Source organism: Cornus florida, unplaced genomic scaffold, assembly GCF_030987335.1.
Source record: "Cornus florida cultivar Cherokee Brave unplaced genomic scaffold, ASM3098733v1 CherokeeBrave_3.0.0_Hap2_Chr10, whole genome shotgun sequence".
NCBI lineage: Eukaryota > Viridiplantae > Streptophyta > Magnoliopsida > Cornales > Cornaceae > Cornus > Cornus florida.
In genome coordinates, this window is record NW_026775580.1 from 75,665,800 (window position 1) to 75,782,400 (window position 116,601).

At 34.4% G+C, this 116,601-nt stretch overlaps 6 protein-coding genes and 1 pseudogene across 9 annotated transcripts; 3 read left to right on the forward strand and 4 right to left on the reverse strand.

Annotated features, from left to right (window-relative positions):
* The first annotated feature begins 10,448 nt into the window (after nucleotides 1-10,448).
* LOC132279142 (uncharacterized) lies at nucleotides 10,449-52,894 on the forward strand (annotated as a pseudogene).
* A 2,861-nt stretch (nucleotides 52,895-55,755) lies between these two features.
* LOC132277884 (GDSL esterase/lipase EXL3-like) lies at nucleotides 55,756-72,468 on the forward strand. Its single transcript, XM_059779727.1, is given in 10 exon segments — nucleotides 55,756-56,041; nucleotides 57,827-57,957; nucleotides 58,087-58,265; nucleotides 58,267-58,520; nucleotides 58,667-58,837; nucleotides 69,999-70,265; nucleotides 71,151-71,281; nucleotides 71,387-71,620; nucleotides 71,729-71,984; nucleotides 72,131-72,468. Coding segments are annotated over 10 exon segments (2,100 nt in total). The 3' UTR covers nucleotides 72,322-72,468.
* Nucleotides 72,469-72,526: 58 nt separating this feature from the next.
* On the reverse strand, nucleotides 72,527-76,748 carry LOC132278836 (uncharacterized). Of its 2 annotated transcripts, none has more exons than XM_059780733.1 (3): nucleotides 76,472-76,748; nucleotides 73,930-74,388; nucleotides 72,527-73,372 (listed from the first exon to the last, which is right to left on the reverse strand). In XM_059780733.1, exons 1-3 carry the CDS (start codon nucleotides 76,580-76,582, stop codon nucleotides 72,674-72,676), a joined length of 1,269 nt encoding a protein of 422 aa, XP_059636716.1. In that variant the 5' UTR covers nucleotides 76,583-76,748; the 3' UTR covers nucleotides 72,527-72,673. The 2 variants fall into 2 exon arrangements, with proteins under 2 accessions (XP_059636716.1, XP_059636717.1); XM_059780734.1 differs by having other exon boundaries at nucleotides 73,930-74,444; nucleotides 76,472-76,584.
* A 3,024-nt stretch (nucleotides 76,749-79,772) lies between these two features.
* LOC132275876 (SKP1-like protein 1B) lies at nucleotides 79,773-83,643 on the forward strand. The gene is made up of 2 exons (XM_059777046.1): nucleotides 79,773-80,199; nucleotides 83,289-83,643. The coding sequence occupies exons 1-2, from the start codon at nucleotides 79,897-79,899 to the stop codon at nucleotides 83,460-83,462; spliced, it is 477 nt and encodes a 158-aa protein (XP_059633029.1). The 5' UTR covers nucleotides 79,773-79,896; the 3' UTR covers nucleotides 83,463-83,643.
* A 1,079-nt stretch (nucleotides 83,644-84,722) lies between these two features.
* On the reverse strand, nucleotides 84,723-89,383 carry LOC132275875 (CO(2)-response secreted protease-like). Its single transcript, XM_059777045.1, has 9 exons — nucleotides 88,882-89,383; nucleotides 88,267-88,526; nucleotides 87,865-87,976; nucleotides 86,913-87,429; nucleotides 86,565-86,665; nucleotides 86,220-86,462; nucleotides 86,016-86,130; nucleotides 85,640-85,850; nucleotides 84,723-85,542 (listed from the first exon to the last, which is right to left on the reverse strand). Exons 1-9 carry the CDS (start codon nucleotides 89,040-89,042, stop codon nucleotides 84,983-84,985), a joined length of 2,280 nt encoding a protein of 759 aa, XP_059633028.1. The 5' UTR covers nucleotides 89,043-89,383; the 3' UTR covers nucleotides 84,723-84,982.
* A 4,135-nt stretch (nucleotides 89,384-93,518) lies between these two features.
* LOC132278580 (uncharacterized) lies at nucleotides 93,519-96,083 on the reverse strand. 3 transcript variants are annotated; one of them, XM_059780401.1, is made up of 2 exons: nucleotides 95,716-96,083; nucleotides 93,519-94,192 (listed from the first exon to the last, which is right to left on the reverse strand). In XM_059780401.1, exon 2 carries the CDS (start codon nucleotides 94,179-94,181, stop codon nucleotides 93,786-93,788), a length of 396 nt encoding a protein of 131 aa, XP_059636384.1. In that variant the 5' UTR covers nucleotides 94,182-94,192; nucleotides 95,716-96,083; the 3' UTR covers nucleotides 93,519-93,785. The 3 variants fall into 3 exon arrangements, with proteins under 3 accessions (XP_059636384.1, XP_059636385.1, XP_059636386.1); XM_059780402.1 differs by lacking the exon at nucleotides 95,716-96,083 and adding an exon at nucleotides 95,398-95,702; XM_059780403.1 differs by lacking the exon at nucleotides 95,716-96,083 and adding an exon at nucleotides 94,735-95,376.
* Nucleotides 96,084-100,395: 4,312 nt separating this feature from the next.
* Nucleotides 100,396-102,883, reverse strand: LOC132279079 (bZIP transcription factor 27-like). The gene is made up of 3 exons (XM_059781011.1): nucleotides 101,973-102,883; nucleotides 101,633-101,727; nucleotides 100,396-100,898 (listed from the first exon to the last, which is right to left on the reverse strand). The coding sequence occupies exons 1-3, from the start codon at nucleotides 102,616-102,618 to the stop codon at nucleotides 100,827-100,829; spliced, it is 813 nt and encodes a 270-aa protein (XP_059636994.1). The 5' UTR covers nucleotides 102,619-102,883; the 3' UTR covers nucleotides 100,396-100,826.
* Nucleotides 102,884-116,601: the final 13,718 nt, after the last annotated feature.

Here is a 116,601-nt window from a genome sequence, read left to right on the forward strand (position 1 = left end):
AGTTTTGCTATTCTTGGCCAATGTCTACTTCACGGGAAGGTATTGAGTACACCTAACACACATATACTAGGCTTATTCGAGTCGCATGTGCATAACATGCGCTTGCACATGCACAACATTTATGACTCGAATGAACTGATGCACCGAATGCACCCAATATCTATTCTCACTTCACTGACTACTCAATAACTCTTGTGGGCCCTACCAATTATGTTGGGCTCACAAAGGTAATACATGAACATACAAGTTCTGTATTTTATTTATTTATTTATTGATTTTAGTGGGTTTATATTGGATTCATCTTTCTTGCTCCCTTTCATTGTTCTTGAAAGAATCAGAAATGGACTTTGTAAAAATATGTTCAGTTTGTTGAGGAGCGTTACAAAATACAAATTAATGAAAGCAGACCGTGACATTACTATTTTACCGAGGACGGACCCAAACCCAAAATGTACCAACTTTTCAATTTCAATTTTTTTTTTTTTTTTTTGGTGGTAAAATTAAGAATTTTAATTAAAACAAGCAATGGTGTATTTACTTACATGACCTTCCGTAGCTCTCCCACTCCCAGTGACTTCTTACTCCTTTCTTTACTGGTACGTTGAGAAATTCCTTCACAGGTTTAGGCATTTCATACAAAATCCGAAGATACCACAATCAAGAAAGTCGTAAGATAGACTCTTGGAGGAGTGGTGCAACGATTCGGTCCAAGCCGACCAATAACTTACCAAGAACAGTGAATTCTACTAACAAATATGTGATTCCTGGGCTCGGCCCAAATGGGTCTGAGCACAAGCCAGGGCAGCACTATCAAAAGATAAGCCAGCCCAATTCATGCTGCACAAAGCCCCATTCACAAGAAAGGAGAGTGACTGGGCCAATGAAGGTTTTAATGATCCATTGACTTACACCTCTTTAAGTTTTGTCAAATACCACTCAAATATCTTTTGAAATTAACTATCATTCAAATCCCAATTTTCTTTTCCATTACTTTTTCCATTAGAAAGGTGCAAAACGACAATTTTATCTCTATTTTTTATAATCTATTTTAATCCAAAATATCAAAATCCCCAAATAACCAAATTGCGCTTATTTATTACTCTGTCACCCCAAAAATTCTTCATCTCACTATTTTCTCCAAAAATATACTATAGTTTTTGGTGTAGATGATGAGAAATATATATATATATATATATAGAATAAGTTTAAAAAATAATTATAAATTTGGTTTTAGAAAATAATTATAAATTTATACTTACAATTTGGTTGGTGTAAATAATGAGAAATATATATATATATATATATATATAAAGAATAATTTTAAATTTATATAATGTTAAATTTATATAATGATTGTCAAACGGTATTCAAGTATGACAATCATTTTTTTAAGTCTACATATAGTTAGAAGGATAATAATTTCATTTTACATGATTATTTTTAAAAAATAATTCAATTTAATATTTGATCAAACTTAGGGAGACTGTCAGTGAATCTTCATTTAATCCATCAACCTCTCAATCCAAACAACAAATTGAAACCAATTGGTGTCACCAACAAGAAAAGTTGGCGGAAGCAGTCATGCCCTTGACTCGTACCTTTCTCAATTGTCATGATTTAATCTGATTTGTGGATGCATGTTATCACCTCATGTCTAATCGTTTTTCTTATATATATATACAATGAATTGCCGTTAAAGCTGTTCCACATATTAACTGTTACTAGTGTAATCTGATGGGTATAGACACACAACGGGGACCAATATCCTTCCAAATTACATCTATAAATTGTTGCTTTTTATGGTCATAGAAGGTGCACCAAACATGATAGGCTTTATTCCACCACATGGATATAGTATATGGTCTTCACACATTTTGGTCAATTTCTCCACCATTTCTTCTCTACTTGTATAATCAATTAAGTTTTTTTTTTTTTTTTTTTTTTTTTTTTTTTTTTTCTTCAAAACAAAGTTTGATTCCATATGTGTTTTTTTTGGACCGCTGTATCATGTCACGTGACTTAATATATATATATATTTATTTTATCATATTATTACATGTTCATATTTAATAAGTTGATGATACAACATTACTAATAAAACTTGAACGATAAAGTTTTTCTCTCTTTGTAGTAGTATTGCACAAGTGACATATTATAATGATCCATGGTGATCGCACGTGTGCATAGTCAGTGTAATTTACCTTAAAATTTTAGTATAACCTATAATTTACTCTAAAAATTAATTTAATGTAGGTGACAGTGAAATTTACACTTGTCATGTGTGCATAGTGATAACCTGTCATGTGTGCATAGTGATAACCTATAATTTACTCTAAAAATTAATTTAATGTAGGTGACAGTGAAATTAATTTTTAGAGTAAATTTCACTGTCGCCTACATTAAATTAATTTTTAGAGTAAATTATAGGTTATCACTATGCACACATGACAGGTTATCACTATGCACACATGACAAGTGTAAATTTCACTGTCACCTACATTAAATTAATTTTTAGAGTAAATTATAGGTTATACTAAAATTTTAAGGTAAATTACACTGACTTAGCCTTCATCTTGTTTGTCAAATTACACTAACTTCCATTGTCGGACTTATTTGGTTTGTAAACTATGCACACATGACAAGTGTAAATTTCACTGTCACCTACATTAAATTAATTTTTAGAGTAAATTATAGGTTATACTAAAATTTTAAGGTAAATTACACTGACTTAGCCTTCATCTTGTTTGTCAAATTACACTAACTTCCATTGTCTGACTTATTTGGTTTGTAAATACGTTTTTGTCCTTATATATATATATATATATATATATATTATTGTCGTAAGCATGTCTTTCAAGAGTAGAATTAGAATTTAAAAATTACAAAATTATTTGCATTAACATTTTTTCTGGTTGACATGTCTTTCAAGAGTAGAATTAGAATTTAAAAATTACAAAATTGTTGGCATTAACATTTTTTTTGGTTGACCTTAAACAAATGAGAGGTATGTGTTATTTATATACAAATCTTATAAATCTCAAGGGGGATAAGTTTACTTTGACAAAAATTTTTTTTCAAGACAAGAAATGTTAGAAATTAGATTAGTTAATGCATAAAGTCGAAACCTGACATTTCAAAATTTATGGGAGATACTAACCCATTAGGTTATCGGGACATAGACTCGTCATGTTTTTCTTCATATTATCATTATCTTTTCTTTCATAAATAATAAATATATATTACTTTCCGAAAACAAAAAAAGTAATAAATATATATCTTTATTTAACTAAAAAAAAATAGCACTCTTTTATTGGTTGGTGGTGAAGATATTCATATATTTAGAAAATTTATTGAGTACATTAAAGATAAGATGATCATAGCTACGCAAAGTAGGCGACTGAAATATATATATATATATACACACACACACATATTAACATTAAGATAAGATGATCACGATATATATATATATATATATACACACACACATATTAACTTTAAGATAAGATGATCACGATTTCTTCCGTACTTGTATAATCAATGAAGTTTGTTCTCATATTAACATTTTGATTCCATATGTTTTGTTTTTTTTGGACCGCTAGCCATGTACAATCTTCTGGCTAGGGTCTGTGCAAGTGAGCCAAACTTGTGTACTTCTCTGGCATGACTGCTTTGGACCATATCCACGTGAACAAAGAGACTCTGTAGCAGCTTTAATATATGTATATATATTTTGTCATTGACTAAGTATATCCTATCACATAAATAAAAATATATATTTTTAATACATTGTATCACTACGTGTCCATTACTAATACAACCTGAGCAATAAAATTTTTCTCCTATTGCATGAGTGATATATTATAATGATCCACGATGATCACGCGTGTGCATAGTCACATGTGACAAGTGTGAATTTTACTATCACCTATATTAAATTAATTTTTAATTTTTTTAGAGTAAATTATAGTATATACTAAAATTTTTTGGTAAATTACAATGACCTAGTCTCCCTCTTGTTTGGCAAATTATACTGACTTCTCTTCAGGATGCACTTTATAAAAATGTGATATTGTGACCCGAATTTGGTGACCGGGGCACATAGCATTTGGAGTGTTACATAAGAGAGACTTTTATATTCGTATAGAAATAGAGTGAGGGGCTAAAAACTTATAATTTCTGATTTTACTCATACTAAAAACTTTTGCCAGATTCTAACGATGGACGTAAGCTGTTGCTGACTCATATGTCTATGACCAAGCATAACTTATCTTCGATTAACATGAATCGTCTACCCAACTACATTAAACTAAGGATGTAGTACGACCCATTTCCCTTAGCATGGCCTATCAAACCCCTAAACATATGATCATTAAGCATAATTGCATGATAAACCTACCCTATAATCACATAAAATAGAAAGGTTGAGATCAATTATAAATTATTCTTTCTAAGACAAGGTAAGATATCAAATATAATTAAATTTAAACATTGAATCTCAAAATCAAGGTACAACTATTTTTTTGCCCTTAAATATGTAATCATCATACAATAAATAATCCCAATAAAATAAATAACTGAATCATTGGAGTTAAGATTAAGGTTATATTATTCCCTTAGAAAGAGTTTAGCCGCTCATGGAGAAGGAAGAAGACTTTATGGATGTGGAAACCTCCATCTTCATATTCTCTTGCTTAATCTTGTCTTTGAAAACTCCTCTCTAACTCTGAAGAAAGTCTTTAAACAATACTATCAATGCCCTTCTTCTCTAACTCTGAACAAAACCCTATTTTTATAGCCCTTAAAATCACTCCAAAATATAATAGGAAATAGGAAATCTGTCAAACTCGGACTCTAAAATTCGTGTTCGAATTTACTTTCAACCACAAGAAATTTGAGCCATTTTGACACTCACAGAAGGAGATAAAGTCGGAATACCAAAACAGGCCCAGTTTCCAAATCAAGAAAGAATTTCCTAGTTGGAGAATGATTCTTCCTTTTGTTTTTGTTTCCATTCTCAGGAGGAGATAAAGTCGGAATACCAAAACAGGCAGTTTCCAAATCAAGAAAGAATTTCCTAGTTGAAGAATAATTCTTCCTTTTATTCTTTTTTCCATTCTCATCAGCACTTCTTTTGGTTCTTTTCCAAGTTTAATTGAACCTGGATCTTCATTATGGCTTAGCCTAATTAATGTGATCTTCCCCTAATCACTTGGATACTATCTTTAAAGCACAAAATTCATGATTTTAATTGAATATATAATTAAGAACTTGAAAATAAGAAAAACACTAAAACAATATAAAATCACAAATAAAATTATTATAAAGAGAATAAAATATGTAAGTTAAGAGGTCAAATGCATATCATTTTAGCGCTTATCACCGAACCAAGTATAAATTTTTATATTCTTTATATGACGTGTACATTTCCGTTTATTGAGTTCTTTGCGTTTGTTATAACAAAAAATAACACAAAAAAGATTGTGATATTCTTCCCATGATGGAATATACCTACGAGGGGAATTTTTTTAAGCACATCTATGACTGGTTTAATTGTTCAAATAACTCAAATCAGATGGATATAATATATAGTCTTCACACATTTTGGTCAATTTCTCCACGATTTCTTCTGTACTTGCAAAATCAATGAAGTGTGTTCTCATTTTAACATTTTGATTCCATATGTTTTTTACTTGTACAATCTTCTGGCTAGGGTCTGTGCAAGTGAGCCTAACTTGTGTACTTCTCTGCCAGCGCCACTGCCAGGACTGTTTTGGACCATATCCATGTGAGCAAAGATACAGGTTTAATATTTTGTTTTTTTCGCGCTATCAGTCAATTGTAGTAAATTATTATTATGTTTTTTTTTTTTTTTTTTAGCATTTATTTTATTTCATTTTATTTTATTTTGTAATAAATCACATCACTAAATGTTCATATCTAATAAATTAATAATATCACGTCATTAATACAATCAAAGTAATAGAGTTTTTCTCTCTTTGTAGAAATATTGCGCAAGTAATATATTATAATGATCCACAATGATCACACATGACAAGTGTGAATTTCACTGTCACCTTTATTAAATTAATTTTTAGAGTAACTTATAACTTATACTAAAATTTTAAGATAAATTACACTGACCTTACTTCTTTATTGTTTGTCAAATTACATCGACTTCCCTTGTCGGAATTATTTGGTTTGTAAATACGTTTTTGTCCTTATATATATTATATATATTTTATTGTCGTAAACATATCTAATTAGAAATGAATAATGCTTGCTTCAGGCTGCATAAGTAGAATGTTCTTCTGATGCTGATTTGGACTAATAAAAATATAACATGTGTCTAAAACTGTTTTGATCTTTTTGCGGATCATCTAAAAGGAAATTTTTTTTTTTTTTTCGTGCGGTTGAGATTTTCTATTACAAACATTTCATATTGGAATCCGTTAAAGAAGAAACTAAACAATTAGCCCAAATATGGTAAATTAACCACAATTGTAAGACTCCAATTATTAATGGAGTTTAAAAACATCAATTTGATTCATATTGTAACAAGTGGAGATAAATCTTAAAAATGTTGGATGCTGTTAGAGTTACGCGTATTTATTAATTGGTCAGCCTCTTGAGTCATTCTAGAGATAGGGTTGCAACAGGTGGTGATAAATTTTGGATACCGATAGAGTTATGCATATTTATTAATTGATCAGCCTCTTATCATTGTGGAGATGGGGTTGCAACAAAGATGGTAGGCAACGGATGTGGCGACTTGAATCACATCTCTAAAAATTAGATGCGGTTTGAATCACATCTCTAAAAATTAGATGTGAAATATTAGGGTTTGGGAATGAAGGAGGTGGCAAGCAATGGAGGTTGGTTGACGGAGGAGATGATTAATATTAGGGTTTTAGAATTGGAGAGACGGTGGACATCAAGGGGGATTTGGTGGGAAGAGAGAATGAATCGTGAGTTAAAGAGAGGGAGAGCCCGCTATTAAGTCTCACACATGCGTGAGAGAAAATTCTCTTCCTTTTTGAATGACCCGTGAAAAGATCCGAATGACTTTGTTTTACTTTTTAAATTTTTTTTTTTACACATGTTATGTTATTATTAGTTCATATTAACATCAGAAGGAGAACTCTGCTTATGAAGCCTAAGGCAAGCTTTACTTATTAAAAATTACAAAATTGTTGGCAGTAACATTTTTTTTGGTTGACTTTTAACAAATAGAAGCTATGTATTATTTATATACAAATCTCAAGGGAATGAGTTTAATTTGACAAAAAAAAAAACATTCATGTAACTGATGTGTAGGCTCATCATAATTTTCTTTATATTATCTTTATCTTTTCTTATCATGATGTGTAGTTTTCCCTTATCTTTTCTTTCATAAATAATAAATATATAGTTTTATTTAACTAAAAAAAACAGCACTCTTTTATTGGTTGGTTGTAAAGATATTAATATAGTTTGAAAAATTATTGAGTCCATTAAGATAAGATGATCATAGCTAGCTACGCAAAGTAGGTGACTGAAATATATATATAAAATATATATATTTTGGTTGACAATTGTGGCACCACTAGCTACATTTGGGACAAATGGAGAAAAAGACTAGTTATATGAGGGGGATCTCATGTCTCTTGTCTGGCTTCCTTTGGTTAACATAATTGGTTGGGGATCTGGAACCGTCCTTTCCCATTAATATGGTAGATAGATTTGCGTGTCTTCTTCTCATCATCGAAGGAATGCTTCTTTGTGCTTCCTCCTTTATTTATTTATTTATTTATTTATTTATTTTTTTCTTTTTTCTTTTTTCTTTTTAGGGAGTATTTAATTATTCCCATAGTATCAAAATGACGTGGCATGCCTTTGGACTAGTACGTATTTTGAGAGTTTTTAATTCAAATATAATATAAAATAATTCTTTTATATTCTTTTCGTTGAAAATATAGTGTCGCTTACGAGGAATTGTATCAATTTAATTTGTGAGAGTCACGATTCCTCCAAAAATGACACTTTTTATGGAACATGAAATATTAGGCTTTCATTTGTTGGATGTAAAATATTTTTCAAAAAAATTTTATTTTATTTTATGATATTTGATTGTTGTAAAATATTTAAGAAGAAAAAAATTTATTAAAACTTAATAAAAATAATTTATTCATTAATTTTTGACAAATTATTTTATACGAACTCGATCTCAATCCTAACTTAAACCTTTGCCAAATACTGATAAAAATGTTTTACGTTGAAACAATTAGAGACAAAATAAGTTATCTTGTAGACGAGTTTACATGCAATCATGCAAATGACTTATTTATTTATTAAGTAGTATTTGTTAAAAAAACAAAAAAAAAATTCGGCAAATAAAAAAGATTCACTAAATGAAACTAGAAACAAAAGCATGTGTTCTTCTTGATGACAATTGAATTGAAAAATCAACAGTACGTGGTCCAAGGAATATAGTTTTAATTCACTTCCATTATGTCCTTTATAATCATGCAAATTACTTATTTATTCATTAAGTATTTGTTGAAAAAACAAACGAAAATTTCGGCAAATAAAAAAGATTCAATAAATGAAACTAGGAGCAAGAGCATAATTAATAAGTCTGTTCAAATTTAATCCTATAAAAAATTGGTCCTAGTGTCTTTGAAAACATCAAGTTGAAGGTTCGAATTCTCTTAGTTGCAAACAATTTTATGAACGGATGCTAGTATCTACTATAAAAAAAAAAAAAAAAAAAAAAGGAGTGTCCAAATTTGGTATCCAAAGCATTTTAAATTCTTAGCATGCGATTATATATTATAATTAATAGAGTTGAGAATTAAACTGAGACTCAATATATAAATATGTGGGGTGTGGGCTCTGTTTGTTTACCGAACAAATAGAATTTCTGAATTAACACGTACACCACTTGACCTGCAATATTTGAGTTTAATTGGATCTCAAACGAACTGTTTCAGATAACTTTGTATTAATGAACTCCAGTGAATTAATTGACGTGGTTGACGCAGGAATAGGTAGTCCACCAACCTGCCCTGCTAATCAACACTTTTTAAACCAACTCAACAACTTTAGTATAAACTATATATATATATATATACATGTATATATATATATATCCAACATTCATAAAAGAGTAACAAGTTAATTTTGTAAAAATATTACTATATGTATGATATGTACGTGGAGATATATGTGTGTGTTTGTGCGTTTATTTGTATGATTGAAATGAATTTGGCAAGATTTGAATTGAAAACACAGGGTACCATGTTAGGTTATTGTACAAATTGGGAAGGTCAGCTTTGGGGCTTCACAAGTGATGGTCACGGTTTGGCCTTTTATTTAAAAATATATATATATAGGTTATAGGACCTCTCTAAAACTAGCTTGACCCTAAATATAGTAGGTGAACTGTGAGATAGGGAATTACATATATATAGTATATTATGGAGTTAAGGGCAGCGGAAGCCATGTGGACTTTTATAAAAAGGATGGAAAAGAAAGCAGAGGAAGCCATGCAATTTGAGTGAACTTGGAAAACTTTATTCACTCACTCAAACAATTCTCAAATAATTTTTAAACATATCAATTATATATTTGTTAAGAAGAAAACAGAAAATTACATGGAATTTTAAAAATTTATCCATTAAACAAAAGCATATAATGAATAAATAATAAACATCATAAAAAAATAAGATAAAACAACAACTAAACAAATAATGAAAATAGTGTAAATAAAAACATGCGCAAACATGTTGTCTTAAAGTCTTTGTAATCTCCCTACGTGCAGATACTGATGAATTACAGGACTCTAAAATATAACCCCAAACTCTCAGCCAAATGTTTCCCATGAGAACGTTCATGGAAAGACTTTGAATTAAGTCTTCATCCTGTTGCCCACAAAACACACACACACATATATATGAAAGCAGTGGAAGAACAAAAGAGAGAAAAATAAATTCAAGATAATAGCAAAACAAAAAGAAAAATGATTTTTAAGCCAACTAGTTAAAGTGATTTGCATATAAAAATATTAACAAAGTGCGACTCATACTTTCTTATATTTGATAAAGATGATCAAATAACTCACTTTAACACTTAAATAAAGCTCTTACATGGGCACATCCCAAGGGATTGTAACAGCCAAATTAAGTAAGTTGAATAAATCACATAAATAGTAAAATTAAATTGTATAAATTGGCCAACATAAACAACTCCAATATATAAATCAAAGTAAAAGGCCATTAAAATAAAATTAAATTGGTCCAATAGAAACTTATATATGCAATAAAGAAAGTCTAAAAACTTCTCAATTTAAACCTCCAACAATATTAATGACCAACCTACCTGCAATGTTCAATCAATAGCTACACTACACCCTCCAATCCAATGTCCATCTCATGTTAGTCTAATAATATTAAAAGATCACTATATATATATATAGAAGTGCCTATAGAAAACCATACCCTATACACTTTCAAATCATAAAACTTTTTATATCCTCTGTAACACTTCCACTTAATCGATCTCAACACTAGTAGTGCATGTACGTGTTTATGAAAATGCTGACTCTCTTAATGAAATTGTCTTCTCATTCTTCATCGGCCTCTTGTTCAACTACTACTATTTTGTTCCAACTTCTGTTTGCTTTTCTTCTTTTGTGCACTGGCGACGCTGTCGTAAAGTTGCCGGAAAATTTAACTATTCCGGCGGTGATAGCGTTCGGAGATTCAATCGTGGACCAAGGGAACAACAACAATATCCAGACGGTAGTTAAGGCCAATTTCCCTCCATATGGGAAGGACTTTGAGGGTGGAATACCAACAGGAAGGTTTTGCAATGGTAAAACCCCTGCAGATTTGATAGGTAGCAACCAAACTCTCTCTCTCTCTCTCTCTCTCTCAATATATATATATATATATATATATATATATGGGATTATTACTAATACATGGACTTACGAATTCCATGTTTAACAATTGATGGAGTCAGAAGTTTCGAAAAAATAAAGGTACTACTCTTATGTATATTGGTACTATTTTTTATGCACGTAGATATTATATTTTGTGTAGATTAATGTTTACGTTCACAAAAAGTATACGATCTGCACATAAAATGGTATCTGCATACATAAGAGTGGTACCTATATGCACAAAAATAGTATTTATATGCAAAAATGTGTTACAATAAAAATGATAAGAGTAGTTTAGATAAATTAACGGTGTTCTTTCATATCCATGTTAACATTACGGTCAACTTCATTTTTTTAAAACACGATAAGACTTTGATTCCGTGTTTCGAGATGCATTTGTAATTATATATATATATATATATATATATATATATATATATATATATTGTTTTCATTGATTTCTTTTTCCACAAATGGAAGCAACTATACTTGATATTTTAGACTAAGCTTGCAACAACATGATTATAAGATTATTTAGGATTAAAAAATGTCATTGCTTATAGACTTTATCTTCATTTACGGAGATTGTTAAACACATAGACGAAATACAAATTTAATTTTATTACTTTCAAATCAAATTTTCACGGTGATCTAACAGATAAAGGGTTTTTTTGGGACTAACAGTAAACTCCAACTTTTTAATTTGATTCTCACAGGGCACAAAAATACTTGTGATTGTACATCAAAAATTTACAAATCATTCTTGAAGGGGAAGTTACTTCCACCCTTTACAAATTAAATTTTGAAGAAAATAAACGAGTTGCAGAGAAAATATTTCACACGATCAAACAAAAAATTCTAGACGGATGAAGTTTTAAAATCAATTAACGTGACAATAACACTACTGAGACTGAAAACTAGAATCCTTTGAACTAAAAATTATATAGCACCGCTTTATTGAAGATCATTTTTATTTCACAAAGTAAATTCTCTTGCCTACTCATGTCTTAAAGTGCAGTGTACTATCGAAAGTCTCCACGGAGCAAATGGTCCAATTTTATTTTAGCTTCTCATTCCATAAGTGAATTCATCATCATTCTTGTTTTAAACTCAAATAATCAGTGGGCTCCATCAAGCGTCATTTATTAGGTCAGGTGATCCTTTTACTTTCATTTTTCAATCTTAAATTTAGCTAATTTCTATGAGATATATTCTTATTTTTCAGCTGAAGAATTAGGAATCCGCAGCATTTTACCGGCATATCTGGACCCGAATCTGAAGACTGAAGCTCTCGCCACCGGTGTAAGCTTCGCCTCAGGAGGCTCAGGATACGATCCTCAAACACCTAAGTTACTGGTAGGAACATTTTTTCAATAAATACCATAGGTACAACCTACAACATCTTTAATTTTTTAGTAAATTTTATTTTCCACTGATTTTATTTTTATTTTTTTTATAAATTTATCAGTCAGTTATATCATTATCGGATCAACTGAACATGTTCAAAGAATACATAGGGAAGCTAAAAGTTTCAGTTGGAGAAGAAAAAAGCAACTACATTATAGCCAACAGCATACATGTAGTAGTAGGGGGTAGTGATGACATTGCCAATACCTATTTCACCATTGGTATCAGGAAATTCAACTACAATGTTGATTCTTACACTGATCTTATGGTCACCCAAGCTTCCAAATTCATAAAGGTACCTTTTTTTTATATTGTTTATAATTGGGGTATGTTTGGCAACTATTTCTCTGTGATTTTTTTGCTTTTGTCGGTGTATTGTAGCGAAACAAAATTACAAAGCGTGTTTGGTAAAATTTGTTGCGATTTGAATAGTACCGAATCACATTTGAAAATAATGCCAAAACCGGAAGCAAAAAAATTGATGCTTCCGCGCAGTAACAAAAGAAAACTCTAAAATGTCATTTTTGACTAGCCATTTAATTTTTCAAACTTCCAACACTTTTTTACCATATATGTTTTCATATTTTTGTTTTCAATAATCTTGCCACAAATATTCATTACCAAGCAAGCTTACAAATAGTATTGAACACATTTCAAAACAAAAATATTACTTCTATTTTGGATAAAAACAACTGTACGTGGTTGCAAATGCGCCCTTAGCCATTTGGCATGACTATTTTTTAGTCATGACATGTACAATCATTAGTAATAGAGAGTGTTACAATAGGGTATTAAATTCGAGATAGATCTAAGTTTTGATATTAAATTGGTTTTTGAAGGAAATATATCAACTAGGTGCACGAAGGATGGCGGTTTTCGGTGCTCCGCCAGTGGGATGTTTGCCGGCACAGAGAACTCTAGCAGGGGGACTATTTAGAATGTGCAAGGAGGAGTATAACCAAGCTGCCCAGTTGTTCAACACCAAGCTGTCCGGTGCGCTTGGTTCGCTCCAGAGTAGCCTAGCTCAATCCAGGGTGGTCTATATTGATATCTACAACCCTATGCTTGATATCATCCAAAACCCTCATAACTATGGTAGATCACCTACTCTACTCAAATTCTATTTTTTCTATTCATTTATTTGGTTTGCATATGAAATCCTCAATCATCAATGTGAATTTATGTCAATAACTATTAACAAATTGTCACAATATGACGTTCTAAAACCCTTTCTCGTTTTAGTTCTTAAAATAATATTTAATTCTCACCAGTTTTAAAAAATAAAGAAGACTAGTCTAGACAGTGACACACCCAGAATTTTTATTTGAGAGGGCACCGTTGAAGAATAAATAAAATTGAAGACAAATATTTTTAAAATAAAATAATAAATATAAGAATTTTAAAAAGTTAGTGGGGGTAAAAATGTGAAATGGAGTACTTTAAAAAATTGAGTGTGGTATTTTTGAAATTTTATTTGAAACTACAAATAATAATGTAAATTGTAAAATATTGAGTGGGGGCATTTTTGAAATTTTAATTAAGATATAGGTGATAATGTAAATTGGGAAAAATTAACTTGGGGCATTTTTGAAATTATAGCTGAAACTATAGATAATAATGTAAATTGGGAAAAATCAAGTGGGGCATTTTTAAAATTTTAATTAAAACTATAGGTAATAATGTAAATTAGAAAAAATCCGCCTCCTCTGGGCTGAATTGGGTTTGTGCCTGAGTCCAAAACACGAGGCTCCCACCATTATGGAGTTTGAAGATGATTAGATGTATGCAGCTTTACTCCCTATGTAGAGAGGTTGTTTTCATGATTCGAACTCCATAATGACTTTAATCGTTGTATGCAGAAAAGGCTGTTTCTGCTAATCAAACCTGTCACCTTCGAGATTTAATTTGTTAGATTATTATATTGAATACCTAATGATGCAGAGTGACACTAATGTTTTATGTACATATGGCTGATATAAATTATAATTTCAGGGTTTGATGTTGTGGAGAAAGGTTGCTGTGGTACGGGGAATGTAGAAGTTGCAATTTTATGTAACAAATTGAGCAACACATGTACAAATGACTCTGTTTATCTATTTTGGGATAGTTACCATCCCACTGAGAAAGGTTACAGAGTCCTCGTCCATGAGATGCTCCAGAAGTACATCAACAGCCTCCTGTGAACTTGGTTCACCTCTACCATTTCTCTATCTCATCCAATCTCTTCAACACCATCGAACGGACCACGGTGGTCCTTTTACTTTATCAGATTTACAAAATGTAACCATTTATCACGTGTTATTGTTAACCATTTTTCATAATACAAGATTTAAGCTTCATATTGTTGGGAGACTAAACCAAATTTAATACATCTTGAAATTATTATATGATCTGGAATTACATGATTCAGGTCAATTATAACTTGACATATGAGCAAAATTTTGAAAAAAGGCTACACGTTTATTTGCATGTCAAATTGTAATTGAACAAAAGTTTTAAAAATTTGACAATTTTTTAGGCCATAATTAAAAAAGTGACAATATTAAAAAAGAATAGGTGTATAAAGCCATTTAATACAATGTAATTACAAATACGATAACTTATACAAAATCGTACAAATACTAATACAATAAGAACAAAATTACCCATACTTTTTAGAAAATTACCTATTTCTCTCTCTCTAACACACTCTCCGGAGACCCACCTAGTGATATTCCGACGAAACGCCATTTTTTCCTGCGATCCAACTAGTGATATTCTGGCAAAACGTCATTTTTTCAGAGAACCATCGGGGACTAATATTCTTCGGCAAGATCATGATTGGCACTATTGCCTTCACCTTTAGCTTAACAAAAACCTAACCAATAACCAATATTTAAAGGTGAAACCATAACCCAGCTTCAAGACCTATATATAATTGTTATTCAATGTTTTTCCCGAAAGGGTATTTCACCCATTTGTATTCTGATCTTCTAAACGATGCAAAAATTTCAACTTTTCGAATCAATAAAATTGTGGATTTGATTAATCAATGATTGAATAAAAAAAAAAAAAAAAAGATATAGTTAAGTTACCTTTTCAAAAAAAAAAAAAATACCCCAATGTGTTCAAATTTGATTGATAAATAAGTTGTCCAATAAAATAAAACGTATCTTAAAAATATTAAATATATGTTTTATATATATAATTTTTTAAAATTACATATATAATCGGAGTAAGGTCGAGGTAGGTTTATTACTAAATCCATTTTCGCCCCCAAACTCTTTGCGAAATTTTTATTTTATTTTGTCATATTTGTCCCAAATCTATTTGGAGACTACCAAATCCGTCCATTAGGAGTGGGATGGGTGAAAACCCACCAGGTAGGGAAATTTTACCATCTTAGGTCTATTACTTCAATCAAAAGTTCTTACCAGCTTTGGTTTTTTTTTTTTTTGGGTCGTTTTGAGCGAAAGAGAGAACCAACCCAACACTGAAATGGATATGATATGGATCCTATTGTATATCCAATTAGAACATGTGGCCCAAGTAGTTGGATGATATGATAGGATCCAATTTCACTAACCATATCTGATTTGATTTGTGCATGTATGTGCTTATCACCTCATGAGTCATGTCTAATCATTTTTTCTTAAAAATATAACGAACTGCCGTTAAAGCTGTTCAAGATATTAATTAGTATAATATGATGGGCATAGGAGTCGATATTTTTCCAAATTAGATCTATAATTATTGTTGGACCCGAATTCTCTTGAGTAAATTAGTAAGATCTATTTCGTTCAATTTGAATCAACAATCTAGATTTAAGGTATACGCATCATTTTCATTCTGCAAAAACAACATTAGTTATTAATTGATCGTAAAGATATTCATATATATAGATTTTGAAAAATTATTGTGTGCATTAAGATCTGAAGATCATAGTTGCGCAAATAAGGTGACATAAATATTATATATATATATATAGACACACACTCATACACACGAATGAAATGAATTTTGGGTCACAACCGTTTCCCCATGGTTGAAATTTGGCAATACTAGGTTTGGGAGAAATGGAGAAAAAGGCTAGTTTTAAAATTGATGTTTATCGATTGGTTGGTTGATCTGATGATGTTTGGCTTCCTTAATTGGTTGGGAGCTGGAACTATCCTTTTCCGATGTGGCTTTACAGTCACTTGTCCTATTAGTTTAGAAATCAGTATTCATTTGTGATTGATCTAGGAATCAGTTATCATTTGTAACTTGTCTAGGTGTAGAAACGTACCACCACATAACTTCTTTTACTTTTTAGTAAGTCCCGTGGTTTATTGGCTTTACCTATCCCCTGGGCTTTATAGTCGATTGTCCTATTATTCTAAGAATCAGTTCTCATTTGTGATTTGTTTATAAATCAGTTCTCATTTGTGACTTGTCTAGGTGTAGAAACCTACCACCACATAACTTCTTTTACTTTTTATCCTACTGGCAAGTCATGTGCTTTATTGGCCACGTGTTTGTTTACCTATCCTTTTGGCTTTATTTTATTTTATTTTATTTTATTTTATCAATCCTAAAATTTTTGTTCCAATTACAAACTTCACATAAATATAATAACACCACCAATACAACAAATCTGATTATTTACTCTATTTTTTTTTCCTAAATGTGAAATTTTTTATATTTATTTAAAGTGAGAAATATTATATAAAAAAATGAATAAATATAAAAAAATTTACATTCAAGAAAAAAAAAAAAAAAAACAGAGTAAATAATCAGATTTGTTGTATTGGTGGTGTTATTATATTTATGTAAAGTTTGTAATTGGAACAAAAATTTTAGGATTGATAAAAATTGAAGTGTAAATTTAAATTTTACAGATTTTATTTAACAGTAAAATATGACTCAAAAATCAAACAATACAATACAACCCATCAGGTGAGTAGAAAAAAAAAAAAAAAAAAAAAAAAAAAAAAAAAAAGACACAATTAAGCCAAGATGATAGGCAAACAAACACGCGGCCAATAAATTACGTGAAAGTAAAAGAATTTATGTGGTGGTAGGTTTCTACACCTAGATAAGTTACAAATGATAACTGATTTCTAGACAAATCACAAGAACTGATTCCTAAACTAATAGGACAAGTGACTGTAAAGCCACAGTTGCCCAAGGCGACTATGGTTAGCAAAGCCCTTCCCGTTAATATGTCTTCTCATCATGGAGGAATACTTAAATGGACTGACTTTTTTTTTTCTTCACTGTTCCTTCCTCTTACTTTTTTAATTTTTATTTTTAAATAATAATAATAATTAGTTACAAGGCAGAAAACCTCCCCACAAAAATAAATAATAATGATATTTTTATCCTTTATACAAAATGTAGGTTACTTAAAAATAATAGGTGAAATAAGAGAATTATATATAAAAAATGATATTCAAACTTACTAATTGGACTTATTTATCAAAATAATAGAATTAAGGCCATTAATGACCTGAATTCTACTTTAAGCCAACAATGACCTTGATTGTTTGGCAAATATACATGCGGCATATTTTGGATTTAAGAATAGCGTGAAACCACGTGAACTTGTAGAAAGAAAAAAAAAAAAAAATGTCATAGCAAGCCATGCATTTTGAATGAACTTATAAGGGTTTACTGAGTCAAATAAATTTAAATCACTATCATCCTATCAATTATATTAATGTGCGGACCTACCCGCATTTTTCAATGTCCATTTTCACGTTTCTAGCTAATAATATTAAAGATCACCACTATGCAAGTGTTTATAGAAAACCATAGACACGAGACACACAAAGTTTGAACAGTGGTTTAGTGGATAAAGAGTCTCTTGAGATGAACTATAAATTCTAAATTTTTTTATTTGATTCTCGTAGGATACAAAAATACACGTGCTTAAATGATATATGTGATTTAGAAGTAATTGTCGTACCAAGTTTACAAACCATTCTTGAACGGGAAGTTGTTTTCCACCCTTTACAAATTACATTTTGAAGAAAATAAACGATTTGTTAAGAAAATATTTTAAATGATCAAACAGAAAATTCAAGATGGATGAAATTTTAGAATCGATTAACATGACAATAACACTATTCAGACGAAAACTAGAATACTTTGAACTAAAAATTTTATAGCACTACTTTATTGAAGATCATTTTTATTTCACAAAGTAAATTCTCCGCTCCATGGAGCCAATGGTCCAATTTTAATTTTCAGCTGAAGAATTAGGAATTCGCAGCATTTTACCAGCATATTTGGACCCGAATCTGAAGACTGAAGCTCTAGCCACCGGTGTAAGCTTCGCTTCAGGAGGCTCAGGATACGATCCTCAAACACCTAAGTTAGTGGTACGAACATTTTTTCAATAAATATTATAGGTACAATGTACATCTTTTTTAGTAAATTTTATTTTTCACTAATTTTATTTTTATTTTTTATAAATTAATCAGGCAGTTATATCGTTATCGGATCAACTGAACATGTTCTAAGAATACGTAGGGAAGCTAAAAGTAGCAGTTGGAGAAGAAAAAAGCAACTACGTTATTGCCACAACAGCATACATGTAGTAGTAGCGGGTAGTGATGACATTGCCAATACCTATTTCACCATTGGTATCAGGAAATTCCACTACAATGTTGATTCTTACAATAATCTTATGCTCACCCAAGCTTCCAATTTCATAAAGGTACCTTTTTTAATACTGTTTGACAACCGTTCCTCTTTCGTGTTTTTTTTCTTTTGTCAATGCATTGTAGCAAAATAAAAGCACAAAATGTGTTTGATAACGTTTGTTGCGATTTGAATAGTACCAAAATACTGTTGAAAAAAATGCCAAAATTGGAAGCAAAAAATTGATACTTCCGCACTGTAGCAAAAGGAAACTCTAAAATGTCATTTTTTACTAGCCATTTAATTTTTCAAACTTGCAACATTTTTTTACCAAACATGTTTTCATGTTTTTGTTTCCAAAAACCTTGCAACAAATATTCGTTACCAAACAAGTTTACAAATAATATTGAACACACTTCAAAACAAAAACATTACTATCAAAACAATTGTGCTTACCAAACGCGCCCTTAGCCATTCGGCATGACTAATTTTTTTAGTACAAACATTAGTAAATAGAGAGTGTTACAATAGGGTATTAAATTCGAGATAGATCTAACTTTTGATATTAAATTGGTTTTTGAAGGAAATATATCAACTAGGTGCACGAAGGATGGCGGTTTTCGGGCTCCGCCGGTGGGATGTTTGCCGGCATAGAGAACACTGGCAGGGAGACTACTTAGAATGTGCAAGGAGGAGTATAACCAAGTTGCCCGATTGTTCAACACCAAGCTGTCTGGTGGGCTTGGTTCGCTCCAGAGCAGCATAGCTCAATCCAGGGTGGTCTATATTGATATCTACAACCTTCTGCATGATATCATCCAAAACCCTCATAACTATAGTAGATCACCTACTCTACTAAAATTTTTCTATTTCCTATTTCTTTCTATGGTTTGCATATCAAACCCTTAATCATCAATGTGAATTTATATCAATAACTATTAACAAATTTTCGCAATATAACATTCTAAAACCCCCTCTCATTTTAGTTCTTAGAATAATATTCAGTTCTTACCAGTTTTAAAAAATAAAGAAGATTAGTCCAGACACAGGAATTTTTTAAGGGGAGGGGGGCGTCATTGAAGAATAAATAAAATTGAAAAAAAATATTTTTTTAAAAAAATATTAAATATAAGAATTTTAAAAAGTTAGCGGGGGGCAAAATGTGAAATGGAGTATTTTAAAAAATTGAGTGGGGGCATTTTTAAAATTTTATTTAAAACTACAGGTAATAATGTAAATTGTAAAAAATTGAGTGGGGGCATTTTTGAAATTTTAGTAGGTAATAATGTAAATTGGGAAAAATTAAGTTGGGGCATTTTTGAAATTTTAGTTGAAATTATAGGTAATAATGTAAATTGCGAAAAATCAAGTGGGGCATTTTTAAAATTTTAATTAAAACTATAGGTGGTAATGTAAATTAGAAAAAATCCGCCCTCACTGGGCTGAATTGGATCCGTGCCTGAGTCCAAAACACGAGGCTCCTGCCATTATGGAGTTTAAAGAGGATCAGATGTATGCAGCTTTACTCCCTATGTGGAGAGGTTGTTTTTTTGATTCCAACTCCTTAACGGCTTTAATCGTTGCATGCGGAAAAGACTGTTTCTGCTAATCAAACCCGTCACCTTCAAGATTTAATTTGTTAGATTATTATATTGAATACTATGGAGGGAAAAAATCCCCCTTCCAGTAAGAATCGTCCATGTCATCACACTACAAATTTATTCCAGTTACCACAAGGGCCCAATCGGTGCTAAGCCTAGATTGGATCAGCCCAGTCCAGAGTAAGCCCAGATAAGGCCTTGGCTCCCGCATGGATCACAGACCCAGGCCACCCGGCCCAACTTCTAAGCCCAGACGTCGACAGCCCGTAATACCAAGGGTGAACTCCAAGCCCATTAGCTGAATCGTCTTGGTCAGCCCACATTCAGCCCAATATTAGTTAAGGGAAGTCCAGTCCTACTAGGCCAAGGAATCACAAGAAAGAGCAAGTTTTGTATAAGGAAAACTCTACATGGAAAGAATTGCAAAAAGGAAAGGATTATAATTGTAAAGAAAATCATATATGGAATGAATTGGAGGACAAGCCAAGCGAATCCTACCAAAATTCCACCACTGTATTTCTTATAAATAGAGGCTTAGACCTCCAATAAAATCATTGAGCATTATATACTTATTCTGAGTTTTATTATTGCTTGTTCTGAGTGAGTTGTATATTTCTATTTATTTATCTCAATAGAGAGAAATTTTGCACCTACACTTTGGCGCCGTCTGTGGGAACCGTACAGAAAGATACTCCTACTTTTTGTTTTAAACTATTTTTGTTTCCACGATCTGGAATGTCGAACGGAGAATCAACGGCGGCAGATCAACAGATAGAGTTAATGCAAAAGATGCGAGAAGAGTTCTTGCACCAATTCGAAGCGCTTTGTTAGGCGAATGAAGCCAGCGTAGCCCAGATTGCACTGCTTCAACAGCAAAACGACACCCTTCAAACGACTATGGCTCAGTTAACACCTCAGCCACCACCAGTTGACAGGGCTACGCCTCCTCCCAACCAAAATGAGCCTTAGGTCAATGGGGCGCCTAATAAAGTTCGGCCACCACCAGTTGACGGGGCTGCGCCTCCTCCCAATCAAAACAAGCCCCAGGTCAATGGGGTTCGGCTTAGTGAAGTTCGGCCTGCCGAAGTTCAGCAAAACCAGAGGGCCAGATCCAAGGCGGTAACTTTGGACAATCTTCCTCGTCGCACGTAGGATGAACTGGTCGAATCCAGTCGTAAACTCACGGTATGGTCTAATGGTGTTCCAGATTGTGCAGGAGTAAAGGAGGCCATTGACGAGAAGAGACTCTTGAGAGTTCAAACGCCTGTAGAGATGGCCAGAGAACATAAGAACTCTCTCGTGAAGACTCCATTCACTGACGATGTGTACCTTGTTGACAGACCTAAGAAATTCACTATGCCTTCCTTTACCCAGTTTGATGGTACGGGAGATCCTTCTTGGCACTTAGATTACTACGCGCAAAAGATGGCTTTGGATGATCACAATGACCCATGGATGTGCAAAGTTTTCCCTACCAGTCTAACGGGGGTTACACTGGAATGGTTCAGGAATAGGCCACACAAGTCTATTCCAGACTATGAAACTCTATGCACAATGTTCCTGGCGTAGTATTGCGGTAATAAGAAGCAAAAGAAGAGTATTGCTAGCCTTTTCACTGTAAGGAAAAAAAAAGGGCGAAACATTACAAGACTTTTTGTCTAGATTTAATATGGAGGCTTCGAAAATAGCAGATTGTCATCCTGCAACTGCAATAAAAACATTCAAACTTGCAATGATTCAGGGAACCAAGTTCCATACTTTCTTAGTTAAGTACTCCTCTCCGGATATGCAGACTCTCAATGCTAGGGCACTGATCTACATCTGGCTTGAGGAGAATGTGGCCCACCGAGCTCAACATGCCACCTTCGTCATGGGGGAGAACAAGCCTCAGGAAAGGGTTTCAAATTTAAAAAGTCGAAGAAACCAGCACGTATCGGCACCAGCCATTTAAATACCCGAAAAAAAGGTAAAGGACAGAGGAAAGGTTCACGCCTCTTTGCACAACCTTGGCTCGCTTATCCCAAGAGAATAAAATGAAGTTTGCAGCCCTTCAACCAATAAAGCAACCATTAGAACAGAGAGACAAGACCAAGCATTGTGCTTACCATAGAGATTATGGGCATACGACTAATGATTGTAGATCCTTTAGACGACAAGTGGAAAACATGATACTGAGAGGTGAATTGGTAGACTACCTTACAACAAAGGAGTACGTGAAGCCTCGGGAGGTCAACCCTCGAAAAGTCAAAAGTAATCAAGTGAAGGTCATCCATGCAATACATGGAAGATTGGAGGACGATCAGGAGTCAGAGGAGGTTTATAGATCCCGATTGAGAACAGCTCATAAGCTGAGGAGGTTATCCTCGATAAACGCTATTGCTTCTGGAAGCATCAACATTGGGTTCAGCGATGGAGATCTATCTAGAGTTCAACTCCCCTACGAGGATCCGTTGGTCATCAGTCTCTTGGTAGTGAATTGCATGACTAAGAGGGTTTTGATAGACCCAGGGAGCAGTGCCAACATCATCACAAAGGCGGTCTTTGAGCAGCTAGAAATCTCGTCATCATCAATTCGGCTTACCTCCAGTCCATTGATGGGGTTCGATGGTACAAAGGTGGATCCACTTGGGGTGATTGACTTATCCGTAACCGCGGCAAAGAGGACACTGAAGGAAAACTTTGTCTTAACAGAGATCTACCCTTTCTATAATCTTATCATGGGAAGAGGTTGGATCCACTGAATGAACGGGGTTCCGTCTACCCTTCACCAGGTGATGCGATGCTTGTCTCCGGACTGGAAAGTGGTTACAGACCTCAGGGGAGATCAAGTAGCTGCCAAAAAGTGCTACATGTTAACACAGAATGAGGCAAAGAAGGTAGCGAAACAGTCCCAACCGATCACACCTCCGGGAAGCAAATCTAAATAGCAATTATAGATTCCTCTGCCCAGGTTTCTGAGAGCAGAGGATGAGGCCGAAGCAGAAAAGCCTACCGAGGAGTCTCTGGAAGTTGTCGAGGTAATCCTCGGCGATCCTTAGAAAATCACCTACATGGGTTCTTCCCCCACAGCCGAAGAAAAAGAAGCATTAATTAATGTCATTCGACGAAACGCAGATGCATTTGCTTGAGAACATTTAGACATGGTGGGGATCAATCCATCAGTCTCATGCCATAGCCTGAAGGTGGATCCGGCATACAATCCAACCAGCATACAAACCAGTCAAGCAGAAGCACAGAAGGTTCGTTCCAAAGCGCAACCAAATTATAGCTGAAGAGGTAAGCAAGTTACTTCAAGCAGGCTTCATCCGAGAGGTGTACTACCCACAATGGCTCTCCAACGTGGTGGTAGTTCAGAAGAAGAATGGCAAATGGAGGGTTTGCATAGATTTTACCAATCTCAACAAAGTCTGCCCTAAAGACAGCTTCCTATTACCCAAGATTGATCAGATAGTTGATGCCACTACCGGTTTTGAAAGGCTCATGTTTCTTGATGCGTACTCCGGCTACAACCAAATTCCTATGAATCCGGAAGATGAAGAGAAGACTACTTTCATAACAGAGAAGGGCACCTATTGTTACAGAGTTAGGCCCTTCGGGCTCAAGAATACCGGAGCAACCTACCAGCGCCTTGTTAACAAGATCTTTAATGAGATGTTGGGAAAGACGGTCGAGGCTTATATCGACGATATAGTGGTTAAAAGTGTGAAGAAGGAAGAACATCTTAGACACCTCGAAGAGGTCTTTGACACTGTAAGAAAATATGGCATGAAGCTAAATCCTTCGAAGTGTTCCTTCGCAGTTTCTTCAGGACAGTTCCTCGGCCGTATTGTGCAAAAGAAGAATTGAGGTAAGTCCGGCTCAGGCTCAAGCCCTTATACAAAATCAAGAACCAAAGACCCGCAGGGAAGTACAAGTTTTGACCAACCGAATCACAGCTCTCAGTCGATTTATCTCTTGATTGTCTGATAAGTGCAAACCATTCTTTGATGCAATAAGGTCCAAAAACAAAGACATATGGGGACTCAACAGCAAGCTGCTCTCAATCAACTGAAATGCTACATGGCGAAACCCCCAATTCTGTCAACTCTGAAGCCTGGTGAGACTCTCATCATGTACTTAGCCATCTCCAGCATAGCCACAAGTGCAGTATTGATCAGAAAAGAAGGTAAAAGTCAGTATCCAATCTTTTACACCAGCAAGACAATGACATATACAGAAATGCGGTACAGTAAAACCGAGAAGATTATACTAGCATTGGTATATGCAAAGAGAAAACTTCGACACTACTTTGAGTCATACAGCATCAAAGTTCTTACCAACTACCCCATGCGAGTCATTATTTCAAAACCGGATTTATCCGGAAGAATAACTAAATTGGCAATCGAGCTTAGTTCCTTTGACATATCCTACGAACTGAAGGTGTCGCACAAAGGGCAAGCACTAGCTGATTTCCTCTTGGAGTATGAAGATAAGCCCGAGGAGCCAGGTCCTTCCGAACCACAATGGGAGCTTCAGGTGGATGGTTCCTCAAGCTTGACTAGTGCTGGGACAGGAGTCGTTATAACAACTCCCGAAGGCACCAAGCTGCAGCAATCAATCCGGCTGGCTTTTCCTGCCACTAACAATGAGGCGGAATATGAGGCCCTGCTCATAGGAGTCCAATTAGCAAACCAGCTTCAGGTAAGGTGTCTAAAAGTTTTTAGTGATTCTCAACTTATTGTGAATCAGGTAACAGGCCAGTACCAGCCCAAGGAAGATAGAATGAAAGCCTACAGAGAAACTATGGAGAGTGCCTCATGAGGGTTCTCCCAGATCGAATTCCATCAGATACCTTGCGAAGAGAATTCTGAAGCAGATCAGTTGGCTGCAGCAGCATCTTCTTCGGATGAAGATCTGGTTCGGATCATACCAATTGACATCCTGGACGAACCGAGTATAAGCCTTCGACAGGAGATAATGGTAATCCCAGATGTCCCACGCGAACCATACTGGATGGATCCATTAGAAGCTTACCTTAAGAAGGGGACTCTCCCGAACTAGAAGGCCGAGGCGTGGAAACTCAGGCTCACCGCAGCCAAATATGCTATCATCAATAACCAATTATACCGAAAGTCATTCTCAGGTCCTTACCTGAAATGTTTAAGCCCCACTGAGGCTCTCACAATTCTGAAACAGATTCATGACGGGGATTGTGGCAATCACTCCGGAGGTAGATCTTTGGCACATAAAGTTCTGACTCAAGGTTATTTCTGGCATTACTTGGCTCAGAATGCTGAAGAGTATGCCAGAAGATGTGATAAGTGCCAGTAACATGGTCCAATGAAGCATCAACCCGCCGAAGATTTGCACGCGATGGCTAGTCCATGGCCATTCGTTTAGTGAGGGATCAATATGGTCGGTCATTTGCCCAAAACGGTAGAGAAAAAGGAATACGTGTTGCTAGCCACCGATTACTTCACTAAATGGGTAGAAGTCGAAGCCTACTCAAGCGTAACCCATGAACAAATGAAGAGTTTCCTCTAGAATAATATAATTTGCTGATTTGGGGTGCCAAATGTTATCATGATAGACAATGGCCCAAATTTAGATAACTGAAGCACAAGGAAATTCTTTGTCGAGCATGGGATTAGGCAAAAATTGGCTGTAGTTAGCCATCCTTAGGGGAATGGATAGGCAGAAATAACTAATCGAACCATCTTCAGCTGCTTGAAGAAAAAGTTAGAGAAGCTCAAATCCAAATGGTACGAGAATCTACCTCAGGTACTTTGGGCGTATCGAACCACTCCCCACAGGCCAACGGGAGAAAGTCCTTTTGTCATGGCCTATGGGTCGGAGGCTGTCATACCCACAGAATCAATAGTTCCGACTCTTCAGACCCACTTGGTACTCGAAGGTAACAATGATCAGCAGCTCAAACACAGCCTAATCTCTTGGAAGAAAAGAGGAATGCCGCGACAATTAGGCTCGCTTCGTACCAGAAACAGTTGCGTAACAGTTACAACAAGCGCGTTAAGTTCAGACGTTTTGTGGAAGGAGATTGGGTGCTGAAACAGGAAACGGCCCATGTAAAAAAGTTGCAACCCAACTGGATCGGACCTTACACAGTCACTGAAGTGGTGGGGAAAGGAGCTTACCGATTGGCAGAAGCTGATGGGCGTCCAATTACACGTCCATGGAATGCAATACACTTGAAAAGGTACTATCATTAGATGATATAGTTTGTTTACTTTCTATTCACAAAACGTGTACCATAATAAAAGTTTCTTGAGTTATGCACATCTATGCACTCCTTTGGTAGAGTGGGGTCTTACTTTTTTTGTCGTAATAGGGGGCAATACATAAACAACAAAAGCATGTACCATACACCCTACTGTACCCTACTGTTGATATTACAACAAAAGAAGGATATCAACACAACACAAACAAAAACACAAAACAAACAAAATGAATAATTTTGATTTTTTACTGGTACTTACAAGTCTCTTTTTTATACAAAGCACAAAAGTACAAGTATGTACCCAAAAGTACAAGTATGTACCCCATTATTGATATTACAAGTTTTTTTTAAAATGAACATTTAAACTCTATCTAAATCATGAGCCCAAAGGTGCTTTACAGTTTTTTTTCATTTTTTGGACATGAACCACAAGTAGGTGTAGCTCAGAGCACTTATCTACTATGGTCCTACGTTGGGAAAAAATCATTTCTATACTACCTTTATATAAGGAAATATTAAAGTATTTGGGTGCATTGCAAAGAGGTCCCGTTGGTAACAGTAACGGCCCAGCCCAAGTTGTGCTCAAAGCCCTAGTACCAACGGGCATTCTTTGCAATAATTTTTGTTCTTTCTAAACAAACCAGTTTTGTGGCTCATATATCCTTTGTCCCACATCGAATAGGAATATAAAAGGTATATAGTAAATATAGAGTTGGTAAGTTGCGTTTGATTGCCACGAAGAGAGTCCCTGTGAAGGAAAGTCTTCCAAAACAAGTATATGGGAGACTTCTTAGTCACAGTTACTCTATTTCTTGGCCTCATATCATTTTTGAATCTTCGGCTAGCCTGGCATACTTGATGTTTTTCCCAGGTCCGGCTCACAGCCGAGGACATTTCGCTTCGGACCCCAAGAGTCCAGCTCAGAAAAGTTCCTCTCTGGCTCACAACCGCAGACACCTCGCTTCGGACCCTAAGAGTCCAGCTCAGAAAAGTTCTTCTCCAGCTCACAGCCAAGGACATTTCGCTTCGGACCCCAAGAGTTCAGCTCAGAAAAGTTCCTCTCAGGCTCACAGCCGAGGACGCCTCACTTCGGACCCCAAGAGTCTAGCTTAGAAAAGTTCATCTCCGGCTCACAACCGAGGACACTTCGCTTCGAACCCCAAAAGTCCAGCTTAGAAAAGTTCCTCTCCAGCTCACAGCCGAGGACACTTCGCTTGGGACCCCCAAGAGTCCAGCTCAGAAAAGTTCCTCTCTGGTTCACAGCCGAGGACACTTTACTTCGGACCCCAAGAGTCCAGCTCAGAAAAGTTCCTCTCTGGCTCACAGCCAAGGACACTTCGCTTTGGACCCTAAAAGTCCAGCTCAGCACAATTCTTTCCTGGCTCGTAGCTGAGGAACATAACTCCTCGGACCCCAAATGTCTGACACAATATAATTATTATCAAGATAGTTGCTAAGGAACACACTCGGACCTCGGGTCTCCGATGTAGTACAGCTCCTCCCGAGCTCATGACCGAGGAGCTTAATGCTTCGGACATTGAGAATCCAGCACAATACAATTATTTTCAGGCTCCTGGCCAACTAGTATATCACCTCGGACGATTCAAGTTCAAGGTTGAGCCAAAAAGTGCCACTTCAAACGATTTAAGTCCGAAGCTGCGCCAGCAAGGTATAAGACCAAGCGGGGCAAAAGTTCTTGGTGGCGACACACCCACAAATCCTTACTTAATTGGCTAATGATGCATAACCCGTGGAAAATTTCATCCCACATCGAAATAATACAAGAAAAACAAGTATTGATATATCTATTCTTTACAAATTAGTGGCAAGAAGGGTAATAAACCTTCCTCCCTGAGGCGAGGAGCATATTATTACAATATAATTGTATAAAAACCAGAGGCATCCATAAACATGAAGAAGACTTCAGAATAAATGTAGTCATTGCATTGCAAGAATTATGGTTTCTACATTTGTTCTTTCAAAACAAGGAAAAGAAAAAAAAGAAAAAGAGGCAATTACACAACTCTACTTCTTTTTTGGATCAAAAGGAGTAGAGTCAAAGGCATCCACCACATTTGGACTGGTGGGAAGAGGAGTCGGCAGGTCAGAAGATGGAGGAGCTGGCAAGCTTGAAGCTGGAAGAACCTCTGGATAAGCTTTCACCATTTCGGCAAAGAGCACCTCAGCTTCCTTGGCCTTGGGATCCTTAGCATAAGGAAATGACACCTCCATGTTAGCATCGAAGGCTTTTGGGTCCTTCGATTTATCACCAGAGCCCTGGCTGAAACCGAACCTGAAGGCTTTTGCACTAGATAAGCGCACGATGACGGAGTAGCATCCTTGCATTTGCCTCACAGCAGTAATGCAGGTACCAATGACATCGTTCAAGCGCTGGACTTCAGCCTCCAGAGCCTTCACCTTCGCCTCAGAAGCTGTCAGGCAGTTCTTATAAACATCCCTCGCATCAAAAGCAATCTTCGCACTCATAGCCCAGTATGAAGACTTCTTCTCAGCATTGCCTAAATCCCTTTCCAATTTCTTAATGGAAAGGGACTGAGCTTCAGCAGTGGCACATAGTGCCATAGTCTCGTACAGACTCTGCATGGTCAACAATAACAACGTCAGTAGATTTATGGCGGAAAGAAATCTGAAGAATTGAACAAGTAGATGAAAAGGAATAAACCTTCACAGCATCAACTGGGGCAGATGGTAGCAGCTGGTCTAACCCCAAATTCCCAATGATCTCCTCATCCTTGGGAAGCCACATCCCTCGAGCAACTGCCAAGGCAGTAGAGGGATCAGAAACTATGGAATCCCCGAAATGAAGAACTGACTTGTCAGCCCTTGAGAAGACAGGTCTCCAACGTTTTCCAGACTCAGCCTAAACGTAAGCCCGGACTTCCTCCTCCGGGTCAGTCTCTCCAGTTTTCTTCCCCTTACTTTTGGGGATGATCTTGCTCTTGCTGCTAGAGGGAGGATTAGATCTATTCTTTTTGAGAGGGGGTTCATCTACCTCCTGCTCGTACTCGGTTGATCTAATGACCAACAAAGGTTGCTCCTCAGCAGCTTTCTTCTTCAGAACCTCAGCTCTCAGCTTTTCCTCCTCGGTCAAAAGGAAGCTGTCAAAAGAGGGAAGTGCCAAGTCCATGAGATCTGCAGCTGAAGCACTAGCATCAATTTCCTGAAGGTTGGATGAAATGAGTAGCTCCTCGACCAAAGGGGGCTCGCTCCAAACTTGTGCTTCGAGAAAGGCAAGCCTTTTCTTAGCTACGGAGGAAGGAAAGGTTGCTGAAAGAAGACCAAGAAATTCATAAGTATGACGAAATAATAAAATTTAACATGGGAAACAACCAGAGAATTTGTCATGAAATGAAGGAAGGTACTTTATACCTAACTTCCTGAATTTGCGAGGAATGGGAAGGGAATTTAATTCATCCACAAACCAGTTTCCCTTCACAATTATCATCCACAATTATCATCCTCTCCTTCCATTTCTTCTCGGAGGAAGGGAGGTCTGTGCATATCCTCTGCTGAAGAGGAGAAGTGAGATAAAAATGGCCAAGCTCAGTCCCGTGCCTGGCAATGGTGTAGGTAGTGAGTAGATCAGTAAGAGTCAAGTCAAGACTTTCCAGCCTTCGGCGAACTAGAAGAGCCAAAACCACTCGAAGAAAATTAGGGTTCACTTGAAGGGGTGCAATGTAATACCCCTAATTTTCAAAAGGATAGTCTCGGTATTTTGTTTAATTGTTTTCTTTTCATTAATTGTTTTATTTAATGTTTAAATTGGTTTAAGTGTAATTAGTTGAATTAATTGATTAAATTATTTTGTTTTCTTTTACTAAATTGGTTTAAATTAGGATTGTGAATTATTTTGTTTTCTTTTATTAAATTGTTTTATGATGTTTTATTTGACTTAATTGATAATTGGGTTTATTTAATTAAATTGGTTTAAATTCGGATTGTGTTTTCTGTATATTCACGTTAGCTGACATAGGTTATAACTTAGGTTATTCTTGGGCCGACTAAGTGTTGCATTAGGGCTCAAATTATACAAGGATTAGGGTTGGACTACTATGCCTATATATATGACCTTATGTGGGTTTAGAGTTGGAGGAAAAATACATAGAACTCTATTCCCGTATACAGTGATACAGAGAGTTGTGAGAGCAGAGAAACAGAGAGGGAACTTGAGTATTATACAGAGAGGTTCAAGGAAGGTTGGACGGGGTGTTTTCTGGGTTGAACCAAGAGCGTCGGAGGAGTAGGACGGTAGTCGACGACGTTGACGGACAATTTAGAGACGGAGGTTTAGAGTTTCAAAGTCTGAAACTCAAGGCAAGTCTCTGTTCCACTGTATTCCTTTAATCTGTGTTCTGTGCATGTTTAGGAAGACTCCAGGGGTTAAAATAAGTTTTAAATACATCTTGTATGCATGTTAATCAGTGTTTAAAATTATTGAATTAATCTGTTTTGCAGTTGTTTAAAATTTTAGTTTTGAATCCTACTACCGTTGTTTAAAAAAAACTGATGTTTAATTAAATTCAAGTTTTGATTGTGTACCATTGTCTTGTGATTAATTTGGAACTGGGATGGAACTTAAAACATGTAATAAAAGTTACCACAGAGGACTGGTACTCACAGGAATCGGAGAAGACGAAGTTTAAACGGACAGAAGGCTGCTAAGGGAGGAAGAAGAGGCTTCCAAAACCCTTAGAGCCGGCTCCCAAAGAGGAGGATCCGGCTCTTGGTGCACTAGAGCAGGCTCTAGTAAGGCTAGAGCCGGCTCTAGATGGGAAGAGCAGGCTCTACTTTTTTCTAGAGCCTGCTCCCTCTTTGATTGCCTAGAATGTTGATTTTAAGGTCCGTTTGGGCTGAAAATTGGTTTTCTAAAATCATTTAAAAGCTACTGGAGAGTGTAAATCATTGCCAAAGACTTATAAAAATGTTGGGAAGCATGGTTACAAGTAGGTATTGAGGATGGAATTAACTTTAGTTTAAACAGAAAACCGTAGGAGGGTGATTGAAGAATTAATTTTCTTTTGTCTATTATTTTTGAAATTTTGATTTCTCTGTATAATCTTAAACTGCTAGTTATATTTTTATTATGGTTTAAGCATATGGTAGTATAATTAGATGTAGATATGGATGGAATTAACTGATGATTTAAACTGGATATAAATTGCACCAGTTATGGCACTGTTTGGAGAAATAAATGGCATGCTTTTGTTTTGTCATTTAACGGACTGGAATTAGGATTTTTATTTACTACTGTTTTAGTTATGTTTAGACAGTTTTATAAGCATAGTAAAATTCTTGGAATTATCTATGTTTGGGTTGGAAGTAATTGATATAACAGTTCAGTTAATTTTATCAATTAGTGAATTTGATGCATGCTATAAATGCTATGTTTTATAAATAACAAATTTAATGGTTGGAATATAATTTCTAGGCCTGGACTGAATGCCTAAGTTTTCTAATTATGGATTAATTTGGTTTGTGCATAATTTGGGAGTTAGGTTGATGACTATCTAGTACTGTTTTATCAACTCTGTTAATTGGAGGATGGTATGTACCGGTATGGGACGGTGACGTATTAGGTATGGACTAATTCCAACATTAAGTCCTACCTAATTTGGATCAAGGTATGGATTAATCATATAGGTTAAGTCCATCACCTACTTGTGTCATATCAATTGAGAATTGAATGACCTACTATGGTATCAGGATGGATTTGTTATACATATATCAGACCACTACACAGATGGATGGTATACTGTATTAGGGGGAGTTCGGACTTTATATATATATTATATGGTGTCGTGGTATGAGCTTGAGTCTCATGACCATGGTTAGGGCGCGTATATCGCCTAGGATGGTTAACTGGACATAGGTGTTGTTCCCTGATAGGTCTAGGTACTCATGCCCACCTTAGGGTGCATATTTGCATGTTGCCTTCTATTCAGGCTGAGACAAACCTACTGGATTAGCGAGCGTCCTATAGTGTGTACTATATACTTATATGGACTACTCTAGTTATTGTTGAGTCTTCCTAGGATGTATCTGCGTATCGGATTACTGTTTGGATTGTAGTAGATCAGGACTTGCATGTGGGCCTGACCCACTTCTTTATTTTTCAGGTGTTCTTCAGTTCCAGGGTTAGAGCTTGGACGTGCAGAGCAGATACAGCTATTCATTCCTCCGATTATGTAGGAATCTTCTCTATGTTAGCTTTGGATTTTATTTTTATTATTTTAGTATCTTTTGGAGAATTTTAAAAAGGGGTCCAATGGATGGATTTCCGAGTTGTAAACTTATGGAGTTTTGGATCTTTGGATTTCAATATTTATATCTTAAGGATTTTCAGCTAGCACTCTTCCAGCTTATTATTTTTATTTCTTATTTTATCTTGTATTCTGTGTTCGGTTACATATTAATTGTTTGATATCCTTCGGGTTTGGGCTTGGGCCTGATCAACCCGCGTCTCGGTTCCGAGGGGTATCATAATTGGTATCAAAGCACTCCAGGTTCAAGTGTCTTTAGGATTCTATCGTATAAGACTTCTGCGTAGCGTTCTCTATTGTTTAGAGCTTAAGTTTAGGATTCATTGTATTCTTTACGGTTCGGTTTAATCGTGCTGATGTCTGTCTTTCTGTGTTGACAGAATGGCTAATGCAAGAACCAGACGGAACAATCGGCAACGAAGGGAAGCGGCCCATAGGTAGCGTCAGGAGGATGAATGTCAGTTTTATGAGGAGCAGTAGGAAGTTTAGCAAACTGGGGATCAGGGAAGAGATCCAGAGATTCCTCCACACCTCAATGACCTTGTTGCTTGGGCTATAGAGGCTGGGGTAACAGCTGTACTCCGAAACCAACCACAGGTTCAGCGGGCACCTGTACCAGCACCAGTGGTTCAGACGGATTCTTGGGGAAAGGCTAGGAGCTCTTTCACAAAGGGGAGTCCACCTGTGTTCTCAGGCTCAACTGATGCGAGAGCAGCTCACCAGTGAAAACGGGACATTGAGCGTCATCTTCGTTTGGTTCAGTGCACGGAGGTTCAGAAGCAGATGCTTGCTACTTTCAAGCTAGTTGGGGATGCACTACAGTGGTGGGAGTCAGTTACCACCTCAGAGGAGAGGATGACATTGTCTTATGATGAGTTCAGTGCTCGTTTTGAAGAGAAATATTTTCCCTATGCAGTCAGGGCACCTATGAAGACCGAGTTTCTAAATCTGCAGCAGGGAAACATGACAGTGGTGGAGTATGAGCAGCAGTTCAGACACTTGTCTCTCTTTGCACTGGAGGAGGTGGATACAGAGGAGAAGAAGCATAACAGTTTCATCAAGGGACTGATGTGGTCTATCAAGAGAGCTATTACAGGTAGTCCAGCCTATACTACCTATGCTCAGGTGGTAGACGCCGCTCTACAACAGTATCAGTTGACTATGGATATCAGACAGGCTCATGGTGAGAAGCGAGGTGATAAAGACTCTACTAATCAGTCAGCTGAAAAGGGGAATGGCAATGGTCACCGGCAGAATGACAAAGGCAAGTTCCAGGGACAACAGCCTTGGAAGAAGCACAAGGGTGGTTCAGATGCTCATCGGAATGGGGCACCTATTCAGAGGCAACAGAATGAGGGACTACAGGCAGGACAGGGTCAGCCACAGGCTAACCGACAGAGGAGACCATTTGGTACTTTCCAGGGTAGTTGTTACACTTATGGAGAGTATGGTCATACCACCAGGCAGTGTCCTAAAGCAGGACAGGGACAGGGACAGTATGTACAGCAGGGACAGAGGGCGCCAGTGCCTCTACCAGCTCCACAGGTTCCACGGATTCAGGGACAGACACATCTGGCTTTACCGGCACCGCCGCAGACTCAGGGACAGGCACCACAGCAGTTGCACTATGGTAGGGTGTATAACCCCATGCCACAGGATGTTCAGGCACCTTAGACTATTGAGGGTAAGTTTCTTATTCATGGTTTGCATGGATGTGTTTTATTTGATACGGGTGCTACACACTCATTTGTAGTTAGGACTTTTGTTGCTTTATCTGGGATGAGGACGAGAGTATGCACTAGACCACAGGGTATTTCTACACCATTGGGTGATACAGCTATTATACATAAGAGTGATAGGTCTGTGACACTAGATATTGGCAGACTTAGATTTCTAGCCAATCTATTGGTCCTGGACATACACACTTATGATGTGATACTTGGGATGGATTGGTTGTCTCACTACCATGCCCAAGTTGATTGTTTTGATAGATCTATATTTTTACCATACCTGGTCAGGATATGTATGTAGTAGCTATGCCACGTTCTAAAGGGGGCGGTAGCACCTATTTGTTCCATGTGGAAGAGGAAAATGAGAAGGGGATTACTGTGCCATTGGATAACATACCGATTGTACAGGATTTCCTGGATGTATTTCAGGAGATTCCAGGGTTGCCACCTAGTCGAGAGATTGATTTTGTGATAGACTTAGCTCCAGGCATTGCGCCTATTGCTGGGGCACCCTATAAGATGGCACTGGTAGAGATGAGAGAGCTGAGGGATCAGATTCAGCAGTTACTCAGTCAGGGTTTTATTCGAAGGAGTACATCACCTTGGGGAGCACCAGTTCTATTTGTGAAGAAGAATGATGGTTCATTTCGTCTGTGTATAGATTACAGGGAATTGAACAAGGTTACGATTCGTAACAAGTATCCTTTACCCAGGATTGATGACTTGTTTGATCAGTTAAGGGGAACCACATACTTCTCCAAGATTAATCTGCGTTCTGGGTATCATCAGCTGAGGGTTAGGGAGCAGGATGTTCCTAAGACAGCATTTCTCACGAGATATGGTTCTTATGAGTTTCGTGTTATGCCGTTTAAGACGACTAATGCACCTGCAGTATTCATGGACTTAATGAATAGAGTCTTCCTGGCTTATTTGGATCAGTTTGTTATTATCTTTATTGATGACATCTTGATCTATTCTTGGTCGGAGGACGATCATGCTAGACATCTTCGCATAGTCTTGCAGACGCTTCGTGAGCACCAGTTATATGCAAAGTTCGAGAAGTGTGAATTTTGGCAGCGGGAGGAGAAATTTCTGGGTCACGTGGTGTCAGAAAAGGGGATAGCAGTGGATCCGGCCAAGGTTTCAGGGGTGGTTGAGTGGGGACAGCCTACATCACCTACTGAGATTCGGAGTTTTCTCGGTTTGGCAGGATATTACAAGAGATTCATCCAGGGGTTCTCCAAGATAGCAGGACCACTCACTCATCTGACCAAGAAGGGTGTACAGTTCTTGTGGGATGAACACTGTCAGCGAACTTTTGATGAGCTGAAAAGGAAGCTGACTTCTGCACCGGTTCTGGCTACTCCGCAGAGCGGGATAGAGTATCTTGTTTACACGGATGCTTCGTTGCAGGGTCTTGGATGTGTATTGATGCAGGAGGAGCAATCGATTTCTTATGGATCTCGGAAACTTAAGCCTCATGAGCTTAATTATCCAACACATGATTTGGAGTTGGCAGCAGTGGTCTTTGCCTTGCGTATTTGGAGGCATTATCTGTTGGGTGAGTCCTTCAGATTATTCAGTGATCATAAGAGTCTGCAGTACTTGTTCACTCAGTGGGAGCTGAATATGAGATAGCGCAGATGGTTGGAGTTTGTAAAAGACTATCATTTTTCTATACAGTACCATCCAGGGAAAGCGAATGTAGTGGCGGATGCACTCAGTCGCCGACCTGTTGGTAGTCTTTCTGCTCTATTCACTACTGAGTGGAATGCTTTGAGGAGTGTAGATGAGTTATCAGACGCTTTTATGGCTTGCATGGTGGTTACACCTTCCATCATTCGCAAGGTTTTACAAGCACAACTCACCGATCAGCAGTGTGTCAACAAGGTCACAGAGATAGCTTCCGGAGAGGTTCCGTTCTACTATGTTGGGGCTGATGGAGGTTTAAGGTACAAGGGACGGTTAGTAATACCTTCTGCTGATGGTTTGAGGAAGGATGTGATGACTGAGACTCACCACTCTGAGTTCTCTGTTCATCCAGGAGAGGATAAGATGTATCAAGATATGAAGCGGCAGTTTTGGTGGGCAGGTATGAAGAGGGACATTGCTCTTTTTATTTCTCAGTGTAGTACTTGTCAGATGGTTAAGATTGATCATCAGCGGCCGCCGGGAACTCTACAGCCACTACCAATTCCGGAGTGGAAATGGGAGAGCTTATCTATGGATTTTGTGGAAGGGTTGCCAAATTCTTTCAAGGGGCATAATTCCATATGGGTCATTGTGGATAGGTTGACCAAGTCAGCTCATTTCTTGCCTATTTGCACTGACTACACTTCAGAGCAGTTGGCGAGGCTTTACATTTAAGAGATTGTGAAGCTACATGGCATTCCATTGTCTATTATATCGGACAGGGATTCGAGCTTTGTGTCTGGATTTTGGAAGAGTTTTCAGCAGGCTTTAGGTACGGAGTTACACCTTAGTACTGCTTATCATCCTCAGACTGACGGACAGACTAAGAGGGTGAATCAAATTATGGAAGATATGCTTCGGTCGTGTGTTCTGGATTTCAAGGGCCACTGGGAGGAATATTTGCCACTTGTGGAGTTTGCTTATAACAATAGTTTTCAGAAGACTATTGGTATGGCACCATTTAAGGTATTATACGGTCGACCGTGTCGATCACCTGTTTGTTGGATGGAGGTTGGAGAAAATCGATTCTTAGGTCCTGAGTTTATCACGGATACTTCTGAAAAAATAGCTCTTATTCGAGATCGCATGCGTACTGCCCAAAGTAGGCAGAAGAGCTATGCTGATCGTCGTACTCGGACATTGGAGTTTCAGGTTGGGGATCAGGTTCTTCTCAAAGTGTTTCCTATGAAGGGTGTTATGCGCTTTGGGAAGAAAGGGAAATTGTCACCGCGATTTGTCGGTCCATTCATGATTACAGATCGCATTGGAGCTGTTGCTTATCGGTTGGCACTTCCGGATACTTTGGATCGCGTCCACAACGTGTTTCATGTTTCCATGTTACGAAAATTTCTGCGAGATGAGGATCGGTATCAGCATATCGATGTTGGGGAGATTGAGTTGCAGCCGGATGCAACTTATTTGGAGCCACCGTGTCGTATTGTCGACCAACGAGATCAGATTCTTCGTAATAAGGTTATTCCTTTGGTTCGTGTTCAGTGGACTCATCACAATGAGGCTGAGTCTACTTGGGAACGGGAAGATGTCATTCGCTCACAGTTTCCTGAAATTTTGGAAGAAGGTAAGAGCGAATTTCGAGGACGGAATTCCTTTTGTTAGGGGGGAAGAATGTAATACCCCTAATTTTCAAAAGGATAGTCTCGGTATTTTGTTTAATTGTTTTCTTTTCATTAATTGTTTTATTTAATGTTTTAATTGGTTTAAGTGTAATTAGTTGAATTAATTGATTAAATTATTTTGTTTTCTTTTATTAAATTAGGATTGTGAATTATTTTGTTTTCTTTTATTAAATTGTTTTAAATTAAATTGTTTTATGATGTTTTATTTGACTTAATTGATAATTGGGTTTATTTAATTAAATTGGTTTAAAGCCGACATAGGTTATAACTTAGGTTTTTCTTGGGCCGACTAAGTGTTGCATTAGGGCTCAAATTATACAAGGATTAGGGTTAGACTACTACGCCTATATATATGACCTTATGTGGGTTTAGAGTTGGAGGAAAAATACATAGAACTCTATTCCCGTATACAGTGATACAGAGAGTTGTGAGAGCAGAGAAACAGAGAGGGAACTTGAGTATTATACAGAGAGGTTCAAGGAAGGTTGGACGGGGTGTTTTCTGGGTTGAACCAAGAGCGTCGGAGGAGTAGGACGGTAGTCGACGACGTTGACGGACAATTCAAAGACGGAGGTTTAGAGTTTCAAAGTCTGAAACTCAAGGCAAGTCTCTGTTCCACTCTATTCCTTTAATCTGTGTTATGTTAGCTTTGGATTTTATTTTTATTATTTCAGTATCTTTTAGAGAATTTTAATAAGGGGTCCAATGGATGGATTTCCGAGTTGTAAACTTATAGAGTTTTGGATCTTTGGATTTCAATATTTATATCTTAAGGATTTTCAGTTAGCACTCTTCCAGCTTATTATTTTTATTTCTTATTTTATCTTGTATTCTGTGTTCGGTTACATATTAATTGTTTGATATCCCTCGGGTTTGGGCTCGGGCCTGATCAACCCGCGTCTCGGATCCAAGGGGTATCACATGCAATCCCTAACTTATTAAAAGCTAGATGATAGAAGGGATAAAGAGGGAAACGAAGAACATTGAGATGCCCAACTGATAGAAGTAATTCATTGTTTCCTACGCCTTCACCAGAACTAAAATCGGTCCCTTCTGGGTATACAACAAAGTCGACTCCGTCAGGAATTTCATAATCCTTCATTACAGACTTGATAGAGAACTTGATGCGTTGAACAGACAAAATTAACTCTCTCTCTCCCTCACTAAACACACAATCGGACCCCAAAGTGGATGTTTCAGCTTGTGAAGGGGAGACATCCATCTGAACAACTGAATTGTTCGTGGTTTCAACGAGGTCAGAAACCCTAGGGGGAGGAGTCCTAATGAGATTGGGAGAAGAAGAAGAGGTGGAATACGAGTTTACCAAGTCTATACGATCGTGAGTGGATGAGGAGCTCGTGATGCGAAAGAAATTAGACAAATGAGTGAGGAACTAACCTGAGATCACGCTGAAGTAAAGAGCAGAGTGAACGTCGCAGGGTCAGAAAAGAACTATGAAGAGACCTTTTTGTCAGAATGGCAACAGGCACAACTCGAACCATTTTTTGAAAAGTTGACAATCGTGTAACTTCAATTCCCATTTAATTAGGAGTCGTGGTCCAATTAAAAAGAGAATTGAGGGCAAAGTGTGGAGGGAAAAGATCCCCCTTCCAGTAAGAATCGTCCACGTCATCACACTACAAAATTATTCTAGATACTACAAGGGCCTAATCGGTGCCAAACCCAGATTGGATCAGCTCAGTCCAGAACAAGCCCAGACAAGGCCTTAGCTCCCGTATGGATCGCAGACCCAGGCCACTCGGCCCAACTTCTAAGCCCAGACGTCGACAGCCCGTAATACTGAGGGTGAACTCCAAGCCCATTAGCTGAATCGTCTAGGTCAACCCACATTCTGCCTAATCTTAGTTAAGGGAAGTCCAGTCCTACTAGGCCAAGGAATCATAAGAAAGAGCAAGTTATGTACAAGGAAAACTCTGCATAGAAAGAATTGCAAAAAGGAAAGGATTATAATTGTAAAGAAAATCATATATGGAATGAACTGGAGGACAAGCCATGCGAATCTTACCAAAATTCCACCACTGTATTTCTTATAAATAGAGGCTTAGACCTCCAATAAAATCATCGAGCATTATATACTTATTCTGAGTTTTATTATTGCTTGTTCTGAGTGAGTTGTATATTTCTTTTTATTTATCTCAATAGAGAGAAATTTTGCACCTACAAATACCTAATGATGCACAGTGACACTGATGTTTTATGTACATATGGGTGATATAAATTATAATTTCAGGGTTTGATGTTGTGGGAAAGGTTGTTATGGTACGGGGAATGTAGAAGTAACAATTTTATGTAACAAAATGAGCAACACATGTCCAGATGACTCTGTTTATCTATTAGTGGACAATTACCATCCCACTGAGAAAGGTAACAGGGTCCTCGTCGATCAAATCCTCCAGAATTACATTAACAACTTCCTGTGGTCTAGGTTCACCTCTACCATTTATCTTTCTCATCCAATCTCTTCCGTTCGATCAACTCCATCGGACGGTCCAAAGTGGTCCTTTTACCCTATCAAATTTACAAAATGTAACCATATATCACGTTTTATTGTTAACCATTTATCATTGTACAAGATTTAAGCTTCATGTTGTTGGGAGACTAAACCAAATTTAATATATTTTGAGATTATTATATGATCTGAAATTATATGATCCCGGTCAATTATAACTCGACATATGAGCAAAATTTTGATAAAAGACTACACATTTATTTGTATGTCAAATTTTTCAAATTGTAATTGAACGAAAGTTTTACAAAATTGACAACTTTTTAGGCCATAATTAAAGAAGTGACAGTATTAAAAAAGAATGGGTGTATATAATCGGAGAAAAGTATACATGATATATACTTTAAGCATGATAAAAAACGTGACAGTATCAAAGTTTGAATAGTGGTTTAGTGGATAAAGAGTCTCTTAGGATGAACTGTAAATTCTAAAAAAATTTATTCGATTCTCATAGGATACAAAAATAGTCGTGCTAAAATGATATATGTGATTTAGAAGTAATTGTACGTACCAAGTTTACAAACCATTCTTGAAGGGGAAGTTGCTTTCCACCCTTTACAAATTACATTTTGAAGAAAATAAACGAGTTGTTAAGAAAATATTTTAAATGATCAAACAGAAAATTCTAGATGGATGAAATTTTAGAATCAATTTACATGACAATAACACAATTCAGACTGAAAACTAGAATACTTTGAACTAAAAATTTTATAGCATTACTTTATTGAAGATCATTTTTATTTCACAAAGTAAATTCTCTGCTCCACGGAGCAAATGGTCCAATTTTATTTTTCAACTGAAGAATTAGGAATTCGCAGCATTTTTCCAGCATATCAACCCGAATCTGAAGACTGAAACTCTAGCCACCGATGTACACTTCGCTTCAGAGGCTCAGGATACGATCCTCAAACACCTAAGTTAGTGGTATGAACAATTTTTGCAATAAATATTATAGGTACAACATACATCTTTTTTAGTAAGTTTTATTTTTCACTAATTTTATTTTTATTTTTTTATAAATATATCAGTCAGTTATATCATTATCGGATCAACTAAACATGTTCAAAAAATAAATAGGGAAGCAAAAAGCAACTACATTATAGCCAACGGCATACATGTAGTATCATCCAAAACCCTCATAACTATGGTAGATCACCTACTCTACTTAAATTTTTCTATTTCCTATTTCTTCCTATGGTTTGCATATCAAACCCTCAATCATCAATGTGAATTTATATCAATAACTATTAACAAATTTTCACAATATAACGTTCTAAAACCCACTCTCATTTTAGTTCTTAGAATAATATTCAGTTCTTACCAGTTTTAAAAAATAAAGAAGATTAGTCCAGAAATAGGAATTTTTTTGGGGGGGAGGGGGCGTCATTGAAGAATAAATAAAATTGAAGAAAAATTTTTTAAAATAAAATAATAAATATAAGAATTTTTAAAAGTTAGTGGGGGTAAAATGTGAAATGGAGTATTTTAAAAAATTGAGTCGGGCTATTTTTAAAATTTTATTTGAAACTACATGTAATAATGTAAATTGTAAAAAATTGAGTGGGGGCATTTTTGAAATTTTAATTAAGATTTAGGTAATAATGTAAATTGGGAAAAATTACGTTGGGGCATTTTTGAAATTTTAGTTGAAATTATAGGTAAAAATGTAAATTGTGAAAAATCAAGTGGGGCATTTTTTAAATTTTAATTAAAATTATAGGTGATAATGTAAACTAAGAAAAAAAAAAAAAAAAAAAACTATAGGTAATAATGTAAATTGACTTAAATGAACGGATGCTAGTATCAACTAAAAAAAAAGGGGGGGGGGGGTGTCCAAATTTGGTATCCAAAGCATTTTAAATTCTTAGCATGGGATTATACATTATAATTACTATTTTGGTCCACCTACTGTTTACTTTTCTTCTTTTGTGCACTAGCGTCAACGCAATCATAAAGTTGCCGAAAAATTTAACTTTTCCAACAATGATAGCGTTTGGAGATTCAATCGTGGACCAAGGGAACAACAATAATATCCAGACGGTAATTAAGGCCGATTTCCCTCCCATATGGGAAGGACTTTGAGGGTGGAATACCAACAGGAAGGTTTTGCAATGGGAAAACCCCTGCAGACTTGATAAGTAACAACCAAACACTCTCTTTGTCTCTATCTCTCTCTCTTTGTTTTCTCTTTCCACAAGTAGAAACAATCACCCATTACTTGTAAACTATGATTAATTCGTGTTAAGCCATTCATCACAAATAAACATGAATACCATAATCTTAGAACTTCATTATTCTCACATATTTATAATGCATAAATAAATATAATTAGATATAAATACCTCAATCTGTGATTACAAATATCGTAGAGATCAAGTCCAAGTCGAGATCTTTTTTGCGAAATGAATAACGTGCTAAACTGCAATAGTCAAAACGTGGAAACCGATTTCTCTCTCTTGGCCTTTTGTACAAATAAAACTTTTACGTGTTGTATCATTAATTATACATAATTGATGGAGTATATGCACTTTTATAAAGGCAGAAAGAGGACCAGTTTTCCTTTTGATAACCTAATTTTACTTTCCATCAAAGTAAGGAATAAGAAAAGAAAACACTTCTTTAATAAGTAATTACCAAAAATGTAATTTATAAATTGGCCAAATAATATAATATTAATCTAATATCTATTTTATTTAACTACCAAATAATATGTCACATATGCAAATCATATGAGCCACAATTAAATAAATAATCTTACATTCTCCCACTTGGCATATATGATAACTTCTGTAATGATTTAGTAAAATAGTCATTAGTGTGCACCATAAATCAGATTGACTTTTTAAGTTGGTCATCATAAATACCATGGTAAATAAACTACCATGCGAGTCATGGCGGTTATATGTCCCTAAATGTCACAGTCCCTTCCATGTACCACAACACTAGTAACATATTTAACATAATCTACAAATGAGAAATATCAAAAATGTCTTTTCTAAGACTATTCCTATTACCATTTATTAAAGCAATACGTACATGTACATTAATTAATAGGAAATATCATAAACACATATAATTAGCGCAAAATGTCAAATATATATAAGCACTGTTAAGCAATCCACAATTAAAAAATAATCATCATTGACTACATTCAAGACCCATTCTTTTAACATGTTCCATAAATGTCTTGGGTGATAGTCCATTCGTTAATGGATTGCAACCGTAAGTTGTGCACTTATATATTCAATAGACATTCGTTGTTTCTAAACATCTTCTTCAATGATAAAGTATTTCAACTTTAGAATACCTATCATTTTTCATACAAGAAAATCAACAATTGCAGCATAAATTTTCAGCAATCTGAAAATAGTAACCATAACTCCAAATCCTGAAATAAATTCTGCAATAATAAATTGTATCCTCAAAGCATGCTACAAATTAAAAATTCATAATAGACAAAGTAATAAAAAAATTACTTTTCATTTTTTTTTTCATAATATTGTTCCTCCAGCCAAAAGAAACAAATAACCAATTAAAAAATGTCTTCCTAAGTGTGAGCATATAATCTTTTATCCCATACCAACTTGTATATACATCAAACTCCACAATATATGCATAAGGAATAATTTTCGTTTCTTTACCTTCTAGCTGACTCATTCTTTGGGATTGCATTAGACTGAATTTATCCCCTATGTATGGAACAATACTGGTTGAATAATGTTCTATACCAAATCTTTATAGAATTTTTTCAATATATGCTTTCTGAGACAATCCTAAAAATCCACGTGATTTATCATGAAATAATTCTATTCCTATCACGCAGGATGCCTCATCCATATCTTTCATTTCAAAGTTCTTAGAGAATACTTTTAGTTTCATATAATAAACTAAGATCACTACTAGCAAACAAAGTATCATCAATATATAGAATCAGAAATATAAACTTACTCCCACTAACCTTCTAGTATATACATTGATTAACAATATTTTTCTTAAAACCAAAATAAATAATGGTATCATTGAACTTAATATACCATTGTCAGGAAGTTTGTTTAAATTCATATATTGACATCTTAAGTTTACAGACCATATATTTTTTACTCTCTAATGTGAAGCCTTCAGGTTGTTTAATATGGACTTCTTTTTATAAACTCCCATTCATAAAAGTTGTATTCACATCTATTTAATGTAACTCTAAATCATAATAAGCTACTAATGCCATGATATTTTAAAAGATTTCTTCTTAGATACTGGAGAGAAGGTTTCTTTATAATCTCTTCATTCATGGCACTAATCTATTTAGCAAAATCATTACTGTTAATGGCTTGTGAATATATAACCGAATCTGTATATATCTCACTATATATCAAAATCAGATTCTTGCAGATATATCACATAGTCATCCGGAATAGCAGATCTCATTTCTCATTGAGATCGTCTTAATATTATTCCTTATGATTTATTTACAATCTATTCATTGGTAACAATCCCAGTATAGAGTTGTTGATCATTCAATTATTTTTTGTTATTATACGGTTCAATAACTGAAGGAACAATTATTTCCTTAGAAATTATGGATAAATAAATTTATAACATAACTTCTTGAATGATCACATTCTTATTTTTATCACTGCCACTGACTTTACCATTCTCAATGAATCTGACATTACCGGTTTCAATAATTATCGTACTATGTTTAGGATAGTAAAACTTGTACCCTTTAGATTACTTAACATCCACAACATTATGGGTAACGAAGAATTACTTAACATACTCCTAACCATATCCGATTACGCCTTTCAGCTACACGCTTCTGCTGTGATATGTATAACAAAGTGTATTGAACACAAATGCCATACATTTTAAGGAGTTTAGCAAACGGTTAGAGTATTAACCCGTTTTATCATATATTCCATAATATTCATCACCTCTATATGACCTTATGATTTTCACTTTTCTATCTAATTGTTTTTCAACCTCATTTATGTATACTTTAAGAGTACCTACTGCTTAAGATTTTTCATGCAACAAATAGATATATTCATAACATGAAAAATTAACTATAAATGCAATAAAATACTTTTCTCTACCAAAAGATAGAACATTATAAGGTCTACAAATGTCTGTATGAATAATTTCAAGAAGCCCTATACTTATTGTAACTCATTTCTTTGTGTGTTTGGTTTGTTTACCCTTAATACAATCTACACATACCAAAATCAGTAAAGTTTAGATTCAGAAGAATCACATCCTTTACTAATTTCCTAACATTTCACTAGATATTGACCTAATCTTTTATGCCATAAGAAAGATAATTTTTTTTATTAATTGAGTTACGTTTAATTCTAATATTATGATGCAAGATTAAAAGGTTTTTAATAAATAAACTATCAAGTTTGAATTTACAGAAATCATCAACAATAATACCATAACTTACAAATTAGAATTTCTTGAATAAACATCATTATCAATTTAAATGAAAAACCATTAACATAAAGTTTTGAAATAAAATCAAATTATGAGAAATTGAATTAACATAAAAAGTTTAAAATAATTTAAATAAAATCCATTGTCAAACATTAAACATAATGTCACAATGGTTTCAACAAAAAAAAATTCCCAATTATCATAAATAAGAAATTCTTATTTGAATTTGTGATTTAGGTAATAAGAAATTCTTGCGTCTATTAGAAACATAAACATTAGTTCTTAAGTCAACCTATAATGTATTAGAAAGAATTTCAATAAGTAATTCGAAATATATAAAAGCCAAAAGCTTACCATTCTTTTTCGAATCATTCTTTATATTTCATGTACTCTTTCTAAAAGTGTTCAATACATTAATAACATTTTTTTATTATTACGTTCCTTTCTTTTAATAGATTGACCTAATTTTTTTAATTTTGGGTATTGCTTACTTAATGCCTTTTCAAGCTTATTCCCAAAATTTATTTATAACTTCTTGAGTAATTAGATGACCATAATGATTACCAGTTGCTTAAGCCTCCTCTCTTCCTAAATTAACATATGGTTAATTCATTCACTTATACTTGTCTTAATTCGAAATGACCTATACTGAGTGGGCAAGAAATTGAGAATAAATTTAATGAGAAATTTCTCATCCATAATCATCCATAAGGTTCTCAATTTTACAACAACATTAGTCATCTTAAGAACATACCCATACATGGTAAGAGTACCAACAAAATTGCATAGTAGTGATATAAATTAATAATTTTCGTTTTAGATATTTATCTACAATACGAAAACATTCTTCCAATCAAAATATTCCTTAGCACTATCACTATGGGAAACAATTATTCACATAACTATAATGCTTAATCTGTTCGATCTCTCCCAAACTTTATGGAGAATCTTTTCTCCCTCAATGTCTTTATCAGTAATAACAGTATGTGTCTCAATTTAAAATGCTAAATCAAGATTTAACACATCTAAATTTTGAACTCAACTTACTCTTTCCATTATGAGAAGTTAGTCCTATTGAGAATCAGAACAGATGTAGCATGCGCATTAAGAGATATAATAAAACAAATATAATAAGATAAAATACTTACAATAATAATATTTTGAGTTAACAACACGTTTATATAACTTAAAAATATAAATATAATGTATAACAATAGTACCCCTTTGGGTGGCAATTATAAAATACTAATAATGATGCTAATTTGTATTTATATGTATACCTTCATTGGTGATACATTATTTAATTAAACAGATAAGTTACCTTTGGATATCATATATCTACCTAATTAAAAAATACATGCAATCCCTTAATTTTTATTTAATCACTTGAAAATCAATTCCCTTTGGAGAATTATTTCTCATAATTAAATAAACTCAATATTCATGAATATCACAAAAAATAATAAGTATTATAATTCATGAAATATTGCAATTATGTTTACTACTAAAATTAATATTCATCAACCATTATGGTTAGGCCACTTTGGTAGCTACCAACCTTTACATAATATGAATATTAAATTAGATAATAACTAATTTATGATTAATTATGTCTACTACAAAAATTAATATTCATCAATCATTATGATTGGGCCACTTTAGTAACTACCAAACTTCACATAATATGAATATTAAATTATACAGAGATTAATTCATCATTAAGTTATATTTAATACAAAAATTAATATTTATCGACCATTATGGTTAGGCCACTTTGGTAGCTACTAACCCTCACATAATATGAATATTAAATTAGTTAGTAACTAATTAATCATTAATTTACCCATTTAATATTATACACACATACTCATACTGATTAATCCAAATTTAGGTAAGTTCGATCCCAGAAATTTAATAGTCCAAAAATTCAATAAAAAATATCTTTTTACTTTATATACATAATAAAATATTTTATTTTTATTTTCGGACTCGAAGATCATAATTGAATCAATTTAAAATTGATTTTCCAATATGTATGTATGTTTGGATACAAAATAATAATTTATTTATATGTCTAACAAAATTAAATTAAATTTCTAAACTCACACATTATTCCAGAAATTTAATTTTCTACAATAAAATAAATCATTCTCCATTAATTTATCATATATGTAATTAATGATATATGATAACAAGTATATATATAAGTTTGTACAAAAACCAGTAATTAGTATTAAAATTCATCACCCCGATTTACGCAAAAAGCAAAACCAACTATTTCAATTTCAATTGCTATTCTAGTCATGCACGGAATAAAATAAATAAATAAATTCATACATATACTTTAAATATCAGACAATTCAATAAGGATAAGAAATCAATTTATAGAAATCAATTTAAAGGCTCAAAAATCGATCATACAAACCAAAATAAATTGATCAACTAATCCATCATACTAATCCATTATGCACCCAAGATTCCAAAACAAATTTAATTATTTAATTTTAATTTATATATATATATTTTATGCAAACTTTAGTGGAAAATAACGAGTTCTTACACCATAAACTTTGATACCACATGTAAATTATAATTAATTCGTGTTAAGCCATTCATCATAAATAAACATGAATCCCAAAATCTTAGAACTTTATTATTCTCACATATCTTTAATGCATAAATAAATATAATTAGATATAAATACCTCGATCTGTGATTACAAATATCGTAGAGATCAAGTCCAACGTCGAGATCCTTTTTACGGAACGAATAACTCGCTAAACTGCAATAGTCAAAACGTGGAAACCGATTTCTTTCTCTTGACCTTTTGCACACATAAAACTTTTACGTATTGTATCATTAATTGTACATAATTGATGGAGTATATACACTTTTATAAAGGCAGATAGATGACCAGTTTTCCTTTTAGTAACCTAATTCCACTTTCCATCAAAATAAGAAACAAGAAAGAAAAACACTTCTCCAATAAGTAATTACTAAAAAGATAATTTATAAGTTGACCAAATAATATAATATTAATCTGATATCTATTTTATTTAACTACCAAATAATATGTCACATGTCCAAATCATATGGGCCACAATTAAATAAATAATCTTACATTACTCACTCTCTCTCTCTCTCTATATATATATATATATATATATATATATATATATATATATATATATACGTTAACTTATGAATCCATATTAATCAATAGATGGAATCAAAAGTTTCGAAAAAATAAAGTTGCCAAAATGCTGATATAGGAATGAAAAGTCATTGTTCATTGTCCAAAGACGTCTAAACTACCCTTACTATTTTTAGGTATCATTTTTGTACATGTAAGTACTACTGTTGTGCATAAAGGTACTCCTCTTATGCATATAGTACTACTTTTTATGCACGCAAATATCATTTTTGTATGTGCACAAAAAATACACAGTCTACACTAAAAATGGTATTTGTATACATAAGAGTGATACCTTTACACACAAAAGTAGTATTTACATGCACAAAAACGATACAATAGAAATGGTAAGAGTAGTTTAGATAAATTAATATTGTTTTTTCATGTCCACATTAGCATTACAGTCAAATTCATTAGTTTGATACATAATGACTTTGACTCCATCAAATGATAAATAAAACTCCATAACACGATGTATTCTTAATAATCCCCACATACACACACACACACACACACACACACATATATATATATAATTTTCCTTGATTTCTTTTTCCACAAATGGAACTATACTTAATATTTTAGACTAAGCATGCAAAAACACGATTGTAAATTATTTATGGTTAAAAAATGTCATTGCTTATAGTCTTTAATATATATTTTCATTTATGGAGAGTGTTAAAAACATAAGATGAAATACAAACTTAATTTTATTGTTTTCAAATCAAATTTTTACGTGGTTTAGTGGATAAAGAGTCTCTTGGGACGAACTGTAAATTTTAATTTTTTTATTCGATTATCATAAGATACAAAAATACTTGTGGTTAAATGATATATGTGATTTAGAAGTGATTGTACGTACCAAAAGTTTACAAACCATTCTTGAAGGGGAAGTTGCTTTCCACCCTTTACAAATTACATTTTGAAGAAAATAAACGAGTTGCAGAGAAAATATTTTAAATGATCAAACAAAAAATTCTAGACGGGTGAAATTTTAGAATCTATTAACGTGACAATAGCACTATTGAGACTGAAAACTAGAATACTTTGAACTAAAAATTTTATAGCACCACTTTATTGAAGGTCATTTTTATTTCACAAAGTAAATTCTCTTGCCTACTCATGCGTTAAAGTGCAGTGTACTTTCGAAAGTTTCCACGGAGCAAATGGACCAATTTTATTTTAGCTTCCCATTCCATAAAAGTGAATTCATCATCATTCTTGTTTTAAACTCAAATAGTCAGTGGGCCCTATCAAGTGTCATTTATTAGGTCAGGTGATCGATCCTCTTATTTTCATTTTTCAATCTTAAATTTTGCTAATTTCTTTGAAATATATTCTTATTTTTCAGCTGAAGAACTAGGAATCAGCGGCATTTTACTGGCATATCGACCCGAATCTGAAAACTGCAGCTCTTACCACCAGTGTAATCTTCGCTTCAGGAGGCTCAGGATACGATCCTCAAACACCCAAGTTAATGGTACGAAAATTTTTCAGTAAATATCATATGTACATACAACATCTTTAATTTTTAGTAAATTTTATTCTTCACTGATTTTATTTTTCTTATTTTTATAAATTTTTCAGTCAGTTCTATTGTTATCGGATCAACTGAAGATGTTCAAAGAATACATAAGGAAGCTAAAAGTTGCAGTTGGAGAAGAAAAAAGCAACTACATTATAGCCAACAACTTACATGTAGTAGTACTGGGTAGTGATGACCTTGCCAATACCTTTTTCACCATTGGTATCAGGAAATTACACTACAATGTTGATTCTTATACTGATCTTATGCTCACCCAAGCTTCCAATTTCATAAAAGTACCCTTCTTAATATTGTTTATAATTAGGGTATGTTCAATACTATTTCATAAAGGTGCCCTTTTTAATATTGTTTAGCAACCGTTTTTCCATCGTGTTTTTATGTTTTTATCAGTGTATTATAGCGAAATAAAAACAAAAAACGTGTTTGGTAACATTTGTCACGATTTGAATAGTACTGAAGTGCTTCTGAAAAAAATGCCAAAACCGGAAGCAAAAAAATTGATGAAAGGAAACTCTAAAATGTCATTTTTGACTAGCTATTTAATTTTTCAAACTTGCAACACTTTTTAATTATCAAATATGTTTTCATATTTTTGCTTCCAAAAATCTTACAACAAATATTCTTTACCAAGCAAGGTTGCAAATAGTATTGAATACACTTCAAAACAAAATTACTACTTCTGTTTTTTATCAAAGCAACTATGCTTTACCAAACGCGCCCTTTGCCATTCGGCATGAGTAAATTTTTTAGTACAATCATTAGTAAATAGGGAGTGTTACAATAGTTATTAAATTCGAGATAGATCTAACTTTTGATATTAAATTGGTTTTCGAAGGAAATATATCAACTAGGGGCACGAAGGATGGCGGTTTTCGGTGCTCCGCCGGTGGGATGTTTGCCGGCACAAAGAACTCTAGCAGGGGGACTACTTAGAATGTGCAAGGAGGAGTATAACCAAGTTGCCCGGGTGTTCAACACCAAGCTGTTTGGTGCGCTTGGTTCGCTCCAGAGCAGCCTAGCTCAATCCAGGGTGGTCTATATTGATATCTACAACCCTCTGTTTGATATCATCAAAAACCCTCACAACTATGGTAGATTACCTACCCTACTTAAAATTTTCTATTTCCTATTTCTTTATTTGGTTTGCTTATCAAACCCTTCTAGTTTTAGTTCTTAGAATAATATTTAGTTCTCACCAATTTTTAAAAAATAAAGAAGACTAGTCGAGACCGTGACGGATTTAGGAATTTTTTTTTAGGGGAGCGCCATTGAAGAAAAAATAAAATTGAAGATAAATATTTTTAAAATAAAATTATAAGTATAAGAATTTTAAAAAGTTAGTGGGGGTAAAAATGTGAAATGGAGAATTTTAAAAAATTGAGTGGGGGTATTTTTGAAATTTTATTTGAAACAATAGATAATAATGTAAAATTGTAAAAAATTTAGTGGGGGTATTTTTGAAATTTTAATTAAGATATAGGTAATAATGTAAATTGGGAAAAATCAAGTGGGGCCATTTTTGAAATTTTAGTTGAAACTATAGGTGATAATGTAAATTGGGAAAAATCAAGTGGGGGCATTTTTAAAATTTTAGTTGAAACTATAGGTAATAATGTAAATTAGAAAAAATCCGCCCCCACTACGACTGAATTGGGTCCGTGCCTAAGTCCAAAACACAAGGCTCCCACCATTACAGGGTTTGAAGAAAGTCAGATATGTGTAGCTTTACTCCCTATGTGGAGAGATTGTTTTCATGATTCGTACACCATAACGACTTTAACCGTTGCATGCAGAAAAAATTGTTTCTATTCATCAAACCCGCACCTTCAAGATTTAATTTATTAGATTATTATATGGAATACATAGTGACACTGGTGTTTTATGTACATATGGGTGATATAAATAATTATTTCAGGGTTTGATGTTGTGGAGAAAGGTTGCTCTGGTACGGGGAATGTAGAAGTAGCAATTTTATGTAACAAATTAAGCAACACATGCCCAGATGACTCTATTTATCTATTTTGGGACAGTTACCATCCCACTGAGAAAGGTTACAGACTCCTCGTCGATCAGATCCTCAAGAAGTACGTCAATGGATTCCTGTGAACTGGGTTCACCTCTACCATTTCTCTCTCTCATCCAATCTCTTCCATCCGATCAACACCATCGGACGGTCCACGGTGGTCCTTTTACTCGATCAAATTTACAAAATGTAACCATTTATCACTGCGTTATTGAAATTATTATATTATTGGGAGACTAAACCAAATTTAATACATTTTGAAATTATTATATGATCTGGAATTACATGATCCCGGTCAATTTTAACTCGAAATATGAGCAAAATTTTGAAAAAAGGCTACACGTTCATTTGCATGTCAAATTGTAATTGAAGGAAAGTTTTAAAAAATTGACAACTTTTTAGGCCATAATTAAAAAAAGTGACAGTATTAAAAAAGATGGGTGTATAAAGCCATTTAATACAATGTAATTACAAATACAAATACAATAAAGACAAAATTACCCTTACCTTTTTAAAAATTACCCATTACCTATTTCTCTCTCTAATACTCTCTCCGGCAACCCACCCAGTGATATTCCAACGAAACACCATTTTTTCCCACGACCTACCTAGTGATATTCTAGCGAAACACCATTGTTTTTGGGCGAACCATCAGGGAACCAATCTTCTCCGGCGAGATCATGATTGGCACTATTGCCTTTACCTCTAGCTTAGCAAAAACCTAACCAATAACCAATAACCAATAACCAATATTTAAAGGTAAAAACCATAACCCAATGATTGAATAAAATAAAATAAAAAGGAGATATATAAGTTACCTTTTAAAAGATGCCACTTTTATCCTTCAGTGAAAAAAAAAAAAAAAACTAGCCTTCAAATTTGACTGATAAATAAATTATCCAGTAAAATAACAAGAATCTTAAAAATATTAAATATTATATATATATATATATATATATATATATTCATAATCGGTGAAGAGTCAGAGGCAGATTTCGGCCCCAAACCCGCTTCAAATTTTTTATTTTATTTTATCATACTCGCCTCAAATTTATTTAAGTAGGACCGGGTGTAAACACTCGAGGTAGAGAAAAATTGCCATCCTGGTCTATTACTTGAATCCAAACGGTTGGGTTATTATTAGGGAAAATTACATATAAATGGAGTCAAAGTTCCATATTTACTTAGATGCTGAGTCAAAGTTCCATATTTCTCTAAAATGGATTGCTGAGGTGGCACATGATTTTTTACTGTTTAGAAATTGTGGTGCCTAAAATGCCCTTCCGCGAAGGTACTACTTTTTCTTCGAAGGTACTACTTTTTTGAACTGAAGGTACTACTTTTTGGCATCCAGGTACCATATTTTTTAAACACCAACGAAGGTACTACTTTTTATCCGAAGGTACTACTTTTTTGAACTGAAGGTACTACTTTTTTGAACTGGAAGTACTACTTTTTTGTTAGGGAAGGACATTTTAGGCACCACAATTTTCTAAACAGTAAAAAACTATGTGCCACCTCAGCAATCTATTTTAGAGAAATATGGAACTTTGACTCTATTTATATGTAATTTTTCCTTATTATTATTATTTTTAATTTTTGGGTCGTTTTGCGTGAATGAGAGAGCCGGCCCAACAGTGAAATGGATATGATATGGATCCCATTGTATCACCAACAAGAACAGGTGGCCCAAGCAGTCATGTCCTTGGATGATATGATAGGGATCGTATTTCACTAACCATATCTGATTTGTGGATGTGTATGTGCTTGTCACCACCTCATGTCTAATCATTTTTCTTAAAAATATACTCAGTAATGAATTGCCGTTAAAGCTGTTCAAGATATTAATTAGCATAATGTGATGGGCACGGTCAATATCCTCCCAAATTACATCTATAATTGTTGCTTTTATGGTTATAGGACCTAAATCCCTATTTCGTTCAGTTCGGATTAATAATAAAGTCTACGTATCATTTTCATTCTGCAAAAACAACAATAGTTATCGATTGATCATGAAGATATTCATATATATATATATATATAGATTTTGAAAAATTATTGTGTGGGTTAAGAACTGATGATCATAGTTGCGCAAAGGAGGTGACATAAATATATATAATTATATATATATATGAATGAAATTAATGTTGGCTCACAACGGTTTCCCCATGGTTGAAATTTGGCACTACTAGGTTGTTTATTGAATGATTGGTTCATCTGATGTTTGATTGGCTTCCTTTGCTTAACTTTATTGGTTGGGAGCTGGAACCATCCCCATATTATAATATGGTAGATTAGAGTTACATGTCTTCCTCGAGGAAAACTTAAATGGACTGGCTTTTTTTTTTTTCCCTTCACTTTTCCTTCCTCTTACGTTTTTTTTTTTAAAAAAAAATATAATAATAATAATAATTAACTACAAGGCAGATAGATAAACTCCCCACAAAAATAAATAATAATGATATTTTTATCCTTTATACAAAATGTAGGTTAGTTAAAAATAATAGGTGAAACAAGATAATTATATATGAACAATGATATTCAGACTTACTAATTAAATTTATTTCTCAAAATGATAGAATTAAGGCATTCATGGCCTTAATTCTACTTTAGGTCAATAATGGCCTTGATTGTTTTGCTTTAACAAATATATATACGACATATTTTGAATTTAAGAACAAGGTGAAGCATTTTTAACTTGTAGAAAAAAGAAAAAGATCGCAAGCCATGCATTTTGAGTGAAGTCAATTATATTAATGTGCAGACCTACCTGCATTTTTCAATGTCCGTCTCCACGTTTCTAGCTAATAATATTAAAGATCATTACTATGCAAGTGATTACAGAAACCATAGAAATTACACACACAAAGCTTAAGCTTAAACTTTTTTATTTATTTCCTTTCTAATACACGCACTTAGTCTCAATACTAGTGTGTTCATGACAATGTTGGTCTTCTTTATGAAATTGTCTGCTAATTCTTCAATTTCTAGTTTGTTCCCACTTCTCTTTGCTTTTCTTCTTTTGTGCACTAGTGATGCAGTCGTAAAGCTGCCGGAAAACGTAACTTTCCCGGCAGTGATAGCGTTCGGAGATTCGATCATGGACCAAGGGAACAACAATAATATCCAGACGTTAATCAAGGCCGATTTCCATCCATATGGGAAGGACTTTGAGGGTGGATTACCAACAGGAAGGTTTTGCAATGGGAGAACCCCTGCAGACTTTCTAGGTAGCAATCAAACTCTCTCTCTCTCTATCTTTCTCTTTATATACACACACAGATATATATATATATATATATATATATATATATATATATATATATATATATATATAGTTTTTCTTGACTTCTTTTTACACAAATAGAAGCAACTACACGTGATCCTATTTAGACCAGTATACAACAACAGAATTCTAAAATTATTTAGGGTTAAAAAATGTCATTGCTCATAGCCTTATAGTCTTCAATATCTTCAGCGACTGAGAGTGTTAAAGAAATAGACTAGATACAAAATTAACTTTATTGAGCCAAAAAGAACATTTTGAATAAAATAATCTGGTTGCAGAGAAAATGTTTTGAATGATCAAACATAACATTCTAGACCATTTGAAATTTTAGAATCTATTAACGTGGCTTTTAACACTTTTGAGACTGAAAACCAAGTAGAATGGGAATTAAAAATTTTAGGATAAATTACATTGATTTTCCTTTAGGTTCGGACAAATGACACACAAATAAAATATTCAATATTTACTACTTTAACCTCCTATGAGATTTGGCGCATATTTAATTTTGTATAAAAATCAAGGCATCACTGTCACTTTTTGAAAACCCGGAAAAGAATTCAGTGGAGGTCAAAGTAAAAACATTGAACAATTTACTTATGTATTATTTGCCCAATTTTTTAGGAGATTAGTGTAATTTATCCAAACCAAATTTTATAGCACCATTTTAATTTAATTTAATTTTTTTCTCTACTAGTCTTGAAACCTTGACCTTAGGGAATGTAGTCTACTTATGTATTATTTGCCCAAATTTTCACTAGATCAGTGTAATTTATCCAAACCAAATTTTATAGCACCATTTTAATTATTTTTTTCTTTTTTTCTTTTCTTTTTTTTTTTTTTTTTTTTTCTCTCTCTCTCTACTAGTCTTGAAACCTTAGCCTTGGGGGCTGGAGTCGAAGGACTAATTTTTTCTTTTTTCTTTTTTTTTTTTCTCTCTACTAGTCTTGAACCCTTGACCTTAGGGGCGGGAGTCAGAGGACGTTGAAATAGCATTAGGGAGTTTAGACCCAAATCCACGAGAACAAATGTAGACTAGTTATAGCACCACTTTATTGGAGATCATTTTTATTTCACAAAGTAAATTCTTCTCTCTCTCTCTACTAGTCTTGAAACCTTAACCTTAGGGGTTGGAGTCAGAGTACGTCGAAATAGTATTAGGGAGTTTAGATCCAGATCCACTAGAACAAATGTAGACTAGTTATAGCACCACTTTATTGGAGATCATTTCTATTTCACAAAGTAAATTCTCTAGCTTACTCAAGTCTTAAAGTGCATTGATATCTCCTCTCTTTTTTAAAGTGTATGGCAAAGATTAAAGTCTCCACAAGTTTCTTGTTAAGAGTAATAATAAATAAATAAAATAAAAATGTCTTAAATGGTTAAAATCACCTAATTAATTTCTCTATAGAGAGAGTCTTAAATTGGTCTAATTTTATTTTAGCTTGTCAACTCATACTTCCTCAAATCATCTTCATTCTTGCTTTAGTCTCACATGCATGAAGTGGGCCAAAAGATCACCAAAAGACCTCAAAAGGGTAAACATGAAACAGTTGAATATGTGGGCCAGCCCAAGCCAACATCTCTCATCAAATTGGGTTGGGCTAGTGTTCTTCCAACCTCATCCGTTTATTCTAGGATCCATAATTTTTTCACTTTCCTCTTGTTTTCCATTTTTTGTACCTTAAATTTATAGCTAATTCATATGGAATCTATTTTTCTTTTTCAGCTGAAGAATTAGGAATAAGAGACATTTTGCCCGCATATCTGGACCCGAACCTGAATACTGAAGATCTCCCCACCGGTGTAAGCTTCGCTTCACGAGGCTCAGGATATGATCCTCAAACACATAAGACAGTGGTAAGAACGTATTTAAATAAATATTACATTTACAGCAAAAAAAATTCAGTAAATTTTATTTTTCATTAATTCTCTCTCTCTCTCTCTCTCTCTCTCTCTCTCTCTCTCTCTCTCTCTCAAATAAATCAGTCAGTTCTATCGTTATCGGATCAACTGGACATGTTCAAAGAATACATAGGGAAGCTAAAAGGGACAGTGGGAGAAGAAAAAACTAACTACATTTTAGCCAACAGCTTCTTTGCAGTAATAGCAGGCAGTGATGACCTTGCCAATACCTATTTCACAATTGGTATCAGGAAATTCCACTACAATATATCGACTAGGTGCACGAAGGATCGCTGTTTTCAGTGCTCCGCCGGTGGGGTGTGTGCCGTCGCAGAGAACTCTGGCAGGGGGACAACTTAGAATGTGCAAGGAGGAGTATAACCAAGCTGCCCAGTTGTTCAACACCAAGCTGTCCCGTGCGCTTGATTCGCTCCAAACCAGCCTTGCTCAATCCAGGGTTGTCTATCTAGATGTCTACAACCCTTTGATAGACATCATCCAAAACCCTCATAACTATGGTAAATCACCTACACTAACTATATATTTCTATTTCCTATTTTGAAAAATGGCTTATAAAGACTATATTAAACAGATGCTTAATGTTTGTTATATTAATATTTCAAATTTCTAATGATATACCTACGGGTTATATAAATTATTTCAGGCTTTGATGTTGTGGACAAAGGGTGTTGTGGTAAGGGAAAAATAGAAGTATCTGTGCTATGTAACAAATTGAGCATGACATGCCCGGATGAGTCTGTTTATCTATTTTGGGACAGTTATCATCCCACTGAGAGAGCATACAAAATCCTCGTCCATCAGATCCTCCAGAAGTACATCAACAGGTTCGTCTGAAGTGCGTTCGCCTCTTGGATTTCTCTCTCATCCAATCTCTTCCGCCAGATCAAATATCAGACGGTCGACATTGGTCCTTTACTCAAATTAGAATTACAAAATGTAACCATTTATCATGTGTTAAGTGTAAACTTGTATGATGTCCTGATTCTTGCAGCTACAATAGTTCTTACTTCTCTATTGCAATCATATTAAAATCAAAATCTATAAGGATGAAAACAATATCATCATTGATATATTATTATAATATTACTGAGCAAAAAAGATGCACAAGAGTACTTACTCCGATGATGATAGATGTCCGCCAACAAACGGACAACCCAATCATTTAACAGGGGAAAGACAGGAGTGATCACAAGGACCAACTAGACCGAAACATAAGGGCGGGAAACTGGGCAGTTCCATCCATCACGTATACAAGAGCTGGCTGCAAGCGGCATCTCTTACCGATGTTGAAGTTCAGAAAGGTTTCAGCCTGAAAATGGTCCCAACTCTTGGGACCTTGGATTGACCCAGCCAAGCTCAGACCCCATCCAAAATCGTCTTCGGGTGTATCAGACATGGTAACAGCCCATTGTAGATGTTTGGGATTTGATTTTTGCATCTCAAGCCAACCGCCAATTCTAGTACTCTCATCAAGCTCTGATTCCAGCATTACAGCAATTGATCCAGCCATGACACTTTCCTGTTTGTGTGTCTCGATGGGAGGAGAAGATGCCTCCATCACTGCTTCAGGACCTTTACGGCGGTTGAAAAGGCCAACTGGCACTGCTAGGGCTCCCAGACTGACCTGTTGACTTGATAATTTAGGCACTTGGTGTATGCCCATAAGAGAGAGTTTTGTGCTTCTTGAAAGCTGGCAGACAATTTGCCCAAAAGTGCCGAAAATACGTGTTATTCCAATAGAACAAGGCTGCATCCCCAGTACTGAGACAAATTGAGCCAAAGAAGCAACAACATTTGGTTTTCTCACCATTAGGCCAACGGCGCTGCCCTTATGTTCATTCAAAAGTGATGGTCCATGCGATGAGTAGTTAGTAAGACCTCCTCCCTGCCAAAAGCATATAATTCATCATTACCCCGTCGCTGAAAATCGGGAGCCAGACTTGAAAAATAGCAAATACTTATATACAGGCAAAACACGGAAAGTAAAATAGAACAACTCCAACATTATGCTTAAAAGTTAATTTTGACACAACATTTTGAATACACAAACAGGACCATCCTCGCTAATACAACCAATCTAATTGACCTTGACATGCAAAGAAAAAGTGATAGCCACAGAGAAAAAAGCACAAAAGAATATCACTAAAGACTCCTACTGTGCAACCAGAAACAAGTGACGCTCAAAAGAGTTGGTGGAAGAAACAAACAATTTGCAGAAACAAACAAACGGTTAAGATCATCACATCATGTTCACTTGCAGGCCATAAGCACTTCGAGGTACATGTAATCGATTGATTATTTATTCTCATGCATACGAACTCAAATCACTGTATAGTAGAAATGATAATACAAAACCAATATAAAAAGGTGTACATATCCAAAATACCAGTGCTGGTCCTGCTGGAGCACAAACAAAACACCAAAGATAAAAATTACCATATAGATTTTACCTGATAAAAAGAATTTGTAGCAACTCCAACATCCCTGCAGTGAGCTCCCATCGGAATTGCAATAGCAGAGAACCAGTCACTAATATTTGCGGCATAAAAGACTTTTGCTAGTGAAAGTGGACTGCCTAAAACATCACTCTGGCCTTTTTCACTGGCCACAAACTCTGCTACAAGAGTATCTTTTTGCCGAATGGTAGTCTCAAAAGTGAATTTAGAATGAATACCCGTACGGATTCCTGCACTGCTAATTGCATCATGTTTCTGTTGATCAACATTATCAATCATTAGTAAAGCCCCCAATACATCAACCTCTCCCCTTATGTGTGTGCTGGCTTCTTGGAATGGACTTCCCTTGGAAGGCTTGTAGAAGGAAAGCACTCTCTCCACCTTGTCTTGTCTATCCCTAAGTTTCATAAGATCTGAAAATGCTTCTCGCTGCAAGCGCTTCAAAATTTCAATCTGAAAATCGTATCATGGGAAGAGTTGTAAAGCCCCATCATACAGCTTGCCCCCTACATACGGGAGCAGCAAAGTTGTCAAACTCAAAATAACGAAAAGCAAAACAGAGTGTGACAACTCAAAGATGACCATGCAATAGAATGTTTGCCAGCAGCACCTAATGTGTGTTAATTGGAATACTGGTAATGGGTAATGGTTCAACAATTTATTTTTTTTATAGGTACAACACACCCCTCTTTCTCCGTCAGGACTCAAACATTATGCTTCCCGGCAAGAGACACCACTCATATTAGCAACTAATGGTATCTACCCCTTTTGTCAGCACTCATGTTGTTTACCTGGAGGAGGATTATATTATGAACCACAGACCTAGTAGCCAAATAATATTAAAGGAGATGGTTGGCACATCAGATATACCCCTATGGACACACCTAATATAAATACTGAGAATGATGACACACAAGAAGTCCTTGTTGAATTACCATCATCTAGATTCCTTCACCAGTCCTTCGGCGTAGTGGCAGGACTAACATCCGACCCGACAAATTCACTCTTTTGGGTGAGGTCTATAAGGCCGTCCCCAATAAGCTTGAGTCGGATCTAGTAAGCTATGCGGAAGTGTTGATCGATATAGATGCGAATCGTTGGAAAGATGCTATGAAATCAGAGTTGGAATCTATGTATTCTAACAAAGTCTGGGAAATTGTAGAACTTCCTAGTGGGGTTCAGCCCATTGGTTGTAAGTGGATCTACAAACGAAATAGAAGAATGGATGGAAATGTTGAGACATTCAAAGTTAGACTGGTTGCCGAAGGCTTCACTCAACGTGAAAGTATTGATTATGAGGATATATTCTCACCAGTTGCAATGTTAAATCTATTCGCATTCTTTTGGCCATTAGTGCTCATTATGATTATGAAATATGGCAGATGGATGTTAAGACGGCATTTTTAAATAGCCATCTTGAACAAGACATCTATATGAGGCAACCAGATGGTTTCGTGGTTAAAGGTCTTGAGGACTGTGTGTGTAAGTTGAATAGGTCTATTTATGGACTTAAGCAAGTTTCACGCACATGGAACATTTGTTTTGATCAGGCAGTCAAATTATTTGGCTTTGAACAAAACGTGTTTGAACCTTGCGTTTACAAGAAAAAAAAAATAGGGTAATGTCACCATGATTCTCGTTTTATATGTTGATGACATCTTACTCATTGGTAATGATGTAGAGGCTTTGTCATCAATTAAAAGGTGGTTGTTCAATAAATTTGAGATGAAAGATCTTGGAGAAGCAAGCTATATTCTTGGGATCAAGCTTTTGTGATATCGGGTTAAAAAGAAAATAGGCTTGTCTCAAAAGTCTTACATTGACAAAGTTCTAACCAGGTTTGGAATGGAAAACTCTAAGAAAGGGTTTTTACCATTTAGACATGGATTGGCTCTTTTTAATGACCAATCTCCCAAGACTGATAAGGAAATTGAGCAAATGAGGCGGATTCCATATGCTTCTGCAGTTGGTAGTCTCATGTATGCCATAGTCTATACCAAGGCAGACATCTGCTACTTTGTAGGGATTGTCAGTAGATATCAGTCCAATTCTGGACTCGATCATTGGTCAGCTGTGAACAATATCTTAAAATACCTTAGAAGAACTAAGAGTTTCATGCTCATTTATGGAAGTGATGATTTGGTTCCAATCAGATATACGGATTCTGATTTCCAATCTGATCCAGATGCTAGGAGATTTACATCTGGATATGTGTTCAAACTCAATGGAGGGGCAGTTAGTTGGAAGAGTGTAAAGCAGGGTTGTACTGGTGACTCAACCATGGAAGCAGAATACATTGCAGCCTCTGAGGCAACAAAAGAAGCTATTTGGTTGAGGAACTTTTTAATTGAACTGGAGGTTGTGGAGCATATAGATCGGCCTATGACACTTCATTGCGACAATAGTGTGGCTATAGCCTAAACCAAAGACCTAAAATTTCATAAAGAAACAAGACACATTCAAAGGAAACATCATGTGGTTCATGATATAGTAAAGCGAGGAGATATACTTGTGGCCAAGATTGCATCGGAACACAACCTTGCTGATCCATTCACAAAGGTTTTACCGATCAAGATATTTGATCGTTATATAGAAAACATGGTAGTTAGATGTGATTTGAATTGGCTATAAGTGCAAGTAGGAGCTGTTGGGATATGTGTGCCCTAACATAGTAAATTCTTATTTGGATTGTAAAAGTCATGGTTCTTTATTTAAATATTATTATTAAGACATTATACAATTGGTGAATGGAATGTATTATTTTTTTCGATTCATAATGGAATTGATTGTGTCCACTTGATTACAAGATATATTTATATATGTATGTAATAGCAATTAATATTAAGTTATAAATTAGTAATCATAAATGGTTCAAAGTCGGTAATTATGGATGGACATTTAATTAATTAAGACTTGAACTGAGTCCACGATAAGTTGAGATATATTGTGAGAGTCGTCGTATGCAATTGTTCTCTATCACATTCATGGCTTTTGAGTCTCAAGTATGAGAGAAGTATAGACTTTTTTATTAATTAATAATTACTTTGATTTGTTCGGTGGATACTTCGGAATCCTTAGATCGGCGCTTTGGGTAGTTATGTAATTAATAGTTAGAGGGTTATATTCTCAATATTTGCATCAGTGCTACTTGTATTTATTTTGTATTGATTATGGTTAATCACAAATTAAATTCGAAGGCCTTCGTATGTTTTAGACAAAATATTTTCTATATATTTATTTAGTAAATTATTATTTTTGTCAAACAAATATTTTGTTGTGATCAAGTCGGAAATAATCAAAGGTAATAAAATAATTATATTAATTATGTTGTCGAATTGATGACTTTATAACCTGATAAATAATTATGCATAGAGGGGTCAAAGTGCAACATTGACTTAGCGGTTATTTACTATTTTATTGGAGTGCAATTAATTTCTTTTAATGGAGTAAAAATTAATTTATGAATTAATTGAATTGGGTCCATGGTCTAATGGACCAGACCAATTATTAATTTATAGTAGCCTAGAAAATAGTAAGCCCAAAGGATTATCACTCATAGCCCAAATTGATATTGGAGTCCTATTAGAATTGAGATATTTGAATTAGAGATGGAGAAGAATTTATTATTTCCTTTTCTTATTTTTATTGTATTTATATATACATGGGTCCATGCATATTTTAGGGAGTGACTTTTAGAAGAAGAAAAAGAAATATATTTTCTCTCTAGATTTTAGGATTTGCTATCTCTTCTGAAGGAGGTTACCACAAGCCTTGACTCGAAGGTCGTTCATCGAGACATATTGGTGATTCCTAAAGGGGTCTACAATAAGTGAGAACATTCACTTTAAAGGAAAGATTTAAAGATTTACTCATACCTTTGATGTAAGTATTCAAACTGTTAATTGAATGATACATCATCTTTTATTTTTGCATAAAACTTGTCTCTATATGCTGAATCAAGATCTATGTATGAAAATTCCTCAAAAGGTTTTTAAAAATTACACGTTTTCCAACAGTCACAACACACTTATTGTTGTAGTTAAGAATAAATCTAGCCGGGGTAGGGACATTACCAGTTATGCTCCCTCTACAGCAAGGTCATGGGAGGGAGGGCTCGAGACAGACCTAACCTTTAGTATTTTACAAAATGGCTGCTCGGAGGCTTGAAATGACGCAGATAACACTGATGATCATGATCAACGTTTTTCTAGTAAGAAAATTGAAGGTAAGTCCTTGAGTTCTTACTTTTGAACCGCACTCCTAATTCGAATGGTACATATGCTGCAGGGCCGATATACATATTCTAAGAGGAAGAAAAAAAAAAAAAAAAAAGTAAAGAGAATTTGAAAAATATTAAATATATTTTTTATATATAATTTTTTTAATTAGAACAAGGTCGAGGTAGGTTTATCACTAAATTCGTCTTCATCCCAAACCCACTTTAAAATTTTAGTTTTTTTTTTTATCATGCTCATCCCAAATTTATTTAGGATTTTATCAAATCCTCCTCATTAGAAGTGGGGCAGGGGAAAACCCATCCGGTCAGGAAAAAATTGCCATCCTTGTCTATTACTTCAGTTCAAAGTTGTTTTTTTTTTTGTTTTTTTTTTGGGGTCGTTTTGCGTTAATGAGAAAACCGGCCCAACAGTGAAATGGATATGATATGTATCCTATTGTATCACCAACCAAGTAGTCATGTCCTTGGATGATGTGATAGGTTCATATATCACTAACCACATCTGATTTGATTTGTGGATGTATGTGCTTATCACCTCTAATCATTTTTCTTAAAAATATAATGAATTGCCGTTAAAGCTGTTCAAGATATTAATTAGTACAATGTGATGAGCATAGACAATAAGGGTCAATATGGTCACAAATTACATCTATGCTTTTTATGGTCAAAAAGGAGGACTCGAATCCTCTCCGATAGAACAATTAGACGTATTTTGTATAATTTTTTTGTTTAGTTCGGATCAATAACTTCGATTTTGATTTAACGTCTACACATTATTATTATTATTTTTATTTTTGAATCGTTATGCGTGAATGAGAGAATCGGCCCAACAGTGAAATGGATATGATATGGTTCCTGTTGTAAAACCAACAAGAACAGGTGGCCCAAGTAGTCATGTCCTTGACTCAAACCTTTATCAATTCTCATTATTTCACTAACCATATCTGATCAATTCTTATTATTTCACTAACCATATCTGATCTATGGATGTACGTGTTTATCACCTCATGTCTAACCATTTTTCTTTAAAATATAAAGAATTGCTGAGTTCTACTTTTTTTTATTTATTATATAACTGACAAATTAAAAAATAGGTCTACCAATTCACTGTAACTATTTGGTACAAAAATTATTTTTCTTAATGTATAAGAATAGTGATACTCACACCGAACATTTACAATGAATTATCTTACTTAATAATTTTTAATTAACTATTTATACTAAATATAACTAAGTGATGAGCATAGGCAATAGGGGTCAATATTTTTCCAAATTAGATCTATAATTATTGTTTTTTATGGTCATACAAAGCCAACCCGAATTCTCTCACGTAGAATAATAGGATCTAATAACAGGATCTATTTCGTTCGGTATGGGTCAGTAATTTTGATTTAAAGGCTAGACATCATTTTCATTATGCAAAAACAACATTAGTTATTGATTGATCGTGAAGATATTCATATATATAGTTTGAAAAATTATTGTGTGCATTAAGATCTGATGATCATAGTTACAAAGTAGGTGACATAAATATTTTATACACATATATATATATGAATCAAATTAATTTTGGGTCACAACCGTTCCCCATGGTTGAAATTTGGCGATAGTAGGTTTGGGACAAATGGAGAAAAAGGCTAGTTTTAAAATTAAATTTATGGCTCTCGTGTTTATTGATTGAACAAAAGTCCTATCTCTTCCGTTCCATCCAATCAACACCATCGGACGGACCACGGTGGTCCTTTTACTCGATCAGATTTACAAAATGTAACCATTTATCACGCCTTATTGTTAACCATTTATCATCATACAAGATTTAAGCTTCATATTGTTGGGAGACTAAACCAAATTTAATACAACTTGAAATTATTATATAATCTGGAATTACATGATTCAGATCCCTATAACTCGATATATGAGCAAAATTTTGAAAAAAGGCTACAAGTTTATTTGCATGTCAAATTGTAATTGAATGAAAGTTTTAAAAATTTGACAATTTTTTAGGCCATAATTTAAAAAGCTACAGTATTAGAAAAGAATGGGTGTATAAAGCCATTTAATATAATATAATTACAAATACGATAACTTATACAAAATTATACAAATACTAATACAATAAGGACAAAATTATCCATACTTTTTAGAAAATTACCCATTACCTATTTCTCTATCTCTCTAACACACTCTTCGGCGACCCACCTAGTGATATTCCGACGAAACATCATTTTTTCCCGTGACCCAACTAGTGATATTCTGGCAAAATGTTATTTTTCCGAAGAACCATCGAGGAGTAATATTCTCCGGCGAGATCATGATTGGCGCTATTGCCTTCACCTCTAGCTTAGCAAAAACCTAACCAATAACCAAATATTTAAAGGTGAAACCATAACCCAACTTCAAGACCCATATATAATTGTTATTCATTGTTTTTCCCGAAAGGGTATTTCACCCGTTAGTATTTTGATCTTCTAAACGGTGCAAAAATTTCAACTTTTCGAATCAATAAAATTGTGGATTTGATAAATCAATGATTGAATAAATAAATAAAAGGATATAGTTAAGTTACCTTTCAAAAAAAAAAAAAAAAAAAACACCAATGTGTTCAAATTTGATTGATAAATAAGTTGTCCAATAAAATAATAAGTATCTTAAAAATATTATATATAATTTTTTTAAAATTACATATATAATCGGAGTAAGGTCGAGGTAGATTTATCACTAAATTCGTTTCTGTCCCAAATTCTTTTCAAATTTTTTATTTTATTTTGTCATACTCGTTCCAAATCCATTTGAGGACTACCAAATCCGTCCAGAGTGGAATGGGTGAAAACCCACCACCAGGAAAATTTACCATCTTAGGTCTATTACTTCAATCGTAAGTTCTTACCAGCTTAGTTTTTTTATTTTTTTTGGGTCGTTTGGCGTGAATGAGAGAACCGGCCCAACAGTGAAATGGATATGATATGGATCCTATTGTATCACCAATTAAAACATGTGGCCTGAGTAGTCATGTCTTTGGATGATATGATAGGATCCTATTTCACTACCCATATCTAATTTGAATTGTGGATGTATGTATTTATCATCATGAGTCATGTTTAATCATTTTTTCTTAAAAATATAATGATTCGCCGTTAAAGGTGTTCAAGATATTAATTAGTATAATGTGATGGGTAAAGGAGTCCATATTCTCTCAAATTAGATCTATAATGATTATTAGACCCGAATTCTCTTGGGTAAAACAGTAGGATCTATTTTGTTGAATTTGGATCAATAACTTAGATTTAAAGTGTACGCATCATTTTCATTCTAGGTTTAGGAGAAATGGAGAAAAAGGCTAGTTTTAAAATTGAGGGAAAATTACATATAAATGGAGTTAAAGTTCCATATTTACTTAGAGGCTGAGTCAAAGTTCCATATTTCTCTAAAATGGATTGCTGAGGTGGCACATGGTTTTTTACTGTTTAGAAATTGTGATGCCTAAAATACCCTTCCGCGAAGGTACTACTTTTTCTTCGAAGGTACTACTTTTTTGAACTGAATGTACTACTTTTTGGCGTCCAGGTACCATATTTTTTAAACACTCGCGAAGGTACTACTTTTTCTCCGAAGGTACTACTTTTTTGAACTGAAGGTACTACTTTTTTATTAGGGAAGGGCATTTTAGGCACCACAATTTTTTAAACAGTAAAAAATCATGTGCCACCTCAGCAATCCATTTTAGAGAAATATGGAACTTTGACTCAATCTCTAAGTAAATATGAAACTTTGACTCTATTTATATGTAATTTTCTCTAAAATTGATGTTTATTGATTGATTGGTTGACCTGATGATGTTTGGGTTCCTTAATTGGTTGGGAGTTGGAACCATTCTTTTCCCATTAATATATCTTCTCATCACAGAGGAATACTTAAATGGACGGACTATTTTTTAAAAATAATAATAATAATAATAATTAACTACAAGGCAGATAACCTTCTCACAAAAATAAATAGAGTTAATTTTATTGATAATCTCTCAGATTTAGTCAAAAATCACATTAAAAATTATTATTACTCACATTATATTTTTCACTCACATCCCAAAAATTACTTATCAAAATAGTTTTTACTTATAAAATGACATTGTTGCCTTTGTGACTTTAGGTTGACTTACCCCAAAAGTTATTTGTCAGAACATTTTTGCTTATAAAATGACATTGTTGACCTTGTGGCTTTATATTGACTTACAAAAAAAAATTATTTCCTGTATAAAATGACATTTCTACCCCCATTGGACCCATTTCCTTAGCCTTTGCTTTTTCTTTCTAACATGTCTCTCTTTATATATATATATATATATATTATCCGTCTTTCACTCGGTCTGAATGATGATGAACACCCCCATATGTAAAACTTACAATTTTTTTTTTTTTTTTTCTTTTCTTCTTAAGATTCAACAAAGATAATGAATTGAAACAAATAAAATTAATGTTTTTTTTGCTTTGTTAGGCAAAATTGAATTTTTATAGCAAATATTTATGTATTAAGAAATAAATTGAAAAAGATAAAATATAAAATAAATATACACAATAACCAATGAATAATAATATATTATTATAATACCTTCGGCTTATACATCATTAATCTTCCATCAATTCGCTATGAACACACGCTGGTTGTATCTAAAGGCTTGTGGTCGTATTCGGAGTTTTCAAACTCAGGTTATAGTCTTCTATATATATAATATGTGTATGTGTATAATCTAAAGCTTTATTCAATCTATGTGATCTATATTATATATTACGATATAATATATATATATATATATATATATATATATATATATATATATATATATTATACCCGTATATATATATATATTATATGTGTCATATAATGGCCTCGATTGTTTGACAAATATGTATATACGGCATATTATGGATTTAATAATAGCGTGAAACCACGTAAACTTGTGAAAAATAAAGGATGTTATAGCAAGCCATGCATTTTGAGTGAACTTAAAAGGGTTTACTGAGTCAAATAAATTTAAATCACTATCATCCTATCAATTATATTAATGTGCGGAGCTACCTGCATTTTTCAATGTCCATCTCCGCGTTTTTAGCTAATAATAGTATTAAAGATCACCACTATGCAAGTGTTTATAAAAAACCATAGACACACACTACACACACAAAGCTTGAACCTTTTTTTTAATTTATTTCCTTTCTAATACACACGCAGTCTCAATACTAGTGTGTTCATGACAATGTTGGTCTTCTTTATGAAATTGTCTTCTAATTCTTCATCCTGTTGTTCCATTTCTAGGTTGTTCCGACTTCTCTTTGCTTTTCTTCTTTTGTGCACTGGTGATGCAATCGTAAAGCTGCCGGAAAACGTAACTTTCCCGGCAGTGATAGCGTTCGGAGATTCGATCGTGGACCAAGGGAACAACAATAACCTCCTGACGTTAATTAAAGCCAATTTCCCTCCATATGGGAGGGACTTTGGGGGTGGAATACCAACAGGAAGGTTTTGCAATGGGAAAACCCCTGCAGACTTGATAGGTAGCAATCAAACACACTCTCTCTCTTTATATATAGTTTTTCTTAGACTTCTTTTCACACAAATAGATGCAACTATACGTGATATTTTAGACAAAGTATACAACAACAAAATTCTAAAATTATTTAGGGTTAAAAAATGTCGTTGCTTATAGCCTTCAATATCTTCATCCATCGAGAGTGTTAAAAGAAATAGATTCGATACAAACTTTTAACTTTATTGAGCCAAAAACAACATTTTGAATAAAATAATCTGGTTGCAGAGAAAATGTTTTGAATGATCAAACATAACATTCTAGACCGTTTGAAATTTTATAATCTATTCACGTGGCTTTAACACTTTTGAGATTGAGAATCTAGTAGACTCTGAATTAAAATTTTTAGGATAAATTATATTGATCTCCCTTGAGATTTGGACAAATTATACACAAATAAAATGTTCAATATTTATTACTTTGACCCTTGAAGTTTGGAGGTTTTCTTTCTAGCAAATTTGTTGACCAAATTTTATAAAATGATAATTTTACCCTTCTCTTGTACAAAAATCAAGGCATCACTGTCACTTTTCAAAAATCGGAAAACCAATTTAGTGGAGGTCAAAGTAAAAATCATCAACATTTTTGCTTTAGTCTCGAATGAATGAAGTGGGCCGAACGATCACCAAAAGACCTCAAAAGGGTAAACATGAAACAGTTGAATTAGTGGGGCAGCCCAAGCCCACATCTCCCATCAAATTGGGTTGGGCTAGTGTTCTTCCAAGCTCATCCGTCTATTTATCGATAATTTTTTCACTTTCCAGAACTCAATGCAGGTAAGGTGGATCCTCTTGTTTTCATTTTTTGTATCTTAAATTTAGCTAATTCATATGAAATATACTTTTCTTTTCAGCTGAAGAATTAGGAATCAGAGACATTTTGCCGGCATATCTAGACCCGAGTCTGAATACTGAAGATCTTCCCACCGGTGTAAGCTTCGCTTCAGGAGGCACAGGATATGATCCTCAAACACCTAGGATAGCGGTACAAACATATTTCAATACATATTATATCTACAGCATTTTTTTTTTTTTTTGTCCACAAATTTAATTTTTCATTAATTCTCTATCTCTCTCTCAAATAAATCAGTCAGTTCTATCGTTTTCGGATCAACTGGGCATGTTCAAAGAATACATAGGGAAGCTAAAAGGGACAGTGGGAGAAGAAAAAACTAACTACATTTTAGCCAACAGCTTCTTTGTAATAGTAGCAGGCAGTGATGACCTTGCCAATACCTATTTCACCATTGGTTTCAGGAAACTCCTCTTCAATGTTGATTCCTACACTGATCTTATGCTTGGCTCAGCTTCCACTTTCATAAAGGTAACATTTTTTAGTCATGGCATGTACCAGCATTTAGTAAATTGAGAGTCACATTTAATATTAAAACGGATATAGATCTAACTTTTGATATTAAATTGGGTTTTGAAGGAAATATATCGACTGGGTGCACGAAGGATCGCTGTTTTCGGTGCTCCGCCGGTGGGGTGTGTGCCGTCGCAGAGAACTCTGGCAGGGGGACTACTTAGAATGTGCAAGGAGGAGTATAACCAAGCTGCCCAGTTGTTCAACACCAAGCTGTCCCGTGCGCTTGATTCGCTCCAAACCAGCCTTGCTCAATCCAGGGTTGTCTATCTAGATGTCTACAACCCTTTGATAGACATCATCCAAAACCCTCATAACTATGGTAAATCACCTACACTAACTATATATTTCTATTTCCTATTTTGAAAAATGGCATATAAAGACTATATTAAACAGATGCTTAATGTTTGTTATATTAATATTTCAAATTTCTAATGATAAACCTATGGGTTATATAAATTATTTCAGGCTTTGATGTTGTGGACAAAGGGTGTTGTGGTACGGGAAAAATAGAAGTATCCGTGCTATGTAACAAATTGAGCATGACATGCCCAGATGACTCTGTTTATCTATTTTGGGACAGTTATCATCCCACTGAGAGAGCATACAAAATCCTCGTCCATCAGATCCTCCCGAAGTACATCAACAGGTTCGTCTGAAGTGCATTCGCCTCTTGGATTTCTCTCTCATCCAATCTCTTCCGCCAGATCAAATATCAGACGGTCGACATTGGTCCTTTACTCAAATTAGAATTACAAAATGTAACCATTTATCATGTGTTAAGTGTAAACTTGTATGATGTCCTGATTCTTACAGCTACAATAGTTCTTACTTCTCTATTGCAATCATATTAAAATCAAAATCTATAAGGATGAAAACAATATCATCATTAATATATTATTATAATATTACTGAGCAAAAAAGATGGACAAGAGTACTTACTCCGATGATGATAGATGTCCGCCAACTAACGGACAACCCAATCATTTAACAGGGGAAAGACAGGAGTGATCACAAGGACCAACTAGACCGAAACATAAGGGCGGGAAACTGGGCAGTTCCATCCATCACATATACAAGAGCTGGCTGCAAGCGGCATCTCTTACCGATGTTGAAGTTCAGAAAGGTTTCAGCCTGAAAATGGTCCCAACTCTTGGGACCTTGGATTGACCCAGCCAAGCTCAAACCCCATCCAAAATCATCTTCGGGTGTATCAGACATGGTAACAGCCCATTGTAGATGTTTGGGATTTGATTTTTGCATCTCAAGCCAACCGCCAATTCTAGTACTCTCATCAAGCTCTGATTCCAGCATTACAGCAATTGATCCAGCCATGACATTTTCCTCTGTGTGTGTCTCAATGGGAGGAGAAGATGCCTCCATCACTGCTTCAGGACCTTTACGGCGGTTGAAAAGGCCAACTGGCACTGCTAGGGCTCCCAGACTGACCTGTTGACTTGATAATTTAGGCACTTGGTGTATGCCCATAAGAGAGAGTTTTGTGCTTCTTGAAAGCTGGCAGACAATTTGCCCAAAAGTGCCGAAAATACGTGTTATTCCAATAGAACCAGGTTGCATCCCCAGTACTGAGACAAATTGAGCCAAAGAAGCAACAACATTTGGTTTTCTCACCATTAGGCCAACGGCGCTGCCCCTATGTTCATTCAAAAGTGATGGTCCATGCGATGAGTAGTTAGTAAGACCTCCTCTCTGCCAAAAGCATATAAATTCATCGTTACCCCGTCGTTGAAAATCGGGAGCCAGACTTGAAAAATAGCAAAGACTTATATACAGGCAAAACACGGAAAGTAAAATAGAACAACTCCAACATTATGCTTAAAAGTTAATTTTGACACAACATTATGAATACACAAACAGGACCATCCTCGCTAATACAACCAATCTAATTAACCTTGACATGCAAAGAAAAAGTCATAGCCACAGAGAAAAAAGCACAAAAGAATATCACTAAAGACTCCTACTGTGCAACCAGGAACAAGTGACGCTCAAAAGAGTTGGCAAAAGAAACAAACAATTTGCAGAACCATCAAAAGGTTAAGATCATCACATCATGTTCACTTGCAGGCCATAAGCACTTACAAGTACATGTAACTGATTGATTATTTATTCTCATGCATACGAACTCAAATCACTGTATGGTAGAAATGATAAAACACAACCAATAAAAAAAGGTGTATATATCCAAAAATACCAGTGCTGGAACACAAACAAAACACCAAAGATAAAAATTACCAGATAGACTTTACCTGATAAAAAGAATTTGTAGCAACTCCAACATCCCTGCAGTGAGCTCCCATTGGAATTGCAATAGCAGAGAACCAGTCACTAATATTTGCGGCATAAAAGACTTTTGCTAGTGAAAGTGGACTGCCTAAAACATCACTCTGGCCTTTTTCACTGGCCACAAACTCTGCTACAAGAGTATCTTTTTGCCGAATGGTAGTCTCAAAAGTGAATTTAGAATGAATACCAGTACGGATTCCTGCACTGCTAATTGCATCATGTTTCTGTTGATCAACATTATCCATCATTAGTAAAGCCCCCAATACGTCAACTTCTCCCCTTATGTGTGTGCTGGTTTCTTGGAATGGACTTCCGTTGGAAGGCTTGTAGAAGGAAAGCACTCTCTCCACCTTGTCTTGTCTATCCCTAAGTTTCATAAGATCTGAAAATGCTTCTCGCTGCAAGCGCTTCAAAATTTCAATCTGAAAATCATATCATGGGAAGAGTTGTAAAGCTCCATCATACAGCTTGCCCCTACCTACGGGAGCAGCAAATTTGTCAAACTCAAAATAACGAAAAGCAAAACAGAGTGTGACAACTCAAAGATGACCATGCAATAGAATGTTTGCCAGCAGTACCTAATGTGTGTTAATTGGAATACTGGTAATGGGTAATGGTTCAACAATTTATTTTTTTATAGGCACTACACACACCTCTTTCTCAACCAGGACTCGAACATTATGCTTCCCGGCAAGAGACACCGCTCATAATAGCAACTAATGGTATCTACCCCTTTTGTGATCCTTGAGAACCAGTAAGTTATTCAAATTTTAAGAAAGAAGACATAAGTTTTTAACTTCCAAAAAAGAAAATGCAACAAGTATCCCACATGCTGAGCACTGTTTTTGGATTCTCATTAATCTCTCGATTAATCAGAAGATCCTTTCAAAGGATTCTAGTTTTTAGTGGCTTCTAACCAAAGGTAAATCACAGCACAAATACCAAAAGCATCTTGATTTTAAAAAATAGTAAATATCCAGTAGAAAATCATATAAGTTTGAACCAAAATTTCATATGGCTGAAGCAGCTGGGATTAAGCAATGCGATAGAAATTAGTGCAAACACAAGTGGCAAAGCTTGGTGGAAGGAGTTACCAAAGCACATGAAAAAAGGGAAGAAAAGCACTTTTACATGCCATCACCGCCAAAAAAACAGCCCAAAGAATAACAGGAGAGGAACCCCAGGCTTAGTTTCAATTCCAGTAGCCAATTCGGCAGTTCATGGACTTTGATCAATTAGCTTTATTTACAATTGTATCAACAATGTTAACAACTTGTATGCTATGGAATGTTGATAACATTTGTTCATTTGATTTTCTTGTACTGAACCTTTATCTTCGTTTACATAATTACATCCCAGAAGAGAGAAGTCCTCTTCATTGAGATGGTATCAACCTTAAGGGAAGGAATATCTGTATTTCAAATAGTCACCAGAAAAGAGGATGCCAATTTCAGCCAGATCAGAATAGTTTGACAAATAGGAATTAAAACACAAACCAAAAAGTGAACTCTGCGTGGCCTGTTCACCCAAAAATAACCAAACAACATAAGCTGGATAATAGTTCAATATTATATGGAGGCTATATCATGGCTGCAATTTAATGGTTTAAAGATAATCTGAAAACGGGTATTCATGCAATAAGAATAATTAATTGCAAATGAGCAAAGCTTGACAGGGTTCTGCTTAATTTAGAAAGATTCTCACTCCTCCCTCCTCCAAAGGTTACTCGTATAGTCAGGCTCGACTTGCAATTCCAAAACAGATTATACTTTTGATTGATTTTCTAAATACTTTATCATTGTAAACCAGTAGTGGACGACAATGGACATGGGCAGTGCACGAGGCTCCCCACAATTGTGGGGTCTAGGGAGGGTCAGATGTACGCAGTCACAACACATTTATTGTTGTAGGTAAGAATAAATCTAGCCGGGGTAGGGACATTGCCAGTTATGCTGCCTCTACAGCAAGGTCCTGGAGACTAGAGAGGGAGGGCTCGAGACAGACCTAACCTTTAGTATTTTACAAAATGGCTGCTCAGAGGCTTGAACTCGTGCGGGTGACACTGATGATCATTTTCAACGTTTTCTAGTAAGAAAATTGAAGGTAAATTCATGGAAAATGAACAGATATTTCACTCCACCCTTAAAATGCATTTAAGAAAATGTTTAAATCAGAATCCAGAAGCCACGATTTTTCCCCATAAATATACCAAAAACCTCTCCTAGCAAAGTTTTTTTTTTTTTTTTTTTTTTTTTCTCCCAATAAATATACAATGAATATGATCAAAACAAATCTAAGTAATATAAACAGAAAATTTATGAACAATATTAGGTCTAATGAATTTAAAGATCAAAGATGAGCATCAAAATATCTATTTTGCGGCGGTACAGCCTGTGCATATAAATATAGAGAATGATATATATATATATATATATATATATATAGAGAGAGAGAGAGAGAGAGAGAGAGAGAGAGAGAGATAGATAGATAGAAGATTGGGAGTACCGGATTGCGGCGCTTGGATTTGTCGTGCCAGTGAAAGACGCCGCTGGTAAAGTCTTGGGTCGATTTCGCAAACCCTTTCAGTTTATCGCCTACTGAAGCTAAGGGTTCCATTCCAAAACCCTTGCACAGAGAGAGAGAGAGAGATTATTTGAAACCCTATAAAATCAGATTTGAAAAGCTTCGAATTTTGAAATGAGAAAGCGGCAATCAACCAAAAGCAAAAATTGAGGCAATCGCGAGAAACTGAAGGCAAAGGTGTGAGATTTTTATCAATTTATTAGGAATGCCGATTTTTATTTATTTATTTATTTTCCCCCTTCTAGCAAGAAAATAAATGAAATGAAAATTTCTAAATAATTTAGAAGTAATTTTTCTTTTCTTTTAAAAAAATATTAAATAACTCACTTAAATTTTTTGAAAAAATTTTATAAGCTTACAATAATGTATTTATATTGTGATAAGTTTCATGCAATTGAAATTATAAAATGATACTTTTTCATGCTTTTTTTGAAAAAAAATAATAATTTAATTGCTAATCAAATGCACTTGAAAATTTACTTTCTTTTGTTCACCTCACTTTAGTTACTTTCCCTTTTTTATTTTTTTAACTACTACCTTTCATTTAACCAAATTGAACCTAATTGTAAATATGATTTGCAAAAGAAACTGATAGAGAGAAAACTCGGATGTCTTGCATTTTAACCCTTCCTAAATTATTTGCATTATTTGCTAATAATCTCTCATGTATAAGTAAATTACCAAGTAATTGAAAATGTTCCATGTCATCAAAGGAAATAAATAAGTAAATAAAATAAAATAAAAATCCTGATTGGTTTGAAAAGAGCAGTGATACATGTCAAAACTCAAACATCTTTACAGAGATAGTATACAACACACTGCAAATATTCAATACATTGGGTATTTGCGGGTATTTTAACCAGTGGTACTCCTTCTAATGAAATTTATATATTGTCTTTAAAAGCAGTGATACTTTAACCGATTTATTGCATTGAATTACTTAATCCAAAATTTTTATTAGTTATTTATGCATAATACAAGTAAGTGAAGGGATCTACTTTTTTATTTATTGTATAAATGGACTAATTAAAATAAGTATGTTTAGTAATTTACACAAATCGATACAATAATCATTTTTTTTTCTTTAATAATGAAGAAGTATGGAGTTTTCAATAGAAATGAAAAGTTTTCGAAGTATCCGGAGTATTGTATGCTTTATTTTTTCATTGACAAGAAAACTCACGCTTCCATTTGACTTTTTTTTATTTGAACTCTTAGCATCCATTAGACCACAAAATCCTTAAGCCTAAATGAATATTATATACTTCCTTCTCCATAATAAATTATTTGAATGTGTATACTAAAATATAGGGTAACAAGATACAAAAATTTAGCCCCGCTTAGTTTGTAAATCTAAAAACAGTACTCAGAAAACAGATAACAGTTTCTATAAAATAAAATAAAAAATGTTATTTGAGAACAAGTATTTTTATAACTGAATTTTCAGAAAATAGAACCAAAAAGAATTTTTGTACAATTTTCTGAGAACAGAAAACTATTTCTATAGTTACAAACTAAGTATATACCTAGTCTTTTATGCTGTTATCAACATTAGGTTGCTTTAAAATAATTTTATTATTTCTTTTCTTCCCCTTTACTCAAGTGGGACACTTCCTTAAAAAAAAAAATTATTAATTGCTGGGCTGCAAATGAACATTTTATTATTTTTTTTTCACCATGTAAAAATCATGTCAGTTTTAACTTGTTTGCAGGATCAGAAAGTTAGGCCCCGTTTGGAAAGCTTCAGTACCTCCCAAGGGTACACTGGGAATCGCCTCAGTAGTAGAGAGAACCCTAGAACAAGATGGACCGATTCTTATAAATTGTGTTCTCAGTGTTCCAAGTGTTTGGGCTGTTGTTCTCCATTCTACAGTGAAAAGTGGGCCTTGCACAATTTGAGAACACTTTGGAACATGATTTTTTTGTTCCGAAAATTGGCCCAAAAACTGAATTTGTTCTAGCACTGTTGGACACAATACAGCCCATACCAAACAAATTGGTGTCCTCAATAGTGCCCATTTGCACTGTCGGGAAGGGCATAGAACAAGATGGAACATACCCCAAACAGGGCCTAAGTCAGTTGAGTTTTAGATTACTTGGGCTCAACCCAAGATTAAGACGAGTGCCAAAATTGAGTTTGGGCTCCACTTATTATTATTTTATAAAAATTGGGCTCAACACGAGTTGAGTTGAATTTGATCATGTTTAATTACTAAACAATTTATAGAAACAATGTTTTCTCATGTGACATTTGATGGTTATCTAATATCTTCAAATAAGTCTTGAGAGGTGACATGAGAAAACGACAACATGCAAACAATCTATAGAAAAAAGCTTGTATAACCTAAAACTAAGAAAGATACAATTTGTTTGTTGAGGTGTTTTGAAAAAAAGTTATAGTTTGGCTCATTTTTGTAGCGAATAAAGTCAAATGACTCAAAATCAAACTTTAAAAACAGTGAGTCTAAACTGCTCTCGAACAATTAATCCAGTTCATTCTGCGTCAAGTTTTTTATTTCTTATTATAATTTTATCACTAAACATTAAATTTATAAATGTGAAGAGTTTATGGCTTTTATTACGGAGAAACTCTCTTTTAAGAACATAACACTCTGATTATAAAAAATTAGTCAATCTTTTTTAAGGGTTTGATTTGGGAAATCAAATATTCAAATATGTTATATATATATATAATCTTATATATATAGAGAGAGAGAACAAACTTACAAAGCACAAATTATTTTAAATCTAGTTTAGGAAAGGGAAAAAAAAAAAAAAAATTACAAACCATAAACACACAAGCCATAGGAAATTAAGACCAAAAAAGTAATTTTTCATTTCTTTTATTTTTTACTCCGTATTTATTTACAATTTTGAGAGAATACATGTTTAGTATTATAAAAAAATTACACACAAAAATTAAAATATAAAAATTTAGACCTGTGACATTTGCGAAAATCATGCAATCCTGTACGCAGAATTATAAAAGGGAGTATATGGATGAAATATTGACAACCTTAGGAAAATATCAAAAATATTTTTAATATAAAATAAGTAGTTTAAATTATTATTATTATTATTATTATTATTATTATTATTTACTTGGTCATTAAAAGGTAAGGAGAGAGTAGATTTGCGGATTTCCGGTAATACGTCCATTTGCTTTATAAGGACCCAAACGCGTGTTACAGCTTTTATATATATCTCCAAAGCGTGCCAGCAGCTGTTACATATCTCGAACGCGTGTTAAAAGCCTCTCGCTCTTCCATTTGCTCAAATCTCTCTTTCGCTCTCTCTTGCTCTCAGACCTAGGGTTAGGTTTTTCCAATCAATCCATCGATCCGGTCATGTCGTCGTCGAAGAAGATCACTCTGAAGAGCTCTGATGGCGAGACCTTCGAGGTCGACCAGGCGGTGGCTCTCGAGTCGCAGACCATCAAGCACATGATCGAGGACGATTGTGCCGACAACGGAATCCCACTGCCGAACGTCACCAGTAAGATCTTGGCCAAGGTCATCGAGTACTGCAGGAAGCATGTGGAGGCTCCCAAGACTGAGGATCGTGCCAACGGTGCTGTTGATGATGACCTCAAGACTTTCGAGGCTGAGTTCGTCAAAGTTGATCAGGCGACTCTCTTCGATCTCATTCTGGTGGAGTTTCCAAACCCTAATTTCCTTCTCATTATATAGATTTACATGCGTATATAACGACTGCTTCTTTCATTTTCTGTTGATTTGGTTCTGTATGGTTGAAGTAATTTCTGATTTAGGTTTTTTTGTTCTTGATGGTTTAATGGTGTTTCTTTTATTATTATTATTACTATTATATTTATTGCGTATTAGGGTTGGTTTTTTTTAAGTGTGATAATGATTTTGCCCTTTATAACGTTTATTTGATTGCACGACGAACACTGTTTGACCTAGTGAGGGTTTATTCAATGCGCTGTTCAACCGAGGAGAAAATTAAGGGAACTTTTGGTGTACTGCGTGTTTTGGTTTAAAAACCAAAAGTTAAAGTTATACGAGTTGAATTATTTGAAGGCCCACTGAGTGATCTCCCTCCCCTAATTTTGGTATATTCCTAGGGTTGATTGGAAAGATCTCTCTGCAAACAAAAATCTAAAGGCTTTTGTTGTTGTTATGATGAAAGATCATTATTCTTTTACATTTATACATATGCATACTCATATATTCAGTCGGTACCTATATCATTATTCGCATCCATAATGTGTCATGCCATATCTCATATGTAGCGCCCTATCTTCATTCAATCAAAGTCTTCTATTATTTAATTTGTTCTTTTAAAATCCCAACATCTCTAATTTTGAAATGGATGTTATCATTATTTTATTGTTTCACATGTGTAAAGTTATATATTGTGATTCGCCTCACAGACAGCGAGATGGCGCACTCAACTTGTATCAGTTTATTGGTCAGTATCACAATTCATTAGTTGTATTCGAATTGACGTAATTTGTATCTACATTGGGCAATACTTCTTGGTATCGGGCGATCCTGCGAAACATGGGAATATGTTGACATCTACATGCTTTGCAAATCCATCAGTCTGTGATTTAGTTTTACTATTCACAACTTTGGGAAGGAATATATTTTTGATTTGGTATTAGATTTCTTCTTGTACTACTTCAGATATGAATGGTTGTTATATACTTTACAGATTATTGTTTGAATTATGTCTGAAATCCAAGTTTTGACTTTTTTGATTTTTTGCCGTAGGGCCTCTAGTCCAATGGTATGATTTCTCCTCCCCAAAGAATGGAGGTTGAGAGTTTGAGTTCCACTAGGGACATATTGTGGATAATGAGTATTTTTTATTTATTTATTATTATTTCAAATGTTCTAGTGTCTCAGTCAGTTATCTAGATTTCTTTAATGATTATTCCAGTACTTTTCTCACTAATGTCTTAGTGTCGGTAAATGATAAATTTGATCATTAATGTTGTAGCATATTGAATGGGTGTAGCTCATTTTTTTTTTTTTTTATCTTTATTATACTCTCAAAGCCCCACTCTTAGTTGAAATATAGGTGACTATTGATTCCTTGAATTTTTTATTTTATTTTATTTTTTGCGTTGTCAAATATTTCTCTCATGACTGCACTGTCACTGTCCACTCAAGCAAACTCTTCCACCAATCCTGTTAGGAAGTTGCTTTACTCTTTGCATCATTGAATAATTACTCTGCTTTATAGTGCTCAATGTTGATTAATGCACTTCATATTGTTGATCTAAATTTTGTAAATTCTGAGCATTTTGGTTGCTACACCTGTCATCCTTACTATCTCCATTAGCATTAATGCAACACTACCACCAACATGAACCATTTCTGCTATACATTGTTGGCACAGTGTCATTTTTACTTTGTCATTTACATTGTCATCTGCATTATTATATCTATGATTAGGAAGTATTCGCTTGCCTGGTAGGATTAGGCTGGATTAGCTCTGTTCAATAAAAGAGATACGTGATACTGCCAACTAATATAAATAACACTGGGCTGATCTATCCTTAGTAAATTAATCATACGTCTGACATTAGATTAGGATTGCACTTAGGTTTGATTTTCTAATTTGTAGTGTAGTAGTCGGTTGTTTGGTTCACTTATTCCCGTGAGAGGAAAATAAGTCCCCCCCCCCCCCCCCCCCCCCCACCAAAAAAAAAAAATACTCTCAATATCATCATCAAAAGAGCAGGGCAACGAAACCAATGCTAGACTCAACATAAGGGTAAAATGCATTTAATCCTGCTTATAAAGTTTGATTATTCTTTAATCCTGTTTCCTGAACTTCAAAATATCGCACATTTTGTTCTACTTGTTTCCTAATAATTAGATGGTGCAAATTGAAATAAGCCCTAATTAGAAAAACTGAGCATGCTTGATGAATATTGGTGGGGTTATCATCTGGGTCATTTATGTTTCTTTCTTTTGGGTGGTGGTATGCTCTTTGGTTTCCCCTTGTATTGAACACCTTCTCCTGCCTTGGAAGTGAGGCCATAGAAAATATATAGCGTCACTAAGCAAGGACACATGTAGGCAAGGTTACTCATGTATAGTTTCTAAATAGTTTTGGCAGTGAATAATTTAGTTGGGCCAGATACGTTTAGCGTTGCATTTCTTTTAAATGCAAGAAATGTGGTTTTTTCTTTTGCATTGGCCTTGTATTGGTGAACAATAGGTTCCAATAATTGGATGTATCACGTATTATTGCTATTTTTTTTTTTTGGGGGAGGATGGGGCATCGTTTTTTTTTATTTTTTATTTTTTATTTTTTTTAATTGAGCATTTCTTTTGCAGGATCCATTTTTCACAAACTGTGCTGTAACATGTCCTCTTATTTATGAAGTGGCTGCCCTTGGTTTTTTCTTGTGATTTGTTTTCTGTAAAATTTGCTCAGCCTTCTGCTATGCTCATTGGAGTATGGGTTTCTCCTTAGTAACAGATTTTCTATATTGTTCTCAGTTGAAGATTTTAGCTATTGTTGATCTTTTAGCATCTGTTTTGAGAAGGTAATTAGATGGCATAGTGAGGATGATATTAAACTGTTTGAGGAAAGTGTATTAGCCTAATGAACACAATTTTGAATTTTGCCCTCCTACAAGATGCGTATGCTATATTTCATGTCTCACCCTATGCTGTCACTGCTTTTGTTCTGTCTCTTTCATGAATTTATGCTGTCACAAGGTATAGTTAGTTACTTGTACTTGGTGTTTGATTTCTAGGCTGCGAACTATCTGAACATCAAGAGCTTGTTGGATCTGACATGCCAGACTGTTGCAGACATGATCAAGGGAAAGACTCCGGAGGAAATCCGCAAGACGTTCAACATCAAGAATGACTTCACTCCGGAGGAGGAGGAGGAGGTTCGTAGGGAGAACCAGTGGGCCTTTGAGTGAAAGATGATATCTCAATGGCGGCTTTAGCTTTCTGTGGTAGTTTGGATTGCTGAAGATGTGGTTATTTCCATCACATCTTTTATGAACAATAACTATGTAGCTAGTAACTTGAAAACTGTTGGTAAAAGAACCTGGGGTCTAGTGCTCCTCTATCTAATATGGTATATTATGCTATTCCTTCCGTTGGTGTTTTATGCTTGTGCTTTTCAATTTGGTTGATGTGGGTGGAATGGTTGATGATGTTCAAAATATATGGGATAAACAGGACATCATGTGATATTGTGTCTTTTGCTTGTTGGCATGGCTAGGCATCCTAGTATTCCATTGTGGTCCAGCGATGCTGATGCTTTTTCCAGTTAACCATGTTTTTAACATACACGATCCGACTTTCTCCATTTCACAAAGCTAGGATTGATCAACTCATTCTTGCCATCGCTAGTAATAAATTCTTCTGTTGGTTCAGTGATACATCTGTTCCATCTAAATCTTCTCGTTCAATTAGGGACCAAATCTGCGTGGTTAACTTGATTGAAACATAATTACGAATTGACGAACTGGAAATGTTTTGAGCCATTTTTCGAACTATCTTTTGGCAATGCTCTGGTTAATTGCTAAAAAGTAGCAAAAGCTACTACTGATGAAGAGCAAAAGATACCCACCAAGCAAAGAGTTGTAGGTAGGATCAATGCTTTGATACCATGAAGAAATTGTTAATTGGTTAGAAGCTTCTTTCACTCTTATCAAATTACAAGCCTTGGTTCTCAATTTTATATACTTGGTTTTTTACAACCACCTGTAGATAAATAATCTGACTATAATTAGAATATTTAAAATTCAAAACTGATTTTTCTAGGTTTTTTGCATGTATATTTATTTATAGGTTATTAAAATTTGAGACGTAATTAGAATATTTAAAATTCAAAACTGATTTTTCTAGGTTTTTTGCATGTATATTTATTTATAGGTTATTAAAATTTGAGACGACCCGAAAAATCCGTGTAGTATGACACGGGTTGAGATACAGTGGGTTTTTCGGAACTTGGGCTTGGCGCAGATTAAGGTGTTAGAACCTTGGGTTTAGCGTGGGCTAACCCCCTACTATTGGTTATAGAGTAAAGTATAGAGAAAAAAAGAAAAAAAACAAAACGGCAATATAAAAAATTAGCAAGAAAGAGCCTCGATTTTTAAAACATGCATATAAATTCATGTAATTTGAAGATGTGTAGCAAATTGGCCCCTCATGGCCTATAATTTTTGACCAAAAAAAAAATTATATAAAAACCCAAAAATACATGCCCCTAAGAAACTATACATATTTTTATCGCACTCTTTGTTCTTGTATGATGTTAGCATTTAACTTGCTTCACTTCAAGAATTATTAGACACGGTGACACCTTTCCTTTTGTGGTACCTACCAAGCTTAATAAGCTCGACAGAGTATACTATAGATTATTCTTCTGTGAATTCACAGTACCGATGGTATAATCCAGGAACGCTACTAAAGATTGTGTTTGTTGTGTTCAGTCACTGCTTACAACAAATGGACTCCGGACTTTGTAGTGTTCGTTTGTCCATGTAATCGAACCGAAGACATCTCCCTCTGTCGGAGTTGCAGCAGTGGAAGAGAATGCTACTTCATAGCTCAGCTTCTTCATATTCTCTGTGAATTGCAATTTATCAGGTGTCACTTTGACATCCAAACCACGAGGTGCATCCACGGTTGCAATGTAAAGTGTTTCAGCCACATCCCCTACATTTGTAACAGTCCTGGTGATTTTCTTGCTCGCTTTGAAGTTGGCTATGGCTATTGAGGGGTAATTCATGTCCGAGATTAGATCACGACTAGGGTTGTTGGGGCAGGCGAACCCCACCGGAATATCTTTGGAGACGGCTTTTATGGTGGCCAAATCATACCCAAAGTTACAGAGAAATTGCAAGTAGTCAACATTGTTCGTCTCGTATACTAGTCCTGGCTGTAATGGTCCTGACGTGCTTACTTCCCCTGCACCATAATCGTAAGGTGTGGCTACCGATCCTGAATCTGTCATTATTGGATCTTTCAAATTGTTCGTTTGTATTGCTGTTCATGAATCCACAATGGAAGACATTAATGGTGGGTTGGTAACAAGTCTAGCTAGATTCAAGAATACTCGGAATTTGCTGGTAGATATCCTAACCTGTTGTCATGATGGCTGATCTGATTGCAGAGGGACTCCAGTTAGGGTACTGGGATTTGACAGTGGCAGCAATTCCGGACACATGTGGGCACGCCATGGAAGTCCCTGAAAGCACATTGAAAAGGGAGGGCTGCTTCCCCGGCAGACTCCCTGCCGTGTCATTCCCAAGCCATGCTGCAAGAATGTCCACTCCTGGTGCTGCTACATCAGGCTGCAACGATGTCAAACAACAAGCATTCGTCAATAACCCGAGAAAATCTTCCTTGCACCAAGAGTACCATGGAATCAGCTAAGATTGCATCTATTTCAGTTGAAGTTTTTCGCAATGTTTCATATAAAAACACAACTTAAAGAGAGAGGGACACAGAAAATTTGCCTTGAGAACGTTCTTTGTGCCGTATGAAGGGCCTCTGGATGAGAAGAAGATCACTCTAGGGGCTGGCTTATACTTTGTCACTGATACTGTTGGGAGTATTGTTGCCACTGGATTGCTTCATAAGTTTCCAAAACAGAGTGAGCACTAAATTGCTTTTAAACTTGAATTGTAAAATTTCTCAAGATATTCCTGGATTAGCATTACCTGGTTGAACTGGCATAGGAGACAATTTCCGAGGCATCCTTTGAAGTGATTACAGAAATTGGATCAGCTCCGTAAAAAGAAGACACTGCTCTTGCAACATCATCAATCAAAATCAATCCGATCCCACCCTTCTCGATCACTCCCGCTAGCTTCTCTTTGTCTGAATACATTCCGTCATCATTCTCACAAACAAGAATATTTCCCTTCACTTGGTTTTGGTCTAGTGACTCCGGGTAGCAGTGACTGAAAACTCGGCAACATTGTATTAGTTACACTTATGTCACCATGGGAGGTACCTGGGAGGGTTTAAAATTTGTTGTTTACTAGTTCTGTGGTTCAATATACCTTGCATCTTCGTCGTCATTGCCTTTAGCTTTCACAGAGGTGCCATTGATCAATGGGTACACAGGAGAATTTCCGATGTTGGAAAATTGTATGCCTCCTCCCTGTGTTCAAATAAAAATACCCAATCAAGCATCTTGTCATATAAGTAATCATACCACTTCATATCATCCATATTTCAGGAATATTAGACTATTTTTCATGATTACGAGGTTTAGGAGGACGACATAATACTTGTGTATATATTAGTTGCCCTATTGTACTGTATCGAATGGCTCATAGCGTGCACACACGTGTGCGCGCTCATTCGATGAACTACAACACTCGTAGTGTAATGTATGAATTATTTACCTTAATCACTTTGTTTCCACCCAACACAACATCTGACTCAAAATCACGGTCAATGGTGGTGGCAGCAATAGTAAAGATCCAGGGAGCTACATTGACAACGGATTCAGGGTCAGGGCCTTCATTCCCTGCAGAGCAGACCACCGTGATCCCTCTCTCCACCGCGTGGAACGATCCGATGGCGATCGGATCGGTATTGAAATCGGGCTCCAACCCCCCTGCTGAGCCAAGTGAGACTGATATTACATCCACCCCATCTTGAATGGCATCATCAAATGCTGCTAGGATAGCCGCTCCACGGCATCCGCTAGGCGAACATACACGATAGACTGCGATCCTCGACCCCGGAGACCCACCCTTGGCAGTCCCTTCGGCTAGGCCGTAGTACGATGCACCGGAAACCGGGCTCCCGGCTGCCGTTGATGCCACATGAGTGCCATGGCCAATTTGGTCCCTAGGCGTGTGTTCTTCCAATGATTGTGAGTCCGGGTCATTATAATATCTTGCCCCAATCAATTTTCTGATGCCGTTCAACGTTCAAAATCAAATACAGTAAATAAAATAAAAATATGGACATGTTGAGCTCAGTTCTTTAACAACTATGAAAAAGAAATCAAAATCAAAGGAGTATAAAGATTGTTCTATGTTTTCATTCAGTTTAACCGTCAGAACAAACGAATTTTTTAATTATTTTTGGTTGTTGCTCAATTTAGTTTTTGAGGCCCATTTGGAAAGGTCTTATAAGCCCAAGAAGTAATCCAGCCCAAAGAATACCTGGGCTGGGTGTTTCGCCCACAAAAAATAACTTGCATTATATGACATTGGAGAAAATATTATATAATACCAAACATGTTAAGTAACATTTGACACCTCAGCAAATGTGTCAAGGGTTAATTAGTCCGAAACAATGTAATAATCTCTTATGATGACAAGCATAGTGGTAGTTTCTAACTACCTGTTACAGTTGGAAGTGGTGAACCCTTTCCCTTCCATGCAAACCCCCTTCCACTGTGGCGGAATTGGTCCCATATCCTTGTCACTAAAACTCGCGGATTCCGGCCATATACCTGAATTCCATATTCAATATATATATATATATATATAAGCATGCGATATTGCAATATGTATATGATAATGATTAAGAGTTCTAGAACTCAGAAGTTCGACTGATTTATGTGAGTGAAGACTGACATCATCATGATGTCATTAATAGTCATGATGACATTAACTTTTACTTATATTAAAATAGACAGATATATCCTACCGTCTGACTCCTTATCATTATTAATAATATATATATATATATATATATATATATATATATAACTTGAAAGTATTAGTATAGTCTGAGGTTTACCTGTATCCACAATGCCAATTATAGTGTCTTTTCCTTGTGACAAGGAGACAGAATCTGGACTCGGGCCGGAGTCGATTTCTACAGAAGTTTGATATTTCAAAAAATCCCATGAACGTGTTGTGTGGAGTTGCAAGACAGGATCAGGAAACACTGATACAACTCCCGATGACTTGGCCATTGAATGTGCCTCCTCCTCGGTCAAACGAGCCGCGAATCCTAAGAAACTTTGTTTGTAGCTGTGTACTACTGAATTTTTTTTCCTGAACCAATTGTTTAGATAATATAATCATTAATTAAATGCATGTTAGATCAAAAATTGCATATGCAAATGCATGTGAAGACTAGTAATACATATTAAAAGATAGAATACAATGAATAGAGTTAGGTGTTGGGAGTACTGTTACTTTTCTGAAGAATTCAACCAACATAATGGAATTTGGACACGCGCAATATAATGGAACCAGCAGGCAAAATGATAGCATGACAAAAAAGTTGTTTGCTTTCATGAATCATGCTTAATTTGTTATAATGCTTATGGCACTGTGCTCTCTATGTCACACACACAAACACAGTATACATATATATATATGTGTGTATATATGTATTTATATTAACCTTCTTAACAAAGAGCCCAGAAGCTCGGCATGGTCGTCGATCCTCGATGAAGCTGCAGCTCCCATGTAGACGATATAAACGCGGTCGGTATGCGATTGAGCAAATGAGTAGTGAAGGAAGAGAGAGATGAAGCAAAAGAAGGAAATAGAAAGGCTTTTCATGTTTCTTGTGAGTACTAAAGTACAGTTGCAGTATATGCTACAGTGGTGGTTATATTGAATACAGAGAGAGATCTAGCTCACTGCTCATCTGCCTTGTCCTTCATATATATATATATATATATATATAGAGAGAGAGAGAGAGTAGTATAAGTCTACAACATTAAAATGGTATTATGGCAATTAATAATAAGATTGATTTGGTGGTGAAAGAAGTGAAGTTATCTTGGCTTGGTTAATGTGGGTGGGTTCTGCGTATGCGCACTGCACGGTACTAGTGAGGATTATCCAAAGTGCGCAATTGGTTAATCATCTAATACCATCAAGAGACGGGTTTGGAACGGTGGTGGAGGCGGCGGTGGTGGAGGCGCTAGTGATGTATATATATGTAAATCTAATATCTATCTTTGTCAACATCCATAAACTATATGTGTGTATATATATATATACACACACATGTATTTTAAGGTAACGAAGAATCAACCACTCGGAAGCCAAACTTAAAATCATCAATGTACTATTGGGTATATCCGTAAAAATATTTGGACAATAAAAAGTTAAAAAAAAAAAAAAAAAAAAAAAGGTAAATTCCAATTATTGAAGTTTGTCAATATCCTCCATAAACCCTTCTTGATTTCATTTTATTTTATCTTCCCTTTTAGGGACGAGAGGTCCATCTTGATAACCGTAGCATGTTTTGCAAATATAAGGAGGGTAAAATTGACTTTTTATTCATTTTATGATGGGAATCACATAAACCACAACATCAAGAGGTAAGTAGAATTATAGATCTAAGATTGAGTTTTGTATGAAATATGAGAAAATTTTACCCTAAAAAGAGTTAGGTCATTTGCTAAAAACTCCTTGTACTACACAAATTTTACAAGTTACCTCCTAAAATGCAAAATGCCCTCTTAACTATTAAAAATGTTGCAAAATTCCTTCCTCCAGAGGGCAAATTGTAATGGTGGAGTACAATTTATAAAATTCTTTATAATATTAGAGTTTTATTTGCAATTACCCTAATTTTATGTATTGGAATATCGAATCAATACTTTGTATTTGAAATTAAAAAAATTTTATTTTAAATTTTATACTAAATTTTCTTTGATTGGACACATACTTAAAAATTAGGCTTATTATGTTCAATCCACCCTTTTTTTTATTATTATCGGAGTCAACATCTGTCCATAAATTAAGGCAACAGATTTAGCAACTAACTACCCACGTCATTTTGATGGGATGATAGTTTTCATAAATGGGAACGTGAATTTGGAAGTGAAGTGGCCTTTTCCTGGCCATTTGATTAGTAGAATTGAATGGTCAACTGATGTCGGTGAACACAATGGTGATCAATTGTGGGGTAGAGATTTCGGGTTTGAAGTCTGCATCAGAGGGCTATAGTGTATCTGTTTTTTGGTGGGTATTGTAATGGAGAGTACTCTTCACCATGTGGTGGTGCATTGAAATGATTGGGACCCACTCTATACTGGGGGAATTAGATCTTTTTGACAAACACTATGGAGGCCATTTGGGCATGATGCTTCAACGATCATCACACACTTTTGTGTGTGTGTGTGTGAGAGAGAGAGAGAGAACGGGATCTCAAAAGTAATGACATGTGGAAATCACTCTCCTCCTTAGTGCACGCTCACTACATTTAATCATTTTAATTCATTTGACACCAGAAACCAAAGTCATCAAATGGGGCAACAACCAAGGATTGGTGTTGGGAGGTATTGGGAACCCTATTATGTAAATGAACCACCAATCTCCAAATTCTCAATCTTCCCCTTCCGTGGGTGATCCATCAATCAATCATAGTGGGCGGCTGCGTTTGCTTCTATGGTGGCAGTAGGGCCCATGGATATTGGCTTCCACTTTTGCTCTTCTACAAATTTGGAATTTATTATTATTATTATTACGGTCTAAAATTGAAATATGCTCGAAGTAGGCTCCAACTCCGACCTATTCGAAGTACAACTCAAATTGTACCCATCACATGAAATGTTCAATTATATTTAACTCAAAGTCGATTTTTAACTTTAACTATTTAACCCAAGTTCAGTTTATTCTTAATTTTTAGAATGGTATTTTCAACTCATAATAAGATTTTGGGTTAAAAAATGAGGTTAATTCAGGTTGCCTAGTGCCCACATGACGAATCTCCACACTCAAAATTTAATATGTGTATTTTGAGTTAGTTTCATATTAGATTAATCCTAAGCATAAATTTTTTTAAAAACAAATAAATTCTTAAAAATTAATTATTCAAAGAGTTAACATATAATAAATTAAGATTTAAATAAAGAAAGTTAAAAAGAAAAATATGATCATAGTTTAAATATTATATATAATATATTTAAATAAAATTAGAATTCAGATTCGGGCTGAGCTTGAGTTAATGACACTTCAACTTAAGCCTAATGCTAATTAAGTTCGGATTAATATTTTTCAACGTAGATTCAACCTTATTTGTAAAAATAATTACCCAAATCCGTGAAAGAATGGACTTAGCTCATATTGACTTCGGGTTAACCTACCTAAGTTAACACGAAATGGATTATAAACCGAAAGACTATCATACCGATGAAGTTTTTCTTAAGATGTAACCACAAAAATTTATTGAGGACTCATTTCACCTTATCACACATAAATTTTATTGAGTGAAAGAGCATCTGGCCAACTTCAATTTAATTTCAACAGGACGCAACCTTAGTTATAAAAATAGTTGCCCAAGTCCGTGAAAAAATGGGCTGGGCTCAGATTGACTTCGGGTTGACCTGCCTAAGTTACACAATTACACTCATACTCTACGTGAATTATTGAGGACTCATTTCACCTTATCACAGCACATAAATTTTATCAAGTGAAAGAGCATCTGGCCAACTTCAATTTAATTTCAAAAGGTGGGATCCTTTAATCAATGAACTTGCATTTTAACCATCCAATATTTTCATAGAAATTTAAGTACACAGATCAAATAAACACTTTAAGAAAATTCCAAATCCAATAAATCTCTTTTCAACCCCCATGGTTCATGTGATAAAATGAAATTACATGGTCAGAAATTTATTGTGATGGCCCTTTTGAGTGTCTCAAAAAAGATTTTATGACAAATGTAATTTTCAATTTCTTCTAGTAATTAAAGAATTTACACCCAACTCAACAAACATCTGCTATGCATCAATAAATCCCTTTTTTTTTTTTTTTTTTTTTGTTTTGCTGGCATGTAACTCGTACACTCAGATGTTCTTTTCTAGCTACACTTAAATTCTCGACCTTCTCTATTTTGGAAGAAGAGAACGTGGTTCACCCAAAATCAGGGTTACATCATCTGATTGCGTCCCAAAATTAGGGTTACAGAAGATATATACGTGATTCACTCAAAATCAGGGTTACATCCACGGATGAGAAGAAATTTACTATATATGTAAAGATATTACAATAATAGAGAATTTCAACACTGGACCATGCACACAAACTCTTGACCGAGTTTTTCGTGTACGCCACGAGATTCCGTCTCACTATCAGTGTTCACTCTACCAAACCCGTAACTCACCCCTACCATCAACATACTCCCTCATGAGGCTACATCTCTCTCAACTCAGAACTCTCAACAATAGCCTAAGTGTCTATTTATAGAGTCACATACCCAATTCCTTTGTGGACAAAGAATTACAATTTCTTAGAGCCCAATTCACGTCTCTATAAGAAGTTACCATAAAATTACACTCTAAAATAGAAACTAATAATAATGGGAATTTGAGACATAATTCCTAACAGTTGGAACACAACTTAAGAACTTAACATGTTAAGATTTTATTGTTATTTTTATTTTTACAGCAGATTAAGGAGAGGGAGGATTGAACTAGAATTCCCATTCAGCCCTTTGAGATCTCCAGTCCGCAGTGAATGCCTTTGCCTCGTAATGGAGGTCCTGCAATGTGATAGGAGGAATAACAACATCCTTCCATTACAATTCTTCACAAAAGGAAATTCGGGCTGTGATTAGTGTTGAAAGAAACCTAAATCACTGATTATGTATAGACTCATTTAATGCATGTATGCACAAGTAATCTCATTTCAATGACACCACTGGGCTCGACCCGGGCTGTATTACCTCTCTTCCCAGAGAAGAGGTGAGGGTTCGAAGCCCGTGAGGGGCATTGTTTAAGTGCATGAAGAGAGGTGAGGATTCGACCCCGTGAGGGGCATTGTGTAAGTGCTTGTGTTGTTTACCTACCTTGTGACAGCCGAGACAGCCGAGAGCCGTCTCACTCACATTGGCTGTGAAAAAGACCGTACCAACCATCCAAAGAAGAACCAGAAGCACCGGAAAATTTTCTTCCTCCTGCATTTTATTAATTTCATTTGCATTGTGATTATAAGGAATTCAGAAATTAAAGTTGCACACCAGCTAAAAACACTTAAGCATAGCAGCAAGAATTTGAAAAGAAAAAGACCGGAACCAGACACTTAAGCCAAAAACCTGTCACATATATTGCAAGGTCTATCAAAAGAACAATTCAGCATGTTAACTGTTTACTACAAAAGGAAGAGAAAATAAGAACAGAACCATCTTATAAAAACGCTTTACATGATCAGCAACATCATCAACCAAGCAAATTTATTCACGGAAAATTGGTTTGAAAAGGACAAGAGTTGACATGATCATCAACATCATCAACCAAGCAAATTTGTTCACGGAAAATTGGTTTGCAAAGGATAAGAGTAAAATGGGACCTAATTTTTTTCAGCCTTGGCATCCTCTTCATTCATCTTCTTCTCCCACCTTCTCTTTCTGTAATCTGCCAACATTTGAGGCATTTTCTGCATTAATTCAGCAGTAGTAGCCCGATTCTGTGCTACTATCCTATCACACTTGTGCCCTTTCCTTTTGGTTTTCATCTCTTTCCTTTCTGGATCGTATGTCCAATCTTCTCCAGCAACTAGAACTACTTTGCGGAGACAGGCTCGATGGCGCGCACTGATGCCAAGACGTTTCCATGCACCAAGCTCCCAGTAACCCCACACACCCTTAGAGAGCTCATCCTTGTACCTTGCCAACTTCTCTTGCCATGGATACTGGTACTCTCCAACTGCTTTTGCTACAGACTTAACTGATTTTCCGGTCATCATCTTCCGATATTCTGCATAAGAAATATTAAGTGTTCTAAGACTTACTAGCAAGTCAAGTTTTATTACTTAGAATACAAGAAAACAAAGAAAGAATGATAACATGCTCTATCAATAGAGAGCTGCTTGAAAGTCCGAGTGTTTTCCAGTGAGCACGTAAATTAGGCATCATTTAAGATGCATCATCTGATGAAGCAATCTTTCAGCATGTTCACATTCATGATTTCCACTTATCACTCTACTTATTTCAGCCTAAGTATCTGCCTTGTAATAATTGGCAAACCACATCTAAGCCAAGCCCGTTAACCAAGAAAAGGAAGTACAAGAGAAACCAACTATTTTTTTCCCTCACCCTCCACACCCCAAAAACAAGAACAAAAAGGACCAAAGATAAGTTGCATCTTAAGAAAGAAGAACAACTTCAACTTTTTTTTTTTTTTTTTTCCCTTCTTGAAATTCATGCACCCACTTTCTCCCTATTAGAACTTGACTAAAACAAGTACAGGATGTAACAAGTAATATTATGGAACACAACCATTAAGATGAAAAACGTCACCAGAAAGGTTTAGAAGCCAAAAATAATCACAAACAGTGGTAATGTTTCTGAGTTATTGAATGCCAAAGATCGGTAATGAATACGATTGAAGGGGAAACCAAAGCATACCTGATAAAGGAAGACACTTCTGTCCTAGCGTGTTACACTAATTAAAGGAAGACACTTCTGTCCTTGATGATTACTGGGGCTATAAAGTGAACCAAACCACTCAAGTTTGGTTCATGATTGACATGATTAGAAGCATGTTCGAGATAAGCTAGTAAGATAAACAAGCCAGCTCATCATACTGCGACTTTAGTATCCAGATTGGCTCAAATTGATTCAATAAGCTACTAAGAATCTAGGAATACACAAAAAAGACAATCTAGTCAAGATTGGCTTATTTAGATGCTTGTTTAAGATAGGCTCAAGAGAAAAGGCCAGCTTGATCATATTTTTTAAAGCATTAATTTTTTGAGCAGAGTCAGAGCAAGACTCAGCTTGGCTAGTTCAAAGCCAATAATTTTCCAAATATAAAGGACAGATCCACCTACTTGGCTATTTATAGTAAGAAATGCATGTAATACAGAAATACCACACACTGTATCACAAGTTATGTTCTTTTGCAGACAAGGAATAAACATTCATCATTGAGACATTTTGACAAACACCATAACTACACACCTCTAAAATATAAAATCCAAATTCCACACAGTAGAGAGGTGGTGAATGCACTTCACTTTTTTTTTTTTTTTTTTCTCTCTCTCTCTCTCTCTTTAATAATACCGATAGATTTAGCTACGCAGATTCAAGGTCTTCAATTTCGGTCAGAAATAGAAAAAGAACATATTGATCAAGCATTTATTTTCCTTCATTTCTACTCAGTTTTCTCAACGACCAAACAGAACAATAATCTCTCAAAACATTTCTAATCAGTGGATGGTTGAGAGATAAAGTAAAAGACAGTTCAGAGATTTTAAGAAATCCAATAAGAAAACTGACCTTGTGGGGATAAATCTGTGAGAACCAAAAAAAAACAAAGAGTTCCCCAAAAGGAGATAGACCTAAATACTCATTCGGCCCAATCAATTAAAGTCTGGACCTAAATTTACCAAGGTCTCCGCCATTTTTCATGGGTTGGGCTTGTTTGCAAAATAGACACCACATGCCTTCTTATTCGTGCTGCTTCAGTAAATCACTAATACAATTTATGTTATGTTGGAGAACACCGAATTCATCACTTGAATTTAGAATTGAATTTTTTTTTTTTTGTTAAATATGGGCGAATTGCAAATAATCCCCCTTGATTATTAACCCATTGCGAAAAACTCCTCTTATGAATATTTTTGACAAAAAAACTCCCCTCAACTATCCGTTTAAGTAATTGTTTGATAGATTTTTTTAGATGAAATTATCCCTTAACAAATTATTGTTCAGTCAATAAAATCATATTTAAGGTACGAAGAATAATCCTTTAAGTGGTAACTTCGTCCAAAAAAATTTCATCAGACAACCACTTAAACGGATATTAGTTAAAAACACCCCCTTGAAATAGTTGAGGGAATTTTTTTGCCAAAAATATTCATAAGGAAAGTTTTTCGAACTGAATATTAATAAAGAGTAATTTTTTTGCAATTCCCTATATATATATATATATTTTTAAGAATTGTACCAAACCCCCAGCAAGCAGCAAATATATATTTTTAAGAATTGTACCAAACCCTCAGCAAGCGGCAAAGCTTTTTTTTTTTTAGGTAAAAAAGCAGCAAAGCTTTGCTCATAATGAATATTATTAGTTGGTCTCCTGAATTGAATATTTCGAGATCCAATCACGAAACACCTTTTTGAGAATCATTTCTTTAGATTTTAATTTCAGATTATTAGTTGGTCTCCCAAATTGAATATTTCGAGATAGACCCCGTGGCACATAATACATGTCTCCCAAGTCTAAACACATACCAATTAGTTAAAAAAAAAAAAAAATTAATTACACTAATCTTTTTTAAAGTTTGGACAAATTATAATTTACACGAGTAAAATATTTCAATAATGTCCTTATATTATATTGCATCTGATACACAAGAACGACAAATTTACCATTTTATAAAATTTGATCAACAATAAAAATTAAAATAATAAATAAGTAACTTCAACATAATCTTGTGGAACACGAGAAAATAAATTTTGAGTGAGCTGGAGTCTACCACGTTATTATTATGCTCATCAAAATAAAATATATAATGTATTCTGATTGGATGACCATACTAATAACATGATATAACTGACTTACTCAATACCTATTTGTAGAACAAATTTAGTCTAACCGGCTTTCCAACCTACTTCTCTTACCCTCAAGGTAAGAAGTGATTACCGACCCACTCATGAGAAAAAAATTTATTAACCACATTTTACCGTCAATTATTTTTAATAATTTCCTTCTTTTTTTTTTTCTTTTTTTTTCTTTTTTAAGCACCAATCTTTTTGTTGTCGTCATGTCGTGTAATGATCATTGTTAACGTGCGTTAATTGATTGTTACTTACTACTTACTACACATTTCTTTTAGGAAAATCAATAATCATATAGTCACATTATTATTATTATTATTATTTTGTTAATTTTCTAAGACGGAGGTTGTGATATCTCTCTTATATCAGATTATCAATTAGCTTGCGAACAAGTGGCCATATACGTCAACGGGATTGGGACCTTCACACACACACATACATATATATATTTGTTTGTTTTTATATATCATTATTTTCTTAATTTGAACTTTGAAGTTAAACTATTTAAGTTTAGAAGCCTAAGTAAAATACTTCCTATGTTCCAAGATAAGTATTTTAAAAAAAAAAAAAACAAAATTAACTTTTTAAGAAAATAAGTTTTATTACTTTTTTATTGTATTAATAGTAGTGAATAAATTACTAAATTTATTCATATTGGTCCACGGTGAATGGGAGTGATGGTTTATTTTTTATAAATTTAATAAAAGAAGGATAAATTAGTAGTATTACAAAAAAAAATTATATATATATATTACATTGAGATGGAGTAGCTTCAATAATTAAAAGAGTGAACTTTAATTTCATACAGATCCCATGGATAATTAGTTCAATGTTTTCTTGCCAAAAAAAAGACTTGAAGTGGTCAAACTTGTAAAATGTGCATGAGTATTTATTAATTGTTTTTTAGTAAATTTTAATTAATAATTATATATATTCTCTTTGTTTCAAAATAGACTAAATAGTTGAGTTTTTTTTTTTTTTTTTTGGGGAGAATTTAACTTTTAATCATAGTAAGTTTTTATTATTTTTGTATTGCATTGATAGCAAATGTCTCATTAACTCAATGGGTTAGTGTTTCTAGTAAATTTTGGAATGTTGACTCTATATATTTATTAATCTAATTTTTAATTCTTTTTGTCTTGTAATATATATATATATGTGTGTGTGTGTGTGTGAATTACCAAATTTATCCTAAGTAAAAGACAAAAAATACTTCTTCAAAATGAGTACCCTTGTGTTTAATTAAGAAAATTTAACTTTTGATGATAGTGAGTTTTTATTATTTTTGTATTGCACTTATGAGAGTGAATTACTAAGTTTATCCTTAAATAAATAAATAAATAAAAAGTACTTTGAAATTAGCGTACACATTTTTCTCCTTTTTCAATGAAACATGTATTTTGGTAGGTTAAGAATTTTGGGACTACATATGTTACATGTTGTTGTTGACCCGTGACTATCGTCAAGTAGGTGATTATTGTCGAGAAAGTCCTGCCATAAATAGTAAATTTACCAATTCTGAGAATTAGTACATCGATCAGATATTCAGACACCAGACAATGCAGATTCGGTTTGAAAAGAAGATTAAATTTTAAAAATTTGTGGGCCAACTATCACGTGGTAGTGGGCCCAAACTCAAACGGAAAACGTCAAAGACCCGTTTATCTGTGAAGCGTCGGTCATATTTTCCTCCCCTGCCGTTGGGCCCATTACTGACCCAAGAGGAGCGACCAAACGACGTCAACTTACAATATCCAAAAAAATATTGTCTATCTTTGGCATGTCCAAATTACATAGACGATTCCAAAAATGGATTTATATCTATAATATATATTTTTTATTTAATATTGATTAAACAAGTACACTAATTACAAAATATTATTTGTTAAATAAACGAGTAGTGTGGTATTAAAGGAATGTTTAAGTTCACTTTGTTTAATAAAATAATCATAGGTTAACATAACACTATTATGACCAAAAGAACATGAATTGCAAGCCTTCCATCCATTTATAAATCTAATAAAGTTGGATGGATTATTTTAAAACAAATCACATTTAAGTTTTTTTTTTTTGTATATAAGATAAATAAATAAATATAACTCTGTTAGGATTAGATTTGTCAATGAATCGAATTTTGATCTGAATCGGATCTGATTATTCATATATGGATTGAGAAAACTTTTGATAATTCGTTACCTTAACAAATCGGATATGAATTATAGATAATTTGAGATTAAAATTATATATATATTATTACATTACAATATACTATATATGAATATTATATATATTAATTACCTACTATTAAATATATATATATATATATATAAATTATTTGTCACTATATTCATTCAGTTGCGTAGTTATATTATGCACCATTCTATATATTAACAATTTTCTACTTCATCTAACCTTAACCTATACATGTTACTGAATATGATTTTAATCCGAATCCGAGCTAAATAGAATATGTTACCAAACGGGCCCTTAGTAATTCAATCCTATGTTATTCTATGCATCTATCCATCTCTCACCTTCTATAATAACTAGACCTGTCAGTGGAGCAGATCTTGATCCGATCAGGCGGATCTGGATTGAACAAAAAATCTGATAACCCGATTACGATTTAAATCCAATAATCCGTTAGCCTAACAAATCAGATATGAATTATGTTGACCTAATCCGAGTAAAATTATATATATATATATATATAAATAATTATTTATCGATAATTTTACACACACACACATATATATCAGATTTGTATTAGAGATAACCCAAAAAACCCAAAAATAAAAATAAAAAATCATAATATTATATGTACAATAGTGTAATGTTTTCATCCACATACTAATAAATCTTCTAATATACATACTAATAATATCATACTCTTTATTAATTAACAAAGAGTAAATATATATATATATATATATATATATATTTGTTTATTTCATATTTTACTTAGTTTTTATTTTATATCTTTTTCTATAATCATTGTTCTTTTTTTCTTTTGACATTAATTTATATTTTTTTTTCTATTTTTTAATAAAAAAATTACATTTTTATCGAATCAAATATTCATTTATTAACAAATCAGAATCGGATTGACTTACAAAAAATCCGTCGAATTATCATATCAGATCGAACCGACTAAAATGTTTTTTGAATTTGAATAATTTAATGCAAATCCGATCCATTTACAGATATAATAATAACCCATTAAATGAAACTTTTGTAACACCAAATTTACCATCCGCAATCAAAATATATTACATAATATATAATGTGGGTTATTCTTGAATTAGTGCGTTACACGAGTGTTTGCGTGTGTTACATGACTGTTACGTCTGTTTTTTTTTTTCCCGGAAAGTATGGCTTTCTACGCAGTAACAATGCATTTTAATTTTAAAAAAAAGTGTCACAGCAAGAAATATACTAAATAAGGAGAGTGAGAGAGGTGGTCATATATTGATATTTATAGCCAAACATGTCCCATCTGTTCTGTACCACGCATCTTCACATAGGCCAAAATGTGGGGCCCTCACACACTTACAAAAAATTAAATATTTCTCCCACCGTGGACCACCCGCCTCATGGCCACTGAAAAAGCACAATGACGCAAAAGGACAAAAGACAGATACAAAAAGGCAACCAAATATATTTACCAATGACCAACGTCATTGTTACTGCAGTAAAAAGAGAAAAATGCCTTTTTACCCTTTCTTTTTCTGGAGACTTTTCCAACCCTTGTAGGCTCTAGCAAGGGACACAAATGGAAGGAAAAAATAGAGCAAAAACAGAAAGAGAGCTGGCAAAATTCTTCCTTCTTAAAATGGAGCTGTTAAGGATCTAGAGAGAGACTGCTTTTTGGGAAGCTGAGAAGGAGCTGCCAAACAGGACTGATAAACACAAAAAATATTAAAAAATTGAGTGTTGTTACCATGAAAACAATCTCACTAAACTCTCTTTTAAATTAACACATCTTGAAATAATAATAATGCACAAATTATATCTATCACACTGCCAATATTAAAACATTCTCACAAAAAAATTAAATTCAAAATATCATAAAATAAAATTTTATGTGATTATCAGAGATGATAGTTTAATTTGATCAAATGAATTCAAAAGAAAGTGGATGTACGGATTTGATTTACTCTAAATGAATTTTGATATGAAATTTTGATAATCTTATTCTCACATAATTTTTTTTTTTAAACGGTTACATACGCACCTCAATATTTACACACAAGAATAATGAAAAGTAATTCGACTTTCAAATGTATTCGAATAATAATTTATGTAAATAGGAGATAACATTATTAAATTTTATGACCATCATGTCATCCACTATTCACATAAAATTTATTTAGACTTGTCTATTGTTGGTGGACCCCTTATGACTACTCTTTCTTATACGCAATCATAATATAAAAAAATAAATATAAAAATAAAAAAGAGAACTCATGACAACTTCCATGAGTTCAACCTCATAGTAGTATTATTAAGAAAGTTTTTGAGTAACCTACTGATTCTATTTTATACCATGTTTGGTAATACTAATAATAACAAACAAACAGATTAAGCTTCTATTAAGCAAGGAAAATAATGAAGTGGTCCCTTTGAATGTTACCTTTTTATATAAATTCTCCCTCAGCAGTTGTTTTCTGAGCTTGGCATTTTCACCCACTAGGTGTGCAACTTCTTCCTCCAACTCATTTATGTAAGCCTGTAAAATATCTTAGACAACGTCAGGATCAGTCTGATCACAGAAACAGAATTTAATTAAATCATTAGAAAATATCAAATAATTAACTTTAAAATAAATTAAATGTAGTTTTTTTTTTTTTAAAATCCACGATGCTTAAATTTATTAAATATATAAATATAAAAATATATTGTAAATTTGTTCTAATCCTATCTATATATACATATATGTGTGTATATATATATATAGAGAGAGAGAGATTTTTCCTGCTTTCTAGCTCTAGACCGGGCGGCCGAGTCTCTGTTCTTGATCAACCGCATGACTTTGAGATCTCTGGAATCATGGTCATTTTGTGGAGGCCTTTTATTGGCTAAAGAAGAAAACACAGCAGTTGAGGAGGCCAAAGATTGTAAGGGAGGCCAAAAGGAGGGGATTCCATGGTTTACTACTTGTGGGTTTGACCTCAAATGATCGGCAGTGGTGTTTTTAGGGTAGTCAAGCCCTGAATTCAAACTCAAGACGGTGGTCGGGCGAGGGGGCGGCCCCCTTGCGCCGCCGCCACCGGCGGAGGAGGGCTGATGATGAAAGTAGTCATCCATGGTTGGTGGGTCTTTGTTGAAAGCGCGAGTCAAGAAGTCCTGGAAAGCGGCGGCGGAGGCGGTGGTGGGATGGTGGTGGAGGGAGGAGTGGGTATTGATGTCTTCCCAGACCTCCTCCATGGACTTTTTTCTGGTGGTGGTGGGGGTGGATGGTGGTGGGGGGAATATTTGAGATGAAGGTGAAGGAGTGGTTGATGAAGAAGATGTGGTGGTGGTGGTCCATGCGGAGGACGACTTCGCTGAGAGTGGTGATGTTGAGATTGCTTTGGTGCTGCTACTTATGTTGTTTGCGCCTGATGAAGAAGACCACATGCTGTGTGTGGAAGTCTAGAGAGAGAAGGATGAGATTGAAAGCTGGGATAGAGAGAGAAACAGAGAGTTCACTATCTCTCGTTTCTGTGTAATTTGTGTAAAGTAGTGGCGAGTTGCACCTGACTATGGTGGGGGTCTTTAATATGGAGTTGGAGCGACTACGGAAATACTAGTAAAGTAGTAGCTACTTGCTACTAGTGAAATGAAACTCATAATATGTTGACTCTATTGCCCCGCCCCGTTTACATTACAAAGTGACAAGTGGACAACTAACTCTTATTTAATTGAGTAAATTATACAGAGTTGGGTAAAGGGCGCAATAAACCCCCTCAACTTAAAAAAAAAAAAAAAAAACACACAGCCTCAAGTATCTAAAAAGTGCAATTTTAAGATAAACTCAAAATCTTCCCTTTTTGGGTTATTGGAGATGTTAGATTACAAAATTATCCTTTAATAGAATGAGGGTGTTTGATTGCAAAAATAAATAAATAAATAAATAAAATAAAATAAAAATAATAAAATTCCACCACCATCTAACTATTGTTCTTGTGCCAAAAAACTCTCCCTGAACTACAAACGAACTAATGATTTGTTGTAACTAAAGATATAATGATTTGTTGTAACTAAGGATATACTCATTACAAAAGACAATTTTACCCATTCTTATTAAATTATCTTTATTATCCTTTCTTATAAACAAAAATAAAAATTACAAAAATAAAATAAAATAAAATACAATGTTCTAACTTTCACTGAATTTAGCCATTTTCTAAAATAATTAACTTATTATTAAAACTTTACTATTGGAAGTAAATTTATTATACTCAGTTTAAACATCTTTACAGGGAAAAAATACTTTTAAAAAATATCTTTTCATATTGTATATTCATGAAATTTTTTAAAAATTACTTAAAAAGTTTTTAATTTTTTTTTCTATTTAAGAATTTTATTTAAAAAAATTAATTTCAATAATTAATGGTAAATTTATGCTATTTGATGGGAAATATGTCATTAAAATAGTATAATTTTTTTCGTATTTATTTTATGAAGAAAAATATACTAAGTGTAATTCAATAAGAAAGATAATTCATGGGGCATTGTTTACAAAATATAGTTCCAGGAGATTATTTGCAAATTTAGACATAGTTCAGGGGGGTTATTTGCACTTACCCTTAATATTCTAATGGTAATGAGGGTAACATTGTCATTTTCAAATTACAACCTAAGTCACGTGACTATTTATCCGGAAAAGCAAACGGAACAGTGACGCCGGATGTTAATTAAAATAGTATAATTTTAAATGATTTTTAAAAAATTAATTTCAATAATTAATGGTAAATTTATGCACATTTGATGGGAAATATGTCATTAAAATAGTATAATTTTTTTCGTATTTATTTTATGAAGAAAAATATACTAAGTGTAATTCAATAAGAAAAGACATTATGGTCATTTAATAAAAAAATGATAATTCAATAATTCATAGGGCATTGTGTACAAAATATAGTTCCAGAGGGTTATTTGCAAATTTGGAAATAGTTCAGGGGAGTTATTTGCACTTTACCTTTAATATTCTAATGTAATAAGGATAACATTGTCATTTTCAAATTACAACCTACGTTACATGCCTATTTAACTAGCAAAGCAAACGAAACAGTGACGCCAGATGTTTTTTGCAAAAAAAAAAAGAGATAGTTTATGGGGTTTTCTGTAAACAAATAGAAGTTTAAGGGATTTTTTGGGAGAGAGAATAAAGATCAGGGGGGTTATTTGCACTTTACCCTAGAGAGTTCAACATAACATCCGATATATTAGACTACTTATATATATATTTAATATTTTTAAGACTCTTGTTACTTTACTGGAAGTGTCCGTTAATCTATTAATATTTATTATTTAGTAATTTAAAAGTTGGGTCAACTTATTTATCAACCCAATTTGAACACATTGGGTTAGTTTTATTTTACTACATAATAAAAGTGGTATAACCCGACCTGTCCCCAATGCGCCCCGCAATTAAACGGAGTACATGGGGTGGAGTCGGTACTTTGTCTACTTAAGTAGAGGCGATGATGGTATAACAATTATAAACCCATTCCGGAGTATGGACGGAGTTGGTACGACAGATTTTCTAACAGGGCGAAGTAAGGTTTAACCAAACCCGTCCAAACTCCGCCCCATTGCCATCCCTACACTTTCTGTGTCATCAGGAGCTCTTTTTTTTTTTTTTTTTTAAACCTGGCAAACAAACATTACAATCCAACATGAGTATAAGATCATCCATCTCAAAGAGATGATTCAGGAAACCAATCAACAAACACAGAACATAGCAGCCACCCATAGCACTGAACTATGGTAACTCAGCATAATGACAACTGCCATGTTGCAGCACCACTTGACGGCATTAGTCTCCTTTTGGGCTTATCAAAATAACTAGATACTAAAACCCATAGCAAATCAAAAATATAATCATCTTTAATTATACAGTCCAGAATAAGCTGGGCTTTCCTTTGGATTAACTCATCCACATGAAGAAGATCTAGCTCATTTTGATTACTATGCCGCAAAGTTGGGCCTAAGCCTGGGACCCTTTTATAATTAAGCCATATTGCAGCCCCATCCACACAACTAGAACAGCCGGTTCTAGAAGCTTACAACCCTTTTGTTGCGTGACGGCAACTCCATGGAAGACTGACCAAAACATTGACTTTGACATTGTACCATGACACGAAACAGAGCAGCACATAGTTCGAGGACGTCTTCGGAACGACGGAAACCGAATCAGAGGGTACTAAAATTTTACTGGCAAGCCTCTAGCCTCGGTATAGCCTGCATCAACATCAAAATCATCCATCCACTTACCACAGGCAAGGCCAACAATCCTCAGTTCAGAAGGAAACAGCTGATGGTATGTGTCAAAAAATGGTCAACTGGTGGAGCCCTCAAGATTACAACCATCTTCTCACAATTGCCCAACAATTGCTGATACAATTCTAAAAGATGTCTGGCTCGAGGATAGGTTTGGGACACGAAATCCCAATTCGAGAAAGACGTGGTCGGCCATTTAAGATTTCCTTCACCACCCAACCACGATCCATAGGCTATGGCTACTAGTTTAGATACAAAACTATCATTGGAACGGCCCGCCATAAGAACCCAGAGAGAAGAACCCCTCTGATAGAGAGAGAAGGAGGAAGGCAAGCATCGACAACTAAAAACAAAAAAACACAGAACAAACATGAGAATAAAACAGGAAACAAAGGAGAGTAGAACAATACTCGGATCAAAAGGAAAGATCGGCATAAATCGGTTATCGATTCGTCCAAGGAACAAAAATCCCAATTTTACAAGACTCTGCTCACATGTGCCTATCCGGACAGACAACCGACAAGATCTACGGACTGGAGAAGAGATGGAAGTCATTTTAAATAAGCCACACCTTCTTGGAGACATCTCCAAACTTTGATGAACAGAGGACCCAGACTTAGCGAGGAGCAAGTTGAGACGCGGTTCAACTTCTCTCACGTTACATTTCTCTCCCTCTAAAAAAATGGAATCTCTATATCGCTTAAACTTGATGATGATGAGTGAGAATCGCCGTTAAAACCACACTTCTGACTGGAAATAGGAAAAGCGACAGTTGGAAACCCTAGCAGAGAGGGGAAAGAAAGAGGAGGGGAGAGCTAGGAGCGTGTGTTATCATGAGTTGTTCAATTACTAAGGTAGGAAAACTATGGCAAAATATATGTGCAATAGAATGGAGAAAATAATTTTTATATAAGATAGAAAATAAAGAAGAAGTAATTTTTATATAAAGTAAAAAAATAAAATAAAAAGTAAAGATTTCATAATGTTTATCATTTAACTTCTTTTTAAAACCATGGAATTCACCCATACATATCTATAAATATATAAACATATAATGGTATATTGGCTTAGTTTCTAAATCTCATTTTAACTCCCTTTACTCTTAATTTAATCACGCATCGGGGATAGTTCGGTCCCTATGGCTTCATTTGGTTAGATTAAATAGCAACATAATATAGGAATTGAAAATTTTCTAAATATTTTAAAAGTTTGGTTAGCAGGAGAAGAAAATATTTGAGCAAACATTACTTTCCATAATCACCTAATTTTTTCATAAAATTTTCTTCCAAAATAATACAAGAAAATTCTGATTTCTTAGAAAAAAATTTATGAACCTACAATATTGTTGTTTCTTTTATAGTAACTATAAAATATAATTTTCTTGCAAATTTTTCATGCTAATTAAATTGACTTTGAAAATTATATTTTCCTCCACTTCAATTTTTATTTTTATTATTATTTTTTTAACTTTCACTTTTCACAACTAGTTTGAAATTACTCTAATAGAGTTAGGGGGTTTGAAAAAGAGTTTAAAACTGGCAAAGTCTCAAACTATAGTTTTTATTTTTCCTTCATTTTTTTATGATAATTTTAAATTTTAACAACATTTTTGTTAGAGAAAAGTGCAAAAAAACCCCCTAAACTATTGCCATATCTGCAATAAACTCCCTGAACTATCAAAAATGCAAATAACCCCCTAAACTATACAATTTTGTTACAGTTGACCCAATCCGGCAAACGGCCGGCCAAAATTTGTTCTTCATTAGATCGCGTGTTTCTAACGCGGCATGATATATAAAAATATGGACAATATTGTCCTTATAAATTTGAAAAGTCTAATTTGCCCCTCTTAAAAAAACACAAATTATATTGACACCCAAACACGCCTTATAATTACTGTTCATCTTCTTCCTCTTACTGTTCTTCATCTACTTCTACCTAAACCCCTCTCTCTCCCTCCCTCTACCTGTATAATATATATATATATATATATATATATATATATATATATATCAACTGAAGATATAACAAAGATAAACTCAACCACACACCCAAACCCAATTGAAACTCTACCATACCCAAACCTAAACCCAAACCCAAACCCAAACCCAAACCCAACGAAAATACACCAATCCACAGCCACCACTATGCATTATGTCCTCCACCGCCGCCGTTCCTCTTGTAATTATGAGAGCAATCAAAACCGAGAGCGAGACCAGGATGACGAAGAAGAAGGGTTCTTTATCTCTTCCTCATATTGATTGGCTCAGACCCATATGACGAAGAAGCATGATTGAAGAAGAAGATGATGATTGAAGGTTGGCAGAGTGTTGGAAGCCATCATTTAAACGGATTTTTCGCCGCCGTCACGTCCATTTTGGGTTTTCAAACCTCCCAATTTCTCTCTTTAGCAGAACTCTGTCTCTACAAATAGATATATATATATATATATGAACAAGCCCGTAATGCCCTTTTGTTGCCAGAAAAAAGGGAGAAAAAAAATGGTAACTCTAGTTCTATTGCAAGGAAAAAAAAAAAATGTTAATTCAAACCATATATATATACAGGTAATTATGGTAGTAACTAATTTAATTTGGTAATCCAGAAACACTGAAAATATGATTTCCATCTCTACAACTTATTTGACAAAAGAAAAAACACATCAAACCCATAACCGCCGGTCCACCACCACCTTCAACCAAAACCATCATTGCTCTCCACCCAAAACCTCCAAAGTCACCATTCTGCCTGACCAATCCACCCTAGCAGGAAAAATGAAATTGATCATGGCTTTACCAAATTTCCCCAAATCATATTCAACTAAAAATAAAAAAATCCCCAAATCACGAACTCTGCAACTGGTTTGGTTTTTTGCTGCCGTCGAACCCAGAAACGGCGCCGACGAGGACAGAGGATAGCGGCACAAGGAGTTACTGGTGAGGCGGTGAGGATGCGTTAGGTGTGGCACAAGGAGTTACGAGAGACCATCACCGTATGCGCTGTCGACAACACTAGGATGTCAGACCTGCTCTCGTTGTCTGCTGCCGTGAAGAGGTCGGCTGTGAAGAGATCATCCGGTAAGGACTCGGCCGCAATTGTAATACCCCTAGTTTTCAAAAGGATAAAATGGGAATATTTTGGTTTGTTTTTCATTTTTTTTTAAATTATTGGACTTATTTGTTATTTGGTTAAATTAGTTGATTTATTATTATTTGTGTGTATTTAATTTAATTGTTGTATTGTAATTGTTTATGTATGTTAAAATAATTATTTATCTGTTTTATGTTAATTGGCTGTGTTGCTTTAACTATTTAATTTTTGCTTTAATTTAATTGTGTTTTTTTTTACTTAAACGTAGGGTTAAATGACGTATGTTTTAATAGGATTTATTTGGTTTATATTTTAGGGTTATTTTAATTTAAGTTAGGGTTTCATTTATTCATGGTGTAGCCGACTTGTAAATTTAATTGAATTAAACATAGGTTAAATAATAGCCTATATATATAAAACTGTATGGTCTGCTAGGGTTGGAGAAACAAAAACAAAACTCTATTCACGGAATAGTATTTTGAGAGGAAAACAGAGAGGGTTCTTGAGAGAATCTGTGAGGCTAATGGAGGAAGGATAGAGGACGAGCAGAGGAGTTGCTCGTGGGTAAGTCAAGAAGCAACAGAGGAATAGAAGGTTTATCAAAGGAGGAAAACAATCTGGGGAATTTTGAAACGTAGAGACGGCGTAGAGGTTTTAATTCAAAATCTCATAGGCAAGTTTCATTCTGTCTCCTTCCTATAAACTTGTGTTCTGTGCATTCTATATAGTCTCCAGGGGTTAATTCAACCTTTAAAACTAAGAGTTGATGCATGTTATATTAGACTGTAACCTGTTTTACGTTTAAATAACTGAAATTGGGTTTTTCTCAAACTGTGTTGTTTTGATTTAAACTTCTGTCAATCAAGTTCATAATAGAATTTAAGAAGTTTCTATGATTTTTGGGACTTGTATTGAACCTTAAGAACTTTAAGGAAACTTGGAGCAGAGGAGTGGTCTTCGCCGGAAGCGAAGAAGATAAACAGAGGAAAAGAAAATTGTTTCAGTTGAAGCTTTGTTAATACATTCATATTGGAATATGTAGGGTTTCTAGGACTTTAGGAACTTAAATAGAACCCTAGGAATGTTAAAACGATTTAGGATAGGACATTGGGCTTCGCCGGAAGAGCAGACGACAACCGGACGAAGCAGAAACGAAGCAGTGAAGCAGAGAGGGGCTCTCAGGGGTGAGAGCCGGCTCCTAAATGGTGGGAGCCGGCTCCCATGAAGAGAGAGCCGGCTCTCCATGAGGGGGAGCCGGCTCTAGAAGCCTAGGAGCAGGCTCCAATAAAGGGGAGCCGGCTCCCATGGGAAAAAACCCCTACGGGTGTTTTCTGCAATTTTTCTGAAGTTCAGGGGCTTAAAGGTAATTACTGGAAAGTGATGGGGGGGGGTTTTAAATGATTAAAATTAACTTGTTAAAGCCTTCAAATAGTTGGTTTATGCTAAGGAGCTAAACCTAAATGCATGTCATAAAACATAAGCTTATAATAGGCCTACTGTCAAGGAAGGAGGAATGCTTGTTTTGCTAAGTTGTTTTGACAACTTAATTTGGACTGACATTGTAATTATTGTTAGAATTTATATCAATGATATATTTAGCATAGTTCAATTCCAGGAATGTTGGGTATGACGTCATGTACTCGTATCTAATAAGTTGTATATTGTCGGGAGTAGTGGAAGGTTAGTTGCTAGTTTCGTGTTAGCGAATTAAATGAAACTGGTATAAAATACTTTTGAAGTTTCATATGATGTACTTAAACTTTGGAGTGTCATTATATCCGACACAGAATTTTATAATGGGGAATTACATAGATGCCATGAGATTTAATTATAGATTTGCATGCCGTAAAGGATTTGGGAGGATGTAAATGCTAGTCATTATTTTAACATTTAAAACGAACTAGTATGGATGTGTTGATTTGGAATTCTAGTATAATGTGCAGTTTAAAATTCTGATATTCATTATATTATGTTATGGAGGATAATTGCTGAACTGTCTTAATTTTGGTTCAGTCAATTACATGGAAATGGATGGTTTAAATTGTTTATTCTTATTTTAACAATTTAAAAGGAAAATCTATGATTATAAACATATACTGGATGCATGATAGGATCTTATCAATATCTGATTTCTATTGTGTTGGTTTCCGGATGGATTTGATGTTCAAACATGTGTGCATCATTGATGGATCATTTGCATTATATGTACCGGTATGAGACGGTGACATATTAGGGATGGATTAGATAAAAAAAAAAAAAAGCTAAGTCCTACCCCTTTCATACATATGGAATGGATTAACTCAAACAGTTAACTCCTACATGGATGCATGTCCTGTCAACTAGAACAGTTGAACGACATAATGGATGGTTGCTTTACTTTTCTGTATTAGGAAGAGATTTAAATATATACTTAAGTGCCGTGATACGAGCTTGAGTCTCCTGATCATGGTTAGGGTGCGTATATCGCCTAGGATTGATAACCAGGCTTGATGATGTTTCCTTGGTTGTTCTACTCTGGTTGAGACGGATTATGTGGGCTGGTGAACGTCCTATAGTGTGTACTTAAATCTATATGGACTATCTTAGCTATTGTTGAGCTCTCTAGGATGTATCTGCGTATCGGGTTTATGTATGGATTGTAGTGGCATGGAACTTGCATGTGGGCCTGACCCACCCTTATTTTTCAGGTGATCGTCTATAACAGGTTTAGAGCTTGTTCGTGGTGATGCAGATACAGTCATTCACTCTTCCGACTAAATAGGGTTTTTCTTTCTGGTTTTAGTTTTGGATTTTATTCTGTAAAGTTTTATCAGTTGAGATTATTAGGGGTCCACTAGTTGGATTCTCGAGTTGTACGGATTGGAAAGTTAATTTATATTAAAACTTTTATTTTTGGAGGTTTTACAATTAGAATTCTTTTCAGCATATCATTATTTTATTCTTAATTCAGTTTTATTCCTGCTTGTTTATATATTAATTGTCTGGTATCCTTCGGATCTGTGCCCGGACTTGATCACCCGTGGTTCTAGAATCGAGGGGTATCACACGATGGTCCATCTCTGCCGCTCGGCTCTCTGTCGCCTTTTCTTCGGTTCTTCGCGGAACACGTGGGACATGTTGGTGATCTGGAACGCCGACGAGGACGACGGCTGCTTGCCGTCGGTGTCGCGGGTCAACGACGACATAAACGAGGTGGCGCCATAAATGGCCGGCGAGATCGATGTGCTCCCTCTCCTCTCTGTGTCTCTTTGTGGTTTTTTACTTCTTCCACAGAGATATATAGTGTGTGTGTGTGTGTGTGTGTGTGTGTGTGTGTGTGTATACGTATATTTATAATATACACACACACAGAAATAGAGAGAGGGAGATAGAAATGACGTAATATTGAATAAGGGTAAAATTGTCTTTTTTCTTTTCCGGTGGCCTAAGTGGGCAAATTGCAAAAAAATGAAAGTTCAGGGGTTTTTTTTTATAATTTAAGGGAGTTAGTTGCAAAACCCTCATAGTTTAGGAGGGTTTTTTGCACTTTTCTCTTTTTGTTATTATAATTGTTAAATATTTGACTATACTTAAATTTTTTTAGAAAATTTATCTTAAATCTGTTTAAACTCTTTTTTTTTTTTTTTTTTTTTTTTTAGATATATATGTATATCGGCTTTGATGTATATGTAATTTCCACCACTTTTATATTTAAGATAAATATGTGTGTGTATATATACAAACTAATATTTTCATCAGAAATATTCACTTATTTTAATGTTTAGTATTGTTTTGTTAATATATTAATATGTTTATATTTTCTTTTAGATCCATAATCCACCATAATAGTTTTTGGGTGAAAATATGTGATTTTTTTTTTCTTTTCCCAATAACACTTATAATTTTTCCATCACATTTTTCAAAGGTTAATTTGATTTTTTCTTCTTCAGTAGAGGTTTTTACTTGAGAAGTAAAAAGTATGCTCTAGAAATGAAATTTGAAAACTGATGATGCTGTCCATCATCAGTTCAATGGTAATTTTTGTATTACCAAAGTTTCACTGAATGTTCTTTTCATACCCTTTTATAAATTTTTAGAGAGTTAAACTATCCCCTAAAATTTTTCATTTTCCTTTCAAATATTTAAATCAATCATAAAAATATAGAGTCTACTTGATTTGTAATTCTGAAAGCAGTTCTTAAAAATTCAAAAAAATATAAAACTATTTTCAGAGAATAATCTCTTATAATTATCTAAAAACATGCATTTTTATAACTAAAATTTTATAAAATATTTTTGAGAAAACTGAACCGAGCTCTAATTTTTATGTACGGTTTTATATTTTCAATTTTTCAGATAACAAAATTTTTTTTTTCCGTAATTACAAACCGTGCAAAATTTCGTCCATTTCTTTTCACTCTTTTATCAAAATGGGGCAAACAGTCATAGAAAAATGTGTTTTGAAGAGTTGGTTTACTCCTATCAACTAAAAGAAAAGTAAATTTTAAGACCAACCAAACCAAACGATTGAATGGCCAAAAATAAACTGGGAGACTTTTTATACCAACCAAACGATTGAATGGCCAAAAACAAACTGGTTTTGGTTTTTACAGCCTCTTAAGCGACTTTCTATTCTTTCTTTTTCTTCTCTTATTTTCTCCTCTACTAGGGATGTCAATTTTTACTGCCCCGCCGAGGTCCCGTCCCTTCTCGCCCTGTTAATAATAAATATGGGAATACTTTCTATACCGTTGGAGCGGGCATGGATACAAATTTTGTACCCGTCGCGGGTTACAGGGTGGGTAAGAGTTCAGTATACATATCCTAGAGACCCGGCCCCGGCCCGCTAAGCATATAAACTTGGTATTAAATTTACTTTTGTTTTAGTTATGGTGGAAGTTGGAGCTTAGAATTTCTTGTGATTTGGTTGTATTAAACTTTTATTTTTGTTTATTATGTTCTCTGAATTATGTTATGTGCATGTTAGTTTTTTATTTGTGTTGGGATACATAATTTCATTTATGTTGTGCCATTCCCAGGCTTTCCACATTTTAAATAGCAGGAGACTTAAGTTTCAAAAAGTGGGAGAAAAAAATTTGTTAGCGGGGCGAGCACGGGGGCATAATATTTCCCAACGGGGCGGGACTGGACATGAAAATTCAACCCGTCACGGGTCTCGGGGTGAGCATGGACTTGACAAAAATTAAAAAGGGCGGGGCGGGATTTAGGGAAACCCGCTCCAACCCCACCAAGTTGCCATTCCTATCGGACCACTCTCTTTTCAAAACCGTATGAGATAAAGAAATAATCTTTTTTTATTAAATTTGTAAAAGAATAAATAAAATCATCAAACGAAAACAAATTAGAAAATTGAAATATATATATATTTTTAAAAAGTATTCATTGAAACTAGACATTTATTCAACTGAATTTTCATATAATATTTTTTTAAAAAAAATAAACTAAATGAGTTTTAAGCTATATTATGTTTTTATCTTCGTCCTGTAATAAAAAAATTATTTTTACAATTCTCTAAATCAAGTAGATTCTTTTCTTTTTCCTCTCTCTCTCTCTCTGTCTCTCTATCTATATTTCTTTTCCATCCCGTTGTCTTCTCCACAATGATGATAACAAGCAGCCAAAAGATGATGGTCACGAATATGTAAAAAAAATTTAAAAGGTATTCATTGAAATTAGATATTTATTCAACTGAATTTTCATATAATATTTTTTTAAAAAAAATTAACTAAATGAGTTTTAAGCTATACGGAGTGTTATCTTTTTATCTTCGTCCTGTAAAAAAAATATATATATATTCTTACAAATCTCAATCGAGTAGATTGTTTTCTTTTTCCTCTCTCTCTCTCTCTCTCAATCTTTTCCATCCCATTCTCTTCTCCAAAATGATGATAGCAAACAGCCAAAAGATGGTGGTCACGAGACAAGAACGTACCATAAATGTCCATTGTGCCAAACGCATGTTGCTTTACATTTTAAGACTTGGCCACCCCCTTCAGCACGTGGACACACTACCTGACGAGGGAGGCTTCTTTTAAGGTCCATTACTACACGAAAGGATGGCAATCGGGCCGGACGGAAATCTCATTCATCACTTTTATTCTCGGCAATATTTTTATCACTACTCCTATTTTCATTTTTGTTTAAAATTTTATCCTCATTTCCAAACACGCTCTTGCCCCGCCCCGCCCCGCCCCGCTCCGCTCCCAGAACTGATTAATGATTAGTTATATATCATAATATATAAGAATATTTAAATAAATATACACCCTAAACAGGGCAAAGCAGGCGGGTTTATCCTATTCCTATCTCGCTGGAGTTTCAAAAATTACCCATCCATATTTTCAATTATATAAAAAGGTTTCCGAACCCGCACTAAAGGAGGCATATGGACAAGGGATAGAGTAAAAAATGTGTATAACCAAAAATAAGCAAATATCAACCATTCTTAGGGACATCATCTATTATATAGTACAGGGACTTTGTCGACAGAGTTAATGTTATTTCATATATCATAAAATAATAAAATTTAGAATTCGATTAATGTTATCTTCAATAAAAAAAATAAAAAAATTAACTTAATGAAATAAACAAAATGTCTAAGTTGATAATGAAAGAAATTAACTTAATCATTGAAAATTAAAAGACAAATAATTACTTTTATATTAAGTTAAACAATTTTTCTAAACGGATGTCGTTTTCGTGTTAGAACACGCTCTCGCATTCATACTCACACTCACTCCATTCTAATTGACTTAAGCATTGTCGTTTCGCACTTTTCCTCCTATTCCCTCTTAATGTGAGTGGCTCGTATAATGAACTTGTACCGCAAAAGAAATGAATCCCTTTTTTATGCTACATTTGCCGCCTAGATTTTTCATATCTTAGGTTCCGAGTATAATATAAAAAGGACAGTACTTATGTCCTCACAATTTTTAGTGAGTGAGTATATAACTTACCATATGTTACTGGTTCACCTAAACTCTTAGAATGATGTACATTCTCATCAGTGACAACCTAAATATTGTCCATAAAAGAAAAATGACACCCAAAAAATAAAATTGAAATTAATAAATAGATTTATCTTTAGGGAAAAAAAAAAAAAAAAAAAAAAAAAAAAAAAAAAAAAAAAAACGTAGAGATTAACAAATATTATGGTATGTGCACCTATAGTGGCCGAAAATAATGAAACATAGATCAGAAATTAAAAAATAAAAAAACGTCACTACCATGACAGAAACTTTGCTTTTGTTTCGGAAGAAAACTGTTGATTGAATTGAATAAATCGTAGTGTCTTTTCTTTTCCTTTTTTAGTCATGACGTTGATTACAAACTATTGATTGTAATCCTTTCTAAATGTACACACGAAAGTCTTTGTTTTAGTGTGGAAAAAGTCCTCTAAAACTAATCATTGAATTTAGTAGATTTGAGTTGATTTTAAAGTTTAAATTAAATTCAATAAAAAACAAATTCTACTAGTACAAGCAATGCAACTTTCTGGACCAATACAATTTTGCCCTACTCAACCGACTTTATCGAGAAAGATTACTTTTTTTTAGGCCAAGAGGTTGATAGCGAGATCTCGAATCAACTTATTGGTCTTATGGTATATCTCAGTATCAAGGATGATACCAAAGATCTGTATTTGTTTACAAACTCTCCTGGCAGATGGGTAATACCCGGAATAGCTATTTTTGATACTATGCAATTTTTAATTCCACCATAACTCCACTTCTCTTTACCTCTTTACCACCAGTTGAATAGCTCTCTGGAATTCAATTCTAAAACCTACTTCAACTAATTTTCTTATTTTAAAACCAAATTTGGAAACTTTAAGTGTACTCGTCAGTGACGTAGTTGATAGAGCGTCTAGGTCCCCAGGTGGGGTGTTTCTCTGACATATATCGAGCTCCTTAAGCATGACATTTTTGAACATCGAACTCATGCCAAAATAAAATTACAACTCTATGAAATAATTTTGAATACAAAATATGTCAACACAAGATGTATGCTTTGTATAATTGGAGG

Bases quoted from the DNA above. Each gene is read 5' to 3' on its own strand.
- LOC132278836 (XM_059780733.1), bottom strand. From the start codon at position 76,582: ATGGAACCCTTAGCTTCAGTAGGCGATAAACTGAAAGGGTTTGCGAAA. The intron at 74,389-76,471 runs GTACTCCCAATC...TATGATTTTCAG, and splicing joins AATCCAAGCGCCGCAATCCG to ATTGAAATTTTGAAGCGCTT. The intron at 73,373-73,929 runs GTAAAGTCTATC...TGCTTTTGGCAG, and splicing joins CTACAAATTCTTTTTATCAG to AGAGGAGGTCTTACTAACTA.
- LOC132275876 (XM_059777046.1), top strand. From the start codon at position 79,897: ATGTCGTCGTCGAAGAAGATCACTCTGAAGAGCTCTGATGGCGAGACC. The intron at 80,200-83,288 runs GTGGAGTTTCCA...TTTGATTTCTAG, and splicing joins CTCTCTTCGATCTCATTCTG to GCTGCGAACTATCTGAACAT.
- LOC132275875 (XM_059777045.1), bottom strand. From the start codon at position 89,042: ATGAAAAGCCTTTCTATTTCCTTCTTTTGCTTCATCTCTCTCTTCCTT. The intron at 86,463-86,564 runs GTATATTGAACC...CCGAGTTTTCAG, and splicing joins AATGACGACGAAGATGCAAG to TCACTGCTACCCGGAGTCAC. The intron at 86,131-86,219 runs GTAATGCTAATC...AAACTTATGAAG, and splicing joins TCCTATGCCAGTTCAACCAG to CAATCCAGTGGCAACAATAC.
- LOC132278580 (XM_059780401.1), bottom strand. From the start codon at position 94,181: ATGATGACCGGAAAATCAGTTAAGTCTGTAGCAAAAGCAGTTGGAGAG.
- LOC132279079 (XM_059781011.1), bottom strand. From the start codon at position 102,618: ATGTGGTCTTCTTCATCAGGCGCAAACAACATAAGTAGCAGCACCAAA. The intron at 101,728-101,972 runs AAAAATCTCTCT...ATATTTTACAGG, and splicing joins GTCTAGAGCTAGAAAGCAGG to CTTACATAAATGAGTTGGAG. The intron at 100,899-101,632 runs GTAACATTCAAA...TGTGTTTATCAG, and splicing joins GGGAGAATTTATATAAAAAG to TCCTGTTTGGCAGCTCCTTC.